General features: G+C 40.5%; 7 protein-coding genes across 7 annotated transcripts; 2 read left to right on the forward strand and 5 right to left on the reverse strand.

The window, feature by feature from the left end:
• Positions 1-9,196: 9,196 nt before the first annotated feature.
• On the reverse strand, positions 9,197-13,551 carry LOC139446711 (uncharacterized). Its single transcript, XM_071228005.1, has 4 exons — positions 13,519-13,551; positions 12,217-12,358; positions 9,776-9,895; positions 9,197-9,305 (listed from the first exon to the last, which is right to left on the reverse strand). The coding sequence occupies exons 2-4, from the start codon at positions 12,338-12,340 to the stop codon at positions 9,244-9,246; spliced, it is 306 nt and encodes a 101-aa protein (XP_071084106.1). The 5' UTR covers positions 12,341-12,358; positions 13,519-13,551; the 3' UTR covers positions 9,197-9,243.
• Positions 13,552-23,874: 10,323 nt separating this feature from the next.
• LOC139445687 (GDP-fucose transporter 1-like) lies at positions 23,875-43,064 on the reverse strand. The gene is made up of 6 exons (XM_071226877.1): positions 42,944-43,064; positions 40,003-40,063; positions 32,187-32,327; positions 29,656-29,772; positions 27,410-27,518; positions 23,875-24,584 (listed from the first exon to the last, which is right to left on the reverse strand). Exons 1-6 carry the CDS (start codon positions 43,039-43,041, stop codon positions 24,043-24,045), a joined length of 1,068 nt encoding a protein of 355 aa, XP_071082978.1. The 5' UTR covers positions 43,042-43,064; the 3' UTR covers positions 23,875-24,042.
• Positions 43,065-44,034: 970 nt separating this feature from the next.
• Positions 44,035-53,089, forward strand: LOC139444970 (dolichol-phosphate mannosyltransferase subunit 3-like). The gene is made up of 5 exons (XM_071226008.1): positions 44,035-44,124; positions 48,218-48,337; positions 49,311-49,340; positions 49,795-49,872; positions 50,620-53,089. Exons 1-5 carry the CDS (start codon positions 44,122-44,124, stop codon positions 50,674-50,676), a joined length of 288 nt encoding a protein of 95 aa, XP_071082109.1. The 5' UTR covers positions 44,035-44,121; the 3' UTR covers positions 50,677-53,089.
• A 10,235-nt stretch (positions 53,090-63,324) lies between these two features.
• LOC139445686 (mitochondrial carnitine/acylcarnitine carrier protein-like) lies at positions 63,325-75,900 on the forward strand. The gene is made up of 8 exons (XM_071226876.1): positions 63,325-63,680; positions 64,555-64,647; positions 66,423-66,550; positions 67,871-67,961; positions 68,378-68,571; positions 71,293-71,402; positions 72,664-72,785; positions 73,239-75,900. Exons 1-8 carry the CDS (start codon positions 63,597-63,599, stop codon positions 73,290-73,292), a joined length of 876 nt encoding a protein of 291 aa, XP_071082977.1. The 5' UTR covers positions 63,325-63,596; the 3' UTR covers positions 73,293-75,900.
• An 8,525-nt stretch (positions 75,901-84,425) lies between these two features.
• On the reverse strand, positions 84,426-94,492 carry LOC139445075 (actin-related protein 2/3 complex subunit 4). Its single transcript, XM_071226157.1, has 6 exons — positions 94,440-94,492; positions 91,960-92,078; positions 91,092-91,203; positions 90,220-90,315; positions 87,965-88,178; positions 84,426-87,157 (listed from the first exon to the last, which is right to left on the reverse strand). Exons 1-5 carry the CDS (start codon positions 94,440-94,442, stop codon positions 88,002-88,004), a joined length of 507 nt encoding a protein of 168 aa, XP_071082258.1. The 5' UTR covers positions 94,443-94,492; the 3' UTR covers positions 84,426-87,157; positions 87,965-88,001.
• A 5,473-nt stretch (positions 94,493-99,965) lies between these two features.
• Positions 99,966-102,299, reverse strand: LOC139446522 (collagen alpha-1(XXVIII) chain-like). Its single transcript, XM_071227825.1, has 2 exons — positions 102,272-102,299; positions 99,966-100,474 (listed from the first exon to the last, which is right to left on the reverse strand). The coding sequence occupies exons 1-2, from the start codon at positions 102,297-102,299 to the stop codon at positions 99,966-99,968; spliced, it is 537 nt and encodes a 178-aa protein (XP_071083926.1).
• Positions 102,300-102,504: 205 nt separating this feature from the next.
• On the reverse strand, positions 102,505-143,856 carry LOC139444881 (serine/threonine-protein kinase Nek4-like). Its single transcript, XM_071225883.1, has 17 exons — positions 143,328-143,856; positions 141,598-141,864; positions 140,763-140,863; positions 139,745-139,841; positions 137,410-137,517; positions 135,612-135,769; positions 133,997-134,358; positions 133,059-133,243; positions 130,516-130,680; positions 122,145-122,312; positions 118,686-118,743; positions 117,776-117,849; positions 117,336-117,469; positions 112,386-112,579; positions 111,856-111,913; positions 111,013-111,094; positions 102,505-109,706 (listed from the first exon to the last, which is right to left on the reverse strand). Exons 1-17 carry the CDS (start codon positions 143,418-143,420, stop codon positions 109,611-109,613), a joined length of 2,400 nt encoding a protein of 799 aa, XP_071081984.1. The 5' UTR covers positions 143,421-143,856; the 3' UTR covers positions 102,505-109,610.
• Positions 143,857-144,179: the final 323 nt, after the last annotated feature.

A 144,179-nucleotide genomic window follows, 5' to 3' on the forward strand; every position in this document is an offset into this window, starting at 1 on the left:
AAGGCTTCCGTGCATATCAAACTCAATCACTCTGAGCAATCGTTATCTCTTGTTTGAATGGTAATAAGAGGCCCAGGTGGTCATCCTTAATGACTTTGAAGATTGCGAGTCACCGTTCACCTTTGGGCGTGATCCTTGCTCTTGATTTAAGTCACTGGCCCAGAATTTGTTTATAGACTGCTGGAATATAGCCGGAGTATTCCTGAGTTAAATAAAATACATAAAATACATTAAATAGCAAACAAAACACCATGTCTTAAATAGTTGTCACAATCAACATATCGTACCGTGATCATCCTCTACATCCAGACCTGGCTCAGACTCAGCAGCAGCCCGCCCCACGTATACAGGGTAGCCTATAAACACATGCAGGGAAATACGGAACTGGGACCACCTGGTATGTTACACGACAAGATAGAAGCATCAGATGAAATGGGGTTTAACGTTGCGTTCAAGATTATTGCACTTATACAGCGACGTATCTCAGACAGAATTGTATTGACTTAGCTGAACTGAATGTATGAATTGTACTGACTCCTAGCCGACCAGTTCTTGTTTTATCCCCTTAATGACGAGCGCCAGACATGGTGACGAAATGCCATATTTTAACGTCCCTTGGACGGGGATAGAACCACCGACCCTCCGCTCTCCGGATGTATGAGAGTACATACAAATAGATGATATATCAGTTCATGTTTTCACATTCTAGTTTACATGTTCTGTCCAACAATAGGTTCAAATATCTAATTTCAAACAAGGTCGACGTTAAACAACAAACAAATAAAGAAATGAGGATTGGGCGGTAGCAGTGTATGACATGAATGACTGTTTGTCATCGAATCCACATTGCTGTTTAGACAAGAGACTTTGTAAGAAGCATGCCTTTCTTCATCCAGTTGTGAATTGTACCCGGTTGAATGAGATGGTAATGTGTCTGCTAAACCTTACAGCCTCATACGGCAGCATGATTTGTATACTTGAAAATCTGAAATTTGAGTGCTCAGTGAACCCATGCCCGGGGTATCCCGTGAAGATCCGGGGTAGAATAGGTCTTCAACAACCCATGCTTGCCGTAAAAGGTGGACCCGTGAAGATCCGGGTTAGAATAGTCTTCAACAACCTATGCTTGCCGTAAAAGGCGACTATGCTTGTCGTAAGAGGCGGCTAGCGGGGTGAACAGGCTCGCTGACTTTGTTGATGCATGTCATCGTATCCCAAATGAATGGATCGATGCTCATGATGTCAATCACTGGATTGTCTGGTCCAGACTCGATTATTTACATATATGGAATATTGCTGAGTGGGGCGTTAAACAACAAACAAACAAAACTGAGATCATAAAACTATACCACCATGAGCATTTACTTCGTGAATGGAATCTGACAAATTATAAATGGACGTATTATTATATGTTACAAACTAGGACCGTCTACTCTGGTCTAGTGGGGCTGTTTGGCGCTCGGCATTAAGGGACTTAAACAAAGACTGATCGGCGCGGAGTATACTGAGTGTGTATATCTGAGTGGGATATCCATGTTAAACTGCAGAAGGGCATTTCCATGTGTTAGCACTTTAAAACCAGCATTAGTCCAGGCAAGTGCAAGAGGCCACGCACACGCACGCAAGGATATGACAGGGCGATAAAACTACTGTTTCATCTCCGTGTATGTTGTACCATGTCGCACAATTCTTCGAATGATGCGTCTGAGACGGCGGCGTCGCCATCCTTCAGCGTCAGGCAGCATGACAAGCGCGAGGAGCAGGAAGACGAGGAGAACACGCATGCTGCAGATGTTGAAGATGCTGCAGATCCTGTCAGAGTCAATGATAACTAGACAAAAATAGAACATATCTTAGGAGGTAAATATATCGGTAGAAGAGAGCAGATCTCAAACAGCGAATGGGTGAGTGAGTGCCCCGCGTGCCAAACTCCTCTTTGATCGTGAGTTCTAATCCCTGATTATGTGTGCCAGCATCAGACCCGTGCTTGTGTGTTTTAAATAGTCCCTATTGACATAAAACTGGCATGCCGCCATATAACTGAAATACGGCGTTCAATGCGGCGTTAAACTCAATCACTCTTTCCCAAAAGTACCTATCTCGAAGGCAGATGTCTAAACTAACAGACACTGTACTTTATCACCACAGTTTATATCTCAAAGGAAAAATCATGTTAAGGAGTGAGTGAGTGTATTCCAGTTATATCACGGCGTGTGAGCTTAATGTTGGAACAAAGCCCCAAGTGATGCAGGTCTCAGACTTTTACCACTTCGGTGAAACCCACGAGCACAGACATGGTGCTGACAAACCTAGAAACATAATCGGGGCGAACCGGGATTCGAACCCACAATCATAGGTTTCTGGCATGCCCAAGGGCCGCAACTCTGCACAGCTACTTCACACAAATATCTAAAAAAAAAAACATACCTCACACAGATATCGGTAGAACCCAACACATCTCACGCAAATATCGATAAAACCCAACATATCTCACACAGATATCGGTAGAACCAAACATATCTCACACAGACATCGGTAAAACCAAACATACCTCACACATATATCGGTAGAACCAAACATATCTCACACAAATATCGGTAAAACCAAACATATCTCACACAGATATCGGTAGTACCAAACATATTTCAACCATTATATTAACCTTAACCAGTACTTCTCATATCTCACACAGGTATCGGTTGAACAGAAAATGTCTGAACCAGACATCCATGCAACCGATCAGAGCTCAACATGACATCAGTAGTCAAGCCAAATACAAATACAAATGACAGAAAAGATTGCAAACCGACAACATGAGAATATCTCAGACATCAGCAATGTTACCGTGCATGTCGACATGTTCAGCCAGGACAGCAACGTAATGAAACAGTAAAGCCTATGTACAGTGTATTTGGCGGAACCTATTGAAAACGTTTATCATACCTCTAAGTCAGAATGATGAGATCTGATGGGTCCAAGTGATACTGATAAAAAACTGGATTTCTGAGGGGGAGAATAAATCCCGTATACACCGTTTCGAAGCAAAAAGCTTTCCGAGTCAAGGACAGTCACGTGACATAGCACAGGTTAGCCTCAGATCAAGACCGTTTTCTATCAATTTTGAATTCGTTATAATTCTTTTACAATGTCTTGTAGTAAAACATGTCGATAAGATAAATTTGTTGCAGCAGGATCACTCGGGGTACATGGGGTTTGACGCGACCCATGTTAGTTTTTATACCACTTTTTACACCTGCTCGTTGTAAAAAAAAACACAACGCGGGTCACATAAAACCCCATGTACCCCGAGTGATTCTGCTACAACTTATAATATTCATCAACGGTAAAGCTCAATTCAGTTTAACAAAAATATTCGATGATGCAAATCGATCGATTCAATCACAATGAAGATGATGACAGTACTATTTACCATCTTAAAACAAACAACACGTGAACATTTCAATCATTTCCAACATACCTGTAGCAGAGTAAATATGCATTATAAAGACGCCGACGATATATATAACACAACATGTCTTACCGTGTGCCGAATCTGTGATGAAGTGCGGCATACGAGATGTGGTGGTCCCATTTATATGCGTCGAATGCTGAAACTGCAGATAGAGATATATGTGTCAAATCACAGGTGTCAAATCATAGTATTACTTTTTCACACTTGTCTTTGAAATATGAGACAGATAATAATTGGACGACATCATTGTGTTGATCGAATACGGTACACACGCCACGCGAAAATTTATTACAAAGGGGGTAGCGGAGGGTGAGTGGGAGGGTGGTTGGGTGGGTGCTGTGTATCAAAAATGCACGTAGTTTTAATTTTAACACCATTCGTCACCACTCGCCCCTTTCCGTAACATGTAACCATATTCGGCTTGTCCCGGAATAACGCGAGTTGGTCACGAATGGTTTCAACAACTGATTTGTAGGGATACCCTGATCCCATTCGTCACCACTCGCCCCTTTCCTTAACCTGCAAGAAGACTCGTCCCCCTATCGATGAATGTTATGTGCGAAAATACGACAAACCAATCAGAATGTGCGTATGATTTCAAGTTCTTTGTCAAAGAATCCCTCAGAAATAATTTCTGTTTTTACATATGTCTTGCATCTAAAAATATACCCAAGACACAGTTAAATTCGTTCAGTCATACTGTATAATTTCGCATGTCCTGATGTGCTTTTAATTGCATCTGAAATATAAATGATATATGGGGAAATATATGTAAACCATTGCGCAACGAGTTGACAATTGTTTTAGGTATGCCCGTTTGCGCTAAGACGGAACCCGGTTGCAAAAATGGCCACGAGAGGGGAACGGGTCGCTATTCGGCTTGTCCCGGAAGAACACGAGTTGGTCACGAATGATTTGGAGGGAGACCCTGATCCCTACAAGTTCTTGTGTCCTAAGAAAGGGATCGGGTGGTTATGATGTGACCAGGCTGATTACCGTCGTCCTACCCCAACGGCGTGGATCGTTGATTGTGAGGTGAGGTGAGATTGAGTTTAACGTCGCGTTATATAGCGAAGTGCATGTACGTGTGTGTGTTTGTGTGGCTGCTTGTATTAGTCCTGACTGATGCCGATTTATAGTACTAGCCCACTGAGATACCATGCCGCAGTTTTGACACGATAACCCCACTCAGACAGTTTACTGACTCCAAGCCGGCCAGTCCTTGTTTTAGCCACTTAATGCCGAGCGCAAGACAAGATAACCAGAAGTACCATCTTTTAACGTCTTTTGGTATGATGCGGCCGATGATCGAATCCCGGACCGCTCTTCGGGCGGACGTTCTACCACTAGACCACGGAGGCGGTCGACAAAGTTGGGAACATAATCAGAGCGAGCCTGAGATTCAAACCCACGATGAAAGGTTTCTGGCAGGTCTAAGGGACACAACTCTACACAGAAAGATGACTGGGTCACCCATGACCCATGACACATATTACATTTCTTTTCACGACCAACGAACAGAGTTACAGAGTGATTGAATATCCCTTAACGACGCATTACTTGTTGTTTGTTTGTTGTTCAACGCCGCACTCAGCAATATTCCAGCTATATGACGGCGGTCTGTAAATAATCGAGTCTGGTCCAGACAATCTAGTGATTGATATCATGAGCATTGATTTACGCAAATGGGATGCGATAATACGCATCAACCAAGTCACCGCCTGACCACCCAACTTCCCGACCTTCCGCCCCCTCTGGAAGACGCAACAAGATTGTTGATAATCCCAAAATGTTAGGACACAAACGAATGGGGATTGTTCATTTGTCTACAGGGGCGGTCGGGTAGCCTAGTGGTTAAAGCGTTCGCTCGTTACGCCCAAGACCCGGGTTCGATTCCCCACATGGGTACAATGTGTGAAGCCCATTTTCCGGTGTCCCCCGCCGTGATATTGCTGGAATATTGCTAAAAGCGGCGTAAAACCATACTCACTCGCTCATTTGTCTACAGGGGACATGAATAACACTGTGATTTGAGCGCCGCAATTTGCGGTGCAGAGTAACGTTCCTCGATCGTTTTTCCTGTATAAAAAATACTCTACGCTTGCATCATCATTTTCGTTAAAAGAATCCGAAGGACAAATGGTTAACTTGTTGCGGCCTAAAGTTCGTGTTGTATAACTGAAATATAACCAAGATGTTGAATTATGCTGTCATATCAGCCCATATATCAGGTAGTTTTTGCCATATGAAGTAGGTGCCATATGTGCGTGCATGGAATAAGGTAATGGACTTCACACTCGAGACGACGGGTCAGCTGTATCAACGCAGCCATGTCCTCGATATGGGCCATCGATATGGTTACATCATTCACTTGGGAATTTATATATTTTCCCCAAAAAATAGTTTACAGATATTCCACACAAAAAAACTTGTGTGGTAGAAATAAATATTAAATAAAAATAAAAATTTAAAACATTTTTCTCTTAAAGTAATCTTTTAATAGTATTGTCCGTTTCAGTAAAATATTTACTTTCTCTTTGAGCTTTTTTTTTGTATTTCTATTTCTTAAGTAAGATAACAGATTCGGACAAAAAATATGCTCTCCCCAATTTATAAATGTAATCCACATTTGTGAAATTTTGGATAGAAAACATTATTCCACATAATTAAACAAACGCTGTGGTGTTAGTCCATTTGTTAGTCGTGGTTTGACCATCTGACTCATTAAGTTTCCGACAGTAAACACTACGATGTCTTCTGGTCTGTCCCTCTTAATCATCTTCCCGAAGCAGGTGAGTTACCTGACTATAAAAGTGGAAACTGGACTTTTAAAGTCAGTTAACTCTCTTGCCTCGGGAAGCTGCTCTAAATTGAAAACACCAAACTTTTAAAGGTGTCCATAATGATGTTTCTGTCTAATGAACAGATTTGTTTGTTTGTTTTGTTTGTTTTTTAACGCCACACTCAGCAATATTACAGCTATATGACGGCGGTCTGTAAGTTATCGAGTCTTAATGCCGAGCGCAAGGCAGCCCCACTAGACCAGAGTAGACGGTCCTAGTTTATAACATATAATAATACGTCCATTTATAATGTGTCAGATTCCATTCACGAAGTGAATGCTCATGGCGGTATATTATTATGATCTCAGTTTTGTTTGTTTGTTGTTTAACGCCCCACTCAGCAAGATTCCAGTTATATGACGGTGTCTGTAAATAATCTAGTCTGGACCAGACAATCCAGTGATTAACAACATGAGCATCGATCCACGCAATTGGGATCGATGACATGCATCAACCAAGTCAGTGAGCCTGGCCACCCGATCCAGTTAGTCGCCTCTTACGACAAACATAGTCGCCTTTTACGGGGAGCATGGCCTGCTGAAGACCTATTCTACCCCGAATGAACAGAAACATGGTTTAGGCAAATTGGACACACCATCAATAGCAATATCACAGCGGGGGGCACCCAGTCTCCGGTGTGACGAGCGTACGTTTAGCAGTCGGGCTACATAACCGCCTCTACAACAAACCTTATCCCTTCTTCATGGTAGCCTTGTGGTTAAAGCGTTCGCTCCTCACGCCGAAGACCCGGGTTCGTTTCCCCACATGGGTACAGTGCTAATGTCCTTCGTCGTGACATTGCTGGAACATTTCTAAAAGCGGCGTAAAACGACACTCAGACACTCTTGGCGAAATCGGTTCTTCTTCAAGTATTTGTGTATTTAACTCAGGAGCGGAGAAAAGGGCCTACTGACCAGTGTCCCTGTTAGAATATGGGCTTTTGGGAGCATCCATTTCATTTCGGAGGGTGGGGAGTGGGGATTCAGAAATATACCCACAATTAATAGTTTGTTCACAGTGCTGAAACTAATGAATAGTTGTTTTGTGGGAAATAATCAAATGTCAACTTTGCTGTTAATAGTGAAAAAGTATAGAGTGTTTGATGGTGCTCAGTAAATACATAGTTTGTTGGGTCCAGCTGAAAAAAATGTTTTCAAAAACCTTCACTATACGAAAGTTGGTACTTAAATGGCAATATTTAACCAAAATTGACTTGACTGACGACTGAACGCTTTGAACCACCTGTCGCTTGAATCTGAATGACAGTAAAACCGCAAATTGATCTCGTATAGCTGTCTCAGTTATTATATGACTGTTTCACTCACTTCGCGTAGATTCACGCGGGCGTATTTCGAGTGATCTCCCTTAGTTCACCGGAGGTTGACATTCGACAAGAGCTTGAAATATTATATTTCATCAACATGTAAATACAAAAATACGCTCCATATTTACAAATGGAATTCAGTTCACAGAGAGAGAGAGAGAGAGAGAGAGAGAGAGAGAGAGAGAGAGAGAGAGAGAGTTATTTGCATCCAGATAAACATTTCATGGCATCCAGCTTACTGCACTGCGGCATCCATTTTACCATGTAAACAGGGCTCGACATCTGGTGTACCAAAAGCAGGTTGACACTTCAACAAAGAGGTTTGGTTTCAGTAATATAATACACATTGATGGTGTTTTTATGAAGGCGTTCAAAGTATTTGGTTAACGGATCTGCCGACAACTAAATCAGGAATGTCTTGTCCAGACTCGATTATTTACAACAAACAATCAGTCATAACGACTACCTGCTACCTACAATAGTTGTCGTTGGTCATGCTGAATGCATGATGGCAAGATACAGCCTTAAGCAAGACATAAACGGGTGACAGTTTGCAAGTTTATTTACCCAGGACATGCTGGGCATAATTTTTAAAATAATACGCAAGGATTACAAAGATAGGTACTACCTCAGCCATTAAACTCACCCGTAAACTAACCCACCCACTACGTTCTTAAATACACATTTACCCACAATAATCCCCGGTCGACTACAAAGTATTTGGTTTACGGAACTGCCGACAACTAAATCAGGAATGTTTAATCCCAGTTTTAACTATATTTTATTACTGCCAAGCCCAAAATCACACTTACGAAAAACATTAAAAACACAATTGTTTCCTGTAGAATTTCATGCTCAGTAATTCTGCTTGATATGGATTTATCTATGACGTCGTGGTATCTAAACACGGAGAGATCGATACATCATCTGTTAGAATTTATCTTCCAGAATCCATGCATGCTTGTCGTAAGAGGCGACTAACGAGATCGGGTGGTCAGGCTTCGTGACTTGGTTGATGCATGTCATCGTATCCCAATCGTGTAGATCGATACTTATGATGTCAATCACTGGATTGTCTGGTCCAGACACGATTATTTACAGACTGCCGTGACATATATAGCTGAAATATTGAATATTGACGGAAACCAACCAAATCTCTTGCACATTCAATGTATAAAATAACATTGAATAAAACACACACATCCCCATTCATATACGTATGATACCTGTGTACAACCGGTGTAGTATAGATCGTAGAAGGCGACTATGCTTGTCGTAAGAGGCGACTAACGGGATTGGGTGGTCAGGCTCGCTGACTTGGTTGATGCATGTCATCGTATCCCAATTGCATCGATCGATGCTCATGATGTCAATCACTGGATTGTCTGGTCCAGACTCGATTATTTACAGACACCGTCATATAGCTGTAATATTGCTGAGTGCGGCGTTAAACAACAAACAATCATTCCTAACGACTACCTGCTACCTACAATAGTTGTCGTGGGTCATGCTGAATGCATGATGGCAAGATACAGCCTGAAGCAAGACATAAACGGGTGACAGTTTGCAAGTTTATTTATCCAGGACATGCTGTCATGACAACGCTACTCGTTGACGTGACTGTCGACATCCTCCTCGTCTATGACCGCTCGTCTCAGATCCGCATCTACAAACAGTAAAGTGTGTGTGTGGGTGAGTGAGTTGGGTTTAACGCGGCTTTGAACAGTATTCCTGTTATATAACGGTGTGCCAGCTTAATGTGTGTGTGTGTGTGGGGGGGGGGGGGGGGGGGGGGGGGGTCAGAAATGATGCAGGTCTCAGACGTTTACCACTTTCCTGAAACCCACGAGCATTATTAGGATGTCACAAACCTAGAAACATTATCGGGACAAACCGGGATTCGAACATAAGATCACAGGTTTCTCGTGTCGGACGTGTCCTACATGAAGTGCCGAAAGTGAATATGGGATTCGAACACCAAATTAATGGTTTCTTACAAGTTTAAGAACGTAATTATCAACAGCGGATGTCTGTACCGTAAATGACTGCATGGCCCGCCCTGGCGCCACACTCATAAATACTGTAACATACAAATAAGCATTTGAAAAAAAACCATACTAAATAAAAAACACTAACCATCATCCGCAAGAGAAAGTACATCCTTCACAGCACGTGCGTCAATAACATTTTCTGCTTCAGTTTGGTCGATTACATCATCGTTATTTGCATCCACATCACGTCCTTGAACTCTCCTTTCTAAAATAGAATGGCCCGACATATATGATGCTGCTATTTCACATAGCAAAGTTAATTTAAACTACAATCAGTTTGAAGAAAACTTGAACCAGCCTCGACACTCCTAAACTACTTTAGCGAGTGAGTGAGTTTGGTTTAACGCCTCTTTTAACAGTATTCCAGTTATATCACGGCGTGTCAGCTTAATGTGGGAGGAAAGCCCGAAGTGATGCAGGTCTCAGACGTTTACCGCTTCGGTGAAACCCACGAGCACGGGTATGGTGCTGACAAACCCAGAAACATAATCGGGGCGAACCGGGATTCGAACCCTAAATCATAGGTTTGTGAAGTGCCCAAGGGACGCAACTCTGCACAGCGAATCGCGGCGCCTTAGACGACTGGGCCACCCGTGGCCCCAGGCACCCCTGCGATTGAAGAACAAGAAAATAATAGTTCCGGCTGATACATATAACTTATCACCAAATGTCTGTCGCTCATGAAGTGAGGTGAGGCGATATGGGGTTTAACGTCGTATACGTGATTACTGCACATATATAGCATCTTCCCGAGGCAAGAGAGTTAACTGACTATAAAAGTCCAGTTTCCACCCTTACCGAACTAGGCTGATATTATGGAGTTACATTTTGGCTGGACTAACGAGTCTATGCATAGTCGAAACAAAATCGCGCACCGAAATCGAAATCCGGTTCGTAAACTGTCATGCAGATTTCGGTCGACTGCGGGATTCACAAAGCATGTGCACCGCTAACTCGTTGTCAACATATATTTTCTAAATCTTTTCATGTTTTTAATCAAGGTGCTCACGTGATTTGATGCACTTCGCGATGTAAGACTCGTTTTATCACAATATAGATTATCGATCAGATCGTTTTGACTGGGCGCCACCGTTTTGTTCGAAGCAAATACAAGTGATATGAGAGGTTGAATCTGATTGGACAATAGGAGAGGCATAGAAAGGACATAACTCGTAATAGCCACTGGTGGCGCTACGATCGAGCCCAGGAATTCCAGCCTAGTTCGGCAAGGGTGGAAACTGGACTTTTATAGTCAGTTAACTCCCTTGCCTCGGGAAGATGATATATTGCGACGCGCATGCATGTGTGTGTGGCTGCGTGTACTAGCCAGACTTCTGCCGGGTTCATAGTGCTTGCCTACTAAGATACCATGCCACATGAATACCCCACTCAGACACAGTATACTGACTCCAAGGCGACCAATCCTTGTTTTATCCCCTTAATGCCCAGCACCGGGCAACCCGTGAAGATTCCGGAGTAGAATAGGTCTTCAGCAACCCATGCTTGCCGTAAAAGGTGACTAACGGGATCGGGTGGTCAGGCTCACTGACTTAGTTGATGCATCTATCCCAATTACGTAGACCGATACTCATGATGTCAATCACTGGGTCGCCTGGTCCAAACCGCCGTCATATAGCTGGAATATTACTAAGTGCGGTGTTAAACAACAAACTAACAAAAAAAAGCACTGCGAGAACAACGTTTTGCCTTGAAGTCCGCTGTTGAGGTCTGGTTTGGGGGCAGTCAGAAAGTTCTATAATAGAAGGATACAACGTCTTAACGGCAAATGGACCATGTGCTTCGAAAAGGAGATTTATCATATAAAAAGATTCCTCAGTTTTGTATGTTTTGCAGAACGCTTTGAATGCACCCCGAAGAAAAAGCACGGGATATAATTAAACATTATGGCTACATGGCTCGTTGCTTATTGTCTATTTTGTGTCCCGAGACATCGAATCTCTAATTTTAGTATGTGTTGATAGCTAGATTAATATTTATATTTTAGAACACTCATGGAACAGGGGTTTTTTTACTTTGGGGGTAAAAATGAGGCATAATTATTTTTAGCAGTATACGCAGTATAAACTCTCATTCGTCACCACTCGCCCCTTTCCTTAACCTGCAAGAAGACTCGTCCCCCTATCGATGAATGTTATGTGCGAAACTACGACAAACCAATCAGAATGTGCGTATGATTTCAAGTTCTTTGTCAAAGAATCCCTCAGAAATAATTTCTGTTTTTACATATGTCTTGCATCTAAAAATATACCCAAGACACAGTTAAATGTGTTCAATCATACTGTATAATTTCGCATGTCCTGATGTGCTTTTAATTGCATCTGAAATATAAATGATATATGGGGAAATATATGTAAACCATTGCGAAACGAGTTGACAATTGTTTTAAGTATGCCCGTTTGCGCTAAGACGGAACCCGGTTGCAAAAATGGCCACGAGAGGGGCACGAGTCGTTATTCGGCTTGTCCCGGAAGAACACGAGTTGGTCACGAATGTATAAACTCTCACCACAGCGCACGAAGGTACACTTGATCCTGTTCCATATCCGATGTCTTCGGTTCGCGCGCAACCATCCCTCTGTTTCGGGTAGCGTGACCAGTGCCAGGAGAAGAAACACTAGAAGCAGGCGCATGATCTCTTCCTGTGGGAGCTACAACAAGAAGAACAAGAGAGTGAGTGAGTTGGGTTTAACGCGCTTTTAACAGTATTCCATTTATATCACGGCGTGGCAACTAATGTGGGAGAAAAGCCCGAAGTGATGCCAGTCTCAGACGTTTACCGCTTCGGTGAAACCCACGAGCATGGGTATGGTGCTGACAAACCTAGAAACATAATTGGGGCGAACCTTTGGTTTCTGGCGTGCCCAGGGGACGCAACTCTGCACAGCGAATCGCGGCGCCTTAGACGAGTGGGCCACCCGTGCCCCCTACAACAGGAGAGAGTGTGCTAGGTATAAACCCCGCTTTGAACAGAAGTTCAGTCATCACTTCAACCCATACTTGCCGTAAAAGGCAACTATGATTGTCGTAAAAGTCGACTAACGAGATCGGGTGGTCAGGCTCGCTGATTTGGTTGATACATGTCATCGATCCCAATCCCATGGATCGATGCTCATGATGTCAATCACTGGATTATCAGCATGATGAGTCCAGCGGCGGGTCGAGGTACGGGGAATCCCCTCGAACCGTGAAAGTAATCATTTAGAACTTGCGAACATAAAGTGCTGGGCAAAATAAAGTGTACGCTTTAAAATCGGATTTGACTAAAAATTGCAAACGTTATGAAATATCGTTACTAGTTGAAGACAGGTGTCACTTTCTATTAGTAAACTGTTACAAAATATGATGTCTTAAGAAATACGTTTCGTTCATAATATTGTTCGTAATATATATATATATATATATATATATATATATATATATATTAGAAATGCATATGTATTTTATTTTAACGCTCTTTACATACGTGGGCCTATAAAAATATATAACAACTTCTGTTTTTTTTGCGTACTTCAGCTTGATAACGGTGTAAAAACCTACAACCTGAAGCTGTTATCCATAAAGTTGTATGTTTTCTTATCTACTCAACAACCTCTAGAATGCCAATCACACAGTTACTATGGTCCCGTGTTCTCACAGTTGTGTACATAAAGACTATCTATCCAGTGATATACAAACTTAAATGCACATGATACTCTCAATTACTTAAATCATTTTACGAATAAACTGGAAATAAATAATAAAAATGTACAATGAAGTTAATGAAAGAATGCTACAGCTGAAAAAAAGCACACTCGGAAAAGCATCTTACCTCTGCGTGATGCAGTGACGGAGTGAGGAAGCTATACAGTGATGCAGCGATGCAGGAAAACGTGGGATGGGCAGTAGAGAAACACCACGCACAAATGGACTTTCACACCATTATATTTAAAATTCTATCTGATATGTGCTCAGCAAAGCGTGAACTAAAAAAATATCGATTAGCATAGAGTACAGAGTAACACGATGGAGTCAATGATAGGGAGCGATCCAATCAGTTTGCAACCTCGACGAATTAGGTGTCACGGAATACATTAATACTACGTCCATTAGCTAAACAGATTGTTGTGTCAAGGACTTTGCAAACGGGTTATTTTACAGTTCAGAGTACTACTACAGTATATACTTCTCAAAAAAGTTAAAGAACACCCAATTCACTCATATTACCAGCTATTTCATATTAACAGTAAGTATGAAACAATTTTTTTGAAAAATACTGTTACAACCAGGTATAGCTGAAGAAAGAACAATTTGACGACATGTGTGTCGCCAGAGAGATTCGAAACCACAAAGTCCACACAGACAGCTACCAAATATAGAAATTCTGTGGCATGAACAGTTAATTAAGACTTATAGTTTATGCGTTTATGCTTGCTGGCTTGTTTGTTGTTGTTTAACACCGCACTCAGCAATATTAATTCCAGCTATGTTATGTGACGGCGGTCTGTACAAAATCGAGTCTGGACCAGACAATCCAGTGATTGACATCATGAACATTGATCCACACAATTGGGATACGATGACATGCATCAACCAAGTCAGCGAGCCTGACCACCCGATCTCGTTAGTCGCCTCTTACGACAAGCATAGTCGCCTTTTTACGGCAAGCATGGGTTGCTGAAGACCTATTCTACCCCGGATCTTCACGGGTTTCATGCGTTTATGAATGGGGATGTGTGTGTGGGTTTTTTTTACCTCAGTGTCATCATTTCTATTTATAGTCCAGATGTCTGCAGATCATTTCACTTGGTTTTATAAGCTTCTCATTTGAGTGGTAAGTGTGACAGCTCAAAGATGCCGAAGAGACGAGGGATGAGGGATGTCGTGGGATGACGATGAAACTATGGCGCTTTTGAATATTTCGCAAGAACTTCATGCGAAAGTTGTCATACCATTCCCTTTCATCATCGGAGGCATTTAACTTGTCCCTCCAAGGTGACTGACGGTCTTTTGTTCAGACCAGTCTAACCGCTCGAAAAACCAATGACGAAAGTCGCACACAATTTGTACGACAGCTCTCTTCTCAAATGCCTTTGATAATAGAGTAACCTTTCCATCTTAAACCTCATGAAATAAGTGATGGATTTCTTAAATTGGCGACCTACACTATTTGCATACACTTTTTACCTTTTTAAAACATTTTTATTCCACAAGTTGCATTTACATTCTCCTAAAAACCAGAGATATTAACTGAAGAGCAAGAGAAAGTACACACCCATGTTTGTTTGATGGTGACCAGAAATAAATCAAACTCGTGTTATCGCTTATTGCTATGTTTCTCGCAACCGTAACTGAAGTCGATAAAGCGATGTCCCTTCTCGGCCACCATACTATAGTGCTATCACACAAGCTGCCCCAAACACACCTGTGAGCTTCACGGCAGTCCTAGTGTGAGAACGCACCTGCAGATCCGCCTACCTGCGAAACAGTTTAGCGTCAGTTTACATCGTTAATACGATCTTGTGAAAATAACGATGGCCACACGTTTCCTGGTTGTTGCCGGACTGTTATCGGAACTTCACGAAAAGGTGATTTATAACTATATTTTTTTTTATTAATATTCATATTGAATAGTGGAATATTCTTCGATTGCAGGTGCATTGGATACATACATAGGCTGCCCCACCGCCACTAAATGAACACATATTCTGCATGGCAAAATAAAAACTTTGAATGACGTGGCCTTACTTAACCCCTCTCCAGGACAATCTTTTTACACTACTTTAACAAATTTTGAGGGTACACCCACTAACAATCTCAGTTATCAAATTTATTCTACCAAGTATAAAAGTGTAATTTATTCTTGACAAAACATATCGACCAAAATTTATAAAACAATTCAATTTCTCTTTAAAAAAAAATAAATAAACGAGAAGAAATATTTTTAAAATGATCCTTTACGGATGAAACTTTGAAATGTGTATCCCTTGTGATGTGAAAATCAGTGGTCAAGCAGGACATGCTTGTCTGTGGTCCTTTCATCACTGGGGGTGGGGGTGGGGGGGGGTGGGGGGTGGTGGGGGCGGTCGGGTAGCCTAGTGGTTAAAGCGTTCGATCGTCAAGCCGAAGACCCGGTTCGATTCCGACATGGGTACAATTTGTGAAGCCCATTTCTGGTATCCCCCGCCTTGATATTGGTGGAATATTGCTAAAAGCGGCGTAAAACCATATTCACTCACTCACTCATCACAAGGGATGCATAATGGATGATCCTCAATTTCCAATAAATATTCATGAGTATATCGTGAATGGCCAATGCAACATCACAAAGTTATATTCTAATGAATCGAAACCTGCATACAACTGTGTCCGGGTGAGGTGACCTAGCCTTGATTGCGAATATAACCAATATTCTACTGATGCACATGTATATGTAGGAGTGAATGAGTGAATAAGTGTGGTTTTAAGCCACTTTTAGCAATATTCCAGTAATATCAGAGTGGGGGACCAGAAATGTGATTCACACAGTGTACCCATGTTGGAATTTGAACCCGGGTCTTCAGCTTGACCAGCGAACGCGTTAACCACTAAGCTACCCGACAGCCCCTGTGTATGTAGGAGGGTAAACAGTATATTGAGAATTGTAAGATTTAACATGTATTCTAAGATCAACACTGCCAGGTAAACTGATTTGTTTGGTGATTTAATCTCACATTCAGCAATATTACAGCTATATGACGGCCTGTAAATAATCATCTCCTGACAAACCAGTGATTGATATTATGAGCAACGATCAACCATGCTTGTTGGAGGCCAATGGCACACAATCAATCCAGTTAGGTCTGCTATCATCTTACAAGTATAGGTTGCAAGGGGACACTCCTAATGTTGAATCTCTGAGGTGAAGCTGCTGGTGGTTGAGGTGAACTACCCTGTGTCCAGTGAAGCCCTTCCCTGTCCATTTCACAAAGCAGATTTATTTCATATAAAAAAGACAAATATCAGAAAGTTCATCTTCCCATTTTATTATTAAGAAAATATGGTGTATCCCTCGTTTGTATAAGTACAAAGATGTGTAACAATAACTCCACATGCGTTACCATGGCTACACAAACATAACCAACTACAGTATAAACAAAACATCAACTACACAAAACACAAAACACAAGTCAGGAAAAAACAACAGTTCACCATTAGAGAAGGGTGGGTGGAAGACTCCAGCATGGATTTCATTTAGATTGTCTCATTGGTAAGTAGAAGTCGCATTCATTGTAATCACGAGACTCTTTTCCTGATATCGTATGTTGTTTAATGCTGCCCTCAACAAAATTCCGCCTACATGATGGCAACGAATAATCAAGTCTGGACCAGACAATCCAGTGATTGATATCATGAGCATCGATCCCCCCAATTGGGATCAATGACATGTATCAACCAAGCCAGTGAGCCTGATCACCTGATCCCGTTGGTCGCCTCTCAGTGAACTACAAGTCGATGGTCTTAATCAGATGTCTTTTCAGAGGACAAACCATCAACCAAATAACCGCTTCTAACCTGATTTTGTAACCTCTTCCAACCAGCATAGTTTCCTGGCAACCTATACTAAATGGGACTCCCCAAGAGTTTACTTTCGCTGAAACTCAAGGATCTATCTACCCCTAAGGTAGCGGATGAGTAGCTTTCTACACTGCCTGGATAACAGCATTTCTGATATGTCATTCAAAACTGACTCCCACTGGAGATAGTACTTGGGTGAGACCAAGCAGTATGTCCTTCGATATGTATGTATCCAATCTTATGTCATATATTGTACTATTTGGCTTTGAGCAATAAAAGAATTTATTACATTTACAATTTTTTTGTATTTTCATTGGTTGAGAAAAGGTCACAAGACCTTCTTAAGCATGGTATTGCCCGGAGACCCAACCCGCCGTGCAGCAATCTAAAGTGATTTTGCCCTGAATGATTTAGTCAATGAACAGAAGAAAAGATCTTTTCAGCCAATCAGATACAGCGTAACGCAAAGAATTTTGTTGTGCATCTTTTGTGACTTTCCGTAACATCGGATTCAATTATTGTTGAATTTGAAATATTCTTGTTCTTTAAATTATGTAATAAAGTTATTATTAATAAATTAATACATATCCTGCCGGGGAGGGAAATACAAAGCAAATACCTTCACATTACGACTCAATGAAGTTCTTTTTAATTTTAATTCTTTTACAAAGTGAGTGAATGAGTCTGGTTTAACGCCGCTTTTAACAGTATTCCAGTCATATCACGGCATGTCAGCTTAATGTGGGAGGAAAGCCCAAAGTGATGCAGGTCTCAGACGTTTACCACTTCGGTGAAACCTACGAGCACGGGTATGGTGCTGACAAACCTAGAAACATAATCGGGGCGAACCGGGATTCGAACCCACAATCATAGGTTTCAGGCGTGCCCAAGGGACGCGACTCTGCACAGCGAATCGCGGCGCCATAGACGACTGGGACACCTGTGCCCCCTCTTTTACAAAGGCAGATTGCAACATGCCGTTAAGATAGAATCGCTATCGTAGTATCACTCGGGGCATATGCGGTTCTATGCATCCCTCGTGTGGTCTTATGCCACTCGCCTCCAGCTCGTGTTATATCACCTGGCGCGGGATGCATAAAAAAACATACACCCCGAGTGAGACCACTACAACTTATTGTATACTCTGCTCTGACGATGGGTAAAATGTCCATAGAGAAGGGCTTTCTGGACTAAAATGGTTTCATTGTACTTCTGTAGCAATTACAAAAAGTTTAAAGAAAAACGGTTTGATCAAGAAAAAACGGTCTGAAAAACAATCATGTCAACATAATAAATATGAATAGACTTCTTAAACATAACAGTGTATCGAGACAGGGATACAAAACAAATACCCAATTATTTTAGGAATAACTGCTGCAGCATTCAAGGCCTCAGTTAAACTTTCTAAACGTGGCAGATACATGAACGACAATTCCAAATTTGACACGTGACCAAAATGACGCCCAATGCAATTCCCTATTTTGTTTTGTACCATATGTTCCCAGAGTCTGAAACCTAGTTCCTTACATGGGACAATCTGATAAAAATCAGATCTTCTACTCTGATACGATACCTCTGATACTAGGGCTGGGATGGTTAACTCGGGTACTCGGGTCGGGTGGGTACTGAGAAGGACCCGGGTACCCACAGGACTACCCGGAACCGTGGTTAGTCATGTGTTATATTGTTTAATGACAAAAATTATCAAAAACTATATGGTCCACTACAAGTCACTAATGTTCACATTTCTTTCTGACTATGCACCCATTCCTTCTGACTTTTAGTCAACTTCAGTGTATGCATGACCAGACCGCTTTTAACAGTATTACAGTTTTGTCGCGGCATGCCAGCTTAATGTGGGAGGAACGACACCATGTTGCCCACTTACTACTTCGGTGAAACCCACAAGCACGGGTATGGTGCTGACAAACCTAGAAACTAATGTGGGCGAACCAGGATTTAAACCCACAATCATAGGTTTCTGGTGTGCCCAAGGGACGCAACTCTGCACAGTGAATCGCAGCACCTTAAACAACTGAAAGATAAGTCACTGTGTAAATTGACTGAAATTTGGGCTTAGGCAATTTACAAAACTCAGTCATTTTGCAATTACTTTCCATTTTTTATATCATGATAACAAATACGAAACACTTTTATGCTCTATTTTAACAAACAGTAACTGAAAATTTAGGATTAAACGAAAAAAAGTCAATGTATATTTTTAAAATTTGGGAGCTTCTAGTCCCAACATTATTTGTGTATTGTGATGTAATATACCCCTTTAAACTTCTTGATAACTTAAAGTCAATCTGTCAGGAAAATAATTGTGAAATGACTCAAATGGGTGCTAATTGGAATTGTTCACTGGCCGATATATCAGCAAATATCGCCATAGGCGCTTATTATGTCGAATACGGTATTTAACTTTTAGAATTTCAATCAAGAGAACATATCAACAATATTCTTACAGTGCGTTGAATCATTTTTTAGATTCAAAAAGAATTCATCATATATATCTGTGAGCCTATTTGTGCTAGATTATTATGTTATACATTAGGGGTGTCACGATACAGGTAAGTCACGATACAATACATATCTCAATTTAGTGGCCAAGATACGATACGCATCTCGAAACAGCAATACCAAGCTCTTATGCGTAAATTTAGGAGCAAACATTTTAATTATATATCACAATCACAATTATGTGCTCTAATCACTATCAGTAGATTATTTTGTAAAACAATAATTCTTAGAAAAGGTTGGTTCTGTTTATTCAAACAAGTGTCAGACACTAACAAGTTTTTGTATGTGTCAAATTCAGAAAAAATTGATGACATTTCAATTCCAAAAAGAAAAATCAATCGATACGCGAACAAATTGATACCGGCTTCAATAAAATTTTGCATAGATATAAATCGGTACAGTCGTTGAATCGTGACATCCCTATTAAACATTTATATCCCGCACCTATCCAGGTACTAGCATCAGCTTAAATGTGGTTCATTTGTTCCCCGATCAGCGGATCCTAATGCATTCCAGTAATCATTTCCATTCCACATCACTCCTGTGAACCAGGATAAACATCAGCAACACAAACTACCCTTCATCCTCACACAACACAGACACCACTGAACATGGTTAAACCTTCACACAGGCTTGTTGAGGCCAGACTTTTTTCATTTTAAGTTTCACAGACTTTATGTTTCAGGTTTTATGTTTCACAGGTTTTATGTTTCACAGGTTTTATGTTTCACAGATTTATTCATAAAGTCATACTGCTGTGTTAAAACTGCAACTGGGTTCTTGAATCAATGATAGTGATATAGACATGGAGTTTATATACATTTTTGGGGTTATAAGAGGGTATTGTATTTCTGGTGGGAGGCATAACAAAAATAAATATTTTATATTTAGTTTATTTTTTGGACCAGATGCTTTTCAGTAGGGGCGGCGGGCCCATGAAACGTAAAATAAAAAATGTGTGGCCCTGAGTACAGGAATTCGTTAGCATGGAAATGGTAAAATCTGACGCTACATGAAGCAAAGTATAGTGTGAAGCAACAGTAAACGTAACAAAACATATTGTATAATCATGAAAATAGGGAATTTGGCATTCAAAAATGATTGTTAGGTCTGCATCAATGTGAATCATGAATTGGCTGCAAAATGAACACGCTGTCATGATCTCCTGATGATGATGCGGATGATGTTGCTAATGATGATGCTGATGATGCTGATGATGTCAGCAACTGCATCATCTGTGAGCTATTACCAGACATCATTATCATATCATCACATACTGTTACTGTCCCTGTACAAATGCTCTGATTGTATACAAATCCATCCTTACAACCACAGGAATATATGGAAACTTATACAAACTGACTATCTACGTGACGGACTGAGGCCTTTCCCACAAAGTACCCTTAGTGCTTCGACTATGTCAGTCAAGGTTGAAGTGTGGGAGTTACAAAAGCACTAAGGTTGTTGTGTAAAAGGCATCAGTACCAAGTTTTTCTTGAGGTTCCCATGGAATTCATCATATCCAGACTTGAAAGTCAAAAACCTGATTGGTAAATATATGATATTTCAGTACGAGACAAGCTAGGTACTGATACTGGTGATGGTTTTATGAATAGGTGATGCCTGCTTTTAATCAGTAAATAAAGGCGTGTATTCAGGTATGCTAACTGAAAAGAATACATTGAGAAATTACGCACAATATTGTTTATATAGTATTGTGATTTGAATTTTAGGTTTTGTTATTATGTTGAATACGCAAGGAAATCTAAATTGTAGGCCGAGAGTGAGTGAGTGAGTTGGGTTTAACGTTGCTTTTAACAGTATTCCAGTTATATCACGGCGTGTCAGCTTAATGTGAGAAGAAAGTCCGGGTATGGTGCTGACAAACCTAGAAACACAATTTGGGCGAACCGGGATTCGAACCCACAATCATAGGTTTGTGGTGTGTCCAAGGGACGCAACTCTGCACAGTGAATCGCGGCGCCTTAGCCAAGAGGTACCAATAAATACTGCAATACTATTGTAAGAGTTCTACCTATTTCCTTGGTAATATAATAAAGTAGACACGGATGGATAACAACTTTGTTATTTTACCGTAATAGCAACATTTTTCTATAGATTCTTTACCGTTGTCAAGCAAGACTGAATAATAAACACGGTTCATCGTGTGTTCTCTGTCTATCATGTTGTTACAATATTATCCTTCACTTGTTATTATTTAACCTCCTCATGTTAATCTCTCTCATGAAGCAATTGTTACTGTCAATCCTCTATCTCCTATACATATTCTGTACCGTGTTCATTATTCAGCCTTGCTTGACAACGGTGTAAAGATCTATACAGAAATGTCGTTATTACTGTCAAACAGAAAAATTGTAATCCATAAATTCCAAACTGTGTCTACTTTGTCATCCATGAACACAAAGAAATGACTATCAAACAATTCAAATACCATAATAGCGTCTTAACTGTCACAATACTATTTCAACAACAAAATCTCAATAGTCCCCCCTATTTTGAATACCATCGGAGTCTTTGGAACCAATTGCATGTGGGATCTCAGAAACATATTGCTTTTTGGCATGTTTTGGTTCATCTTTAGAACCAGCTTATAATTTCATAGATTTTCATTAGACCCTGTTACGGATGCCGTATTCGACGTAATAAGCGCCCAGGGCGCTCTCAAAATTAGAAATAGGGGGCTCTTATTAGAATATTATTTTGGTGAAAAAAAACAGAGCTGAAAGACAAATTTCGTGGTTTATGCTGACAGCCTGAAATGTTTATGTACGACAGATATATTTTTCCAGAATTTAATTGCCCATAATTAAGGGTGCAAATAACACACGAGTGTGTATTATACGCGAATAAATGAGTCTTGTGTACATTGATCAATCCTAAGGGGTACTAATTGGGATTGTTCACAAGCAAATACATTAGCAAATATCGCCGTGGGCGCTCATTAGAGTGGGGCACTTATTACGTCGAATACGGTAATCATTACATCGAGTAACTTGACACCACTCGTAGCAGACTCTACACTCAACAGTCCATTGGTCAGGGATGAGGCTAAAACCATCCTCTAACTTTACCAAATATGTAAACCACACCTGCATCATGTGCATGAAAAATATATTTGATCTTTTTGACAAACATTCAAATTCATTCAATGCCAAATTTTCAAAATGTCAGCATTAACATGATTTCAATTTTTTAAAACTTAAATGTGTATGACCATGATGATGTAAGAAACTGCGGCTGACATAAATATTTAGGTTGGATGAAAATACCAGTTAAACAACAGGCTATGTATCGTCAATACTTCATGGGATTTGTATACTCTATGAACCTCCACTACCTGTGAACACTGGTGTCTAACAGGTGTATTCACAGGTGATGCAGAAACAGAGAGTATAGAAGCCCATGAAGTAGTGATGATGCTTGTAATTACCACTGACTAAATTCCATCCTGACATCACAGTTCAGAGATCAAACAAAGCTGTTCCCATGCTAAATATACACAATGTAACAAGTAGGTAGTCATACCCCAAATATTTGTAAATTCAAATCCAATTTCATTCAAATCAGATATTAGTTCTCACTACTGCTAAACAAAGATCTGAAGACATCCCATTACAGGTCATGCCAGAACGACCTTTCGCGAACTTTGACCAGTCAATGAAATGCCTGACAAGAAGTCGACCTAAGCCAATGAGAAAGCAGCTTTCTAAAGTTAAACAGCACTACATTGTAGTGGCGACCTTGATTCCAGACTATGTTTTGCAAAAAAAGTTTGACAAAGTTCTATATACAAAATTTCAAAACTGAACTAAAGAAAATTCGGGAATGTCTAACAGATGGCAGTATTTTTCATGGGATATGAAAAGTTTCTTCGATTTCAAATGTTTATCCCACTGAGGCGAGAGAGGGACAGAATGACTGAATCAGTCATACAGCCTGTATTTGTCATTTGGAATACCCCTTGTTAAGTTTTTTGAGGATACATGACCAGAAAACATATTTTCACATTCCTTAGCGACACTCTGAATGGACTGACAACGATTCTTCTGACGTGATTCATAATGGAGTGTCCTCAGATCTTTGCTTTGCAGTAGCGAGAACTAAGATCTGATTTTAATGAGATTGTCACAAAACATTCATGGCCCAGCCATTCTGCAGCCTCGGATGATGATGCAAGATGGAAATCATATAAATATACACATCCCATGCATGAAGCAATGCATTATAACAACCCTGTATGAACACCACCACATTATTATGCTTGTAATGGTGCCTTCTCGTCACTGGAAGCTTCTTGTAATTCTTTTAACTTGGCTTCTTCTGCATGCTTTAGTTTCATTTCCTGTCGTTTAACCTCTGTGTAGCCTGTTGAACCGCCGAGGACGACAGCATTGCTCAGCCACCAAAGTGCAGGCTTAATGTCTTGGTAATACACACATGCGATCACAGTCTGAGCACACGCCTTGGCAGTGCCTGAGATGTTGTGGGTCAGCGGTGATGTCAACTGAATCTGCATGCCGGTCACGTAGCCGATGGCGAAGCCGAAAATACCACTGACGATCATCATGTTCCAGAAGTGGAAGTCCCCAATCTTCGGGAAAGACATGACCTCCTTGAATTCCCCTGTCACCAGCATGAGTGGGAGGAACAGCACGCTTGCGTTGATGTTGTTGTAGAGGGTGATGCGCCAGATGTTGTTGTCCACCAGGGGGAGTACTTTCTTCACATAGATGGAGTTGAGAGCTACGCTGGCACTCGCCATAATGCCGAAGAAGATACCCATTAAAGATAGCGACCCTGCAGGATAAAAGGAATGTCTTTATTTAATTGATTCTGATCATCATGTAAACTAAATACTGGCTTATCTGGTTTTGTGGACCATGGCCCTCTTCCACGTAACGATCGTAAAGCTACGAAAAGCCAATGTCAAAGTATGGGAGTTCCGATCATCTTTGAACTATGTCTATCATACAACCTCTGTAAAGTTATGGGAGATCCGATCATCTTAGAGCTCTGTTTATCGTAAGACTGTGGTAAAGTATGGGAGATCCAATCATCTTTGAATTATGTCTATCATACAACCTCTGTAAAGGTATGGGAGATCCGATCATCTTAGAGCTCTGTTTATCGTAAGACTGTGGTAAAGTATGGGAATTCCGATCATCTTTGAACTATGTCTATCACAAAACCTCTGTAAAGGTATGGGAGCTCCAATCATCTTTGAACTATGTCTATCATACAACCTCTGTAAAGGTATGGGAGATCGGAGCATCTTTGAACTATGTCTATCATACAACCTCTGTAAAGGTATGGGAGATCGGAGCATCTTTGAACTATGTCTATCATACAACCTCTGTAAAGGTATGGGAGATCGGAGCATCTTTGAACTATGTCTATCATACAACCTCTGTAAAGGTATGGGAGATCGGAGCATCTTTGAACTATGTCTATCATACAACCTCTGTAAAGGTATGGGAGATCCGATCATCTTTGAACTATGTCTATCATAAAACCTCTGTAAAGGTATGGGAGATCGGAGCATCTTTGAACTATGTCTATCATACAACCTCTGTAAAGGTATGGGAGATCGGAGCATCTTTGAACTATGTCTATCATACAACCTCTGTAAAGGTATGGGAGATCGGAGCATCTTTGAACTATGTCTATCATACAACCTCTGTAAAGGTATGGGAGATCCGATCATCTTTGAACTATGTCTATCATACAACCTCTGTAAAGGTATGGGAGATCGGAGCATCTTTGAACTATGTCTATCATACAACCTCTGTAAAGGTATGGGAGATCGGAGCATCTTTGAACTATGTCTATCATACAACCTCTGTAAAGGTATGGGAGATCGGAGCATCTTTGAACTATGTCTATCATACAACCTCTGTAAAGGTATGGGAGATCGGAGCATCTTTGAACTATGTCTATCATACAACCTCTGTAAAGGTATGGGAGATCGGAGCATCTTTGAACTATGTCTATCATACAACCTCTGTAAAGGTATGGGAGATCCGATCATCTTAGAGCTCTGTTTGTCGTAAGACTGTGGTAAATTATAGGAGATTCGATCATCCTAAACCTATGTAAGAATATAGGAGACACAATTACTGAGGTGGAATGAGGCCTGGTCCTAATGAGCAATATAGAGGTAAAATCTAATAATATCTTAAGTATTGATGACACAAGACCTACATGACAGCAGTTCAACACAAGACCTACATCACAGCAGTATGACACAAGACCTACATGACGGTAGTATGACACAAGACCTACATGACAGCAGTTCAACACAAGACCTACATCACAGCAGTATGACACAAGACCTACATGACGGCAGTACGTGATGACACAAGACCTAAATGACGGCAGCATGACACAAGACCTACATGACAGCAGCATGACACAAGACCTACATGACGGCAGCATGACACAAGACCTATATGACGGCAGCATGACACAAGACCTACATGACGGCAGCATGACACAAGACCTATATGACAGCAGAATGACACAAGACCTACATGACGGCAGCATGACACAAGACCTACATGACGGCAGCATGACACAAGACCTATATGACAGCAGAATGACACAAGACCTATATGACGGCAGCATGACACAAGACCTACATGACGGCAGCATGACACAAGACCTACATGACGGCAGCATGACACAAGACCTACATGACGGCAGCATGACACAAGACCTATATGATGGCAGCATGACACAAGACCTATATGACGGCAATATGACACAAGACCTATATGACGGCAGCATGACACAAGACCTACATGACGGCAGCATGACACAAGACCTACATGACAGCAGAATGACACAAGACCTACATGACGGCAGCATGACACAAGACCTACATGACGGCAGCATGACACAAGACCTACATGACGGCAGCATGACACAAGACCTACATGACGGCAGCATGACACAAGACCTACATGACAGCAGCATGACACAAGACCTACATGACAGCAGTATGACACAAGACCTACATGACGGTAGTATGACACAAGACCTACATGACAGCAGTTCAACACAAGACCTACATGACAGCAGCATGACACAAGACCTATATGACAGCAGAATGACACAAGACCTACATGACAGCAGCATGACACAAGACCTACATGACGGCAGCATGACACAAGACCTACATGACGGCAGCATGACACAAGACCTACATGACAGCAGCATGACACAAGACCTACATGACGGCAGCATGACACAAGACCTATATGACGGCAGCATGACACAAGACCTACATGACGGCAGCATGACACAAGACCTATATGACGGCAGCATGACACAAGACCTGTATGACGGCAGCATGACACAAGACCTATATGACAGCAGTTCAACACAAGACCTACATGACAGCAACATGACACAAGACCTATATGACGGCAGCATGACACAAGACCTACATGACGGCAGCATGACACAAGACCTACATGACGGCAGCATGACACAAGACCTACATGACGGCAGTACGTGATGACACAAGACCTACATGACGGCAGCATGACACAAGACCTATATGACGGCAGCATGACACAAGACCTACATGACGGCAGTACACGTTGTGTGACATGGCTTACCTGAGACCTTCTCCTGATCCACCCCAAGGAAGAAACCGGAAATGATGACCCCACAGCATATCAGCGCCTTCACTGACGTTGTCTGCTTCAGCAGTAAGTAGGAAAATATCTGAAAGGATGAGAATTCGCTGTTAGAAGCTGCAAATATTTTAATTATAATAATAACAACAATAACATATGGTGCTTTTTTCATGAATGTCATGCTCAAGGCGGATTATTATCCCCGGTCAATGGATCAATGTGCAAACAACAATCATTCAGGCCAAGAAGGTCATCAGCCGCATCGCCATCTTATCCTACTGGGTACCCATTCACTGCTAAGGTGAAAAGAGGCACATTTTGAACAAAGTCACTTGCCCAAGGCGACTACAGATGTGCTACATCTGCTTCAGTGTGGGGCAGGACTGAAGCTGTAGAAACTCTCAGGAGCCAAGCTGCGGAACACAGTCGCACATCCATGGACAGTCCATGACCAACCTTGCTTAGATTGACTTAATTTGTGACCTGTGCGCTGTGCACAGGACTATGTGCCACTACGAGATGAGACACAGGGAATGGCTGGCAATATGAAATACTGGGCACCTGAGAATAGTGAGTGAGTGAGTGAGTTGGGTTTTACTCCGCTTTTAACAGTATTCCAGTTATATCGCGACGTGTCAGCTTAATGTGGGAGAAAAGCCCGAAGTGATGCAGGTCTCAGACGTTTACCACTTCGGTGAAACCCATGAGCACGGGTATGGTGCTGACAAACCTAGAAACATAATCGGGGCGAACTGGGATTCGAACCCACAATCATAGGTTTCTGGCGTGCCCAAGGGATGCAACTCTGCACAGCGAATCGCGGCGCCTTAGACGACTGGGCCATCTGTGCCCCCACCTGAGAATAGCTTGCAATACGGAACTAAATAGGGTTGTAATAGCCTACAGTCAATGTGTATGTCCCATGCCCTGATAATGTTTGCTGGCTACCTGACTCCCTGCACACTTCAATACTCCCATCTCTGCACTGTCCACATCCCCATGTGGGTTGTGGGTAGAAATTCTCCCAGCATCCAAAACAATATGGCATGGTCACGATAGTGAGTGAGTATGGTTTTACGCCGCTTTTAGCAATATTCCAGCAATATCACGGCAGGAGACACCAGAAATGGGCTTCACACATTGTACCTATGTCGGGAATCGAACCCAGGTCTTTGGCTTGATGAGCGAACGCTTTAACCACTAGGTTACCCGACCGCCCCGCATGGTCACGATAGGATACATATCACGATACATAGGTAACGATACGATACGTATAGTGATACGCATATTTACAAGAAATGGCACAGAAACCCTTTGAATATAAGTATTTCAGAGCAGGTTCAGGAGGAAAAGTTAGCTGTAGACACATGTTCGTAGCGGTTGTTTTAAGTCGTGATCTTTAAGCACTAATTACAACACATTTCACGATATTCGAATGCTGGCGGGTCATTAAGCAGGTAGTAATTAATTTATTTTACCAAAGTGTATCGTCTTGTATCGATACAGGAAAAACGCATTGTGTATTGTATCATCGCATGAAACCTCATGATGTACCAGGGCCCCAATGTATTGTTTCACCTGTACACAAAAGGCTCAGAGCTCCAGATAAGCTGCGTATGTGCATAAAATACCCATCAGAAATGCAGAAATACGCAGTAAAATAAAATCCAAGCGTATCAAATAAGCAATGAACATTACAGACACGCTACAAAAATATAACTTGTGCGTATCATCAAAATATTGTGAAGTAACCCTGCGTATTCGATAAGCAAATCAGCAACTTATTTTGAAATTATAAACGGGCATTCCGTCAACCTTGCCAAACTCTACGATGACAGTTACATCATGATCATTTCTTGTGAAAGTATCGTGGTATTTTTGAGTCCTATAAAGCTCTCGAACCCACACGACACCAGTTTGCAGGGACGAGGTGAATAGTGTTTTTGAATATTTAACTTAAATACCCACATGTGTAAAAACTAGTGGGTAACAGAAATTTGAATACCCAGATAGAATTACTGATACCCAATGATTTTAAAATGCATGGGTAAAATACCCACAACACCAAAAGCTTATCTGGAGCTCTGCTTGGTTGACTGCAGTTATCGTACCAGGACTGTGTGATCGTTGCTCACAAAGTCACTGGATTGTCTGGTCCAGACTTTTTCACATTATAGCTGCAATACTGCAAACAAACAAAGTGCCCACAAAAAGCCTTTACTGACCACATTAAACACAGTAGTGAGAGAGCGGCCCACGTAGTAGAAGGCCACACCCACAAACTTCAGACAGAGATTGTTGAAGGAGATCATACAGACAAAGATGATCGACAGTGGCAGCGTCTGAAACAGAATGTACATCATGAAGTTCCACAGTCCTTATCAACACCACAATCTAATATAACACCACAATTTATTATCAACACCACAATCTAATATAACACCACAATTTATTATCAACACCACAATCTAATATAACACCACAATTTATTATCAACACCACAATCTAATATAACACCACAATTTATTATCAACACCACAATCCTTATCAACACCCCAATCTTATATCAACACCACAATTTATTATCAACACCACAATCTAATATAACACCACAATTTATTATCAACACCACAATCCTTATCAACACCACAATCTTATATCAACACCACAATCTAATATAACACCACAATTTATTATCAACACCACAATCCTTATCAACATCACAATCTTATATCAACACCACAATTTATTATCAACACCACAATCTAATATAACACCACAATTTATTATCAACACCACAATCCTTATCAACACCCCAATCTTATATCAACACCACAATTTATTATCAACACCACAATCTAATATAACACCACAATTTATTATCAACACCACAATCCTTATCAACACCACAATCTTATATCAACACCACAATTTATTATCAACACCACAATCTAATATAACACCACAATTTATTATCAACACCACAATCCTTATCAACACCACAATCTTATATCAACACCACAATTTATTATCAACACCACAATCTAATATAACACCACAATTTATTATCAACACCACAATCCTTATCAACACCCCAATCTTATATAAACACAATTTATTATCAACACCACAATCTAATATAACACCACAATTTATTATCAACACCACAATCCTTATCAACACCCCAATCTTATATCAACACCACAATTTATTATCAACACCACAATCTAATATAACACCACAATTTATTATCAACAACACAATCCTTATCAACACCCCAATCTTTTATCAACACCACAATTTATTATCAACACCACAATCCTCATCAACACCACAATCTAATATAACATCCCAATCCTTATCAACACCCCAATCTCATATCAACACCACAATTTATTATCAACACCACAATCCTCATCAACACCACAATTTATTATCAACACCACAGTCCTCATCAACACCACAATTTAATACCAATACAATCCTTATCAAGCGTCTAAAATAACTGCCTGCCTGCCTGTCGCTGGTAACTTTTCTGTCAGGCAGCATGAAATTTTCCTCCACCTGCCCGACTGCCTTGCCGATATTATTAAGAATACTTATGTATTCAGTTTTATTATAACTTGTCGTAGATTCTCAAGTTTGCATTATTTCAATTTAATCAAGACATGAGCTTTTGCGGTTTTTCAATATTTATAATACCTGAATGCAGGCAAGTACTTTTGAAGATGGGCAGGCAACACTTATGGGTCACCTGCCCGACTGTCTTGTTGGGTTTTAAGGTTATTTCTAACACTGCCATGATCTAATCAACGCTCCGCTAGAAATACCTTGACCTGTAAATGTGGAAATAACTACAACTGCTGGCTCCCAGCCAAAAATGTGACTGAATATAAATGTGACCCCCCTCACCCCCCCCCCCTCAAACTCACACACACCCCATTCCGCGCCCATCCCCAGTGAAATGATACATTTTCTTACCTTAATCAAATCAAACAGCAAATAGCAAAAAAGCAAGCAGTAATTTGTCAAGCTTTCTTAGGCTTTATATCATCAAACTGTGGGTGCGTTTTACAACAATGAGTCATTAATTTATGTGTCACTAGCAGCAGACTGGCCTATGTTTCAACTTTGAAAAAAATTAGGAAACCAGTTTTCAACCTGTTTTGTTTGGTGGAACTTGGCTTTCATGTCAACATGCTACTGGTGCAAGTTAAATCAAGTTCCTCAAATCGAGTCCTTGATCTACATGATGCACATACCTGACATCATAATACAAGGCTCCTTGTACAGCTTGTACAGACATCTCAGGAAGTCTTACTTTCATATACTGTATTCGACATAATAAGCGCCCCGCTCTAATAAGCGCCCACGGTGACATTTGATGATATATTGGCTGGTGAACAATCCCAATTAGCACCCTTTCCGATTGATCAATGTACACAAGACTAATTTATTCGCGTATACTACGCACTCGTGTGCTATATGCACCCTTAATTATGGGCAATAAAATTCTGGAAAAATATATCTGTCGTACATAAACATTTCAGGCTGTCAGCATAACCATGAAATTTATCTTTCAACTATCTTTTTTTCACCAAAAGAATATTCTACCCAGAGCCCCCTATTTCTAATTTTGAGAGAGCCCTGGGCGCTCATTACGTCGAATACGGTATTATATTTGTGTCAATTGACATTTTTTCTAATCTAATTCCAACGTGATTACATAATGCAAGTAACAAAAGTGTCTACTCACTGCTCTGCATAGTTTTAGGTCGATCACAAAAGGTGGGAAGTTGACTTTTCCTGGAAATATTTGTCCAAAAAGGCTGAGCAGAGCACACAGCAGAACAGTAACGACACACTGGAACCAGGTCACAAACAGGGGAGCATCCAGCTGAAACATCACAACATAGCAATGACATCCTTTGAAACTCATGCTGGTCCACTAGGTCACAAACAGGGGCGCATCCAGCTGAAACATCACAACATAGCAATGACATCCTTTGAAACTCATGCTGGTCCACTAGGTCACAAACAGGGGCGCATCCAGCTGAAACATCACAACATAGCAATGACATCCTTTGAAACTCATGCTGGTCCACTAGCCGCTAAATTGTGCTGAGGACAGTTAGCATCAGATAATAGTCCTCACTGATAGTTGCATTTGAGGGCTATAACTCTGAACCAGTTCTCAATGCTTCAATTTTGTTACGAACTTAAACTGAATCAAACTCTTTAAAATCTAAGTTCTTGCTGCCGTTAAACAAAGATCTGGGGACATCCCATAAGGGGTCACGTCAGACCGACCTTGCGCGGACTTTGACCGACCAATGGAATGACCAATCAGAAGGCAGCTTTCTTATGCTTTACGGCACAAATTTCAAATTGGCAGCAACGCTTCGAAACATATTTTGACAAATTCTCAATTAAAAGTTTGAAATCTGAACAAAAGAACATTCTGGAATCACTAATAGATAGTCTAGATTGTGTGAATTCAGTCGTTAAAACTGTAACTATCGTTCGGAATATCCCGTGTTTTTGGGTTTTCGAGGAAGCATGATTAGAAATCACATTCCGACTGTTACTTTCATGATCTGGTAAGCGACGCTCTGATTGGTCGGATGAAAGGTCGTTCTGACGTGACCCCTACTGGGATGTCCTCAGATCTTTGTTTAGAGATAGCGAGAGCTAAGATTTGATTTTAATGAGATTAAAACTGAATAAGCTGAAGGAAGATGTAAGGACCAACTACAAATTCTAGGGACTCTGAAATTTAGGTTTATGCTTGTTTGCTTATCCTTAGGCTGAATGAGTCCAGTGTGGGTCACATGTCCACATTCTCCAGCCATTAGGGACACGGAATCTCCATCTTGCTCTTCATGGCCAAATTTTTGTTTGTGTGTTTATTGATTAATGCCACACTCAGCAATATTCCAGCTATATGATGGCGGTCTGTAAATAATCCAGTCTGGACCACACAATCCCGTGATTGACATCATGAGCACTGATCTATACAATTTGGATGCGATGACATGCATCAACTAATTCAGTGAGTCTGATCACCAAATCCTGTTAGTGGCCTCTTGCGACAAGCATAGATGCCTTTTACGTTTATTTCTTGTTGTTTAATGCCCAGTCAGCAATATTCCTGCTATATGAAGGCAGTCTGTAAATAATTGAGTCTGGACCAGACAATCCAGTGATTGATATCATGAGCATCAATCCAAGCATTTGGGATCGATGACATGCATCAACCAAGTCAGCGAGTCTGACCACCCGATCCCGTTAGTCGCCTTTTACGACAAGCATAGTCGCCTTTTACGGCAAGCATGGGTTGCTGAAGACCTATTCTATCCCAGATCTTCACGGATCTTCATGACTGACATGACATAGATTCAGTATTGTGATTGTGTTATAGTTCTATAGTCATTGTGACAGTTCTATTGTCATGATTGTGTCATAGATCTATTTCATGATTGTGTCATGGTTCTACTGTCATGATTGTGTTATAGATCTATGTTCTGATTGTGTCATGATTGTGTCATAGATCTATCTCATGACTGTGTCATGGTTCTACTGTCATGATTGTGTCATTAGATCTATTCTATGATTGTGAGAGAATTAGTTGTTTTTTTACGCTGCTTTCAGCAAAATTCATGGAACCAATGTCATGGTTCTATTATCAAGATTGTGTCAGATTCATGTTCTGATTGTGTCATGGTTCTATTGCCATGATTGTGTCATGGATCTATTTTATAAATGTGAGAGAATTAGTTGTTTTTTTACCCTGCTTTCAGCAAAATTCATGGAACCAATGTCATGGAGGGGGCACAAGCAAAGTGCTTCACACACTACACCCAAGTGGGAAGTCAAACCTGGCCTTTGGCAAATGAAGTAAACCCACCTCTCATTTCAAGATAGGGTCACAATACATCTAATGGCATGAATGTGTCATCCATCATTTCATTGTCAATTGCCATATATTTATTGTGATAAGAACTGCATAAAACAAACAACTTTTGACATGAAAAATACCAACTGATTGGGTCTTTTTGTGAAAATATATGTCATATGTATTATTCTCCATTCTTATGAACAGTGGTGAAAATCAATGACATTTGTCAATGATATCTACACTTAATGTGTCATACATCTGTGAGCCAAATCAATGACGTTTCTAATGGGTGTCATATACAATGTACACCTTATGGGTCATACATATGTGTGCTATGTACCTATGTCATGTATCTGCTAACTCTATCTATAAGCCATGAATGTGTGAAGCCCATTACCGGTGTCCCCCGCCGTGATATTGCCGGAATATTGCTAAAAGCGGCGTAAAACCATACTCACTCACCATAAGCCATGGGATTCTGTGTAGGGGACATGTGACACTGCTGGCCTGTCTCATCAAGCCCCCCCCCCCCCCCCCCCCCCGACACACACAGAGTTTGTGTGACCAGCTGAACGCTCCAGTACACCGCAGGTATCAACACTACAGCAACCGTTCAGTCCCCAAACCACCGACATGACAGATGAGGTTCTTTTTATTACAGCAACCTTATAATTTCCCTGGCTAAGTCCAAGTCAGAGCTCCAGATAGGCAATGTATTTGCATAAAATACACACACAAAAATCCCCATAACACAATTAATTTTTAGTTTCTTGTGAGCAAATATGCATGAAAAATTGCAAAAACCCAATAGCATTAAACTCAGTTTAATTACCCTATGTATCCATTTCAAGCAGCGTGTCAGCATTTCCTTAGATCTTTATTTATTAATTGAATGCAGGCATCACCTATCCATGAACTCTACTGCAGTTGATAAAGCATAAAAAGGCTCAACACCTCACTTACTGTCAATTAGACACTTATATATGTATATATCGGTGTTGGGAGAAAATACCACATGTTATAAACTTGGTACAAACTTGGGAAGCACACAAACATATACAAATCAGAAGTAACCCAAAATAGCATTATAAGCAGAATTATCCTTTAACAAATGTCTACCCTTTGGTGTAAAAATACCTATTAGACAGACCAAGGGAGTACCAATATATTGCATACTCCAGAAGTGAGTGAGTGAGTATGGTTATACGCTGCTTTTAGCAATATTCCAGCAATATCATGGGGAACACCAGAAATGTATACTCCAGAAGACTGTCATTATCCATTGTGAATGATAACTTGTGAGAAAAGGTGTCTAGCCGGGAGAGCCACATTTCAGAAATGGCTATTGCCGGTAGAGCCACATTTTCAGCTGAGAGCATTTCACCTATTCTAGCGGGTAATTAATTAATCTGATTACCGATACCTTTAAATGAGTGTCCCACATTTAAATTACATCCTCATCTTCACTACAGACAAGAACATTGAACATTTCCTGGGACAATAGTTAGAGGGTGTTTCTTTCACTTCACCCAATGTATCTGGAGGAGGGTGCAGAAAGCAGGTCTGGTGATGGACTATAAGGAAGATGAGGAGGTTAAGAAGCTGGTGAGAAGAGCTGCTGCCCTCCCTCTAGTACCTCGTGACAAAGTGGATGATGTGTGGCTTGATGCCATTGCTGACTCTCCTGCTTGCCCTAAAGTGACTGCCTTCATGGACTACGTGACAACCAGTTTGGTTCAAGGAAGGGGCCTTCATGCCGTATTTTCTCACAATTAACATTAAATTGACGTTGCACAATGCTGGCCAGCTGGGACTACTTCAAAGGAAATGAATATAATAAAAGATTCTAAGATTCCCTAAATTATGAAGGTCAAGAGCTATATCAAGATCCTTGTCAACACCATAATCAACATGGCCATAAAAATCACAGTGACTATCTGAACTGCCTTTGGCAAAACACAGCTGCCAGTATCAGTTTATCTTTATACTAGACACAGATAGACATTCCTTTCCCCTGGGTATAGCTCATACATGTTTTACGAGCTGACTGCAAAACTCCAGCAGAATAACTTCAGGGCAAATAGGTCCACAAGCAGTCCCTTTATAACAGCATGCCAGGGTGTTAACAAGCTTCGGTTAATGTCTGTGTAATCCATGAATTTAGAAGTCACCAAGCTGTTGCACACCCTGTTTTAATCATATAAGTAACTGTGAACAGATGGTTGTATAAACTAACCACATCAGCATCACACATTGTACCTGTGCTCAAAACAAAACATAGGCCAGGCTGCCATCAGGACCCACAGACTTCAGAGCTGCAGGCCCTGACTAAACTCCTCATTTTAAAAAAAACTGCAGCTTTTTGTGACAGATAAATCAAGACGTAAATTAACTGCAGGTTTTAAGGAGCCATACAAATTTGAATCTTTGGGCCTGATATGAGTGAGTTTGGTTTTACGCCGCTTTTACCGTAATCCAGCAACATCACAGCAGGGGACACCAGAAATGGGCTTCACACATTGTACCCATGTCAGGAATCGAACCTGGGTCTGTGGCGTGACAAGGGAAGGCTTTAACCACTAGGCTACCCAACCACCCCGGACCTATTATGAAATCTACCTGCCTGATCATAAACAAATCATAAACAAAATAAGCAATTATAACATAGAAAGTCTGCCCACTTCATGTTTCAAGTCCTCCGGGATACCAGGTGTATTTTATACTTCATACAGCATGTAATTTACATATCTTTATGTGAATCTTTCATGTTTTTCAACATTACAAAGTACTTTTGTTACATAAGTATGATTTCTAACTGTGCCTTTAAGGCACATGAAACTGAAATTTAACTGCCAGGCAAAAGAATGTTTACACTTGAAAATTAGATATGACCTTAAAAATTACAAATTTATCAAAACATCACAAGGCTGAAAACAGTCCCCGTAAAACTGCAAATTTAAGGTCCGAAACAAAAGTACAATACTCTATCAAATACATCACCATCGATTAACCATTTCTTGTTTGTTTCGTGTTTAACCACCATCAAACATTTGTGTATAATTCGTTTGGCCTGGCTGTTAGTACTAGTAGTCCATGCCATTACATCTTCGACCATGCCATTGGCACTTTAAATAAAACCATGGAAACCTTGCTTTTTACATGCAACAGCTGCAAGATCAATATATGAACAACTGTCATACAAGCAAATATACAGCAAGTTGTCACGATCAATACTGAAACTGTCTACCAGATACATATCACTGGCCGTCAGCATTACTAGTTCCTGATGCCTTTAACAAATACATTCTCTTGTATAATAATCCTGGGTAGGCTCTTAAGCATGTTTAACACTTTAAACAAATACTGTATGACAAGACATTACATCTGTATTTAAAATAGTCCATTTACAGCAGACTTTGCGGAGCTGAATAAATAATTTCATTATAACATGTACATGATTTAAACTGACAACTTTGAAAACGCATTTTCAAATTGTTGTAGTATTTGGCAAAATGGCTCCAAAAAAAAATAAAAAAATGTTGCTCTGTGTATTTAGGCATGCGATAACCAAACACTACAACGTCGTACGTTTTCAAATTTCATTTGATGTGTTTCAAGATGGACGCTTCTTGTCGGTTTCTTGACAACATGAATTTATATGTTTTTTTCATATTGTAGCCTTTGGCAAAATGGACCAGAGATGCTTGATTACATGGACATATACATGTATGTTTCATTGTGAGTCTATATGATGGGGAAAACAAGACTGGGTTTGACAGTGAATTTTATGATGGAAGTCATGGCTAGACTATAATTTCTTAATCACTTTAATTATTCTGTGATTTTTTCCTCTTAAAACATTAGTATTTATATGAGAGTATGCCAAGCCCCAGACAGGATAACAACAATTACCATCTTTTAACGTCTTTTGGTATGACGCGGTCAGAGATCGGACCCTGGACCTTCCGCTCTCCGGGTGGACACTCTACCACTAGACCACGGAGGCGGTCCCCAATGTTGTGAAGTTTTGTAAGAGAAACTGATTCCGAAACTGATTCCGAAACTGATTCAGAAACTGATGCACGTTTAACCCTGTGAGACTGGGTCCTGCTCTTGATCCAGTGTTTGGGTCAAACATGTGGCAGCTTTGATGTGCTTCATTATCCTCAATGTAATCAGTGTACCCGCTGGCTTTTGAAACTGCCAGTCCTTGTGGACTGCCAACTCTAAAAATTACCAGTTAAATCTACGAGGAATACTGTAAATCTTGAAATTACAGCGAGCGTGAATTAAATTGCGAAAAATTGATGTGGTCTTTGCTCGCATTATTAAACATTGCATTTTTATCAACAATAAGACATTTTGGATAGCAAAAATACCAACTTAGACATTTGCTGATGTATTCCACACCACTGTTTATTGAGCAGCACTTGTATATAAAGTATATAAACAATGTCATTCAAACACTAATTACGTCCTGTGAATTGTCACTGCTGGGGTCAAGACAAGAGTTCTACTCACTTATGTCATCACTGATCAAACCTGCAAGTCCAGACAGACGCCACCTTTTGTTCTTAGCGACTGCGTCAAAGGCAGACACGAGCCAGCGTGCATGTATTGTTTTTGTGGAAGTATTTTACTCAGCGCCAATAAGCAGTGCTAATTGGTGTGTGATTTGATTAATGTAAGGTTGGATTAAGGTGAGGATTCTAAACCTGACTGAGGACATCTTTAGATAGAAATCCACTGATGCTTGAGAGGAGAGGGTGTCATATTGAGTCGCATTTTTGGCTAGGGTCCAGTGGTCGCATTCTTTTGGAGACGCATTAATCTCACGATTTTACTTCCTCTCAAAAATAATGTCGTCCAATTTACATCATGCTAGAACAATGTTTTATCGTGAAATAAACAACGGTTCGTTCTTCATTGTTCTTGGGGATGAAACCTGTACATGGTGTACTAAGGATAACAACTTCTTTATTATCCACAAACTACAGGTACGTGCATAAGTAACAAAGAAGTTGTTATCCATAATACGCCTTGTCCTGAAACTGCTGAAGAAATCTGAGTACATTAACTGCAGGGGTAGACGCCATTGGTCAAATACAACTAGTCCGACCTCATTTCAGACCAGTTGTATATCTAAAATAACTAGATTTTGGAAGAAAACAAATAGTCCCTCTAGATTTTCACTAGCCTTGGACTAAGAGGCTAGTAGCCATGTTTATCACTGTAACTGTCAAGATGTGATTCTAGTGCGTTTGAGTGAGTGAGTGAGTTGGGTTTAACGCCACTTTTAACAGTATTCCAGTTATATCGCGGCGTGTCAGCTTAACGTGGGAGGAAAGCCCGAAGTGATGCAGGTCTCAGACGTTTACCACTTCGGTGAAACCCACGAGCATGGGTTTGGTGCTGACAAACCTAGAAACATAATTGGGACGAACCATGATTCATACCCACAATCATTGGTTTCCGGCGTGATGAATCTATTTTTAGCTAACAACCATACTGGATCTTCACTTCCACATTACATTCAGGTAATAATGTCAAATTATGGGATAAGTCTTCATTATTAAATGTTAGAAATGTAAAAACAAATCAAGAAAAACACCATCAAAACATTTGGCTTATAGATTAAACATATGTTAAATTTATTATTTTTCTATTTTCTTACCTTTAGGTCTTTGCTGCTGAGTAAGTATTTATTCACAAATACCATTGATATGGAGATGGACCTGAAACAGTGAACACATTTGTATGTTTAGTACATCTTACAATAGCACACTAAAATAGACAACACAGCATTGTACATTCAGGGATAAGCTGCTTATTTGCGTAAAATACTCCCAAAAAATATTCAAAACCCAATTACCGTATTCAGCGTAATAAGCGCCCAGGGCGCTCTCAAAATTAGAAATAGGGAGTTCTTTTAAGAATAAAATTTTAGTGGAAAGATCGTAAATTTTGTGGTTGATGCTGACAGCCCGAAATGATACAAAAGAAAAGTCTGTGCGTATTATACGTATTATATTTTTCCAGAGTTTAATTGCCCATTATTAAGGGTGCATATCACACACAGATGCGTATTATACACGAATAAATAGGTCTTGTGTACATTGATCAATTGGAAGGGGTGCTATTGGGATTGTTCACTAGCCAATATATTAGCAAATATCGCTGTGGGCGCTTATTACACCGAATACAGTACTTTCAATTGTCTTATGTACATAAACACATGCATAAAATGAAAAACTCAAATGTATAAAAACAGCATGCATAAATATCAAATGAAGCTTTTACAGCATGCGTACAACGGAGCTAATTTCCAAAATACAATTATGAGCTAAATGAAAAAAAACTGTTTTTCTCAATTTAAAAATCAACACAAAGTGTTACGTAGCTGTAAATACGAAATGACAAAACAACTCGAAAAGTACTAGTCTGGATTTGCTAGTTTGATCTCAGTGAACAATACAAAATGTACTTTACAGGAGGTAATTTGTCGGCACTTTCAACATTCAAAAATAAAACTAAGTCCAAATTGACATACCAGAAACAGACTATAGGCATTATGCATCTGTTCTCACCTGTCAAGGTTTCATAGGTCACCTTGATCTACTTACACCTGGTTATGCCCTGTTTCACAATAGTCTGTTTTATTCACATTTTTACACACTTTTACGTGTAAAAAGGCATAAAAACATTTGATACGCTGTATTTGTGCCACGGCCCAATTAGTACTAATTTAGTTGTTTGAATATTTACATATTTTGTATATTAACTGCATTTATTAAAGATCTGAGGTCGAAAAAACAGGTTTTTTTCATTTCCGTGAGTACTTTAGTTAACTTTCTGAGTCAAGCCTATATATTTAGAACCACTATATACATCTAAAACATTATTTCATTTTTTATAATCTTAAAATGTTCATTTATTTTGGGAAAAACCCAATGGAGTGATGAATGGATGAGTGAAAAAATATTGGTTACCCAATGAAAAATGTGATAACCCAATTAAAATAGAAATCCAAATGTAAAAACTCAATTGCTCAAAGTTATCTGGTGCTCTGTACATTGGATATACCACAAACTTCCTGCATGATATTGTATTCTCCATGCACAGATCAGCATAGTATCAGATTCATTACATGTAAACTAATACTGCAGCAAAGTGCACAGAATCGCCACATCCTGTAGCACAGGGTCTGAATTGGAACACTGTACAGTGGTTTTGCAGTGTTTTTCAAAAATACATAACCTGAATGTATCTTGAAAACCATAGTTCATAGTGTTATAACTTACTGATAAGCATGTGTAGATTGAATTTGGGGAATATTGGTTTACGTCTGATCACACACAATAGTCCCAGACAACAAAATGATATAAGCATATCCTGTTCATTTTAATGAACAAATATTTATATGTGATACCAGAGAAAATAAAAATAACTGAAGCGGCGCTCGTGATTCTGTGGAGCATGTTGGTAACTGGTGAAGAGATTTGACGAGGAAGTCCTATCATCGGTTTTCATTCTCTCTTGTCTCGTTATAAAAGGAATCATTTTAAACTCATAAGCGGATTTGTTAATAGTTTCACAAAAATGAAAGATATTGGTACAGTCAACGTTATACACAGAATATTTCAGAAATAACACCGAAAAACTAAGATGTCAATAGATAACAGAATGAAGGGACTGGGCATTTTTTGTGGAGGATCGGGGGACCAGTCCCAAACTCCGTTATTTTTTGCGATGTTTACAGGGAATTTAGTGAGCATGAACAACCATGTTTGTTTTGCTTGGTTGCACTCAGGAATATTATAGCTATATGACTACGGCCTGTATTATAATTGAATCTCGACCAGACAATCCAGAGATTGATATCATGAGCATCGATCCACTCAACTGGGATTTGATGAAATGCATCAACCAAGTCTGCAAACCTGATCACCCAATACCATTAGTCGCCTCTTACGACAAGCATGGGTTGCTCATAACCTACATTTTTCTAACCCAGATCTTCATGGGTATATGGCAACCATAGTAACAAATTTGCACTGATTATGTTTACTAAATAGCAAATTTTGTAAATTACAAATCTTCAAGTCTTGAGGGGGATACATTCACCAGATTGTATTCTATCAACATAACATTGTGTTACAAGCAAGTTTTTATTTATCAACTGATCAAAGTGCGTTCAATAATTTGTGTAGGTTATTCGGCTTCTAAAACACTAACCTATGTCTATCAGGTCTATTCTAACGTTTCGCAAGGCACCTAACATTATTGACAATGTAAGGAAAAGAAGTTATGGATGAACAACTTCTTTATTACAATTTCATCAATAAATTCGTATCCTTACTTTGTACTTCAACTTCTAAATGCCATCACAGAAATTACTGACAATACCAATGAAAGCCGACAACACGTTAACTCCAAGAGATTAGGCCGTGGTTAGGCGGCCCACAAACATCAGCTGAATGCGGACATGCTCTACTAGGTAAACTCGATAAACAAACAGGACTACCGGCTGACCGGTATACTGTCAACGTGGTAGCCTAGTGTCAGCCGAGTTCGCGTTGACTACATTGACAGACAGAATGTTACAACAAACTTACCAGTATGCAGCAACCACAGCTGCAATCTTCAGCGATTTTGAAAAAAACGATTCCATCATAACTTTCCTCCCACTTGGATGATACTGAAAAGAACGCATTGAGCAGTCAACAGTGGTGTATATATCCACGCCTAACAAACCGGTTTTCGGACTACACAGTGTACCACGTCAATTATATCCGGGAAACATAATTTCACAACAATGCTTTTCATAATGGCATTCCGTAGCAATGGTTATTGTCAGGATATTGCACATTATTCAACATTGTATACAGAATAATATGGTTAATAAGGGAACCAAGTATTTTCTTATTTTGAGTTATTGCTCATACTCATGCTAATTTGATGAACCAATATTTAGGGTGAGTTATTTCCTGCAACACCGCTTGTGACGATATATGGTTGACGTAAAAGTATGCAATACCGGAAAATGTAATAATGATAATATGAAAGATTCCCGAGGCTAAAGGACGCTATAGCCGACCCTTTATGGTTGTGAAGTTAACATCCTTCCACTGATAAAGAATATTAGATGTTTAGCCGCATTTAGCGTTATGTTTTATCAAGCTCCTCACAGCGATAGTACGTTCCCGGAGCTCTCTATACTATGTTACCGAGAGTGTAACGAAGGTGTCACGCGCTGGGAAGGAGCTTGATGTTTTATGTTAGGGGACGCTTTATTGTTCCTTCCATTTAAAAGGCAAAATATTGCTAATTATCTCACATCGAAAAAAAACTCTATGTCAGGTAATGTAATAAGAAAATTCTTAATGAATGTATTTTTCTTGTTTAATTTGGTTGTTGTATTATTTGGAAAATAAGGGCACTAAATATAATAAACTTTAGTATCCCTGTTTATCCAAAACAGTGCAAGTAAATGATAATTAAAACGGAAAAACATTTAATATGTAATAACATTATAACATATTAAGATACACTGGTAGTAGATTTAAAAGTAGTTGTTTTAAATGAGCACAAACGTATCTATTTTACTATTTGTTTATTCAAATATAGTTGCATTTGTAGATATTCATGAAGTTAATATTCCAGTCGTAGGTTAACGTTTTGAAAACATCTTTGCCGGTGCGTGTCCACTTTTCGTCTGCTGGCGTGGCCGAGGATCGGAGGCAAACTTTCTTGAAATAGCCGACCGCATGTCCAGTTGTTTTAAGCCAATAACATGGTAATTCGTTCATTGTGTTTACGTACTTAGCACCACCCATATTCATATGGTGTAAGGGACGGTGTACTCACATTATGATAAAACAATAATGATAAGTCAGAAAAATTGCAGAGGCTGAGAACGAGGTATGAAAGTGAATATCTAATAATTAAACCTGTCGGAATAATAAGTAAATTTCTATTTCACATAATTTTAAAAAAAAACACGATCTTGATATTTCGTAGCAGTATGCTGGACCTTTGACCGAGTTGTATCTGATCAGTTTGCTAATTGACATTTGACAAGGCTGATGCAATGCTTGTCATGGCCAGCTGATGTCATTTCTTTACTCAAACCCACATAAATATTACAGGATTGCTGCATTTTTACTATCCGACATCCACTGGTCGCTAATATATAGCAACGATAAACAACTTCAAAACATTAGTCAAAACTCTGATACTGATTCACAAGGTTCAACAGAATGCTGAATACATTATATCATGGACATTTTTATTCCGGCTTTTTCATATCGTTCCCAAATCATTTACCTTTTACAGCTAAACCTTTGGAAATGTATTTTAAAAAGGGTTATGGGTCTAAAAACATGAAAGTTTCACGTTAACTTCATGGCCTCTATTTACAGGTTCTTAAATTTTGATATATTCATTTTTTTAGGCACAAATTAAACTTTCTAAAAACTCGAAAGTGTCACGTTGACGTCATGGTCTCTGTTTACAGGTTCATAAATTTAGATAAAATAATTTTTTTAGGCACAAATTAACCTTTTTTAATCAAAATAATTGCCTTTCAAAGACCTGAAATAAATGCTGTATTAAAAAATAATGGTCTTGGAAGTGGAAACAAGGTTTTATTCCCATGATACTCTGTAATTTGCACTTGTATTAGCAGCCAGTGGATATCAGATAGTAACAGTGGTTGATGTTACAATTTTGCAGCTGGAGATTGATCTCTTCAACTGCGGTGAAAGTGGTAGTGAATATTACTAATTAGGTTCATTTGTGCCTGGAAATACATCCATCCATGTGTTTATATAGGTGTAAGTTGAGCTTTTAGGTCGTTGTCAACATAGGTTTAACTATGTATATGATGTACCAGGCTACACTAATTATTACCCTGGTAATCTAAACTCAAGGCTGATGAGAGCAACCCAACTGAAAACTAATCACATCATCGAGATTACCCTTAGGTGTTAGCCTAAACCCTTTTCTCATTAAACTCAAGGCCCCTTATCTTTTATGTCCCCAGGAATAAGTCCAATCGGTCCAGCAAGCCTTTTTACAACTATCATGTTGCCCACAGTGTTTACGATGGTCCATAGACAACCTGATCAAACAGCCTTTCAAGCTAGTTAATTAGGTTGATTGTTAGGCGAGGAACAAGCATGGACATTTTCCAACAACATTGTTATATGCATGAGAATGAATGAAAAGGACTGGGAAAAAACATCATTGATATGTGCGGGGGATGATGCAACTAGGCTATAGGAGGCCAGACTAGATAGCAGTCCATCACTTTACCTACTAGTCTGACGGCTGGGTTTTCAAAATCTTTATTCAGCACAGTACAGGCCACAGGCCCTTTGTACAAAATGTAGGGCATATTTATGGCAACAGTCACAATGATAAAATATGTGTTCTTTCTTCTTTACTGTGATACAGATATTTAGCGATATCAATAATCAGCTTTGTGTTGGTTGTAGATAAAAGAATGTTAAACTTATGGACATTTGGGTGTAAATAATATTTTGAAGGAATATAGAGATGGTGTAGGTGAGTGTATGCAGGGCACACTAGCAGGAAATGAAACTCGTTTTCTATTAGGCCAAATTGACATAGTTTGCAAAATCTTTTTTCGCGAGGGATATTAAGTTTTCTACCAGTTTCTATTTCCAGCCAGTGTGCGCTGCATCTAAACCTTGACATACATGACCGGAATTTACTCACGGTTATACACAATACAAATATTCTTCACACTTCAACGTTAATTTAAAATGAGAATAGAAGGACATTTTGGAGCTATTACATAAACTTCTATGCCATATTTGTTGAAAATTATCTTTCAAACGTTGAAATAACATCGAAGTAAATACCTGTACGTTACCGGGTGATTGTGATAACCAAACATGACCGAATCCGAGAAAAAATAACGTTGTTCTAATATCAGTAACCCAATTCTTCTTTCCTTTACTATAGTATAGATACATCTTTTCATAGCACTTTTTAGGCTGGGTTTTGTAAAATTCTGTACTGTCTAGTAAACTCTAATAATATTCCATGTGATAACACTAAGCTCTACTGAAAATTATGCTTAGAACCATGTTTGAGTGATTGCAGATTCAAAAAAGTTTGGCATTGACTGACATTGACGCTCATAGTTTACATTTTGGAAAACCCACATGCATTGTAGTATAACCAGTGTCGAATTTGAACCAAAGGTGAGAGCTTCAAGCTGTGCTTGATATGGAAAACACAAATTCCTAAATAGGACCTAAACTGCACAGTGTGAAGATATTGTCAGAGACTAAAAAATGCAACTTGTAATTATCTTGATGCTAATAAGAACATTCCACCCACCCCCCACCCACCCCTCACAAATGGGTATTGAAATATACAATACAGATAAGCAGCATATTTGCGTAAAATACCCCCCAAAAATATTCAAAACCCAATTACTTTCAATTAACTTGCGTAAATGAAAAACTCAAATGTATGAAAACAGCACACGTAAAAACCAAAAGAAGTTTTTTCAGCAAGCATATAAATGAGCTAATATCCGAAACACAACTACGAGCTAAATTACTTTCCGAATCAAGCCTATATTTTTAGAACAGTTATATACCTCCAAAACTTTACTTTATTTTTATACTCTTAAAATGTTCACTAATTTTGGGAAAAACCCAATATATTGATGAATAGATGAGTGATAAAATATTGGTTACCCAATGATAAATGAAATAACCCAATTAAATAGAATCACTAGAGTAAAAATGCAATTGTTCAAAAAGTTATTTGGAGCTCTGACAATAGGCTTATCTTAGGGCAGACACAAATAACAGGTGATTGGGAAGTAACCATGTGTGACCTGGCTGATTTTGTACCATTGTGGTGTAGAGGGTAGAATGTAAGCATGGAGAGCGAAATGTCCTGGGTTCAATTTCAGGCACATCATATTAAAAGACATTAATAGATGGTACTTGTTGTTACCCTGCCTGGCACTTGGCATTATCAGGATCGGGTGGTCAGACTCGCTGACTTGGTTGATGCATGTCAACATATCCCATCATGGCCCAGACTCGACTATTTACTAACTGCTGTCATATAGCTGGAACATTAGGCTCTTATATATTTTTCATTGGCTCATGGATCCGTCAAACAATTTTCATAAAAAAATGGAGAAGAAATAAGTCCATATTTAACATATGCAGTGAATTGCACGTGGTCCTGTGCACAGCACACAGGTCACAAATCATGTGAAATTAAGCAACATTGGTCGTAGAGAGTCCTTGGATGGGTGACCACATTTCGGCAGCTTGGCTCCTGAGAGTTTCTTGGGCTTCGGTCCTGCCTCACACTAAAGCACATGTAACACATGTGGCGTCTCATTGGGCAAGTGACTTTGTTCGAAATGTGCCTCTGTTCACCCAGCAGTGAATGGATACCTGGTTGGATGAGATGGGTTGGGTTGTTGTTGGGTTGGGTTGTGTACTCCCCAGGGAGCTGAGAATGATTGTTGAGTGCACACTGGCCTAGTGACAGGGATAATAATACCGCTTTGATCATACCCCGGAGTGGTATAGAATGGCCTATTATTATTAATATTTATATTTTTTACCAACACATCCCCAAATGAACGGATTTTGTGCATGATAAATTAATATATCTAGATTTTAGATAAAGTTGATATATGTATATCATGTATTTTGATAAATCAAAGGTTGAGGCCGAGGTCAATATTTTCCTTTTTTCCTTTAGCTGACTTTGGCCAAGGATATCTGTGATCCAACACTGAAACAATATGATGTGTTTGGGAGGGAAATGCCACTCTATCTTGATGATCATAATATGTCTATATGTTGTTTCTTGCACCTCAGGTTCCCAAATTGTTCCAGTGGCTCATTGGCGTCAGCCTGTTGATGTCAGTATGGTTCAGCATAGTCTTTGGCTATGTAAAACTTGATATGCCAGGAAACTGCCTTGATGTTGTACAAGTGGTACGTTCAATTCTGTATTTTAGTGCAGACATTTTTCAGAACTTGGTTTACAAATCCATCCATTCCCAGAATTAAAATGTGCAAAAAGACACAATCATTATTTTTCTGCTGACCTGAATCTTTTATGAGTAAAATGATAAAAAACAACCCATTTTCTGAAGCCATTCCTGACTAGAAATATGTTGTTGTTTCTTCTATTGTTCCTCCCAAATTTGTATTTTTGTTACATTAACATTGTTAACACTATGAGGAAATCAAATACAAATATTCGAAACTGGAATTGTTTGGGATTTACCTACCCCCTCCCCCCCCCCCCAAAATGGGGCCTAAAATCTTGTGTTCATGAGTTCAAGTCTCTGATTGGACCTGATTATCATTCTAGGTGTGTCAGCATCATTCACGAAAGTGGTAAAGTTTTTAGACATGGATCACTTCACTTTCTTTCCACACCAATCTGACACGCTGTGATATAACTGAAATACAGTTTGAAGGAGAATTAAACCCAACTCACTCACATAGTGTGCATCATGGTAGTGTCATTTGGAATACACTGAGCAGGGTTGTGTCCCTTTGATGTGCCAAGGGACTTGAACTCATGGTCCTAGTCTCCTCACATAGTGTGCATCATGGTAGTGTCATTTGGAATACACTGTGCAGGGTTGTGTCCCTTTGATGTGCCAGGGGACTTGAACTCATGGTCCTAGTCTCCTCACATAGTGTGCATCATGGTAGTGTCATTTGGAATACACTGAGCAGGGTTGTGTCCCTTTGATGTGCCAGGAGACTAGGACCATGAATTCAAGTCCCTGACGACTTTTCTTGGTTTCTGAGCACCCATGCTTGTGGGTTCTTCACCAAAGCCGTTCACGTCTTAGACCTGAATATTTCAGCTTTCATCCCACATCAAGCAGACATGACATGATATAACTGTTTAAAACAAACTCACTCACTATATATATATATTCTTTTTCAGATGCCCCTATATCTGTTGATGTGTTTTGCTGTGAGTATGCAAATATTTACATCTGATATACAGTAGTTAATATAATGCATTGCTTTGTAAAGATTATGTCGGCAAAACATATGATGCTTCGACTTGAGGTGTGATGAGATGTAGCATTCTTTTTACAGTGTAAAGCTACTTTTATTGAAGAACCTGTTGTGACAAGTGGTACTTGCGCTCAGCATTAAGGGGCTAAAACAAAGTCTGGTCGCCTTGGAGTCAGTATACTGTGTCTGAGTAGGGTATTCATGTTAAACTGTGGCATGGTATCTCAGTGGGCTAGCACTGTAAATCGGCATCAGTCCGGACTAGTACAAGCAGCCACACACACACACACATGTGCATGCACATCACTATATAAGTGCAATAATCTTGGTCGCGACGTTAAACCCCATTTCACCTCATTTTGTCCTGAGTAGATATTTTTGGCAGTAATAATCCTTTGTCATTTCAGTGTTACTCCCTGGCTGTGGTAGGATACAGGGTGGCGACATTTAATGACTGTGTGGATGCATCAGAGGAACTGAAAAGGGTAAAATCAAATATTTTACAATTTATTATTTATGCTCTGACAAACATTCTTCATGAAAGACATGGCAGATTTGGCTCCCCATAGCTCCTGTAATGTTGACTGAAGTGAAGCAGGACAGGCAGTTATCATTACACAGGGTCATGGGAAAAAACCTGCCTGTAGCTGTGGTAGCAACAAGTCCATGTAATCAATACACCGTATTCTACGTGATAAGCACCCACGGCAATATTTGCGAATGTATTGGCTAGGGAACAATCCCAATGAGCATCCCTTCCGATTGATCAATGTTCAAAAGATTTATTTATTCGTGTATAATACGCACTCGTGTGTTATATTTAATTATGGGCAATTAAATTCTGGAAAAATATATCTGTTGTATATAAACATTTCCGGCTGCCAGCATAAACCATGAAATTTATCTTTCAACTCTGTAGTTTTCACCAAAACAATATTCTAATAAGAGCCCTCTATTTCTTATGTTGAGAGCACCTTAGGCACTTATTACGTCGAATACGGTATGTTAACTGGTATATAATTATCTCCCTTTGACCAATGGACGCTGTTGATGATTTTTAACACATTGGTTTCTAGAGCAATTTCCCAGTAAATATTTCTTGTCTTCTCTATTTATTTATTGTATGTTTTCATGACAAGCTGTATTTTAGATTATTGAGGTGTAAACACTGATCATTTCTAATGTCAATTTATCAATTTTAGTAAACATTCTTTCTCGTTTTTATTTTGCAGCAAGTAAAGGAAGCAAGAGCAGATTTGAAGAAAAAAGGATTTAAATATGCCGATTAACAACATTAATTAAAAATTCACAAAAATATTTTTCTATTTTGATGCAATATTTTCCAATGTGAGCCAAGTCCTTGACAATGAAAGTTCATTTTCGTGAAACATTTTGTTTTAGTAGAGCATTGAATGCTACACAGTGGGTTAAAGGTCTGCATATAACCATTAGAAGAAACGGGAACTTCAGTAGACTGTTTTTGCCAAAGTCTGCTGGTTAACTCTTCTCCAGGGCGAGGAGTACATGTGCTGTAGATAATCTTATTGTCATTTTCATTGCCAAATAGTACCATTATCCTGATGGTTGCAAAACACATTACTTGAGACTGTACAGGTACCTTACTATCATAGAGTAGTCTGACCCGTGAAGATTCCGGGGTAGAATGGGTCTTCAGCAACCCATGCTTTCCGTAAAAGGCGACTATGTTTGTCGTAAAAGGCGACTAACGGGATCGGGTGGTCAGGCTCGCTGACTTGGTTGAAACATGTCATCGATCCCAATTGCAAGGATCGATGCACATGATGTCAATCACTGGATTGTCTGGTCCAGACTCGATTATTTACAGACCGCCGTCATATAGCTGGAATATTGCTGAGTGTGGCGTTAAACAACACACCAAACCAACCAACCAACCATAGAGTAGTCTCCAATCTTATCTCCAATCGGAAGTAACAACCATTTAGTTCAAGATATTGTGATTCGAGATACAGATACCAAGGGCGGAGCCAGCATTTTTAAAAGGGAGGGGTCCAAAATATCAAAATCCTCTCTCAGTCAATTTTGGTGCCTACGACATACTACATTTGGTTTTCTTCATCCCCAGGACCCCACTCTTCATCCGCCTATGGATACAAACATTTTACTAATATTATTTTCATTCTTGGCAATAACTGCTTGTGAAACGTCATGATAACATCTCACTAGTCGAGATTATTTTGTGATATGTGAAAACCGGTTATTACTGCTGGACCAGTTTACCAAATCATCCAAAACGAATGTTAGATGTGTAATGTTTAGCAATGGTTGAGTATGAAGTCATTATCGATGTTCTCAGTAACTGTTTGATCTAAGGAATGAGTGTGTATTTGAATCATTTATGTTTCAAATTGATGTTTAATTTAATAATACAAATTATATAGCTTTTTAGTGACCCAGTTCTTGCAATAATATATATTGTGTGGGCATGAGTCTCAAAGTTCATGATATATGTATAAATGTTATGATATGTATGTTGGAAGACTTTTGATACAGATGGTTCAGTTTGAGATAGGTATAACTTTCCAGATTGATGGAGTCTACTATATGTGTGTAATATACACCAGCTAATTACCGTTCAAAGGGGCCTAGTGATCTAAGATGTCACAATGTGGTGTTCAGAGTTGCATCCCGTAGGTGTGCCAGAATCCTTTCATTGGGTTCGAAATCCAGGTTCATCTCGATAACTTCATCATCATCAAAACCATGACTTTTCCCCCTACCGACCACAATTTTGTCAAGAGAACCATTAAATTATTTATAACAGGTTTGGGCAGATTATACAAGTTGTCTTCTTGTATTGTCTTTATAATTGCAAATCCTTCACATCAGGTTGAACATTTTTATGTAGAACTGCGATTTTGTTCATCACCTTAACAGCATGTTAATTTCAAGGGGACCACTATTGTATATGATACACTTGCATGAGAAGCAATGTTTATTTTCATTTGTGTTATCTTTATTTTGTCCATTTAGAGAGACAGTTCTTGTACTTTCTTACTTTGTTACTATTTCAAGAGTGGAAATGTGCCATTTTGTCTTCTAAGCAGATATGTGCGTGTGCATATAGCGTGATACAATTATTGAAAAAATTTAGGTTGTTGGAAGATAAATCATGTTTTATTGCTAAAATATAAAAGCTGTAAAGTGAAATGATTATAACTATATCATACAGAATTATGTGATTGAAGAACCAGGGTCTACCCAATACAAAATATTCAGTCTTATAGACTTAAAAATTAAGAATATCCATTGTCAGTCCCTCTGGATGCAAATGAGTGTGAATATTGAAATGATTGAACCTAGTTAAATTGAAACATGTACTTAACATTTATCTAAAACAAATTGTGCTGATAAGAAATACAATCAATGTTCGTACAGTCCATGCCAGATATTTCAATCAAGTTTTTATTCAAACAAATTCACATTTATGATAAGCCTAAGGTGTGACATGTATTATGTTTGCTGTTGGTACATCCCGAGACAGCGCTAAACTATTATTGAAAGCCAAGACTTCATAAATATGTAAATTAATACTCTCAAATAAATCCCTGGAGTCTGTATCATTTTCACATCCATAACCATCATCACATGGTGCATCCTTTGCTGCATCCTCAAGTCATGTTACGATGTATAATTGTAAATATTGTACCAGAGTAAGTTTTTCTATGCACAGGTGTATATTAAAACTGATATTCGGTATGTTTTGTTTGTTTTGCAGTGTCATGAGGTGAGGTGAAATTGGGTTTAACGTCGCGTCCAAGATTATTGCACTTATACAGCGACGTGCATGCACGTGTGTTATGGCTGCTTGTACTAGTCCGAACTAATGCCGATTTATAGTGCTAGCCTCGACACTCCTAAACTACTTTAGTGAGTTTGGTTTAACGCCGCTTTTAACAGTATTCCAGTTATATCGCGGCGTGTCAGCTTAATGTGGGATGAAAACCCGAAGTGATGCAGGTCTCAGACGTTTACCGCTTCGAAAACATAATCGGGGCGAACCGGGATTCGAACTCTAAATCATAGGTTTGTGTAGTGCCCAAGGGACGCAACTCTGCACAGCGAATCGCGGCGCCTTAGACGACTGGGCCACCTGCGCCCCCAGGCACCCCTGCGATTGAAGAACAAGAACATAATAGTTCCGGCTGATACGTGATTACTGCACACATATAGCGACTTCTGCAACTAAGATACCATGCCGCAGTTTAACATGAATACCCCACTCAGACACATTATACGGACTCCGAGCCGACCAGTCCTTGTTTTAGCCCCTTAATGCCAGGCGCCAGATGGTAACAACAAGTACCATCTTTTAACGTCTTTTGGTATGACGCAGCCGGGGATCGAACCCCGGACCTTCCGCTCTCCGGGCGGACCCTCTACCACTAGACCACGGAGGCGGTCTTGCTGTGTCATGAAGTGTGCATAAAGATGAGACTGAACATAATACTGGACTCTTTCTTAGAAGGGAGTTGTGAAAGTTGAAGCATCTAGGTATCAAGGCGAGGACCTGGATTTGCTTATCCACATGGTTAGGGTGGGTGAAACCTATAGAATAGGTAGAACAGGTCTTCAGCAACCCATGCTTGCCATAAAAGGCGACTATGCTTGTCGTAAGAGGCGGCTAACGGGATCGGGTGGTCAGGCTCGCTGATTTGGTTGATGCATGTCATCGTATCCCAATTGGGTGGATCGATGCCCATGATGTCAATCACTGGATTGTCTGGTTCAGAATCGATTATTTACAGATCGCTGTCATATCGCTGGAATATTGCTGAGTGCAGCGTTAAACTACAAACAAACAATTGATCAAGGTGCTCAAGTGATTTGATGCACTTCAAGAGGTTGGGCACGTTTTATTACTTGATTAAACGATCAGATCGTCTTGACTGGGTGCCACCATTTTGTTTAAAGCATGTGCAAGTGATATGAGAGGTGGATCTGTTTGGTCAATAGGAGGGACATAACTCGTAGTAGCTGCTGGTGGCTCTCAATCACACCTGGAAATTACAGCCTTGTTCGGCAAGGGCAGAAACTGGACTTTTATAGTCAATTAACGCAGAGAGAATACACTCTTTGAAGCATACTTGTGATTGCTTTGCAGATTGTGACCACATAGTGCACTTCTTCATTTGCCCCAAACAGTATTGTTGAAGAATAGTGGGGAGGGGGCGGGGAGCAGTTTTTCATGACCTGACTGCCCTGATGTCCTGGGTCATGCTGTGGCCTGGTCCAGTTCACACTAGTTCCAGGCCACGGTGATACACATGATTGTGTGTGTGTCTGTGGTTCTGTCTGTCTGTCTGCTTGTACTGGTCTGGACTAATGCCAGTTGTATAGTGCTAGCCGACTGAGATACCATGCCGCAGTTTAACATGAATACCCAACTCACACACAGTATACTGACTCTGAGCTGACCAATCCTTGTTTTAGCCCCTCAGTGCCGAGGGCCATCTTTTGACATCTTTGGTAAGACGGGGCCGGGGATCGATTTCCAGATCTTCCGCTCTCCGGGCAGATGTTCAACCACTGCAGGGGCGGTCGGGTAGCCTAGTGGTTAAAGCGTTCGCTCGTCACGCCGAAGACCCGGGTTCGATTCCCGACATGGGTACAATGTGTGAAGCCCATTTCTGGTGTCCCCTGCCGTGATATTGCTGGAATATTGCTAAAAGCGGCGTAAAACCATACTCACTCACTCACTCAACCACTGCAGATGTTCAACCACTGCACCATGGAGGCGGTTTACATGATAATGCAGCTTGAATATTGCTGCCTGTAGCCAAACCAACATTAACCTAATCACACAGAAATTGAGTGAAACCCAGTGACAAGCTGAGCCACAGATTTCAATGTTCACAAAGAAGGCATTGTTTGTGTCGTTCACAAGGGACAACGACATAGATTGGGTGACTTGATTGATTGTGTGTCATTGTCCATATAGGTCATGCTTGTAATATCAGCCACGGTTTTTCTAATTAAGACTGTCTTGATATAGCAGGAATATTGTTTACTACAGCCTCAACAGTTCTCTTCCCCACCCCCTACGGTCATGTGTAGTTGGAATATTGCTGAGTGCGGCGTTAAGCGTGTTAATGGGGAAGTGTACACCCAAAAATCACTTTCTTTCTGTTACTAAACAAAACGCAATTTTAGAATTAGTTAGTATCTGTTTGTGAAAATATACACTCATTCTTTTCACAGTGAAAGTAGGAAGCTGACACTAGTGTGAAAATGATATGCTGTTATGAGGCCTTCGTTTTTCGAGCTAAACAGGCCTGAGTTATCCCCCTTAGATTATGACGTAATTGGTCCCTGTCTATTCTCAACGCAAAAGATATCAAGTACCAGTTTGCGGTAAAACAACATGGCCTACGAAACACTCCGGCGCAGTGTACTGCACTATGCTGGCTGGCATCTGAGACGCTGGATTCACACACCTGTACCTACACCACGTGAAGCGGCTCCAACAAAGCATGATGACGTCATAAAGTTTATCAATTGGCACCATTGACGTCATATTGCAAGGGGCATTAGCCATGGTGTTTTTGTTATGGAAATAGAACACTTGGTAAATGTGAAAAATATATATCGTTTTAAGGCAAAAAATATGTTAATTATTTGTGATATTTTTATATTTGTGTCTATATGACACTTCTAGGTTAACACTTTTAATGTGGAAAAAGTGTAACCGATTTTAGTGTGGAGGCAACATCAAAAGTCCAAGACACTGGTTACGGGGTGAGAACGTTTTATTCCCGGTCAATTAAACACACCCTGAAACAATATATCATTCAATATATATAGCGTCATACAATATACCCGAGGCTTAAAAACAGCCCATTACACAAATTAGGTGAAACAAAAATGACAGATCGTATGACAATACAACAAGGGGAGATAACTCCTTGATTAACTCATATCTTAAAAATAAATATGACACAGACGTCGTAATACTCAGTATCACATAAACATACGAGATGCAAAATAGCATAATTCGTACCCGGTGTATGGCACTAGGGTGCACACGACGTTCACCAAGCTCCGCCAAGCCAGATATACCAAGCATACCTAAAATCCGTGTAAACAATATGCAACATTATTTCTACAGTAACTACAAATCAACATAGCTATTATCATTACCAACACCTGGAACACATCAAAACAACTTAGGCTAAAATCACATTCGTACTTACATTCACATATACACTATTCTTCCTCTCATATATGAAATCAGTCAATCAATCAAACACTCAAACATGCAACAATTCACTCATAGGGAAAATATAATTACCTGAATGAATTATATGAGTTATTTGATAGTTTTTGTATTGATTCTATACTTTGAAATGCACTAGAACCTGACTGAAGTGTTATTTACATTTAGGTTAGATTTACCATTATTAAGGTTGAATTTACTTGTTTTATTTATATCCACACAATACAAATATAACATATAAAGTGTACACACTCATAAACCAATGTAAGAGATTAAACTAACCTGTGAGGTATTTGAATTTGTTTATGACTCCATGGCATAACAATCCTGATGGTGCAAAGAGTGACTGTGAAGTGCAGCTTTGAATTAGGAAAGAGGGCAAGAGTTTGAATGATCCAATCGGTGTTCATGAAATCAGGCCACGTAATAATGTGGTAGCCCTACCTATCTACCCTTAATCATATTAGAATGAAACTAACTATAGAGCTAATAATAGACTCAACCTTCTGTGTCCTTATAATTATAGCCTGTATCAAAAATGACCAAACCTGTTGATAGAAAAAATACATTCATTAGTTAAAATCGGAAATAATACACCTGCAATTCATAATGCAATTGTCATTATACAAATATCAATGCAACACTTAAATGACTTAAAACTAATATTTACATAACTATATATTACAATAATATGTATCTGCCACAAAAGTACAAGAAAAATAGGTTCAGTTCCGTGTGAACTTGCCCTTTAAACAACAGACATACAAAGAAAAAACATGAGAACATTGACTTGTAAGACATCCAACCATGACCGATCTCTGGATGCAACGTAATGATTACCTGTGACGTCATTTCGGCTTATTCATAACAGTATAGGTAATCTCCAGGGCTGTGTGACCTACAGGTCATGAATTACGTACACTCCTGACCTGGGCTGTTACATCGTGTATCGCCAGCTGTCGGTTTTTATACAAATAACAGCTGTTGAAGAATATGTACTGACACGTGTTCTTGATTAAACCAGCAAAATACAATCACATTGTATGTACATCGGAATCTCTGATAAATATCTATGTGTATACCCGTATCTCTCAAACAAACACCCTGTGTTTCCGACATCTCTTCGTTCAGTGCCCTAATTGTTTGTTTGTTGTTTAGCGCCGCATTCTGTACAGAGACGCAGGTATTTTATTAGTTATGGCGTGTACGGTGTCATATTAGGCCCAACTTTTTCCTGCTAACCTAATATGACACCGTGACAACTAAAGACACCATAACGAATTTATTATGCCGAATAGTTTACACAATTTGGTATCTTTGTCGCACATGTCATGTAAAAATGACACTTGCAACCGGTATAGTGAGTGAGTGAGTATGGTTTTACGCCGCTTTTAGAAGTATTCCAGCGATATCACGGCGGATAATGGGCTTCACACATTGTACCCATGTCGGAAATCGAACCCGGGTCTTCGGCGTGACGAGCGAACGCTTAACCCGTAGGCTGCCCGACCGCCCCTACTGCAACCGGTATAAACGACAGGACCACTACATATGTTTCCGATACAACGCTTGTAAACATAAACGTTAACAATGGAATATGAGTGAGTGAGTGAGTATGGTTTAACGCCGCTTTTAGCAATATTCCAGCAATATCACGGCGGGGGACACCACAAATGGTCTTCACACATTGTACCCATGTCGGGAATCGAACCCGGGTCTTCGGCGTGACGAGCGAACGCTTTAACCACTAGGCTACCCGACCGCCCTCAATGGAATATGTAACGCACCAAATGTGAACGTTTAAAGTACTATAGCTAAAATGGATAGAATTAAAATAAAAATGCCCGCATGTTAACAGAAATCAGATAACAGATAACAGTCCGCTTTCCCCTATCTATTCTATTACTATGTGACGTCATTGGTGTCATGTTTCTTGTTTGTGACGTCAACATTTTTCTCGATATTTCTTTTTCATAAATAAAGTCACGAACGTGGTTTCTTTAATAAATAATGTCTTTGCTCATCACAATTAATCATATTAAAACACAAAAGAGTGTCGAATAACGAATTTCTGTACCCGAATTCCCATGTGTTTTGTTTGTTGTTTAACGCCGCACTCAGCAATATTCCAGCTATATGACGGCGGTCTGTAAAAAATCGAGTCTGGACCAGACAATCCAGTGATTGACATCATGAACATCGATCCACGCAATTGGGACGATGACATGCATCAACCAAGTCAGCGAGCCTGACCACCCGATCCCGTTAGTCGCCTTTTACGACAAGCATAGTCGCATTTTACGGCTTTGCTTGAAGAACTATTCTATCCCGCAATCTTCACGGGTCGAATTCCCATGTGAAATATGTGAGGTGGGTGTTGGAAAATCCAAGATGGCTGTTACTGACGGTATACGGTCTCATATTAGCTCAGTAACAACCATCTTGGATTTTTGCTGACGGTATACGGGCTCATCATTCGTGACCAACTCGTGTTATTCCGGTTACGGAAAGGGGCGAGTGGTGACGAATGCGGGCTCATGATTGGCCAATCTCACTTTGAGGCATAATAAATAAATAAATAAATAAATAAATAAATAAAAATTAAAACTGGCTCCCACAGGAGATATCGCTTAGGTGAGATCAAGCGATGTCTACATTGTAGCCGCACTAAAATTGCATCACAATGCTTTGCAGACCATTGTGATGTCATTGTTACCATGACGTCACAATCAAATGACATCACTAATAGCTCTGCTACTGAAACTGTTAGCAGTACTTTTTGACACTGCTTAGTACTGTCTACAAACTGAAAAAGTTGGAAGAATGCTGATAGATGATAAATATAATCTCACCCTCGTGTCTTTTGATATCAAATAAACTGAGGGTCAAAAGACACGTTACCAACATTAACTGATTTGCCACTTTGAAATAAAGATGCAAACCTGTTCAAAAACAGTAACGAACACATATCTCACTAATACAGCCTTCATGTTCTCTGTCGTTCTTGGCACGTGCCTTACGGATTTTGGGAGATATTGGTGTTTTTCAGCAATTTTTTAAAACATTCTTTCCCAAATTATCGTGCAGTTTCCGGGTATAAATTACGCACGGATCTGTTCCCTATCATTTGTTGCGATGATTAACACCAACGAACATGTCAAGACTGACCGCTGTCCAGAGGGAGAGAGCCATAGGTATGCTGCAGATGGGAGCGACACAGAGAGCGGTTGCCATTAACATGAACTGCTCCAAGATGACCATTACCAGACTGGTCGCACGTCTCCGACAGACTGACAGAACCGCAGACAGACCACGGACTGGCAGACCAAAGGTCACGAACCCGCAGGATGACCGCTTTTTACGGGTACTTCATTTGAGGAACAGATTTCTTATTGTGACGTCATCAGCTGCCAACAGCTTAGGACATCCGGTCAGCAGACAAACAGTGACCATACGACTACGACATTTTGGTCTCCGGGCTTTTCGCCCTTTCAAGGGCATGACCATGACCCGTCAACATCGACGTGCCAGATTGACGTGGTGCGATGGCAACAAAGGGAATGGCGGCGAGTGCTGTTTAGTGAGGTTCCAACTCTTCAAACCTGATGGGCGGACGCGGGTTTATCGACGACGTGGTGAACGTACGGCTCCTTAATTGTTGTGTCCAGGAGGTGGAACGTTACGGGGGCGGAAGTGTGATGGTCTGGGGCGGCATTTGCGGGGACGAGAAGACGGAACGTGTCATCATCGAAGGCAATCTGACAGCACAACGCTACATTGACAATATCTTACGGCCAGTGGTTCTTCCTTTCATCCAGCGTCAACAACGGACGGTGTTCCAACACGATGACGCCACACCCCATAAAGCCCGTATTACAACAGACTTCCTCAACGTAAACAACGTGACTGTCCTGCCGTAGCCAGCTCGATCATCAGATCTGTCACCCATAGAACATCTCTGGGACCAGCTGGGGCGTCGTCTTCGGAAACGTCAACATCCTCCCTTCACGAGACACCTGTTGATCGTTGCCCTCCGTGAGGAATGGAATCGGGTACCTTCAGTCGATGTGGGGACGCTTGTCTACTCAGTTCGATGCCGCATTCGAAGATGCATTGCCGCTCATGGAGGTCATATCCCGTATTGAACGGTCTGGGCCGTCGTCACCTTAAAGTTGTAACCAATGTTGTTGATCGAATACTGGACGAAAGACCCCTTGTCAAGAAATGTCCCTGTTGGAGGTCAAGGACTCTGTTGTTGAATTAGTAAATTCGCATTTTACTGTTATGAATGATGAAATTCTACAATACAATTGTTATTACTGCTTCAAATTGTGTTGGTCATATTTTATCCTAGAAATATCGTTGGTAACGTTTATTTTGGCCGTCAGTTTATATCAACACTCGTTGATATATTTGATATCAAAAGACACTCGGGTGAGATTGAACACAGTTTCGATAGGCTAGCGCTTACCACGTACGGGTCTTATCAGGCCATAACTGAATAACGGACATATTTAATATTCCACTTATTTAATTCTCTCTCTCTCTCTCTCTCTCTCTCTCTCTCTCTCTCTCTCTCTCTCTCTCTCTCTCTCTCTCTCTCTCTCTCTCACCTCTCTCTCTCTCTCTCACTCTCTCTCTCTCTCTCTTTCTCTATATATATATATATATATATATATATATATATATATATATATATATATATATATTCTAATGCAGAGCGGTACATGATATGATATGCATGCATTCTCGGTAGAGACAAATTAATATTATGACACCTCGTCCAATTAAACATATATAGTTGTCTATATTCTTAATCAGAGAAGCATAACCATTTTGTCTGAATGGAGTCCCAAATTAATAACTCTTTCCATTAAGCAACTACTGCCAATTATTGTATTTATTGATTGATGCAGCACTGGAAGTGTATTATGCAGCACGGGAAATGTAGGAAATATATATATATATAAAGCACAGTAAAGTTCTAACTCTCAGGCACAATATAGTAATAATCAAATAAGTGGAGTAAGATTGAACACAGTTTTAATTGGCTAGCGCTTTCAACTCGTACCACGTACGGTTCTTATCAGGCCATAACTGAATAACGGACATATTTAATATTCCACTTATTTAATTATTATATTTTCTATGCAGAGCGGTACATGATATGATATGCATGCATTATCGGTAGAGACAAATTAATATTATGACAGCTCGTCCAATTAAACATAAATAGTTGTCTATTCTTAATCAGAGAAGCATAAACATTTTGTCTGAATGGAGACCCAAATCAATAACATTTTCCATTAAGCAACTACTGCCAATTATTGTATTTATTAATTGATGCAGCACGGGAAATGTAGGTTGTTGTGAATGTATTTATGCATTAATGCATTAAGTGTAAAACTGTAAATAGGGCTATCAATGAATAAAAATATACCCAAAATTATTCGTTTGCTAACAGTGGTGAAAAAATGAACGGTTTGACCTAAAATGTGTTAATGGTGAAAATGAATAGACTGTTTGATGGTGCTCACTAAATAAATAGTTTGTTTGATACAGCTGAAGGAAATAGCTTTTTAACCCACAAACGCAAACGAACATTTAATGGATGCTCATTCAATAACTTCACACGTGTTCGTCAATGGATCCGATAAGCGAGTGAGTTAACATTTAACGTCGCATCGGCATAGCGACGGATCCGGTAAGAACAGGTATACACACATTACGTGTTTTTAAACTAAATGTTAAGATAAACCAAACGAAATCCATTATTCTGCTATAAATGCAAGTACAGTAAACCACGGCTATAACGAACACGCTTATAACGAACTGACGGATATAACGAACTCACTTTTTAGTCCCGACTATTTGCTGTAGTTATGCTGTATATATGCTTATAACGAATTACGGTTATAACGAACTAAAATTAGTAGTCCCTTTGAGTTCGTTATAACCGTAGTTTACAGTATATACGTAATATCTTTCTTAAATATGACGTAAATTTGGAATATTACTTTCTCGTTCTGTGTGATAATCATATATCTTTTAGTAAAATAAAGTTGCACGTTGTACTGACCTAAAACACTTTCTTAAAACATTACTGCAGGTGACAAAATTCTACAAGGCGACAACGGTCAATGTCGTGTGAAGTGGGTCACGTGTTACTCGCTGTGAATGGTGAGTACATTGTAAGTATTATCTGGTAATGGAAAGTTACCATTCCTGAAATCGGTAATACAAACGCTAGTTTCCCTAATTACTTCTTGTGCCATGTGCGATTCTATCAAATTCCACGTAAATTATACGCATAATAATTGTCAGTCTGTGAAACTGAATGACTGAATTATAACGATAATTTAAGATATTTTTTGTGCGGGTCATTTTTAACATTTCTATCTATTAGCACGAAATGGCAAAGAACATATAATTCCTTCTAAGGCCCTTTGACAATTATTTATCATCCGAAGTGATACATATAGTTGTGCTGAGTATCGAACCTTTTCACTAGCCAATCAACATTTTACACTCATGTTACAAATTATTGAAGTGATAAGAGCTCATAGATGGAACAGTATTTGACGCCGGTCTATGGATATGTACAGATGCGTTTGCGTATCCGTCTAACAGTACCAGTTAAGAACACCGTGTTTCAAGAACGACAACTCTTGCAGAGGGCAGATAACTGTAAACTGTCTCCCAAACCGGCTTGCATTTCTCTTGAGCAGGCGAGCAGAACTGGTTCTCAGCATCGGTCAAGTCACATGTTCGGACATAACGCATAAACCCCAAACCAGTCGTCCGTGACTTGCATAATCAACGAGAGGCTAAAGTTCACTTGCCTTGCTTCACTACTGCAACGCCAGAAAGATCGGAGAAAGCACAGTTCTGTTGCGGAGTTTACAGTAGTGGTATTTAACATTTCGTGAGTTTGAGGCCAACAGATAGGACAACATGGAAAGCGTAAAGAACTTTGTGGCTGGTGGAGTTGGAGGAGTATGCTGTGTTGCAACTGGCCATCCCCTAGACACCATCAAGGTTTGTATGTGCAAGTGTAACATCCTAATGGATATGTTTGCCCGTTGGACTTTGGACTCTACAGATGTCAGCTGTCTGTTGTACTCGACATTGCCAAAGATATAATTTTGTCTCAAAAAAGTACAGTTAAGATCTCACATTGGTTAAAAAAGAGAGAGCCAAAAGCAACAACAAAAATAATTGAAACATTGTTTCATTTAAACGTGAAATGGAACTTTATTGTTTTTTTAATATAAATATGTTTTATAAATTTCATATCTGTTTTAAGCAAACATACAGCAGTTATTAGGGCTTGGATGGGTACTGAGTAGGACCGGGGTACCCACAGGACTACCAGGACCCGTGGTTAGTCAAGTGATATATTGTTTCATGACAAAAATTCACTGTATAACTACAGGGTTACCTGACAATTTTAAGTCTCTAATGTTCCCATTTCTTCATGACTATGAACACGTTCCTTCTGAATTATATATGTTTGAACAAAGATAAACTTCAGTCAACTTCAGTGTATGCATGACCACATCGTTTTCTACGTGTATCTAAATGCATTCTGCCAGGGATACTGTCAAACGATTGCCAATCGGACATTTTGTACCTATCTCTTGACACCAACAGCGGGTACCCGGGTAGGGTCGAATGATAGGGGTGTGGGTACCCGGGTAATAAATTTGGACACGTCCCAGCCTTTGCAGTGATACTCATGTTTGAGGTTGATGTCACTCCATTGAAAAGTCAAGCAGCACACTTTTAACAGAGTAGCGTTATGCCATTTCAGAAAATGGTACATTTGTTCATGATCAATTTGCACACCTAAACAGACTGAAATCCACAATGACCCTTCAGATTATAATTGATCAATGATTATTTTTTGCAGGTGCGACTTCAGACGATGCCAAAACCTGAACCAGGACAGTCTCCATTATACAAGGGCACATTTGACTGTGCCATGAAGACTATTAGGCAAGAGGTCAGTTTGCGACTTTAGCCCCTTGTGCGTCCAGTGAAATTCTGTTTAGTAAGCTCACGACCAGTCCTTGGAGTACTTAAATATCTATGTATAATCACATTTAAGAACATATTCTGAAAAAGATGCAAACAGCCATGACTGTTTGCTCAGTCGAGGTGTTTGAAGTACCTTAATCACTGTCACACTCATGGACTGGACTTTGGACTCACTGACTATTTTAATGCTGTACAGCAGGGTTCGAAGGTCTGTGGGGTTTGCTGCCATGTTATTTTAATCAAGGGACCCCATGAATTATAAACTTTGACATAAGAAATATGACAAAGACTTCTTCATTTCCATCCTTAATTTTAAAACTGGTACTCATTCATGTTTCAATTCAAACAAGAATTATTTTTCTTTAATAAGAATAAGGCATCACACAACATTTGTAATTTTTTTCCTGTTGATACAGTGGTCACCCAGGAACCCCTATTTTAATGCCTGGGCCCACAAAACTTATTACCGAGAGTCATGTCAACATATTTTCGCTTTGATGGAGGTATAGACGTAAAAACGTATGTGCATACAGTGTAAATCTGCGGTTGATATCAGCAACATTGTTCAGAGCAGTAATGCAACACAAGCCCGGCCCATTCCATTATCAACCAATCAAGAAACAGTAGTCTGATAGTAACCTTCCCGAGACGAGGGTGTTAACTCAGTGATTTTGACACAAAAAGCTGTATACAGGTCAATGACTTGGACCCAAGAAATGTAATAAGTCAGTGGCAAAAGTCAATAAGTCACTTAAACAAAGATGCTGGATGCACTAAAATTTCGAAGTTAAATCAGTACTTTTAAAAAATCGGGCATATCTTCCACACACCCGGCTACCTGCGGGGTCTTGGAGCAATACTGCCATCAACTTCACCCCCCATCCCCCAGACACAAGGACAACTGAGTCTCGATTGGCACTATACTTTATGAGAGCATTAAAATTGATGGCTCCAAATTGATACCCTAAGTGGAATAATCCTTACTATTTACTATTTAATCATGAAATTATGACAGGTGTGATGCCTTGCTTAGCATTTCTATCGGTCAAAAGTCCGACAACTTAAACAAACCATCGGTCAAATAGAAAGTTTATCGGTCTATGACCGGTGACCGAGGGCCATCTGAAACCCTGTAACTGACTTATAAAAGTCCAGTTTCAACCCCTTCCGAACTAGTCTGGATCTTTCAGGCTTGATCCTAGTGCCACCACCACTACATGTTTACGAATTATGTCCCTTCTATATCCCTCCTAGTGTCCAATCAAATGAACCGGATGTCTATTTTGTTACAAGATTTTGATTGGGCTGTGCATAGACTCGTTGCTCCAGACAAAGTTTAACTCGGAAATTCCAGCCTAGTTCGGCATGGGTGGAAAGTGGACTTTTATAGTCAGTTAACTCCCTTGCCTCGGGAAGATTTCTGAGAGTGGGCATGGCCGGTTCCCATTGGGTAACAATGTCTTGCTTGTTTAGCCAGTCAAATGCCAAGGAATTGGTTGCAATTTGTTTATATACATATATATAAATCCCACCTGAACATGTAAGTTGAATGCATGATGTAGCCAACATGGCAAGGTTTATATTTATAGGGGGCCCTAACTTCCACATCAAACCTGAAGGACCCTGACAATTCTAACACTGCAGACACAAACTTTGACTTGTGATTAATATACAGATGCATCCTGTAATATAAATAACAAATAAGCTGTATGTATTTGTACAAGAGTTCAACATTGGCAGGGCGTCCTGGGCCTGTATAAGGGCATGGCAGCTCCCATCACGGGTGTGGCACCGATCTTTGCCATATGCTTCTATGGATATGGCGTGGGGAAGACTTTGCAACAGAAGACTCCAAACCAGGAACTATCGTGAGTTCTTTACATTTGTAATATGAAAATGACCTATAATAATATGCTTTTGATAACTCACCATTTGAATATCTAATGGGGTCGTCACACCATGACGTTCTGGTCAGCGTTCTATGACGTTGGTAGTCGCCCATGGTCGCTGGGATAGCACCAGAAGAGCGTTGTGTGAATGCTAGTGAACGTCGGTGATCGGCGGAGAACGCTGTTCCGGAAAAAAAGTTTTGAACATGCACAAAAGTTCTCACTGAGACCAGCGTTCTTCAATGTTTAATTTTAAAAGCTGAAGAACGTTTAAGAACGTTCGTGGAACGTTTTACTAACATTCGCCGAGCGTTGCACGCGTTCGGCTATCATTAGTCAGTCGTTACTCTAGCGTTACTTGGTTGTTACTAATCGTTTGCTTTGCATTGAACGACTCACTGGCGACCTGTCAACGACCGCTGAACGGTCCCCTAGGGCACCGTAAAAATAACACGCCAGCAAGAGGCTATTCTGTCGTTATTCACACGTTAGTCACACGCTTAACGCGCTCGTCTAACGTTGACAAATCGTTCGTCGTGCGCCAGTGGCACATTAGCACCCGCTAATGGTTTTCAGGGGTATCTTACTTGGTCGCTGTTACACGCTTCTCGTGCGTTAGAAACACGCTAGTCATGCGTTAGGCACACGTTAAACACACGCCAGATGTGTCATCCTCATTCTAGTACGCTAAAAATTTGAACGATTGAAATGTTCAGAGAACGTTGACCAGAACGTCATGGTCCGATTAGAAAGTAACGCTAGCCTGGGGCTAGTACAAATTCTTGTGGGCTGGTACAATTTCCAACTTTCCCCATTGTTTTAACATTACAGGGTTATTTCATCTTTACCTAAGAGAGTAAAGAATTTGAGTTTGGTTCTAACCCTGTTCTCACAAAGTGACAATAAGCAACTCCAGTATGTATAACAAGGGCAATGGTGGCCCAGCCGTCTAAGGCGCAGCGATTCACTGTGAACAGTTGCATCCCTTGGGCACGCCAGAAACATGATTGTGGGTTAGAATCCCGGTTCGCCCCCATTATGTTTCTAGGTTTGTCAGCACCATACCTGTGCTCATGGGTTTCACCAAAGTGGTAAGTGTCTGAGACCTGCATCACTTCAGGCTTTCCTCCCACATGACACGCCGTGATATAACTGGAATACCGGTAATGTTAAAAACGGCGTTAAAACCCACCTCACTCACTCACTCTTTCTTTGGTTTTGTTCATCAGGCGATGTCATTTTTGTATACACGAAATCATGGTGTGAATTATTATGTAGTTGAATATTGTCTCTATACAGGCACATTCAGACATTCAATGCTGGTATGTTGGCTGGCGTGATGACCACTGTCATCATGGCGCCGGGGGAGCGAATCAAGTGTCTGCTGCAGGTATGTCATGTACAACAAATGTTTGAATTCTCTCATTTATAATCCATTTGTTAGTGTGGTGTTACACTTGAGTTGCTATTTAATAAACTCAATGGGGCGGTCGGGTAGCCTAAGACTCGGGTTCGATTCCTGACATGGGTACAATGTGTGAAGCCCATTTCTGGTGTCCCCCGCCTTGATATTGGTGGAATATTGCTAAAAGTGGTGTAAAACCATAATCACTCACTAATATACTCAACAATACTAGAATTCTAGACTTGCACAAAATGGAGAATTTGAGTTTTTTTTAGCGATTTATACATTAAAAGTTTATATGTTTTAAAGAAATCCTATTAGAAAATCCAAAACAAATTACAATTTCTATTCCTGCATTACAATATGGAGACATGACTGCGGTTGTCCCGTGTGTTAAACAGATCCAGCACGCACAAGGCGGCGAGGCCAAGTACAAGGGCCCCATCGACTGTATGAAGCAGATTTACAGGGAGTCTGGGATCAGGGGCGTATACCGCGGCACTTTCGCCACGCTCTGCAGGGACGTGCCCGCTACTGGCATGTACTTCATGAGCTATGAGTGGCTGAAGAGGGTGCTCACGCCAGAGGGAAAGACGTAAGTCTAGACAGGCAGGTTCTTTGTAAACAATAAACAAGTCTTCTCGTCACTAAAACTTGGGGCTGGCTTACACCAGAGAGAAAGACTTAAGTGGGTAAACTTGGGGTCAGGTGTTCTGTAAACAGTAAACAAATCATCTTGTCACTGAAACCTTAAGAGCTGGTTTTCACCTAAGAGAAAGACTGAAGTTAGAGAAAAGTGGAAAAGTGTGTTCAGGGTTAGAAATTGGCACTAGTCCTGTAGTCCTTGCCAAACTGCCCAATAGTTAAGTATTGGAGAAAACACGCTTACGAGGTTTTGGTAGAAAGAGCATGCCCTGGGGGTCGGGAAAAACCACGGGGGCTTAATAGGTTTTACTTTGAAATAGGTTTTAATGCCTATAGAAAGAACTCTCTTACTTAATAGAGATCCCAATGAATAGGTTTATAAGGTATCATAAGAACTATTAGAAATTTGCCATTTTAGGGGGGGTCTTATATATGTTATCATCATAAGGATTAGTTGAAAATAATGTTAGTTTCTACCACTGGTGTTTGGTAAGCAGTAAACGAACTACCTTGTTGTCACCTCTTAAGCATAATGACCTGATTAACACCTGGCTTGTCATAGAAGGATTTAGGCTTTGTAAGAAAAGAATCAATAAGTTCATTACATGAATACAGTGTTGAATGTTGTTCGTTAGATGTAAGAGCCCTGATATCTTTTTCAACATGAATAAAAAGTAAGAGGTGATAAATGGTTCATCTCCATTGGTGGGGAAGAAAAGAGCTGTTCGTATGATAGAACTCTCCATGCTATAAGTAACATGATAAGTTCGGTATTTCTTTCTGGTGGGCCTGTCACAACTGAGTGAGGGAGAAAGCGGGGATGGGGTGTGTGTCACAGGTAGCCCGGTTGTTTAGGGAGCCACAATTTGCGTCCCTTGGGCTCAGCCATCTTCACGAGGCAAGCGTGTCCACTAGCCTATATCAAAGCCTAGTTTCTACCCTTGCCACATGAAGGCCACTTTTCTTCGCTCGACCCTGGCGCCACATCACATAGATCACGAGTTGTGCCTCTTGTAATGAAAACACGATATCCAATCAGATCGCTGTTCTCATCTTGTATACCTTCACAAAGATGGCAACTACCATAGGCGACGACCTAGTGGGTCAGGTAACGAAAACATGCGCGATTTCATCCCTGAATCCACACTTTCAATCATCTGCCAATGACCTGACAAGTCTTTATGAAACTGGGAGTAATGCAATGAATGTCAGTCAGGATGTAATGTTGAGTGAATTGTTTTATTTGGACAGTTGTAGGTTTTACCTTAGATGGTTTGTATATTTTGATATGAAAATGGTTAATTGGATACGAAACAGTTTCTGTAAGACTGCTGACGTAACTGGTTCAAGATTTGTGAAACCTTGATGTCTCTACTTTCTGGATTCCATAACATAACTAGTAAAGTTCAACAGATCACAATCTTTATAACAGTCATCACAGATTCCATATCACCGTATTTGACATGATAAGCGCCCAGGGCGATCTCAAAATTAGAAATAGGCGGCTCTTATTAGAATATTATTTTGGTGAAAAACAACAGAGTTGAAAGATCGTAAATTTTGTGGTTTATGCTGACAGCCTGAAATGTTTATATATGACAGATATATTTTTCCAGAATTTAATTTCCGATGATCACGGATGCAAATGACACATGTATTATACACAAATAAATAAGTCTTGTGTACATTGATCAATCGGAAGGGTTGCTAACTGGGATTGTTCAGTAGCCAATATATTAACAAATATCGCCGTAGCGCTTATTAGAGCGGAGCGCATATTACGTCGCATACGGTATGCAAAGTCTCTGTGGTGTTTTGGGTTAGAATTGGTCCCCAACAATATATACTGGTCGTGAGAGGCTTGGAGATTTGGGTGATTCTGTGTCATCATACCCCCGACGTTGTGGATCATTGCTTACAATACCACTCATCTGGTCCGGATTTGTTTATTTACAGGCCACTGTCATATAGCTGGTATATTGCTGAGTGTGGCGTTAAACAACAAACAAACAATTGTGCAAAGTTTTTCCAGGAAAATTTGCAAAGCAACAAAGTGTTTTCCTAGTTTTGGGGGTGTAATAATGATCTGAAGCAGTGCAGATGGATGGAGTAACTATGGTAACGTTCCTTTAAAACATCCGAAGCTTGTCATCACTGTTATCAGTACATCGTGCATGTTCTCAGTGTTCCTGTTTACCGGTAATTACCAGTTTTTTACCGGCAAAATTAGGCTTGGACCGGTAATTCATGTGACTGCCAGTCCCTGTGGACTGGCAAATAAGGTAACATCGGTGATATTCATATAAGTACATTTTTCAAACAAAAGGGTTTCCTTTTGTCTATTTTTAGGTTAGATATCCGTTTGTAGCGACTTCATCTCGAAATATTAAAAAACAAAGAGCAAATTGTGACTGAAGTTTGTGTGAATGATGTAAAGATCTAACTAAGTTACTTCAGAGATGACATCTTTGCACTGAACATGAAGTCGAAAGAATTAAAACCAAATAATTTTCATAGTTTATTTTTATTTGTTGAAAGTTGGGACTGGCAAAAATTAGGGGTGGACTGGTAATTTTTAGAGTTGCCAGTCTACAAGGACTGGCAGTTTCAAAAGCCAGCGGGAACTCTGGTTGTGAGTATTGTGACTGATGTGTGGTGCTTGTGTCTTCAGTACAAGTGACCTGGGTGCAGCTAGACTGCTGTTTGCCGGTGGAATGGCGGGGATTGCAAACTGGATGGTGGCCATGCCGCAAGATGTGCTCAAGTCCAGGTTCCAGACAGGTATAGTGTTCTGTCTTCCCCACTCTTGGACTGAGTAGAACCTGGGAGGAGGTGGAGTCTGGTAGTGACAGTGGTGTTCAAGGGTTCAGTGGTTTGAATATGTGAAAACATTGTTAATGTCGCCGTCATGATGTTGCTGGAGTATTACTAACATCAACATCAAACCATACAATGATACATACCTAATTAAAGGAATGTCCTTCTACATATGTATCATGATGACAATTATAGGAATGTCCTGCTACAATATGTGCGGGGGGCACAGGTGGCCCAGTCGTCTAAGGCGCCGCGATTCGCTGTGCAGAGTTGCGTCCCTTGGGCATGCCAGAAACCTATGATTGTGGGTTTGAATCCCGGTTCGCCCTGATTATGTTTCTAGGTTTGTCAGCACCATGCCTGTGGTTTCAGGGAAGTGTTAATCGTCTGAGACCTGCATCACTTCGGGCTTTCCTCCCACATTAAGCTGACACGCCATGATATAACTGGAATAGTGTTAAAAGCGACGTTAAACCCAACTCATTCACTCACTCATTCACTGCTACAGTATGTATCACGATCAAAATTTAAGGAATGTCACGTTACAATATGTATCACGTTTACATTTATAGGAATGTCCCGCTACAATATGTATCACGATCACAATTATAGGAATGTCATAATACAATATGTATCACGATCACAATTATAGGAATGTCATAATACAATATGTATCACGATCACAATTATAGGAATGTCACAATACAATATGTATCAAGATAACATCTATAGGAATGTCAATACAATATGTATCAGGATCACAATTATAGGAATGTCACAATACAATATGTATCAGGATCACAATTATAGGAATGTGCCGCTACAATATGTATCAGGATCACATTTATAGGAATGTCACAATACAGTATGTATCATGATCACAATTATAGGAATGTCTCGCTACAATATCTATCACGATCACAATTATAGGAATGTCCCGCTACAATATGTATCACGATCACAATTATAGGAATGTCTCGCTACAATATGTATCACGATCACAATTATAGGAATGTCCCGCTACAATATGTATCAGGATCACAGTTATAGGAATGTCACAATACAATATGTCTGGTGATATATCTTGAGTTATTTAAAAAATATGCAGCTTATCTGGAGCTCTGTATAAGTGGATCTTTCCACTGACTTGACTATTGGTCTCCATATAAATATCTGTGAATTTGTGTTGATTGACTTGAGTTTCACTGGCCTGCCTGTCTCGCAGCTCCCCACGGTATGTACAACGGGATCCGGGATGTGTTCCGACACATGGTCAAGGAGGAAGGCGTCCTGGCTCTCTACAAGGGCTTCACCCCCGTCTTGATCAGGGCATTCCCAGCTAATGCTGTAAGTTAGACATTATTGACTATTGTTGAGAGTTTCACCCCGGTTAGAATTGGTAGCCAGTAGCTATGCTTGTTCGAGGTAACTAAATGGACAAGATGATCAAGCTCAGTTGATTGTGTGTCATTGTTCCCTGAATGTTGCTCTTCAGATCAATCACTAGTTTGCCTGGTCCAGTCATGATTATTTGCTGTCATATAGCTGGAATATTGCTGAGTCTGCTTAAACAACGACAGAATTTTGCTAATTTCATCAACTAACAAAAAATTATGATCAAATAAAAAAAATGATAACATTCTTGGCAATCTACTGGGAATGGCTTGACTATTGCTATATCACTGACGAACCATATTAATTCACTCACTCTTCAGAATTCTCATTGTGGATATTCTACAGTCATTATTCTCTATGGAAAGGGAAATGAATCGTTCTGACACAAAAACTCTTCTATTTCAGATGTGTTTCTTTGGTTTTGAGAAGGCGATGCAGTTCCTGAACTACATGTTTTGATGCTGCGGAGAGCTAGAGATGTGTGATGTCCCGTATGCCAGTTCCTCCTCCTCACATCTCAGGGCCCTCATTCTTTGATGTCATGCTCAGAACCTTGTCGCCATGTGTCTGTCACAGACTTCACTGTGCCCTAGTCTTCCTGAGGCAAGCGTGTCCACTAGCCTATATGATGGCCTAGTTTCTACCCTTGCCACATCAAGGCCACTTTTTTTGGCTCGATCCTGGCGCCACGTCGCGTAGATCACAAGTTGTGCCCCTTGTAAGGAAAACACAATCAGATCGCTGTTCTTATCTCGTATAGCTTCACAAAGATGGCGACTACCATCGGCGACGACCTAGTCGATCAGATAACGAAAACATTTGTGGTTTCATCCCTGACACAAACACATAGGCAATCGTTAGTCATTTGGGGGGAACATATTTGTTTCATCAAAGACAGGCAGCGGTAAATCACTTTCATACGAAGGTGTACCAGTCGTGGATGTTGACTTTGTGAAACATTCTCTGATTGGACTATCGATATGTGAGATAGTCCAATCATATTTAGCACAGGAAAGTGGGCTTGATGTGGCAGGGTTTGAAACAAGACTTTCATAAAAAGCCAGTGGATGCTCTTGTCTCGGGAAGATGTTCAACTTGATTTCCTTTCACAAACGCCCATACTACACATCTTCAAGTTTACAGGCAATTGTAAATGGACATTTCTGTTGTGTTATGAATATTCAGTTTTTGAACATTTCTTCTCCAGGCAAGTCTTGCCTCACTGTGATATGGTTAGTGTTTAGCATATGGTTATGTTATAGCCTGTCTTGGGGCGGTAGAGTAGCCTAGTGGTTGAAGCGTTTGCTTGCACTCAGAAGATCCAAGTTCAATTCCCCACATGGTTAAAATTGCTGGAATATTACTTAGTGGCATAAAATCATACTCACTCACTAGCATGTCTAAAGGGAGGTAAATAATGATTACCGGTACTATGTCTTAATGGAATGTGGCAGAAGATTTGAATTTTTTTTCTATTTATAATCTGAAAACACCTAAAATTCATTTCTTCGTTGATAACTGAAGCTGTTTGATCAGCAGAATAGTGAAAAGAAACTCTCTCATATTGTTCAATTAAATATTGATCAACTTAATATTTAAATAACTTCTTTGATAGGCATTTAGAGGTTGGAGTACTAAAAAAGGATAGGATTTATGGAAGAACAACTTCTTTATTACAATTAAGAGCGATATAGGTCATCACTTGCGTGATAATGGTGTAAGAACCTACACTGAAATGTCTCTTAATTGTAATAAACATGTTGTTCATCCATGAATTCTATCCTTACTTTATATCTAAATGTGGTACCCATTTTGCGAAGTCAAATAGCAAATAGTGTGGGATGGAGACAAACAGATACCTGTCTACATATTCATATGCAGTGACAAGTCCAGAAGATTACGGGATCCAGTCCCTCTCTGGAAGATTTGTCTACAAACAGATTGCAGCACCCACTCCCATTCATCTAACAGTTCGGGGCGGTCGGGTAGCCTAGTGGTTAAAGCGTTCGCTCGTCACGCCGAAGACCCGGGTTCGATTCCGGACATGGGTACAATGTGTGAAGCCCATTTGTGGTGTCCCCCGCCGTGATATTGCTGGAATATTGCTAAAAGCGGCGTAAAACCTCACTCACTCACTCACTCATCTAACAGTTCATTTGTGTTTGGTATGGCTAACAATGTCGTGTGAGTGAGAGCTGATTATCTTTCAAGTGAAAAGAATGGTTCAGTGGTGTATTGCAAGTTGTTTCTGATCTCTTTCAACCTTTTTATTTTGATCAGATTTCGACCTGAAATTCAATGGATGGTCGAAAAAATATTTTCAACTTCAAGATTGGCACTGCTTCTAATGAACGAAAAACAGAAGAGTTTTAACATGTCAAGAAACTGAAAGATAATTGATTGGGTTTTTTTAGAATAAAGATTTTGTACATGATATTTAAAATGTTAACTAACAGCAGTGATTTTCCCATTTCACGTAATTGTTAAACAGGGTCGGCCGAAATGAATTTCTCAAAAATCATCTTAATATGTTTACAATTTCAGATTCTTTTTGGTCAGTGGGTCTACTAAATATAGTTATAAGGCCCCATGTTGCATATTATTCACAAATATTCAGCACCTATATTTTACACAGTATTATCTGTGTGTCGTTTGTATGTTGTATAGTAGGACTGCGCTGTAGTATCTGATTTTTGTGTATGGTGGAGAAGTGGACGTGTGAAAGGAATTATTACATTGTATCTGTTCAAGCAGCGTTTGACTGTGGAGAGAATTCTTATTGATATATTGTCAAGTCCATCCAATAATCCACAGAATAAAAAATATGTGTACATTTTATTAAACATGAACTTCAGTCAAGCATGCAGAAGTTTGATGAAAATAAAGATTTTCACATAACTGATGTGTATTGACCTGTTGTGTTAAAAACTGATTAGAGAATGTGTTAGTATTAAAGGGTCTGATTCCTTAGTTGAAAAATCTGGCAAGATTCTGAGAAATTGTGTCAGATAAAGTTGTTTTTATATTGTTAAGGCCAAAAAAGCCAAAGTTTTGTTTCAGGTAACAAAACCCCTAAACCACCCCCCCCATCCCCAGAACCATTGTTTCATTTGCTGCCCAAATGTGTGACCACAGCTGCAGACAGCTGTCAAAAAACCACTTTTCAGCGTTAGGAAAAAAATCAGATGTTTCTGCAGTTTATCGTTGCTGTAGCGATTTTGACTTACAAACATTGCAACGACCATCAGTCCTAAATGAGCCATCTGTGTTAAACATCATTATAAAAATATTAAATACAAAAATTAAAAAAAAATACCAACACAGATCAGTTACCTGAAACAAGTATCAATTTTTTTGTCCTTAAGAAATCAAATGGCTGCTCTGTACTCCATGTGTATCTGGCAGAGACTGTGATACAGATGCAAGACATCTTGTGAAGGTGCTGATTCTTGTCATGCAGCTTGTTCAGCAGATTCATTCCTGTAATAACTTCCCTTATAGGGAGCCATTCCCACCTAGCATTGGTCCAAAGTAACCTATGCTTGTTGTAAGAAGAGTAGAGGGCACGGGTGGCCCAGTCGTCTAAGGCGCCGCAATTTGCTGTGCAGAGTTGTGTCCCTTGGGCACGCCAGAAACCTATGATTGTGGGTTTGAATCCCGGTTAGCCCCGATTATGTTTCTAGGTTTGTCAGCACCATACCCGTGCTCGTGGGTTTCACCAAAGTGGTAAACGTCTGAGACCTGCATCACTTTGGGCTTTCCTCCCACATTAATCTGACATGCCGTGATATAACTGGAATTATGTTAAAAGCGGCGTTAAACCCAACTCACTCACTCACAGTAAGAAGAGTCTGTACAAATGTGACAGGTTGGGATGTCGTGGCAACCACTGATGTTGAGTGCAGACGTGTTGCTCATGCTTTCAATCACTGGTTTACGTGGTCCAGTCTTGATTATTTAAAGGCTGCTGTGATATAGCTGGAATACTGCTGACTTCTTACTAACCTACACCTACTGTGCTGATTCTGTTCATGTTTTCAGTATAGCCGCATGCTTGTGGACATGTAGTCAAATCTGAAGACTCGGGTGCTAGTTCGTAGCCATCTTTCCGAGGCAAAGGCATTGACCGACTGTAAAAGTCCAGTTTTCACCCTTGCCGAACTAGGCTGGAATTTCCAGGCTTGATTGTAGTGCCGCCAGTGGCTATGACGAGTTCAAATACTACTATGTTCCTTCTATGTTCCTTCTATGTTCCTCCTATTGATCAATCAGATTCCTTCTCTCATATCACTTGCATTTGCTTCAAACAAAATGGGGGCACCAAGTCAAGACAATCTGATCTATAATCAAGATGTTAATTGTAATAAAAAATGGTTCTTACCCCGCGAAGTGCATCAAATCACTTGAGCACCTTGATTAAAAACATGAAAAGATTTGCAAACTATCTGTTGACGCCATGCTCTGCAAATCCTGCAGGTGACTGAAATCTACACGTTGAAATCCATGTTAACAAACCAGAGTCCTGGTTCATAACGCGATTTTGATTGGACTATGCATGGAGTCATAAGTCCAGCCAAACTGTAAATCTGGAATTCCAGCCTAGTTCGGCAAGGGTGGAAACTGGACATTTATTGTCAGTTATTGCCCTTGCTTCGGGGTGATGGTTCTTGACATGTTGCCTGTCATCCATTGTCATAAACAGTGTATATTCTTAACTTCTTCCAAACTACGCTGAAATTTTGTTCAAATAGTCCTGTGTTTATCAACATATTTGAAAAGATTTGTAATCCTATAAATAGTTCGCAGTTTGACTTGATCCTGATAAATTAAGCTCAACACCAGAATAGATATGTTTCTGAAAATGTGTTACAATATCTATGCAGAAATGGAGTGTGTTTCTTTAATAATTAAAATTAAATATTTTCTTGAGAAATGGATTGTATCGGTATCAACTCTACTGGTATATTTGCTAATGAAATCAGGTGAGCTAACATCGAACAGGGTGAGTTCCATCGCCCTGTGCAATCAACTGAGCCTTGTTCCAGAAAGGGATCTTAGCGCTATGGTCATTGTAAGTCTATGTTTAAAGGATGAGAATTACAATCACCTTAGCGCTAAGATCGCTTTGTGTTTCAATACCTTTCTTATATATTTACCAGTGCCTTTAAATTGTTACTTTTCATGAAACATTGATTTCAGCGAAATTATAATTCATAGCAAAAGTCCTCCTCAGTTATAAGTATATTGTGTCTCTATTCTATCGTCATTAAAACCTTGGACCCACTTATTATCAAAGCATTGTTTTGAGTCTGAATGACATGTTGCTAAATATAGCCATCCAATTAAATTACACCCATGTATGCAAAATTGATTTGGAAACTTACTGATTCAAAGAGCTTCTTTGAGAGGCATTTAGAAGTTGGAGTACTAAGTAAGGATAACATAGCATCACTTGCTTTATAACAGTGTTAGAATCTACACCGAAACGTCGCTCCTTATTGTAATGACGAGGTTGTTAATCCATATATCTTATCCTTACTTAGATAACGAAGAGGTTGAGATAGTGACGACACCTCGCAAATGAAGCTATGGTAACGAAGGGGTCCAGGGTCTTAATGGGAGACACAAGGCTAGTAAAACCTTTCTTAAATGTATGGGTGGAGAGAGAGTACATGTATTTTGTCTTTTTAGTTTATCATATTATTAGTAGGTTGTAAATCTATAAGGGGCACGGGTGGCCCAGTCGTCTAAGGTGCCGCGATTCGCTGTGCAGAGTTGCGTCCCTCGGGCACGCCAGAAACCTATCATTGTGGGTTCGAATTCCGGTTCTCCCGATTATGTTTCTAGGTTTGTCAGCACCATACCCGTGCTCGTGGGTTTCACCAAAGTGGTAAACGTCAGAGACCTGCATCACTTCGGGCTTCCCTCCCACATTAATCTGACATGCCGTGATATAACTGGAATAGTGTTAAAAGCGGCGTTAAACCCAACTCACTCACTCACTGTAAATCTATAAAAATAAAGTTAATTGTACCACATGACCTTTCGCCAATGCCATGCTGAACACTGCTTGGTTTCGTCGCAAATCTGACAAACTTTGAATGGCATGGTGTACGTAAAAAGTGGGATTGTATTGACGGAAATTTTATGGACAGCCTAATAACTAGATAATCAAGGATGAAAAAGTACTTATATTTTTTTAGCTGAAGTATTTTGTGTATGATCAGATTGGATCTACCTCGACGGCAGTGTACGGTATACTATTCATTTCATATTTTAGGATTGAACACATTAAGTGTCATGTTTTGCTATTCAACAATCTTCATTTTGTTCTGTTAGCAAATCGCTGTGCAGAGTTGCGTCCCTTGGACACGCCAGAAACCTATGATTGTGGGTTCGTTTCCCGGTTCGCCCCGATTATGTTTCTAGGTTTGTCAGCACCATACCCGTGCTCGTGGGTTTCACCGAAGTGGTAAACGTCAGAGACCTGCATCACTTCAGGCTTTCCTCCCACATTAAGCTGACACGCCGCGACATAACTGGAATACTGTTAAAAGCGGCTTTAAACCCAACTCACTCACTCACTCACTCACTGTTAGCAAATGATTTGGTTGGTGATAATAACGTTCAGTTTCGATCTTGCCACATGAAGAGATCCAGAGTTGTGTATTTGTGTCTATAGCTTGTTCCACTGTTTGTATTTTTGCATATTTTTTAAGGATTCCTTGAAAAAAGGCAACATATATATATATTGAAATAAAATAATTTTTACTTGCAAAATATCTCGGTTGCTTTCATGTGAACAGGAACAGGATTGTCAATTGTAATATTTTCAGAAAATTGGATTGATTGTTAACATAATAAGGCTTAGTTGAGAATAACCTAGGACCTTTGAGTTGAGAGGATGTTATTTTATGTATATATTTAGTTCCTCGATTGCAAATTGTCGCTGCCCAGCTAACCTGAGTCAGTTTGTCTTAATGTCAATGATAATAATATGGTGGGTCGGGAGAGGCAAGAGGCAAAATACTTTGAGTAGTTTTGAGTTTAAAAGTCCATTCTGGTTCAATTCTTCTGGTTTGGGTATATTCTTGGCCAGAGGATAATCAATAAATTGGGATAGAACTCTGAAGGAAATGTTTCCGCCCTTCTTGTTTTCCAATGACAAAGACTGCCTCTGTGGGCTAATGGATAGAGCATCTGTCCAAAGGGCAGGGCGGGGTGGTTGGATCTCCTGGTTGGAGTATACTGTGTCAGCCGACTAATCCAGACTGCCTCTGTGGGCTAATGGATAGAACGTCTGCCCTGAGAGCAGGGTGGGGTGGTTGGATCTGGTTGGAGTATACCGTGTCAGCCGACCAATCCAGACTGCCTCTGTGGGCTAATGGATAGCGCGTCTGCCCTGAGAGCAGGGCTGGGTGGTTGGAGCACCCGGCTTGGAGTATACCGTGTTAGCCAACCAATACAGACTGCCTCTGTGGGCTAATGGATAGCGCGTCTGCCCTGAGAGCAGGGCGGGGTGGTTGGATCTCCTGGTTGGAGTATACCGTGTTAGCCGACCAATCCAGACTGCCTCTGTGGGCTAATGGATAGCGCGTCTGCCCTGAGAGCAGGGCAGGGGGGTTGGAGCACCCGGCTTGGAGTATACCGTGTCAACCGACCAATCCAGACTGCCTCTGTGGGCTAATGGATAGCGCGTCTGCCCTGAGAGCAGGGCGGGGTGGTTGGATCACTCAGCTTGGAGTATACCGTGTTAGCCGACCAATCCAGACTGCCTCTGTGGGCTAATGGATAGCGCGTCTGCCCTGAGAGCAGGGCGGGGTGGTTGGATCACTCAGCTTGGAGTATACTGTGTCTGAGTGAATTATCCATGTTAAACTGAGGTATCCTGAGGTGAGATGAGATGGTGTTTAATGTGGCGTTCAAGTTAATTACACTTATATTGTGACGTGCATGCACATATGTGTGTGGCTGCTTGTACGAGTTCAGACGAATGGCATTTTATATTGCTAGCCCACTGAGATATACCATTCTGCAGTTTAACCTGAATACCCCACACAGACACAGCATACCGACTCCAAGTCGACCAGTCCTTGTTAGCCCCTTAATGCTGAGTGCAAGGCAGGGTAACAATAAGTATCATATTTTAACATCTTTTGGTATGATGCAGCCAGGGATCGAACCCTGATCTGCTCTCTGGGCAGATGCTCTATCCACTAGACCACGGAGGTCACTGGTCACTGAGGCATGGTATCTCAGAGGGTTTGTACGACAATGCCAGCATTAGTCTGGACAAGTATAAACACTCACACTAAACCCTATTGACCTCACTTCTAAAGACAAAGGGGGGCACAGGTAGCCCGGTCGTCTAAGGCGACGCGATTCGCTGTGCAGAGTTGTGTCCCTTGGTCGCGACAGAAACCTATGATTGTGGGTTCGATGTAACTGAAATATTGTTAAAAGCGGCGTTAAACCCAACTTACTCACTCACTCTAATGACAAAGGTATCCTGTCCAAGGGCTAGTAGCATATATGCGATCACTATTTGTGGTATTAAATGTGTCAGGTTAAGTAGCATCTGTGTACTCATGTAAGAGGGTATGTAAGTCCCACACCATTCGTAGTATTTTTCTGCATACCAGACTTTTAAATCGTAGTATCTTTGTTAGTTTTATTCCATGGCTAAACTTGCATATAATCGCCAGCGACTGAAGGGGTGGTGTAAATCCTGCCGGGGTCCATGCAGGAAGCAAAGGTACTGTAAGTCCCCATGGTCCCTGGTGTGGTGATCTCCCTTTAGTTACTGACGATCTCTAGCCCATTTTTATATTGTGTTGTTCCTTAATACTTAATGCTTTTAAATGTTCCGCAACTAGTTTTAAATCTTTTCTGTGATATTCTAGTTCTCATACTGTCCTTCGATGACAGATTTTTATAAAGTTTAAATATATGTATATTTCATGTCTAATTTCTCGTCACGATATGGCTGAAATATTGCCGATGTGACGTAAAGCATTACCTCACTCACTCACTCACTGTGTACTCATGGTCTTTATTTCAGAGAATATGTGGAAAATTGAGTGGGGATTCCAGCTCAAACTATTGTTCGAAGGATGTTGCATTTCAAATGTGAAATCATGATACCCGTGAAGATCCGGTCTTCAGCAACCCATGCTTGCTGTAAAAGGCGACTATGCTTGTCGGAAAAGGCAACTTACGGGATGGGGTGGTCAGGCTCGCTGACTTGGTTGATGCCAATTGTGTAGATTGATGCTCATGATGTCAATCACTGGATTGTCTGGTTCAGACTCGATTATTTACAGACCTCGGTCACATAGCTGATATATTGCTGAGTGAGGTTTTAAACAACAACAACAACAACAACAAAAAATGACATGTACAAGGGATGAGGTAATCACTATTTCTTTTTGATATGATACCAGAAAATCGGTTTTGAAGCAAAATTGATAATGCTTGGTGAAAGTTGCAGGAAATAATTTCACAGACATCCATGCCACAATGGTTAATATGTGGGTAAGGGGGCGGAGTGGGCAAGCCATCAAGATGCCAGGCTAGGAAGCATGAGGTGCGGAGATCGTATCCGGCTATTTATCGGACCCGTAAAGATACGGGGTAGAATAGGTCTTCCGCAACCCATTCTTGCCAGAACAGGCGACTATGCTTGTCCTAAGACGCGACTAAAGGGATCGGGTGGTCAGGCTAGCTGACTTGGTTGATGCATGTCATGCTTTCCCAACTGCGAGGATCGATGCTCATGATGTCAATCACTGGATTGTCTGGTCCAGACTGAATTATTTACAGACCACTGTCATATAGCTGGAATATTGCCGAGTGCAGCGTTAAACAACCAACCAACCAACCATGCTATTGACCAGATTGATAGTCAGCCTTGAGACAAACAATGTTGACAGGTCCTAAGTGTTGTCACTTCCCCTAGCGTACAGTACATACACCCTGTGCATTCAAAAGAACCCACTCATCCGATGGTTGGTTACCAGGGCCCACTTGCACAAAGCGATCGTAGCGCTACAACTATTGTAAGCCTATGTTAAAGTATGGGAGTTACGATCATCTTGGCGTTAAGATCGCTTTGAGCAAGTGGGTCCAGATGGTGGAAACACGAATATGTTCAAACACCTGAAACAAGTGTGAAAAAGTATGTCACTCCTGGGCAAGTGACTTAGATCAAGTGTGCCTCTGTTCACCCAACAGGTAATGGATACTTGATATGTGAGGTGGTAAACCTGCTAGCGCCCGTAGGCAGCTTGGGTTGTACACTCCCCAGGGAGTTGAGAATGATAACTGGAATGGAAACGGATCCACTGGTCGGGGAACAAATAAACCATATTTTAGCTGATACTAGTACCTGGATATGTGTGGTATTTAAATTCATAATAACAATAATACTACGACTAATAATAGTCACTTCACCTTATGGTATTCCTAAGCATGCTAAGGCTGAACAGGTGGAAGCAACCCTGTGATGATTCTGGCACTGATCAAGTTTTGTAAGACGTGGGTGGATTCCGGCTTAGAAAGGTCCCCAGCAATCTGTCATACATTTTCCCCAGGCAAGAGAGTTAACTGACTTTAAAAGTCCAGTTTCCACCCTTGCCGAACTAAGCTGGAATTCCTGGGCTCGATAGTAGCGCCAGAAGTGGCTATAACAAGTCATATCCCTTCAAAGCCTCTCCCATGGACCAATCAGATTCCAACTCTGAATCGCTTGAACTTGCTTCAAACAAAATGGCGGCGCCCAGTCAGGCGATCTGATCGATTACCAAGATCTATATTGTGATAGAATGAGTCTTACATCACGAAGTCCGTCAAATCACGTGAGCACCTTGATTAAAAACATGAAAAGATATAAAATATCTGTTGACAACGAGTTGGCGGTGCAATGTTGTGCAAATCCTTCAATCGACCGAAATCTGCACAACAGTTTACGAACCGGATTTCGATTTCGTTGTGCCATTTTGATTGGACTATGCATAGACTCGTTAGTCAAGCCAAAATGTAGCTTCATAATACCAGCCTAGTTCGGCAAGGGTGGAAACTGGACTTTTATAGTCAGTTAACTCACTTGCGTTGGGAAGATGTCTGTCATACAACATGTACAAGGCGACTACATGGTCCGACTCGGTACTTTGGTGAATTACGTGTCATTATACCCTGACCGCATGGGAACTTTGCTCATTATATCAATCACTGGTTTTGTCTAACCCTAACACAGCTTTCTTCTCATCCTATCAACCACTAGTATGCCAGGCAGACCTTAATTCCAGTGAGTGAGTGAATATGGTTTAACGCTGCTTTTAGCAATAGTCCAGCAATATCACGGCGGGGGACACCAGAAATGGGCTTCACACATTGTACCCATGTCAGGAATCGAACCCGGATCTTCAGAAAACATCTCTCAGATGTGATGTGGCCGAGAATGAACACCATCAACATCTACTTCATCTCATTCAAAATATTTTTTCTTGGCAAGATGCTTTCACATCTAATACAAGCATAAAAAGGCACTCACTCACACACTGGTCCCAACAGTAAAAGGATAACAAACATCAGTTGTAAATAATAAGGATTCATTTATTTAAGTGACAGCTTTTGTACACGTTTTATATTCAAATCAATTTTACAAATCATACACTGTATTTAAGATACCACCTTAGATCACTGGCAACTCAAAGTCCAAGTCGTGGCATTACCAGTAAATGCAAGATATATTTGTTTAGCATGGAGATATATATCATTAATGTGTTGGAAAAGCCAAGAGACTTGCTGTGTCTACAAAATAAGCAAAAACTACTTTTTGTGTCCAATGTGATTACAAAAGATTAATAAAGAATTATGTGAAAACAATTTTAATAGTAATAATAATAATAATAATTAAAGAAGAACTACAGAGACAAAATTAAATTTCCACCATGTCACTAGGCATTGTCAGGTCTGGTTAGACAAAGTCTAATTATGTCTATGTAATTTACGAACAAAACAACTAATTCCAATTTCTGATTGTATCCCTACCACCGTTAACATCCCACTGATAACCCATCCCCGGGTTTAACCAAATGCACCATCTATCAAACTGACGGAAGTACTCAACATGCTCAAACATTCGAAGGAAAATCACGTATATTTTTTCTGAAGAAGACGTTTTCGTTTCATAATGCAAATTTAATTAGCGCTAAAATTAATCTCCTCATGACAAACAAGGTCACAAACAGCTGTAGACCACAGGTTACCCGTTCAATCTATTCAAGGCCACAAAAGAGTGATTACACAATATGAAAGAATCTGAAAAATCATCCTAAACTACAAATCAAGCACTTTCAAATCTATGTGTGGAATAAATATATGAATATTAGTAATAATTTGAAAATCAAGATTCTTTTGGTATAGTAGAAAAATAAATCTGAACAAAAAATAAGGAAAGAGTGCATTTGGTACCGCGATCCATCACTTCAAAGTTGAAACAATTTACTATCACCATGTTGACTACATCTTTGACTTTCCAGTGTATTATATCTCCATTCTATACCACTCAAAAAAGTTAAGGACCACCCGATTAACAACAGTACTTTGAAAGAGTCTGGTGATCCTTAACTGTTATAGTAGTATATTATGATACAGATCCTGGACCTATTCCTTGTCAATGTTTCGTTTCGTCTCCATCTCTCTTTTCATTGAACACAGAGTTTGAAATCTACACTCCGTCTACACGAGTCCTCCGACCAAGAGCTTGACATATATCTACATTTAAATTACAGGCCTCATAGGGGCATGCTCATAATATCGTTACTCAAATCAGAAGGTTTCGTGTATGTACTTTTAACAAGACAAAAAATCTTTTTGAAATAAGATGAGGGTAGAGGTCCTTGTGCTACAAGTTCCAAGTTGTATTTGAGACTTAGCTATCGAGTCGAGTACTGTGGTATTGCCACTTATCTCTAAGGAAAAGTCTGCATAATTTGATTGGCCAGCTATTTTTAGCATCATGTCATTCAATATGGACTCCAAACAAAGCTATGGTGGCGAATAAATCCTGCATACTTATCGGAGTGGAATGGAGATAAATTACCCTGTATTATCGAGGATGGTACTGGGCTCAACACAGAACCTTGTTTATCTATGATGACTTAGCACAAGGTAAAATTACTATGTGGACATCGACAATTCGGAACAGAAATATAAGAAAACCATGATATGACAAAATAGTGTAAATACAGAGCTTGAATCTTTTTGCAAACGAAAATACTTGAACTGGCCTGTTTTTAAAGAAAAATGAAACTAAAGTCATAAGCAATCACAATGAATGTTCATCCACAATTTCTATAGCGTCCATCATAATATTGGGTTGATGTTGTACCGTATTTGATGCATTAAAGTGCCAGGACGTCGACCGTTCTGAAGCATTGTTTGCAAACAATACCGATAACTGCCAAGCTTACGCTGTGAGAGAAGTTTCTGCTCCAGTGACCACACTGTGGATGTAGGCTCATTATCAGGTCAGGAAGCGCTTCTTTCCAGGGAATACCCCATGCTTTCTTAACAACAGGATTTAACATTGTAATCTACTGTTTGAATTTCACACGGAAATTTCCTGCATGATTAAAAAACACCCAGAACCGTCGATGTTGTGGCCTTTAAGCACCATGATTGAATGAGTACTTTCAACAAGTTTTGAAAACAAAATTCCAAGCCTCCAATTAACATAACACCTAGATATGTTCTTTTATATTAGACGAATAATAATTTATTCAGAAGATTAATCTAGTGAAAACAAAATGGAATGGGTAGTCCTTGATAAGCAATCACACTTGGGAATTTCTTACAGGCCCGGCGCTCTTAATACGTCGAAAACTGTAGCCACACATGTGGAGCACAACAAACTCAACGCTTCGACTTCCATCACGTAACTTTTCACCAATCAGGAACAACCTCATCAAATAAATCAAGGTTTGTAATAATACATTCCTCCTATAACTGTCAATATTGAACTCTAACATGTACTTCAATTTATATTTACGCATATTACGTTCTAGGCCATACTCCCTTCCGTACTCTCAGTGTATGATTAAGCGGGTTTATAGCATTCCCCAGGCACGTTGTTCAGAATACGTCTCTGTCCCACCGATTCTCTGTATTCAAACATAGCCGTTACAATGCATACATATTTACAACACTTGTGACCGTCCATGAAGACATGTCACAAAGACTGCGCTGGCCAAAGGCTAGTTGCATGTTCCTCCATTTCAAAGTAGGACCAGAAGTCCCGTCATCCATTGCATGTTCTGAATCTGAAAACAGAAGTGGGTGAGTTTTAATGCTGCTTTAAACAGAACATCAGTCATATCCCAGCCTGTTTGCTTTATGTTGGAGAAAGATTTTTTCGTTGTTTGACGCTACACTCGGCAATATTCCAGCCATATGAGTTTTGTTAATAATCGAGTCTGGACCAGACAATCCAGTGATTGATATTGTGAACAGTGATCCACATCATTGGTGTACGATGACATGCAATCAAATATGACACCGAGTCATAATCCACTTAATCTCCTTTTTGTTTGTTGCCTCACTCAGCAGTATTCCAGCTATATGACGGTCTGTAAATAATCGAGTCTTGACCAGACAATCCAATGACTGACATCATGAGCATCGATATGATGACGAGCATTTAACCAAGTCAGTGTTGTTTAACGCCACACTCAGCAGTATTCCAGCTATATGACAGTGGTCTGTAAATAATTCAGTCTGGACCAGACAATCCAGTGATTGACATCATGAGCATCGATATGATGACGAGCATTTAACCAAGTCAGTGTTGTTGAACGCCACACTCAGCAGTATTCCAGCTATATGACAGTCTGTAAATAATCAAGTCTTGACCAGACAATCCAATGACTGACATCATGAGCATCGATATGATGACGAGCATTTAACCAAGTCAGTGAGCATGACCACCCTATCCTATTAGTCAGCTCTTACGATAAGAATAGTCGCCTCCTACTGTAAGCATGGGTTGCTGAAGACCCATTCTACCCCTGATCGTCACAGGTCGATCACACTATCAGTACTACATAGACTAAATACAGTGCAGGGCTTACATGGACATTTTACCAGCACTCTGTGGAGATGTGATGCCTAAAACCTTTTCAAGAATTCTTCTGCACTTAGTCGTGCCCTTGAGTTGACCGCTAGTTTCATTTCATTAATTTCCTTGTCTATTTCCTCCATGAAGTGGATGATGAAGTCCACCAACTTGTGTTTGTACATCTGCTCTGCGTGGAAGTTGGTGATGAGGAAACTGATGTCATAGCCCTGCAACAACACAATATTGTGAAGGAGTATTTCAGAAAACGACCCTTGAACATGTTAACATGACAGGAAATCCCAACCTGACACCGATCGTAGGCGTTCACCACTTTGGTGAAACCCATGAGCAGACAGGGTCATGTCATGGGGTTCTGACAAAAGGATGGTAATTCCTGGCACAGCTAAGGGACACAACTCTGCACTGCACTGGGTACACAATTCCACTGGGCCATGAGTTTTGGTCTCTCCTGGGCTCTGAGTCATGCATATTTGTTCTCCAATGTGATTAAACTAAGATCTTAGTTCTTGCCACAGCTAAACAAAGATCCGTGGACATCCGATTACGGTTCACGTCAGAACGGCCTTTCATCTGACCAATCAGAGCGATGCTTACCAGATCATAAAAGAGGCAGTCGGAATGTCTTTTCAAATCACGCAACCTCGAAAAGTTGCGTTGAGCGGTTTATGACAGAATCCATACAATCTATTAGCCATTCCAGAATGTTCTTTTGTGCAGTTTTCAAATGTTTAATCGAGAATTTGTAAAAATAAGCTTCAAAGCACAGTCGCCAGTTTGAAGCTAGGCTAATGTCAACTTTTTGTCAGTCATTCTATTGATCAGACAAACTTCATAAAACCATAACAGGATGTCCTCAGATCTTTGTTTGGCAGGAGCGAGAACTAAAAATCTGACTTTAATGAGATTGATTTGTTCTCAGAAGTCCCTGTGTCGATTTCTCTGTTTCTGATGCAGGCATTTTGTGTGTGTGAAGTAAGTTTGTTGTGAACTGCATTACTGTATTTCAGATAGCATGACATAGACCCCACGATGTGGGAGGGTGCATGTCGTGGGAGGATGCATGTCGTGTGGTGGGAGGATGCATGTCGTGTGGTGGGAGGATGCATGTCGTGTGGTGGGAGGATGCATGTTGTGTGGTGGGAGGATGCATGTCGTGTGGTGGGAGGATGCATGTTGTGTGGTGGGAGGATGCATGTTGTGTAGTGGGAGGATGCATGTCGTGTGGTGGGAGGATGCATGTTGTGTGGTGGGAGGATGCATGTTGTGTGGTGGGAGGATGCATGTCGTGTGGTGGTAGGATGCATGTCGTGTGGTGGGAGGATGCATGTCGTGACATGGGAGGATGCATGTCATGGGAGGATGCATGTCGTGTCGTGGGAGGATGCATGTCGTGTTGTGGGAGGATGCATGTCGTGTCGTGGGAGGATGCATGTCGTGTCGTGGGAGGATGCATGTCGTGGTTTATGCCACCTGGAGGAGAGAGTTTGGTTTTATACCACTTTGTTATTTTATACCACAGTAGCTCGGTCATATCAATGTGTCACCGATTGGGGAAAGCCAAGTATGCATCTTGCCACTTTGGTGATCACGGATCAAACGTAATAAGGTGAAAATGGGATTCAAACACATGACCAATGAATCCTTGAATGGCAAAGGGAAATAACTCTGCAGAGCAAAGTGCACCTTAGTCATAAAATGTGTTTGAGCGGTTTGGGTTTTAGGCTGCTTTCAGCATGTTAAGCAATATTAGTGCAATATCCTGGCTTTAGGGACTTCAGAAATGGGCTCACACCTTGTAACCATTTCCAAAATCCAACCTGGGTCTATGCATGACAAATGAATGCCTGAACTATTACCTGATAGGCTATGACGTTAGCATCATCTCAAATACATCACTGCAATGTCACAAGTACATGACATACACAGATACACACACAAGACAAAGGAACACACACACAGGTACACACACAAGACACAGACACACACTGCCCCAAGTACCACACACACACACACACACACACACACACACACTACCACAAGTACAACACACACACACAAGGCACAGACACAGACACTCACTCAGACACACACACACACACACACACACACACACACACACAAGTACAACACACACACACAGAAACACACAAGACACAGACACACACTCAGACACAGACACTCACTCAGACACACACACACTGCCCCAAGTACAACACACACATCCCTTGTTGGTCAGTCTTCACTTACTTCTACTGGTTTTCTCCTGAGGATAATAAAGTTTTCTGCTCTCATCATCATAAACCTCATGAACTTGTGACACAAGATTTTCTCAATTTCATCAGCCTGCAATACAAAAGCAGCATATGTAGACAAACCAATACCAGCAGGGATAACAATTCATGCACAGATAAACAGAAAAAACCATACCTACAACATACACATCACAATAACAAGGGTTCCGACAGATGGGTGACCACAATGCTTCAAGATGTGACTTCAGTGAGTAGACAGTGCTGCAAGATGCATCAACAATCTTGCAGCGAGTGGCCAGTGAAAATGGCGAGGAAACACTTGATCAATACACTGCTGAACAATCTCATGAAAATAAGATTGCAGAGATTGCTACCGTTAACCTGGGTAGCTCAAGCAAGCACTAAGATGTGATGTTTTCTGTTGCAAATCCTGCAATCGACCGAAATCTGCACGACAGTTTACGAACCGGATTTCGGTGTGTGATTTTGATTGGACATAGACTCGTTAGTCCAGCCAAAATGTAACTCCATAATACCAGCCTAGTTTGTCAAGGGTGGAAACTGGACTTTTATAGTCAGTTAACTCTCTTGCCTCGGGAAGTACCATGTATACTGGACGTTAGAAGCAACCAAATGGATTGGTGGTCAGGCTCTGTCACTTGGCATGTCATTGTTTCCCGACAACATGGATCTTTGTTCACAACATCAATCACTGCAATGTCTGGTCAATCCTTGATTGTTTACAAGCTGCCATCATATATCTTGAATATTGCTGAGTGTGGCACTAAACAACAAACACATGACATGCCAGATAATTGCCATGATTGCAGTCAGTACAACTCAATCATTCAGTCAAATTGTCCTCACCTGTTTCACCGCTATACTAACTCGTAGTGAGTTAATGGACCCCTCTATTAAAACTCGTTCCCTTTCATTCCTGCTAATAACTACAGGTACTAAGAGCAACTCTTTACTGCTTCTGGAAAAGAAAATCAAGATTTGGTTTAGATTAATAAATCACATCCACAGTGCTGTGAATAAATGTAACAGCTGAAAACACAAGGATGTCTATTATCGTGTCTATAAACATATTGGTTCTTATAGTCCATGTCTCAACATGCTCACAGCTTCTAATAATATCATCAATGATTCAGTTTCTTTACCTTTCATGAAGAATTAGATTTTAAGTACTCTGATGACACTGATCAGATACTAAATAAATAAAATCACAATAAAACCTGACAAATATACAATCTGTGAAAAAATTAACATGTTTAAGAGTTAAACTTTAACCAGTTAATAACCACTTCATTCACTTTTTCGATCTGCCTCCAAGGGGATTCTGGGGTAGACTATGTCCCAAGCAAATCATGGTGGCAGCAAAAGGTGCCTGAATGAATATGCTGGTCCGACTTGGTTACTTGGTTGAGTGTTTGTCATCCCACCCCCTCAAATCAGTAATCCACAAATTTGTCTTATCCAGATTTAATTATCAGAGGCTTCTGACATACAGTTGTACTCTTGCTGAATGCAGTATTAAACATTAAACACTCCCATCTTGACCTGTTCCACAAAGTGATGTTAGCACTACAGATGTCCTACATGTACCATGTGTACTAAGGCTATGTTAAAGTATGAGAGTTACGATCATCTTAGTGCTAAGATCACTTTGTGGAACAGGGTCCTGAAACAAAAGTAAGCATCAGGTTTATATGTATTTTTTGTTCATACTTACTTTACTTCAACTTCAGGTTTATTATGTCGTTCCACTATTTGTGAATCAAAGTTCTGCAGGCACATTGCAGCGGTAAGCGTATGCTTAACCGCTGTAAGATATGGCTTCAATGTCGCTGCCTGGAAAGAATATCATACAGATGTCAATACAATAACTTAAGTCAACAACTTGCCATTGAAATGCAACATTCATATTTCCTCAGGGTTTACCTGATACAAACTATTGCATCTAACATGTCTAATACACATACATTACAAATAATGGACACAAATATTTTACACTGAGGGTCCTGTGGGACGCTCAACAGTTGGGCTGTTTAAAACATTAAATGTAACAAAATTGTAGATTGTTCTTACGTGTTGTATACATGATATAACCCACATTTCTATTCTGATAAGAAAAACAATCAACGTTGAGGGTATCAATGGCTGTTTTCCTTAATCTAAAATAGAAATCCTCATCTCTTTTAGGCTTCTAAAATTCTTGGAAATGAAATGAAGCATGGCACATGTCACCTACCAGGGTCCCCCATATTCAATAATTTGGACCCACCAAATTTATTACTTGGAGTTCCCAGGGCTCGAAAATAAACAGACCCAGTTAAATCCCTATTTGCTGTGTGCACAAATAATAAGCATGATAAGGGAAAGTATTTTTTCACATGTATAAGCCACTTTCGAACAATGTTTAAGCTGTCGTGAGTGAACTCACCACTAGATTACCATGGTGACCCCAACCACAATCAGGTAATAAACAATAACTTTCCTTATTTACCATGTGTTTACCATGTTTACCTTTATAAACTACAATTGCTAAATACGTTTGTCATATGAAGTCATTTTAAACAGTTGCAATGTTAAACATGTACAACAGGTTAAGTCATTTTCAAATCAGTTTCAAATTATCAAGGATTAAACAATTTCATATTGTCCTCCAAAACACTACAACATGGCTTCATAATATTAAAAATAGCAGTTATCACATTTATCATCTGAATGACCCTACTTTTCTTTTGAAAACAACAAGTTTAGTGATAGAACAACAAAGTTGTAAACATGTAAAGTTAAAGGGACTTTAATCATGTTAATACAAAAATATGCAGACTTATAAATAAATGACTGCTGTATACATGACCTAGATGGATATATAAATAATTCAGGTCCCAAATGTCTTATTTTAAACTATGTCTAAAAAATCTGATAAAATTAGCTCCCTAAATTGGCCTTTAAAGTACCTATAGATTTATAAATGTTATGTTCTCATTCTTGAGGCTGGTTTTGTCTTCAGCGTTGGACCCTCCATGATTCATGGCTACAAGTTTTCCAGTATAAATACCATTGTCATTAATACAATCTCAAAATTGTTACTCAAATATAAATAAGGCCCTGAATAAGCAGAAAAGCTTATCAAAAGTTCTTTGAAATGTTCCTACTTTTACAAATGTTAATGCACATTCAGCATGTTTCAATCCATGGTTTGAACAGCATTTCTAACCTAAACATGTGAGTGAGTTGGGTTTAACACCACTTTTAACAGTATTCCAGTTATATCACGGTGTGTCAGCTTAATCATGTTAATGTGGGAGGAAAGTAATGCAGGTCTCGACGTTTACCACTTCGGTGAAACCCACGAGCACGGTGCTGACAAAACTAGAAACATAATCGGGGCTAACCGGGATTCGAACCACAATCATAGGTTTCTAGCGTGCCCAAGGGACGCAACTCTGCACAGCGAATCGCGGCACCTAAGACAACTGGGCCACCCATGCCCCCCCCCCCCCCCCTCCCCTTAATCATGTGAAAGCTACATACAATAATTGATTCATATATCATCTGTTATCTAAGGTCAGGTTTTAATAAATTTTCAAATTTCTTCCTGAACAAATTTTCCACGTTTATGGCATGTTGTTAATGTAACAAAATGAATATTGACAATACTTTAAAGCCTAATAGTAAATTACTAATAGTAATTCAAACCATGAGCTGAAGGGGCACAGACACAAAATCTGTCACTAATGACAGCACCAGCCTCGGGCTGCGCCTTGCATTGAATACATACAACGAGGAAGGAAGTAAAATTGCTCATTTCGCCACCAGTGAATGGACGTTCATTGCCGGCCTACGAAACTACGGTGGGCCTAACATACAGAGATGAGAAGCAAAGTACCAATTATGTTAAAGTGGCTGAAATTAATACTTTACTAGAGTTAGTGCACAAAACAACAGCAGGATAAGCTGTTAATTCTCTACAGGTGCAGAGTTTATGAGTCAGAGTTACTCAAGTTCGCTCCTTTCTAGTTGCACTTCCGGATTTCGGACGATCTTTACTTCTATCGAAAAGGCAAAAAAGTAATAATTGACAATATTTCCTAAAAACTGACGATTCCATGAATACACTGTGGTGTCAAAATGAGTTACCAAACACAATTGTCGAGCCTGAATGTCAAATAAGATTAAAGAAAATTAGACGAATACACCCACCATAGTCCACTGAACAAACCGGAAGTGTGTGACCTACCGGTGACGGAGCGCCCTCTGTTGAATAGAGTTATCGCCCCAAAGTCACTTTCGATGGAGGGTTCTTTCCCATCACATGGAGGATGTCCCGGAACCTCTCGATATTACTCTTTTATGACATAGATATTGAACATACCGTTGATATAGAGTACACACGCTAGCTGATCATCAATACTCAATCAAGTAACATAAGTTTATACGTTTTAAAAACAGAGAAAAACAATATTATGTACAAATCTTAAGTTTCAAATGAGTAAACCTCAATATTGATTTGTTGCTTGTAAGTCTATCAACGCTGGGTATAGATCTATATTAAAAAGGATATATAATTTCGACTGACACATAACTGACAAATTTAGCAAATTATACTCTGAACCAGAAAGTTGTTCAAGGCATGGGGAATGTAAATTTGCACCAGCATATTAACTGCTGAGATATGTAAAATGTACATTCTGACACTGAAAGGTCACTTAGGGGTCACCCACTCAATATCCATTCCATATTCTTTGATCTCAGACAAACAGCAATACAAAGTACATCTAAAAGACAAAAGAGGTCTCTGAAATATTAATACTGCCACTCTCTCGGACCGCCCCTGTCAAAGAGCGGATAGAGAGTCTGTCAGAAGAACGGAAGGTCTGTAGTTCGATCCCCGGCCGCGTCATACCAAAAGACGCTATAAAAAAAGTTAATAAATGTTGCTCTGTGTGGGATAAAACAAGGACTGCAGGAATGATCGGCTCAGAGTCAGCATATTGTGTCTGAGTTGGGCATACATGTTAAGCTGCGTCATGGTATAGTCTGACCAAAATTATTGAATTTTTCAAATCAGTTCGAACATCAATATTTACCATATGAAAGGTGTGTGTATAGAACCAATGCTTTCATTGATTCAAGGGAGACAAATTCGCGTATCATATTTGTAAAGTGTGACCAGAGTTGTCTCCCCTGGTAAACAAGCTAGCAAGCTCGATCTTCCCAGCTTCATGTCCGCTAGCTTTAAGAGTGTAACGAAGGTGTCACAACGTCAAAAGGAACACGTACACATCCTCCAGGTGAGCTAATATGGTTTTACGGCGCGTTTAGCAATGTTTCAACAATATTAATAGGGACACCATAAATGAGCTTCACACATTGTACCCATGTAGGGAATCAAACCTTGGCCTTCTAGCGAATGCTTTAACCACTAGGCTACCCTAATGCCGCCACACATCCCCCAGAGGCGACTAGGTAAAGCAAGCTTTGATCTCAGGTTTGTCAATATGTACCTCCAATAAGTGCATGCAGTATATTAGACCACATATTATTTTATGGTTTTCATTTTTTTTCTCACCACCTGGCGTTACTCGAAAAAAATAATAATTAGGAATTGACTTTTATGGGGAAATAAACTTAGAAATAGGTGTACACACTTTAAATTGTAAATGATACCATGACATTAAATTCGGTAACCAAGCAACATTTTTGCGTTCATGTTATCAATAAACCGAAAAGGGGCAACGCCCACGAGTGGACCATGGTGTTTCCTGTTGGCCGGGCTTGTGCTTCCATTTTGCCTTGAATATTCTCATTGATTTTGTATTGTTGTCGTGGGATTGAATACCGGTTCGCCCCGATTATTCTTTTTAGGTTTTTGTCATCACCATACCCATGCTCATGGGTTTCACCAAAGTGGGGTAAGTGTGTGAACCCTGCATCACTTGGATTTCCTAACCACATTAAGCCGACACACACCGTAATATAACAGTTACTGGAATAGTACTCACAACCTCGTCGTCGCCCCTCACTAACTCACTCTTCTCCCACTCACTCACTCACTCACCCCCTCCTCTCTCACTCACCCCCTCGATCCTCTCCCGTTCATTCACTCACCCCCTCCTCTCCCACTCAGTCACCCCCTCCTCTCCCACCCCCTCCTCTCCCACTCACTCACCCCCTCCTCTCCCACCCCCTCCTCTCCCACCCCCTCCTCTCCCACTCACTCACTCGCCCCCCTCCTCTCCCACTCACTCACTCGCTCGCCCCCCTCCTCTCCCACTCACTCACTCGCTCGCCCCCCTCCTCTCCCACTCACTCACTCACCCCTCCTCTCCCACTCACTCACTCGCTCGCCCCCCTCCTCTCCCACTCACTCACTCGCTCGCCCCCCTCCTCTCCCACTCACTCACTCACCCCTCCTCTCCCACTCACTCGCCCCCCTCCTCTCCCACTCACTCACTCGCTCGCCCCCCTCCTCTCCCACTCACTCACTCGCCCCCCTCCTCTCCCACTCACTCACTCGCTCGCCCCCCTCCTCTCCCACTCACTCACTCGCTCGCCCCCCTCCTCTCCCACTCACTCACTCACCCCTCCTCTCCCACTCACTCGCCCCCCTCCTCTCCCACTCACTCACTCACTCGCCCCCCTCCTCTCCCACTCACTCACTCGCCCCCCTCCTCTCCCACTCACTCACTCGCTCGCCCCCCTCCTCTCCCACTCACTCACTCGCTCGCCCCCCTCCTCTCCCACTCACTCACTCACCCCTCCTCTCCCACTCACTCGCCCCCCTCCTCTCCCACTCACTCACTCGCTCGCCCCCCTCCTCTCCCACTCACTCACTCGCCCCCCTCCTCTCCCACTCACTCACTCGCTCGCCCCCCTCCTCTCCCACTCACTCACTCGCTCGCCCCCCTCCTCTCCCACTCACTCACTCACCCCTCCTCTCCCACTCACTCGCCCCCCTCCTCTCCCACTCACTCACTCGCTCGCCCCCCTCCTCTCCCACTCACTCACTCGCTCGCCCCCCTCCTCTCCCACTCACTCACTCACCCCTCCTCTCCCACTCGCTCGCCCCCCTCCTCTCCCACTCACTCACTCACCCCTCCTCTCCCACTCACTCGCCCCCCTCCTCTCCCACTCACTCACTCACTCCCCTCCTCTCCCACTCTCCTCGTAGCCCCTCAATAACTCACCTCCTCCTCTACTACTCACTCACTCTTCCCGTCCACTAATTTACGACCCTCGACGATGATAGACCCGGATGTTTTAATGGGTGTGGTCAGCGGACGAATTTGTATTTTGTCCATGTACGACCCATGGTCGCAAATCTATGAACTGGTTGAACATATACTCCCCTTTATTTCATTATGTAAACACGGCAGATCAGCCAACAATACAGTCGACTACCCCTTTTCCACGCTATAACGAAGTGATAACACGCTTCTATACAGTCGATCATTATCAGCTGTTGCGATGAATATAGACACATGAAGTTTACGTGATAAATCACTTCCCACAGCTGTCACGTGATGTAAACACATTCAATACTATTGATTACATCCAGCATAACAGCTACAGAACGCCCTTGGCCCACAGCCTTGATAAAGGGGCGCTTTCCTCTTTCGTTATACGCTGTTATCACGTGATCTGACCTCGAGGAGGAACATAATTATACAGAAATGTGTGTTTGGGTTCTAGTTAAATATTGATTGACATTTTTCACGTGCACTATATATGACACCTGTGTATTCACTAGCGAATAGTATTCAGTGTTTCGTATATGAATTCATTCATATGCAAATTCATTTTAGCGCGGTAACATCTACAGGTAACCCAGCCAGCTCAACACTGAAAACAGTATTTTTATCTCCTAATTCGGTGCCGGGAAATTCCGTGTTTCAAATGTTAGAGTTAAATATGCTGCCGTAAAGAGCTTTTCATGTTCGTTAAATCTGAGGATCACCTTAAGCTGTACCGATAAATATAAGTGAATTTTGCAAAGAACCGCTGTAATCTCGTAGTGCTACACATAGTGTTTCAATGACTATGTCTAGGCTGCACGTGTTCAGTTTAAAACAAAGGTACAATATGTTTTGATTGTTTGTTTGTTGTTTAACTCAGCAATATTCCTTGTATATATAACGGCGGTCTGTAAATAATCGAGTATGGACCAGACAATCCAGTGACTGACACCATGAACATCTATCCACGCAATTGGGATCGATGACATGCATCAACCAAGTCATCGAGCCTGACCACCCGCTCTAGTTAGTCACCTCTTACGGCAAGCATTGTCGCTGTTTACGGCAAGAATGAGTTGCTGAAGACCTATTCTCACCTGGATCTTCACTGGTCAGGTACAAAATGTACTGCCGTATCCTGATAATATGCTATAACCATTAACCAACCGCGGATTATGTGACATCGTAAACACGACCACCTGTCTGGCTGTTTGATGCGATGTACCCATTAACACCGTGTCACCACTAAAATTTAAACGATTAAGTTGCTCGTCACGCAGGAATCCTGTAACAGGTCATGTTGTCTACACTAATTCAAAGTCCATTTAAAGCGGCGTAAAACCTTATTCATTTAAGCTGGTTTCACAGAACCTAAATCTGTTTTAAACAATGCGTGCCACAGAACAGGGGTAAATGCAAATGTTCTGGGGTTAACGCCGTTTTCGAGGGTACACCTGCCGAAATTGTACCCGCAGGAGTTCCGTCGAAGTGTATATTGTTTTCAGTGAGTGAGTATTGTTTTACGCCGCATTAGCAATATTCCAGCAATATCACGGCGGGGGGACACCAGAAATGGGTTTGACATTAACATTAAAGCCTTGGTACAAAGAATGTTATTCGCACAGTTTCTCCAGTGTTAATTCCCTGATCTTCCCTAATCCAACGGAAATGCTGTTGTTGTCCCTCAACTTGAGATCGCTTGAAAGGTTTCAGTTTCAGAAACCATATTACAAAAGCTATACATTAGGGGAGGTGAGGTGAACTGATATCACGCGACAGTTTAACATGAATATTCCACTCAGACACAGTATACTGACTCCAAGTGGACCAGAGCCCCTTGAAGCGGAGCGCCAGACAGGGTAACAAAAAATACCATCTTTTAACGTCTTTTGGTATCATTACACATTTAAACGTTCATTGATTGAACAAGGCCTAATATTGTGAAGAGACACGGAAAGAGTGAGTATGGTTTTACGCCGCTTTAAGCAATATTCTGCGACATACCTGTGTGCAATCCAACGTAGTCGGCGTTATATCAACCACTGGTTGGAGATGAACACTGGCTTCTTGGGGCCTATTTTACCTGAGATCCCCAGGTAGGAGATGAACACTGGCTTCTTGGGGCCTATTTTACCTGAGACCCCTAGGTAGGAGATGAACACTGACTCCTTGGGGCCTATTTTACCTGAGACCCCTAGGTAGGAGATGAACGCTGGCTCCTGGAGGCCTATTTTACCTGAGACCCCTAGGTAGGAGATTAATGCTGGCTCCTTGGGGCCTATTTTACCTGAGACCCCTAGGTAGGAGATTAATGCTGGCTCCTTGAGGCCTATTTTACCTGAGACCCCTAGGTAGGAGATTAATGCTGGCTCCTTGGGGCCCATTTTACCTGAGACCCCCAGGTAGGAGATGAACACTGACTCCTTGGGGCCTATTTTACCTGGGACCCCCAGGTAGGAGATGAACACTGACTCCTTGGGCCTATTTTACCTTAGAGCCCCAGGTAGGAGATGAACACTGGCTCCTTGGGGCCTATTTTACCTGAGATCCCCAGGTAGGAGATGAATGCTGGCTCCTTGGGGCCTGTTTTACCTGAGACCCCCAGGTAGGAGATGAACACTGGCTCCTTGGGGCGTATTTTACCTGAGACCCCCAGGTAGGAGATGAACGCTGGCTGCTTGGGGCCTATTTTACCTAAGAGCCCCAGGTAGGAGATGAACACTGGCTCCTTGGGGCCTATTTTACCTGAGACCCCCAGGTAGCAGATGAACACTGGCTCCTTGGGGCCTATTTTACCTGAGACCCCCCGGTAGGAGATGAACGCTGGCTGCTTGGGGCCTATTTTACCTGAGACCCCCAGGTAGGAGATGAACACTGGCTCCTTGGGTCCTATTTTACCTGAGATCCCCAGGTAGGAGATGAACACTGGCTCCTTGGGGCCTATTTTACCTGGAACCCCCAGGTAGGAGATGAACACTGACTCCTTGGGGCCTATTTTACCTGAGACCCCAGGTAGGAGATGAACACTGGCTCCTTGGGGCCTATTTTAGCTGAGACCCCCAGGTAGGAGATGAATGCTGGCTCCTTGAGGACTATTTTACCCGAGACCCCCAGGTAGGAGTTTAATGCTGGCTCCTTGGGGTCACAGGTCGTTGCGAGACAAACAGAGAGTCTTGGGGGACCTATTCTACCCTACAATCCCATTTTTGTAAAGATACTAATGAAAAACAACAAATCCAGCTGAGTTTATTCCATATTTTAATACTTTGTGAGACAGTAGACATGAGCTGGACTTCTAGCAGTGAGCACTGACCGTGTTGAACCTACATACAGACTTCGGTCACACACTGACCACTCAAGCAAAGTGTATACTAAAATATCTAGTCCATATTGCTTCATGTATTCAAAATACTTGCAGGAAATAGTGGCAAAACATTCCAATATGGTTTCACAAACTTAACATGCATCATATCAGGACAGCTCCATCTTCCCGAAGCAAGTGAGTTAACTTACTATAAAAGTCCAGTTTCCACCTTTAAAGTCTCTTGCCTCGGGAAGATGGGACACCTCAAGATAGTGCATAAATTGAATTGAAACACAGCTTTTCCCTGTTCTTGCAGTTATGCCTTATTCAAATCATTTTCCATATCAGTCCCTCCCACCCTGATATACTACTCAACATTTGCTAAGGTGAGCGAGTGATTATGGTTTTTTACACCCTTTTAGCAACATTCCAGCAATATCATGGCAGGGGACACCAGAAATGGGCCTCACACATTGTACCCATGTGGGGAATTGAACCCTTGTTTTTTAGCATGACGAGCGAACGCTATAACCACTAGGCTACCCCAAACCCCCATTTGCTTAGGACCAAAATAGTCATCTTTAGACAAAGGAGTGATCATAACAAAATGTTGAGTAGTATTTTTAATCCTGCCATGCGACTTGTTTCAGGCAAAACAGGACACTTTCAACATTCCCCCAAGTCTTGCAAGTTATCTCTATTGTATAAATAATAAGATACAAAAAACATGCACACAGTAAGTGTAAGTTCGCAATAGTGTTCCCCTTAAAGCAAGCATTATTGTTTTGTGAACACAGCTTCCTGTTATGTTGGTTTGTAATATCAGATATATGATGCGTCAACGTCCACCACAGTCAGTCATATCAAAATGTGTCCAACATTGCATTCGTCAGTCTAGTGGACAAGGCCCCTGCATTTGATATTGATGTACATGTGAACAGAAATATGTTTATACAAATGGTGTATGTTGATAATATGATATATTTACAATGATGGCCTTATTCAGAAGTACACAATCTAGAATAATATACAATCTTAACTCTCTTCATCCAGAGATGCTCATACCAAATTCAGGCAAATTAAAAACATCTGAGATAATATGGGTCTAAAAAAAATTACAATAATATTGCAGTAACTGTCAGCATAATTTACTATATGATTTTCATAAAAATAAATCATTTTGCATTGAATTTCTGCAAACCTGCCCATCCCAAGCGATTATTATTAATTGGTTGCAGATGTGACAATACCTGTATCAAAATCAATAACTAAATTGAATGGCGATGTCATATTTAAAAATGTTGTCAAAATATGATACAAAATAGGATTCCACCACGAGTCGGCTTCACCCTGTTTTCAGCAGTATTCTTGCCCAAACAACGGACAACACAAAACAAGCACTGTGCTTCTCATACCACCGGATCCAGATCACGCCAAATGGGTGACCAACAATCAATTCAGGCTTCATCATCACAAAAGTTACTAACAACTACCAACAATGCCATACATGACTTCCAACATTTCGGGACTTACTCTCATTTAAGCTAGACCCTGGGCCTTGTTTAGACTCACAGACTACCCGGACCTGTGGTTAGTCACATGATATATTGTATAATGACAAAAACTCTATGGCTGAGTGGTTACACTACAAGTCGCGAATGTTCGCATTTCTTTCTGACTATGCCCCCATTACTTTTGTAAGCATGATCAGATCATTCGATACATAGGTTTTGCCTGAGCTGCTGGAAAAATCAATTCCCCAACAGACATTTTGTTCCCAACTCTAGAGACCTACAGTGGGTACCTGGGTAGGGTTGGTTAATAGGTGGTCGGGTACCCGGGTAGTTAATTTGGATTCGTCCCAGCCCTAGCCTTGTTCCATGTAGGGATATGACTACAGGAGTTTAATGTTAAATGATGGAGCGTTATGACCACTGTGGTCAAAATTTCCTGTCCCAGGAAGAGATCATTGTGGCATTGTTCCCTGTGAAGGTGACGTCTGATTGGGCAAACAGAGTGATGGTGCTTCACGTCTGTTTTAGACTGATCAGTAGCGACTTCAGCACAGCTGACACCATGCCATTGGACCTGTTTGTACAGTGGGCGAAGGGAGATAGCACATCTGGTCAAACAAGACTACCTGACCTAGCCTGCATTTGGTGATTAACACATAAGAGTAAATGCATGTCATGGCTATGCAGAATACCCTAACCTAACTGGAGGTGGGGGGTAGAGGTTGTGGTGGGGTGACGGTGATGAGGTGGAGAGGTGGTGATGGGGTGGGATGGAGGCGGTTGTGGTGATATTAAAACCAGTGATCATTTAAAGTACCTGTTCACCTAAAAGTGAAGTAAATGTTTCTTCATGCAAATGTAAATATAACTTCATATGGGAAATGGGTATGTAGAGATAGTTGCTTTTCACACTGATCATGATTTACCAAATGCTTCATTAATATATCTCTACTTGAGTGAGTTGGTTTTAATGCCGCTCTGAACAGTATTCCAGTTACAATATGGCAGGTCAGCTAATGTGGGAGGAAAGAACGAAGTGATGCAGGGCTCAGACGTTTGATTTACCACAGGTATGGTACTGACAAACCAAGAAACATAATCAGGGCGAAGCAGGATTCAAACCCATGATCCAAGTTTAAGGCGTGTACAAGTGCAAAGTGAATTGCAGCACCTGAGATGTCAGCCACACATGCACCTACTGCAATATCATGAGATGATGAGATGGAATGGATGACCCAAGTTGATGAAGAGAGTGGATGAAGATCAAGCACGGCGACATTTCCTCGGAGGTCTTCCAGATGTACACACTGTGTCCTTCTCAACACAATCATCTAACACGAGACATGGAACAATAACATATCAAGTGTTCCTAAATTATTTGTAAATGACCATGATGACATATTTGATACAAATATTATTGAGGTCGCCCATGGGAAATGTTGCTTAAAACATGTTCTGAACACTCAACAACACAGGACAGACATTGGACAATATGTCCTCATAAATCTAACCCACATATTTCATACAATTTCTCAAACACAAACAGTGATATTGAAGAAGACGAACGGCCAAAGGACATTTTTATGATTTTATCAACTATTGACAGGACATTCTTCAATATCACTACCACGTTTAGAACAATATTCAGGATATTTTAACGAACAATGAGTCAATGTCCGAGAAAGAGAACCAGTCTGAACTAGGATATGATCCCAGGAAAATATTGCTTAAAATATCTTCCCAAACCTTAGCCTGTGATATATAACGTAAAGCTACTAAACTTGTGTTCTCTTGACTGGCATTGTCATGACACATATAGATACAATTCTCGGTATATATATATATATTACTATACTATTTCTACTTAAAATTGTACAAAACCCATCAGAACTAGAAACAAGACTAAACAAAACAAAACAAGAGAACAAAACCTGACCTGATTCTGTCATCATATAAAATTCTTAAACTTCATCAGAAAAAGTTTTGTGGCAATAGTTTCACATGAAACTTCATATTACAATCATTCACAACACTAATAAATACATAATGCTGGTGTATTATATAAGTCCTGGGTAAGGGCTTCACAGGTTACACACAGGCCCTTACTGTGAATAAGTCACACATTTTGTCACTGTCCTTATCATAAGACTTACTGATGCAACGTGAACGTATGGTACAACAGAGTGATATGCATCGGGATGAACCTGCCAAGGTATATTGTTGGAAATAAATAAGGAACAAACAAAATGGAAATTTATCAATCTTACTAAGACCAGATCATTACTCCAAAACTATACCTCACGACCTGAAGACATGACGACCTGAAGACCTGACTAACCCGCCATAGAAGTTAGACCTGAGTGAACTTTGATTGCCTAATCTATATGAGGCCATACATTTTGTATTTTTCGTTTCACAGGACCGCCGCCCCTACTGAAAGCAGCCGATCCAAGAAATTTATTAAATATAACATTAATTTTATTTTTATTATGTCTTCCGCAAGTAATATAGACACAATAAATCTGATACAATAAAAAGATTATACATCAATTCCATGTCTATATTACTATCAGTGATTCAAGAAGCCAGCTGCAGTTTTGACTCCATGGCAGAATGACTTCCACGAAAATGAATAAATATATGATTGACATAGCCATATATTTTATTCATACAAAACTTGCATATGCTTCTCTCTTTATAATGTTCATAAGGCCACACTTTTTGTTTTGGAGGTTTACAGAATTTTAAAGTTCAGGTCGGTAGGTCAATAATAAAAAATCAACTTTCAAATATATTTTTAAAATTTTAAGCGGGTAGGAAAAAAGGTGGAGGTGTGAGGAATAGGGATTCGCCCAAATTCAAAATTTAAATAATTTATTTATATAGACGATGACAGGAAATTTTTTTTTTTAAAACATTTTACATTTTTTAGTTTGGCGAGGGGAGTCTAATGTAAACAGTTCGCAGAAACAACCCCACAATATGACATCTGTGGACGATTCAAGTCCATATGAGCATGTGAAGTATGAATTCACATTTGTGTTTTTCAAAGTCCGATTTGATATAAACTTTGTCACATTTGTAATTATCACAGATTAATCATCATCATTGTAAACATTAGATCATGATTCACTAACGCATGTCAGGTCAAAAACAGTCATGGACAGACAAAACAACATAAAACCATCGATTTGCACAAGCAGACTGAGATATATCCTCAACATTAATATTGAAGAAATACACGATCAGTTCATCCACCTGAGAGGTACTTCCATGTTTGTATATCATGTATATGGCATTACTGGCACTCAAACGTGTGATGTATTCCACTTGGGACAGAAAACATAGACATTGTGAAAATTAACAGTCTGTACATTGATACATACGAGAAACAGTCCAGGTTATGATGTACTAGACGGACCCATGGCACTTTACAGTAAAACCAGGTTGTGTTCAAATGATTCAGTGCTGGAATGTGACAATATGGCCATCGGGGCAGCCATATTGAAAAAGCTATTTATGGCCATTACTAAGTCATTTTTGTTAACAATGTATCGATAGTGAAATATGGCATTTGTGTAGTTAGTAGTTACGGTCATATATAATTGCAATACTGTAAATCATGAAATTAATACGCCACCAAATTAATACAAGTGCCGACCCCTATCCAATAATAAATCATTAAATTAATGCAAGTAACCCTTACTTTGAAATTAATGACAACAACATTACTGCAGATTAAGAAAAATATTATGATTTACCTTACTAGAAGAAAGAAACTGACTTGACATGTGATCAGACTTCCATGGATGAAGCAGCAGGGATGCTAAATGTGGCATATTTAACTGAGACAGGTAAGAATAACTGGAAAACTTGTAATGGTTTCAGGAATTGTTACCAGAGTGAGAGATAACCTCATTTATACAGATCTTAGCTGTTACTATCGCCAAACAAAGATCTGAGGACATCCCATTACAGGTCATGTCAGAACGACCTTTCATCCGACCAATCAAAGCGTCGCTTACCAGATCATGAAAGTGATAGTTGGAATTGTTTTCTAATCATGCAATAAAGAAAACGTTAAAACAGAGTATTCTGAACGACAGTTACGGCACGTACGACTGATTCTGTCAAAATAATCGTCTATCTCTCGCTTCCGTGTGACAAACATTTGCACGGTTTGAAGCACATACCATACAATCTCAACCATATATCAGACATTCCGGAATGTTCGTTTGTTCAGTTTTCAAAATTTTAATGAAGAACTGTGTTAACATATTTTTCAAGCACAGTCTGAAATGGAAGTCGCCAGGTTGAAACGAGTGCCGTTATGTTCGGGAAAAGCTGTTTTCTAATTGGCTGATGTCGGCTTCTTGTAAGTCGTTTCAGTGGTTGGTCTAAGTTCGCGAAAGGTCGTTCAGATCTTTGTTTTGCGGCAGCGAGAACTTCAATCTGATTTTAAGGAGATTGGTGAGAACCAGGTTTTGAACTTAAATAAGCAATCTTTTCTAATAAATCAGTACCACCTCCTCTGCTGTTTCTGTACTGGACATTTTCAGTGAGGATGGTATGACTTCCCCTTGCTGTTCACACAGGGAGCTACTGCATAGATTGTCAGGACAGTTGTCAATGCGCAACTTGGAATTTAACATTTACAGGTAATACTGTAAACAGCTTCATTTCTGCGCCGTTAAAATATTGCGAATACCACACCAAAGACAATACTGCAACGAGATATTTTTGCGAGTTGCCGTGTTGAGATGACCTCTCGATTACCAAACAATAGACAGCTTCTCTCTGAAGCTAGTTAATCTGAGTTGGCCGGAAAGTTGACCGGAAGGGATTGCGACCAATTATCAAATACGATAATTGACTCGACTCATGTCATGACTGTGAGTTTGAATGCAAACAAAATTGTGGGCAAAATTGCAAAGGACACTGACGCAATCAAGCGAGGTTGGAATGAGGCAGGATTACTGTGAGGTAACAGTGACACTAATTGGTCTGTTTACACTGTCATTTGTGATGTATTGTGTGACCATTCTGCATTGATTTGTGTTTTTAACTTATTGAGTTACTTGTGGTTCTGGTTGATAATTTCAACATTTGATGACGTGTTGCAATGAATAAAGTATGTATGTATTATTTATACTTATTTTTGCGTTTTTAATTTTTGCGATTGAGTCTCGTTTGCAAAACTCGCAATACTAAAACGGTCGCAAAAAATTCCCTGTTTACAGTATCTACTTTTGTAAGCAGACGTACCAGTCACAAACAATCAGACCGACATGAAAAAGGGCGGTATAAGAAGTGTGTACAAAATATTTCTTTTATGAAATATAGACATGTGGGAATACAGGCACACACCCCAGAGAGACCACTATCACATTATACTGATGATCTACTTACTATGAGCGCTGTTGTAACCATGGGAAAGTGAATCCAAGACACAGTATACAGACAGCCAAATGTTTGCACCTACTGGACGGAGAGATGTGTAAACATATCCATGATCTATAAAATGATGCAAATACGTTTGTGTCACTTTAGTGTACGATCTGATGGTGAATGCGAAACATACACTTGCAGTGGTAGAAATCAACTCACGAGGCACTAGTTCCAATAATGATATGTAGGAAAGCTATCACACATGTAACAAGGTCTGTTAAAATTTTGATCAATATTGATCATCCTCGATTATCCAGGGTGTTTTATCTCCATTCTATAAGGATAAAAACCCTGGACCATTTCAAATCATAGCTTCAGTTTGAGTCTGGTTCAAAGGACAAGACACAACACTAAAAGTGAGGGTGCGCCTAGGTATCGGGAATATGACTTCATTTTTCTTGGCATCCAACTAAAGAACTTTTGTGTCATATCAGTGTACACTGGCATTTTTACAAACAATGCATGACAATGCATACTCTTAGAACTACCGTAAATATTTCTTGACTCTTTCGAAAATTAAAAAAATAAATAAAGGGTACTACACTGAGGCATCCAGAACACCACTTAACAGGGCTGGGAATCAGGTGTACCAAAGTGTGGTTGGCTCCTCAGAATGAACACTGTAATCCATGATAGAAACAAGAGATGTTATTCTCACTACCGTCTCACATAGATGGGGATGCCTGATGGCAGTCTGACTACCCTCCCCCTATGTTGATATTCAAGAAAACATCTTTTCCAGCAAAAAGTTCATTTCCAAATCTTTTGATTCGACTAAATATATTGAGAACTCGTAACAGTATGAGACTGCAATTTGATTAATATTAATGCAGATTCATACAGAACTCTCATTTAGAGTGTCATTTTGATTGGTTGTGGGAAATGTTGTGCCTAGGTAGTAATACATGCTATTGAGATGGTGATGTTACTTCGAATATGAAGCTTCGGTGATGAATGGGTCTCTTGAATATCTCTTGAGGCCTACAGCGGGTACCCGGATGGGGTTGGGTCATAAGGGGTGGGTACCCGGGTAATAAATTTGGACTCATCCCAGCCCGAATCCCTTGATTCAAATACCAAAGGAGCCAAAAATCAAGGACCCCTCTTAATTTGAAACACTGCCCATATCAACATGTTTGACAGATAGAAACAAGAAGTCCATTGAAAGTATCACATGTGACTTGCATACTTCATGAATGCAGAATTCTTGGGTATACTGGTGAATGCATCTATACTACAGAATATCACAACCTGGTTCATATACAGATGTATTTGATGTCCTCATGTCTGAACATGTGGATATGTCTAGCATTGCCCTCATCTGTGAAATAATAAGTCCCAGCTGCAGATACACTGTTCCTGTAGATGGTGAACAGAATAAAATTGTCAAAACACAGGTGCATATCCTCATCACCCCAACTGGTGACCTGATGACCTTGATTTTTGCTGAAGGTGACCTCCTGTGTCAACGTAGATGGAGACTGGATGCTGCATGTCCAACCTCCAAGGGTTTGCTTGATGGCAGGTTGGTTGTGCTATGGAAAATATCTCCGCTGTTGGTTCTATGTAGGACATCTCCACAGGTTGGTTCTATGTAGAACATCTCCACTGGTTGGTTCTACGTAGGACATCTCCGCTGGTTGGTTCTACGTAGGACATCTCCACTGGTTGGTTCTACGTAGGACATCTCCGCTGGTTGGTTCTATGTAGAACATCTCCACTGGTTGGTTCTACGTAGGACATCTCCGCTGGTTGGTTCTACGTAGGACATCTCCACTGGTTGGTTCTACGTAGGACATCTCCGCTGGATGGTTCTACGTAGGACATCTCCACTGGTTGGTTCCAAGTAGACCACCTCTGCCAGTTGGTGCTATGAGAAGAGGGACTCTTCACAGAACTTGAGCTGCCAGATTTTGCCAGCAAACAGGTCAAACTTCTCCTTCCCAAGCAACTCTACCAGGCGGGGCTGAAACAAAGGCAGGTAACTCATGTTGTACACATTTGTTATTATGGAGCTATCAATTTTTACCTTCCACCTTTTTACTTGCACCCTGAAAAAGTCCATCATATGAATCAGGCATCTATCTGGACTTTTGATGCGACAAACATGCAAACATGTGCACCATGTCATTAGACTTTATTTTGTTTGTTTGTTTGTTTGTTTGCTGTTTAATGTTCACTCAGCAATATTCCAGCTATATGATGGCAGTCTGTAAATAATCAAGTCTGTATCAGACAATCCAGTGATTGATGTCATGAGCATTGATCTACGTAATTGGGATACGAAGACATGCATCAAGCATGGTCACCTTTTACGGTTAGCATGGGTTGCTGAAGACCTATTCTAACCCGGATCTTCAGACCGTACATTGTCCTCTCTTTAGATTGAAAAAATAATCACTACAGACAGATACCATTCCATGGCTACCAAGCTCCAGATAATTCTTGAAGTCCTTGAGTCACCTAGATTTTTCTTTGGCATTCTATGTTTTCTATTCCTTGGGTCTAATCTATTGGTTATTCTTAAACAGATGATTTGGACGTTTCGAAAGAAGCCAATCTAAATTGATGTTTCAGGTGAAAGGCCTCACTTGGTTTTGCTATCTCTATATACCGGTACACAAACTAAGAAGATAAATGTTTAATGCTTAGATTCCTTAACAAGCGAGTCAGGCAGCACACACTTCATCATCACAACAGTCATACATGTCCAAGTAAAGTTGGTTGGTTGTTTGTTGTTAAACCACACTCAGCAATATTCCAGCTATCATGGCTATATGACGGTGGTCTGTAAATAATCGAGTATGGACCAGACAGTACAGTGATTGACATCATGAACATCGATCCACGCAATTGGGACCGATGACATGCATCAATGAAGTCAGCGCGCCTGACCACCCGATCCCGTTAGTCGCCTTTTACGACAAGCATAGTCGCCTTTTACGGCAAGCATGGGTTGCTGAAGACCTTTTCTACCCCGGATCTTCCAAGTAATGACAAGAGAGGTAGTGGTTTTATGCATTATTCACTGGAGCAGAGTTCATGTACGTTCATACAGTCAGTTACAAAAGATCAGTAAAGAAATACAGGTGCACAAGCTGTAAAGGCTGCATAGGCTAATTATGCAATGTTATATTAGTAGTGTTTTTTATAATTTTTCAGATGTATTTGTACACAAAAGAATTAAAATAGATTGGGTAATGGTGATCGTTTTGTTATGAGGACACACAGTCAATCTGGAGCACCGAGTCATAAATCAAAATGACACTTACCTCGACTTCATCGTCTTCAATACGTTCCAGTATTTTGTAGGCTTTCTTCAGCATGTCATAGCCAACACCGGTCACACAATCCCTGGAACAGATACATGAATACTCGGAATATATACACATATTACATCACTGTCTATGTATTAGGGCTGGGACGATACACTAACTGTGTAATCTGATACATATCACTATACCTTGCTCACGATCCCATACATATCACAATACAGTGATCCCGCGCTACAACGCTACCTTTTGGGTCCAAATAATTCATGAGCGTATAGATGATCAGCGGTATAACGAAGGTCGAGTCGTAGGTGGTAGAGTACCAACAAAATAGTATACATGCTTTGCTTACCTAACACGATCTGAGTTGCATGTTTCAGAGTTAAAAGATTAGAATAAAAGTTGTTTATGATTCGTAGTGTAAATTTTTTTTATTGAATATTAATATGTGCTTTCAAAAAACGACATCATATCCCTTCAACGAATTCAGGAATATCAGAAATTTGACATAAAACATCACTAGACTTGATGATTTACCATTTAAAATGTATTTCCTGCTATCCACGGCATTGTTTTATATGCAGAGATTAAGATTACCGTGCATATGCCACCATTTTCAAAGACAGGATTGCCAAATACCTGGCAGTGTCAAATATGGAGAGGATGACTATGAATAGCATCTTTTAACTTCTTTGGAATTACGTGCCAGGGATAGAACAGCCAACCTTCCGCTCTCCGGGCAGAGCCCCTATCTGATAGACCACGGAGGTGGTACCCATGTTATTGGAATATGATATTGATATGATACGAAAATCCAAGCAAACTATTTTCCTCAGAACTTACTTTTGTAAAAGACGTATTCTTTCCATCAATCTGTTTGTACTTGTGAGCGTTTCAACACCTGGAAATTAAACAGAACAAGGTGATCAAATCCAAAACAATTAGGGTTAAGTGGAGAGAAGAACAGAAATACTTGGGATTTCATGGTAAAAATTTAAACCTTGTAATTCCTGGAAATAAAGCGAAAAAAATGAGTTTCCCTTGCTCGCATTAATAAAGGGACCCTTAATAAAGGGATCTGGACATATTGGAGTTTATTGTCATGTCAGAACAAAGCTTGCAGTAAACAATGTGAGTGAGTGAGTAAGGTTTTACGCCGCTTTTAGCAATACTCCAGCAATATCACGTGGAGGACACCGGAAATGGGCTTCACATATTGTACCCATGTCGGGAATGGAACCAGGGTCTTCGGCCTGACGAGCCAAAGCTTTAACTACTAGGCTACCCCACTGCCCCCAATAAACAATGTAGTTGCTTTGGTTGCTGACTATCAAGACTGTCATACCATGTGGACTGTAACCATGACAACTCACTTGGCATAGACGATGCCCTGTGTATAGGCTCCTCCGGTTCCGGCTCTACAGGTTCAGGTGGGGGGTGGTTGCTGCCGTTCACTTTGCTGGGGGAGATGATGTCGTTGCTGTCATCATCCGACTTGTCCTCCTGCTTGTTCATCTTCAGAGTGGTGTTGAGGAGGGAGATGAAGTTGGACATCTCCTTGTTCTCCCTGCAGCATCAACATGATCAAGAGGATAGTTCAGTGACTGAGTATGGTTTTACACCGCTTGTAGCAATATTCCAGCAACATCACAGCAAGGGACACCAGAAATGGGCTTCACACATTGTACCTATGTCGGGAATCGAAAAAAATACCGAACTGAATTGCTTTTTTGCCCCCACCTTAAAGAAAATGTGTGGCTTTATGGACGACAAATTCAGTTTAATTACTCTGGCAATGGCTCAATGTAGACTCTTACACCATTCTTAAGCTGAAATGAATTTCATCCTTGATTGGTAGGTTTCCTTTTCCAACCAAGGCCTTGATAATGAAATTTATGATCAATGAAATATAATTTATACATAATATCCATAATGGACTGTAATTCAGCAATATTGGTCATTGTTGTCAGGAAAACTGAGGTCAACATTCTAATCCTAATTTTCCTTTTCATTCAGTATCTGACTGACATATAAGTAATAACTGCATCAACAACTTAGTCAATATGACAACAAAACCTAGACTTGCTCAGAGGTCAACATTCAGCACCAAGACCGTAATTGTCAGTAAAGATTCCCAAATGTGAATTAAAGGTTCCTGTTTCATGTAAATGTAGTTATAACAATGTGATTGTTAGGTCAAAGTGACTTACACCTGTAACTGGATCAAAAAAGAAGAAGGGGCTCAATTTTACATCATTGCATTAAATGCAATGTTAATGAAATGTTAAAATACTTCCTGATTCGCCTGCACCAAGTGCACCAAGAATCCTGTGATAAACCCCAGAATTGCATCAACGACTTTCCTAATAATTCCAACTTCTACCATGAACTTGGAGCACTGGTGTGTCAGAAGGTACCAAAATACATGCATCTGAATCTATGAATGCCCATCACACAATAATATCTCCACTACTAGTGCCACTCTGATGGAGTTACCAGCCGATCTCCCACCAACACACAGATGGATCCTGACATGCACTTCTCACTCACTTAGGAGATAAACATGTGTTTTCAGATTTGCTGGCGTTACTGAGTATTTGATTATGTCAAATTTCATTTGGAATGGATGCCTTTTGCAGCAGGTTTCACATGTTAAGTTTCTGGCCATCCAATACTCAATAACACCTGCAAATCTGAAACAAAAAAGCATGAAAGTCAGGGCTCCTTGTCAAAGCATCCACGTGGTAATGTTACAAGCACCTGCGAACATCACATACAGCATACACGACTGTGCATGCTTTCCTCTTTAGAATAAGGTTAAAAAAGGCATCCCCCACCATAGGCAGTCAACTTTCACTCAGGCCTTTTTTAAAATTTGTTTACGAATTTGCAGACTCCCTAAAATTAAAATGTGAAAAAATAAAATAAAAGTGTTTTTGATTCTGCTGACCAGAAAGTAAAATGTCTAAAAAACAAAATAAAATACTTTCACTGATCTGGCCTTGATGTTTGCTGTTTCCTTCCCTATTATGGGAGGTAACTGATCCATTTATAGAGTATCCCAATCTCAAAAACTGACGATTCAAGTATCGTGTGTACCTAAATATTGATGATATTGTAGGTGTCGGTGAATTGTTACAGCCCTATCTACCATCATTGGATTTTACTGTCCTCAACACAACAAAGTACCAGTAGTGAATTTCAAAGGCTGGTCAAGTATGGTCAGAGATTCTGGCCACTTGTTCCTCATTATAGTCTGTCTGTCTGTTTATTGTTTAATGCAGCACTCAGCAATATTACAGCTATATGACGTCTGTCTGAAAATAATCGAGTCTGGACCAGACAATCCAGTGACTGACATCATGAACATCAATCCATGCAATTGGGATACGATGACATGCATCAACCAAGTCAGCGAGCCTGACCACCTGATCCCCTTAGATGCCTCTTACGACAAGCATGGGTTGCTAAAGACCAAATCTAACCCGGATCTTCACGGGTCTCATTATAATCAACTCTCTGGACAAGAATGTTGGTATCAGTTTAAATATCCTCCATGATTTCATCTCATTACTTCTTTTAGTCAAAAAATGAAATTTCAGAGATCCTGCAAGCACTCCTTGTCACACTGACATCCAAAACATCTCAACTACTTGTATGCAATTCTTGCCCAAGAACCAGCTAGTTTTATGTCATCTTCCCGACTCAAAACATCCAGTATCCACTCTTGCTGAACTAGGCTGGAATTCCTGGGCTCAATCGTGGCGCCACCAGTGGCTATTAAGAGTTATGTCCCTTCAAAGCCTCTCCTGTGGACCAATCAGATTCAACCTCTCATATCACTTGCATTTGTTTCAAATAAAAGAGTGGCGCCCTGTCAAGAGGGATCTGATCGATTTTGATCGGACTATGCATAGACTCATTAGTCCAGCCATAATATCAGCCTAGTTCGGCAAGGGTGGAAACTGGACTTTTATAGTCAGTTAACTGTCTTGCCTCGGGAAGATGGTTTTATGTATCAGCATGATCCTCCTTCCCTTCCCCAAATACAATGGCTATATATCTGCAGAATCCGCAAAGCCATGTTATTCAAAAGCGCATTTTGTCCTACAGGTTAACATGCTACAGCTTGTATACACATGCATGTGCAGCCTTCTCCCGTGTGATGTGTGTGTGGGAATGTACCTATGGTTGACGACGTCAGTATCACAAGGCACGCCCGTGTCAGTGAGCAATATGTCAACATACCACCTGCTGTCAACAAAATAACAGAAGAAATACAGAAAAACATCAAGAAATAACAAAAAATTCAGTCAAAAACAGATATAAAAACAAATTAATAGGTGATTAATGCAAGCAGATAAAACAGAAGAGGAGCAAGATATTATAAAGATAAGTTACAAAACAGCCAAACTTCAATTGACAAAAGATACACATATATATGACTCAAAAGAAGTTAAGGACCAGATGATACTTTCATATTACTGCAGTCAATCCGTCATGGGTGGCCCTTAACTTCTTTTGGGTGACACATATGGTTTTACGCCGCTTATGCAATATTCCAGCCATTCTACCACAGGAGACACCAGAAATGGGCTTCACACATTGTACTTATGCGGGGAATTGAACACAGGTCTTTAGCATGGCAAGCGACGCTTTAACTACTAGGCTACCCCCCGCCCCTTAACTTCTTTTGAGTAGTATATGTCATGACCAGTGTTCACTGCTGGCCAACTGACCTGCCGACAGCTGAAATATCAGTGTGTCTTTATAACATGCTATTATTCAAAGACATTGGGATACAGTGTATACCAACACATACCATATTCAGTATCTGTAAAATGGGGTCAAAAGTCGTGTTCAAGATAACTGCACTTATCATGCAAGTGTAGGTGTGTGGCTGCTTGTACTAGTTCGATACCATGTTGAAGCTCAACATGAATACCCGAATCAGACACAGTATAATCCGAGCCTACCAGTCCTTGTTTTATCTTCTTAATGCCAAGAGCCAGCCAGGGTAACAATAAGTACCATCTTTTAACATCTTTTGAGTATGAGTGAGTGAGTGAGTGAGTGAGTTGGGTTTCACGCCACAGTATTCAAGTTATATCGCGGCGTGTCAGCTTAATGTGGGAGGAAAGCCCGAAGTGATGCAGGTCTTGGAGGTTTACCACTTCGGTGAAACCCACGAACACGGGTATGGTGCTGACAAACCTAGAAACATAATCGGGGCGAACCGGGATTTGAACCCACAATCATAGGTTTCTGGCGTTCCCAAGGGACGCAACTCTGCACAGCGGATCGCGGCGCCTTACACAACTGGGACACCCATACCCACCATATGATGTGGATGGGGCTTGTACAATCATAGGTTTCTGGCGTTCCCAAGGGACGCAACTCTGCACAGCGACTCGCGGCACCTTAGACAACTGGGAAACCCATGCCCACCATATGATGTGGATGGGGCTTGTACCACTGATTTTCTGTTCTCTAGGCAGATGCTCCATCACCTAGTCCACAGAGGCAGTCTACTGTATTAAGGAGTTGCTAGCAAGGGTTAGTTCTGTCAGCCTGAGACAGTGCTTTACGGGCAGGTTTTACATATGGCTCAGTAATTGGGAAGGAAATTTTCTTCATGGACCTTTGGCAATATGTTTACAAAATCTATGGGCCATTGATAAGTTCAATGGGCCACAAATTCAACATAACGTCACCAGAATCACTGTAAATAGCCCTGAGCAAATCCATGGCGTTACCCATTCAAATCATATGTAATCGGAACATTTTGAGAGGAAAAAAACCTGAATGATTTTGTGTGAATGAGTACAGTTGTGTAAACAAAGATGGCGGCAAAAAAATTAAACTGTGAATTGTCAGTCAATATATATGTGGTGGTGCAGGTAAGAAAATAAACGTGCATGCAGGCCCTTGTGTGTATTTTCATGTGCCATTTTTAAACATCATGCATGAATCACTGAAACCATGGCAAAAAGAAAGTCTCCTGTCATTGTTTGAAAGATGTGACTGAAACAACAGTGTAACAATTACACAAAATAGTGGAGTACTCTTTTATGGTCTTTCTGAGAAGCAGACATCAGGTACGTTGCTCGAAATGCTTTGTTAAACCGAGAATTTAGAAACTTCCATACCCATAGGCTGATAACAAAGTTGGGCAAACTTTACATTTTGATGAGACTTTCAAAGTTTCCTCGAGGTTTAATTTGCTTGACATCAACTGAGAGCCTTATGGAAGGTCTGACAGATATGAAAGGGTGAAACCTTGAATGTGTACAGAATCCTGCTAGACACGGTGCTAAGCATACCTGCGCTTCTGCTTCTCCTTGTTGTCACTGTCCGTGGACCGAGGCACCTCCTCCGAGGAGCTGCTGGACTCAGCATCGATAGATGGCTGCCGGGTCGGCTTCTTTGGGAGGGGCTTCGACCTCACTGGACCTTCCTACACACAACATATTTTACATAGTGAGGCATCTGGAACATGTAAAACAGTTTTAGACCACTAGTCCTTATAATTACAACACATAGCAAAACATTCCAAAAGGGCAACTTTCTACTAGTCCTTAGGATACCTTAACTATTGGCAGTTTGGCAAGGTCTATAGGACTCCGTCAGAGTTCGCAAAAGGTCGGTCTGACGTGACCCGTAATGGGATGTCCTCAGATCTTTGTTTAGCGGCAGCAAGAAATAAGATCTGATTTTAATGAGATTGTGGGACACATGATATAACCACAGTCATCAGCCATACCTTGCTCCTCTCAGCCTTGTCAGATGACCTCCTCTCAACCAATCGGATCCTTGCTGACTTTGGTTGCTCTAGAGCTGGAAGACAACAACACAAGGTTATAACAATTATAATCAAATTATCAGATACTGTCAGATACTGTGAGCATGTTCAATAGGAATCCCATGATAAATGGTTAAGCTGTGGAAACATAATAATTTGTTTGTTCGTTGTTTAACGCCACACTCGGCAATATTCCAGCAATATGATGGTAGCCTGTAAATAATCGAGCCCGGACCAGACAATCCAATGATCGATATCGTGAGCAACGATCCACGCCATCGTTTGACAAGGAAATGAGCTTGACCACACTTATTATTTGGTCGCCTCCTACGTCCAGCACTGGATGCTGGGGACTAATACCAAAACAGATCTGAAAGGGGGTAAAACATAATAAGGTGCGACAGAACCTAATACATTTATTCATGCTTGAGGTGAGTGAGTGAGTATTGTTTTATGACGCTTTTAGCAGTTTTCAAGCACGATCATGCTGGGGGACACCAGAAATGGGCTTCACACATTGTACCCAAGTGGGGATTCGAACCCGGGGATTCGAACCCAGGCCTTCAGTGTGACGAGTAAACGCTTTAACCTCAAGGCTATCCCACCGCCCTCATTCATGCTTGAAAATGAGTGAGCGTTAAACGCTAAAATATTCCAGCTGTATTCCATGACCTGTAAAAAAATCTGGACCAGGAAAACCGGTGATTATAAGGATGAGAAATGATCCCCTTCAGATCAATGACAACCAAAATCAGAGAAGCACCAATTTTATCTCAAATCCCTACACCCATTCTAAACTAGTATCTATTCAGACAGTTGCAATCTATGCAAGCTGATCAACATACAGAGTGAAGTAGAAGGGATGACTTACAAACGGCAGCTGGGTTCTTTTGTCTGCGTCTCTCACGGGCTGACAAGTTGGGTAAACTCTGAAACAATCAACCTTACATTAACAGCATCTGTCAACTACGTCGGACATTAACAGAATCTGTGAACTACATCCGACGTTAACAGCATCTGACAACTACATCTGACATTAACAGCATCTGTCAACTACATCTGACATTAACAGCACCTGTCAACTACATCTGACATTAACAGCACCTGTTAACTACATCTGACATTAACAGCACCTGTTAACTACATCTGACATTAACAGCATCTGTCAACTACATCTGACATTAAAAGCATCTGTCAACTACATCTGACATTAAAAGCATCTGTCAACTACATCCGACATTAACAGCATCTGCCAACTACATCTAACATTAACAGCATCTGTCAACAATATCTTACATTAACAGCATCTGTCAACTACGAGGCGTATTCATTAAAGATTTCCCCTAAACCACTTAGGGTTATCATATTTGGTTGAAATTTCACATGTGGTATGATACATGTATCTATGGGTTATGTCTGAATTTGCAGCACCAAACTATTAATCTTTTCACTTTTACAGGTGTTATGATCGAGAAGGGTGTGACAATGGAGCCAGTAGAATACTGAGCAGTGATTAGGTTTTTATATTTGAAAGGTCGCACACCAAAAGAAACTTTCGATGAAATGAAAGTAACTTATGGGGAAGATGCCCCATCATATGACGTTGTTAAACACTGGCATTGCCAGTTCAAGTGTGGTCGGACATCTGTGGAAACAGCTGCCATTCCTGGTCGCCCCCATTCAGCCATTGATGAGGACACTATCCATCAAGTGGAGACCGCCATTTTGGCAGACCAACGTATAACTATTCGCCAGTTAGCACAAGATGTCAAGATCAATGTAGGGTCTGTGGAAAAAATCATCCATGACAATTTGAACATGCACGATGGACTCCCAGGTTGCTCACACCTTTCCAAAAGCAGGAACGAGTCAATTGCTCAAAGGATCTTTTGGACATGTGCCAAAAATACCAGGCAAACTTTTTTGACAGACTTATCACACAGGATGAAACATGGGTCCATCACTATGATCCTGAGACTAAAGTTCAATCGATGCAATGGAAGCATGTGGAGTCACCACCCCCAAAGAAGGCACGTGTCCAACCCTCTGCAGGCAAGGTCATGCTCACAGTGTTTTGGGACCAGCACGGAGTAGGGATGATGGATTTCTTGGCAAAGGGTACCACAATTACAGGAGCTTATTATGCTTCACTGCTGCAGAAATTGCGGGACGATATCAAGCTTAAGAGGGGTGGCATGCTGACCAAGGGTGTCTGTCTCCTGTAAGACAGTGCTCCAGTACACAACTCTCATGTTGGCCAGACAGAAGTGGGTCCTGTGGCTATGAAATCCTTTCACATCCTCCTTACTCTCCTGACCTTGCACCATCTGACTTCCACCTCTTTCCAACCATGAGGTCATTTTTGAAGGGAAAACGTTTCACAGATGATGAAACACTGATTTCTGAAGTCAAGTCCTGGTTTGAGACGCAAAATGAGGGCTTTTACAAGCGAGGTCTCCATAGTTGCATAAAACGATGGGAGAAGTGTGTAACTCTTGGTGGTTCCTATGTGGAGAAAGACTAATACCTATGCCAAGTTTCATTCCACTAGGTCCATCGGAAGTGGGTCAGGGGAAATATTTAATGAACACCCGTCGTACATACGACATTAACAGCATCAGTCAACTACATCTAACATTAACAGCATCTGTCAACTACATCTAACATTAACAGTATCTGTCAACTACATCTAACATTACTGGGAAATGTGACGATGTTCGTAGAACCCTGTATAATGTTATTTGTTTGTTGTTTAATGCTGCGCCAGGCAATATTCCAGCTATATTGTCTTGTCTTGTCTTGTCCTGTGAATAATCAAGTTTGGGTCAGGAAAAGCATCCCAAGCCATCAGGGTACTATGACCTACAATCAACAACTTAGCCTGACCACCAGATCCCCATTTTAGTCTTGGTGGTTCCTATGAGGAGAAAGTCTAATGCCCATGCCAAGTTTCATTCCACTAGGTCCAACGGAAGTGGATCAGGGGAAATCTTTAATGAACACCCCTCGTATATACACAAAATATTAATCAAAATTTATGGAACAATTCATTTTCTTTTAAATAACCAATGACTAAATGAGAACTGATATTAAAAAGATCCTGGAGGGGTTTATCTAAACTTCATGAACTGATGGGTTTGTAATCATGTTAATGGTTGCTTAGTTAATGCTGGCATTAAACTGGGCTGTACGAAGATGTAATTAAACTGTCTACCTGAAGTGTAAAATTTCAAATAATGTGTCATTAAATTAGGGTATTGTCCTATTATTTTCCCAGAATTCTGTTTGAACGTAAACACTCTTTCTCCTTCCTGTCATCATCTTCCAAAGGAAAGCGTGTCCACTAGCCTATATCAAAGCCTAGATACTACCCTTGTTGTGGATGTTGATTTTGTGAAACATCCTTTGATTGGACTATGGATATGTGTGATAGTCCAATCATATTTAACACGAGAAAGTGGGCTTCATGTGGCAAGGGTGGAAACGACACTTTGATAAAAAGGCTAGTGATAAAAAAACTTGCCTAGAGAAGATGTCTTTTCATCTGTCATTCAGTAGTTTTCTTGACTTGAAACTTTGGTCAGTCTTAATTGCCAAATGCATCACTTACGATGTTCATGTACTTTACATCTTTTGGAGTTCTTAATGCAAAACACAAAGATTTATTCGTTCAGATCCCTGCATTTTATTGATGTGCTTGCACGTAAAGTTTAGCATGATTGGTCAATCGGGAGGTTAATGGTACCTCTGTTCTGTCATTGACCAGTTCATGTATGTATGGCGTCACTAAAGGTTTGACACAACCAAATTAAGGCACATTAATTAACAGAGGTTTTATGACAAGTCAATGTACTTGGGATGGGACGGGTAACTCGGGTACCCGGGTCGGTTGGCATCGAGAAGACCCGGGTACCCACAGGACTACCCGGACCTGTGGTTAGTCACGTAATATATTGTTTATTGATAAAAATGATCTGGATGGTAACACTACAAGTAAAAAATGTTTGCATTTCTTTCTGACTATGCACCCACTCCTGACTTTTTATATGGCTGAATAAAGATATCGCTTCAGTGTATGCAAGACCAGATTGTTTGAGACATGTATCTAAATACGTATTGCCAGGGCTATGGTAAAACAATACCCAATCGGACATTTTATATCTATCTCTTTAGATGTACCCTGGTAGGGTCATGTAATAGGGGGACGGGTACCCTGGTTGTAAATTTGGACTCGTCCCAGCCCTACCATGCACCATTAAGTCCTGGAGATCCCCATACAGTTATTTTACCAATCCTCGTTTCTAACACAAGACAACACTTAGCCACTAACCCTGGGAGTCTCCAGGTCTCCTATGTTGGCGTTGTCCTCCTTGGAGCTGGAAACACTGGAGGACTTGGAGGACGAGCTAGAGGACTCCTTCAGCCTCAAGTCCTCCCTCTTCTGGGGAAGTCCTGAGCTCTCCTCCACCTTCGGCACTGGCAGCGGTCGCGGCGTCATCTGCAGCAACAACATCATCATGTGTTTGATATTGGGAAACTTCAACGGCTAATGTATTATCAATCATTACATACCTTTCAGCCTTCAAAATTCTCGCTAGTCCGCTTGCCCAATCTACTAATATGTGTTGAGGACAAGTAACAATCCAATGATGGTAGTTCTCATCGACTCTTTCCTCTCAACAGATACCTCAGATAATACTTAATTCATAACATATGAAATAAACAGTTCATTTAATTCTAAAACATGATGAGAAGCATAAACAATGAATACTATTGACTAAATTACTTGTGCCCAGATAAGAGTACAAGAATCATTATTCTGGTCAAACATAGGATTCAAGCTGACAAACAGCAGATCCTGGCATCAAAGGGAGACAACTCCTCAAGTTACAAGCTACAGACACTGGCAGATGCATGCCTCATCGTGGCCATGTATTATGAATGTGAGAGCTTAACTGCACTGAGCATGTTTAGCAATAGTCCAGCAAAAGAAGGCCACAAAAAAGGATTAAAAGAGTTTCATCCAATTTATTAACAAATGTGCTACAGGCATCTTCCCGAGGCAAGAGAGTTCACTGACTATAAAGTCCAGTTTCCACCCTTACCGAACTAGGCTGGTATTATGGAGTTATATTTTGGCTGGACTAACGAGTACAGAAATAGAAATTTGGTTTCTTAACTGTCGTGCAGATTTCGGTCGATTGCAGGATTTGCAAAGCATGTGCACCGCCAACTCGTTGTCAGCAGAAATTTTCCAAATCTTTTCATGATTTTAATCAAGGTGCTCACGTGATTTATTGCATTTCGCGATGTAAGACACATTTTATCACAATATATATCTTGCTTATCGATCAGATCGTCCTGACCGGGCGCCACCATTTTGTGTGAAGCAAACGCAAGTGATACGAGAGGTTGAATCTGATTGGTCCATAGGCAAGGCTTAGACGGGGCGTAACTGGTAATAGCTACTGGTGGCGCTACGATCGAACCCTTTCTTTCAGAAATGTAAGATACAGAAGATGCAAAAACAAGAACAGAAAGACTTAAAAAAAGCAGTTACATGTTGAATTGATGTTTCTCAAGTTTTATGAAAGATACCTCAGAAGTTTCCATAACCATCACCAACATCTCCGGATGTTGGTCAAACTTTAGTTTTTCTGTCTGAGCTTAACTAATGCAGAAACTTTACAAACCATGTTGTTTTTAACCAAAAGATAAATATTTACAACACTCACTGTCACATATTTCAAACTGAAAGTTACCAAAATGTGCAAAGGGGTTGAAATATCAACATTTTTTTAGGTAAGTGTTTTTCTTCAGATGCACAAACTGTTTTTATCTGAAATCTCGATGATCGCTTTGTCAAGAGTACAGCTCCTACAAACTACTTGAGAAGGTTGAAGGACCTTTCTCAATTGTTACACTACAGTAACCTGATATAATGCAAGAAAAGAACAAAAACTAAAAAAAACTTTGAAAACAATCTGATTTTCGTTCTTTTAGTCAGTCAATGTCCTAGTACTAGAAACAATCCGTAACCCTGGACTATGTACATTGTGTACTTCATCAATTTCAGTGAGTGTGAGTGAGTATGGTTTTACGCCGCTTTTAGCAATATTCCAGCAATATCACGGCGGGGGACACCAGAAATGGGCTTCACACATTGTACCCATGTCAGGATTCGAACCCGGATCTTCGGCGTGACGAGCGAACGCTTTAACCGCTAGGCTACCCGACCGCCCCTCATCAAGTTCAGAAAGAACTCCAAATATGGCAATTGTCTTGAAAGCAGGGGTCCCCTTCACAAATGTGGGGAACAGAACCTGGGTCGTCAGCGTAAAGAGCGAACACTGTAACTACTAGGCTACTCCACTATCTTTGGTATTATAACTATTTAGCAGAGTTTGACAATAAGGTGGTCCTGCGGCCCTTGAGTGAGTGAGTGAGTGAGTTTGGTTTAATGCCGCTTTTAGCAATATTCCAGCAATATCATGGCGGGGGACACCAGAAATGGGCTTCACACAATGTACCCATGTCGGGATTCGAACCCGGGTCTTCTGCGTGACGAGCGAACGCTTTAACCACTAGGCTACCCGACCGCCTGGGACCCTTAAACTTTGTTCCTTCAGTATTTGATTCTTCACCCCTGATTATTTATCTTTTAATATTAAGGTCATGACAAAGATCTCCTGACTCGTGCTCAATGTTGAACACGGCTTAGTCTACTGAAGTCTGTAGGTGCCCCCTGTCTTATGTGTAAAGTAGCTATCAGACACGCACTTTTGCTTACATTATCTTCGGCAGTTTCCGACTGTGCTCGGAAATGTTTGTAAACATTCCTGATTAAGAAGTTATTTTATATGTCACATTAATGTAACCATATCCGTTAAAGATTTGTTTATTTCCTACAAGTTCAAAAATACGTATCTGGCCTTAGTTAATTACTGTGGGATATCCCAAAATGCTTTGCTTATCACTCCATCTCGCGCTCAGGCCAATTCCATTGTTTTAGCCAGCCAGCCGAGCACGTTGTTTCAACACAGAGCACATTGTTTTGGACCAGCACTAATTAGCTATTTTATCAATGAGTAAGTACACCCCTTTAGCTGATATATTGTTGTTTTATGCTATAGAAGTACATTTGTCTGTGATGGTTTTAGTGGCAAAGTTTAATTTTGTAGAAACTGTGTTAAGTATCGAATTACCATCTTGTAGCAGCCACTGTACTATAGTCAGTATAGGAACGCCGTGGAGAGGCTGTTTCATTGCTTACACATATTTTCATCAGCATAGTAGTAGTAGAATTGTAACCTAGTCAACATTTCTTTTCTCAATGGTTGTGTGAGCACAAAGAAGTGCATACTATTTAAATTGTGTTATGAGATTAACAAATAAACTACGGGTTTTAGTTGTAGTGACTACTGTTATAGCTATCTATCCCATAAGCAGTTATCTCCCGTTGGTCATGCTGTACAGCATGAGACGCGAATTTCCCTTGTACTGTAATTATGCACTTCTACTCCATTGTTTTTCCTTTGTTCCGTTTTGTTTACGTTTCAATGCCACGTGCAAGCGAGGGACTTAAATAAGGCTCGAATCTCAGAGTGGTTTATAGAAGTAGGCATTGATAAGTTGTTAATTACTAAGACTGTAATTGAATGGAATTGTCAGTTTTGCATATTGTATTGTAGTTACGTCCTACTAGGCCTGGAAGCCCATTCCAGTCGTTTACAGATGTAACAGAGGTAGTTGGGGGTAAGTCTATAAACCTCAACGGGTACATTGTCATTTGTTTGTCGATACTTTCTTTATGTTAGTTACTTTGTAATTAGTTAGATTATTTAGTATATAAATTGTTATAAAGGTGTTCAGACCCACTGGATCTGTTATTTTACTGGAAGTTACTGTGAGTGCTATTGGTACATTTGACATTGTATGTAAAAGATACTTTCTACCATGCAGATGTTTATATTGTACTTTTATGCATTGTGTTCATTGAAAAGAACTACACTGTGTGTATTACGATGATGAAATATGAATGTATGATAACTGATACTTTCAGCCATATATGATTATTATATACATGTGTAATATGCAGATACGATACAGCATTATCATCTATGAAAGGCCATACATGATGTTACCAAGTATATTAAAAGTTTGTATATTTTTGTTTAGGTCTACCATCTTCAGTATTAATAAAATACATGGACCCAGAGAACGACTTTGTCCAGCTTTTACATGGTGTCAGAAGTGGGATGAAGACTCAAGGTGGACCCCCAGCTGCCGGATCGGTTTGAAGCACAGTCTGTGAAGGCATCCCAGAAGAGCTGTTCAAGTCCAGGAACAGCGTTTCAAGTATCTGATGTTCAGTGACTGTAACTGTGATATTTCCCACTGGTGTTGATGGTGAACTTTACTTGAACAGTAATCTCATGTTACGTTAGGTTGCCCCTTAACATGTTGTAATGAGATAACTTACATTACCTTGTTTACCTTAGCATTTTCGAAGGATTTCAGCATGCCAGGAGACACTGAAAATCCCAAGAGTCCCGAGGAGAAAGTGACTGAATTGGCTAACGAGCTGGAGCAGCTTCGAGCAAGGTTAAAGGACCAAGATGCCTGGATTCAGAATTAGGAAAAGGAAGCTCCAAAACCTGTCATGATGGTTTCAGGCAGACGTCTGGACAGATTCAGGGGACGGCCAGAGAAATCAGGCGATCCGTCTGTCTCAGACTGGATTGCAGATGTCAGAAGCCATGCTGACGCCAGGAAAATGACCAAGCAAGAGCTTGGAGCACATATTGTGGATAACTTGGCAGGAAAGGCCAGACAGGAGATTCTTGGTCGGGGAGATGACCTGAAGGACAACCCTGAGGAAATCCTGAAAATTCTGCTCAGGGTATTTGGAGATGGTGACCAACTTCCCATCCTCCAACAGAAGTTTTATTCCCTGCATCAAGGGGATGATGACATTGTCACCTGTTCCCTAAATATGGTTGAACTGTTCGACCGCATGGTTGAGTTGGACCCAACACTCAAAGTAAGAAGAACAGACACACTAAAGGGGCGCTTTGCAGAGACTGTTAACGAAGAAGGACTAAAGAGGGAACTAAGACGATTAAACATGGAGATCCCAAGTTTGTCCTTCTTCGACTTTAGGGACAGGGCTGTCAGTTGGCTGGGACAACCAAAGAAGCCAAAGTCTGTCCACTCCCAAGAAGCTGCTGCCACGAGAATAGAGGAGACCACGATCCAGAAACAGCAAGCCATGATTGACCAGCAGCAAAAGCAAATTGACAGTCTACTTAAAGCTCTTGACGTAAACCAGTCAATAAGGCCGATGAAAGGGTACCAGCCAAAGCAACAAGTACAAGCACAAAATGATCGATGTTGTTGGATCTGCAGATCTCCGGATCACTTCAAGAGGGAATGCCCACGCTGGTGGTACAACAACAAGGAGCACAAACCACAGGGAAATGCCTAGAGTCTGCAGTGGAGAGTCTCACAGCAGGCGAGGACGACAAAGGCTCATTCTTATTTAGAGCGGTGGGGAAATGTCCAGAAGTCATTGTAACACTGAATAACATTGAAACAAAATGCTTGGTTGATACTGGAGCACAAGTGTCAACAATCACGGAATCCTTTTTTCAGAAACACTTTCTGCTAGAGGATTTGAGGGATGTTTCAAGCTACATTCATGTGAAGGCAGCTAATGGACTGGATATCCCCATCCTGGGCTATGTGGAGTTCTCTTTACAAGTTTTTGGCCTTGAATTCACAAACTTAGGATTTTTGGTAGTAAGGGACCCAAAGGATGAAAGTACAAGATTACGAAAGCAAGAAGTTCCAGGAGTTTTGGGTTCCAATGTCTTCAGGGATATGAAATTAAGCACTCCTACAGAAAACTTCCCTAAAGACTGGCAGACCATTTTGGCCCTCTACGAAGAAGTCTGTGCAGAGAGAAAGAAAAATGATGTAGGTAGAGTCAGGGTAGCGGGCAGAGCACCTGTACTAATTCCAGCACAATCCATCCACATCATTGAGGGGAGCTGTCGGCAGATTAAAGAATCTTATACAGCTATTGTGGAGGAACTTGATGCGGACTCATTTCCACTGCAGAAAGGTTTAGCAATCGGCCCATCATTTGTTAAAGTATCAAGCTCAGGTTGCATCCCAGTACAAGTCGCAAACTTCAGCAACAGTGACTTGTACCTCAAGCCAAGAACCCCAATTGCCACACTGAAGCATGCTTCTTTGGAGCCACAGTTCGAAATTGTCAACGTCAGCAACAATGAAATTCAAGTCAGGAATGTCAAGGGGGACCTGGTCGCAAAGGAAATATCCAGAAATCTCATTGAAAAGATGGATCTTGGAAAGAACATCAGTGGCCAGTGTCAAGAAAAGTTGGCTGAAGTTATTTTCCAACACCACAAAACTTTTAGCTCATGTGATGAAGACATCGGATTTTGTAATGCAGTTCAGCACAAGATCATAACCCTGGATGAAGTCCCAGTCAAGGCCCCTCATAGACGGATCCCACCCCAGCAATGGGAAGAAGTCCGGGAATATATCGCAAAAGCACTAGATACTGGCATCATAAGGGAATCTTCAAGTCCGTATGCATCACCAGTGGTCCTGGTCCGCAAGAGTAATGGAAAGCTGAGGATTTGCTGTGACTACAGAGCTTTAAATGCAAAAAAACCCCTTAATTTCCCGAGATCAGTTCTCCAACAAGAAGCGACGAATAACACGACGATGCAGTTGGATCCATCTGTGATCGCCGACATCACAAGGACTCAGTTACTTCTGGTTCAACTGCTGTCAAACTCCGTCCAGAAGTGACAAAGGACATCTGAGATTAAATTTCAGTTGACAAACAGTATTTACCAAAACAGTATTTCAATTGTGGTGCACATTATTACTGTTATATCCAAATATATTTTTCTATGTATATTTTTAAAGGAACATTATTTTGTATGTTAGTTTGAGATTCACAATGTCCTAGCAGTGTATCATGTTGTCGTAAGGTATCTGGTCTTGATACTGATAGATGAGTACCACAATGTCTTTGACGAAATACCTTTTCTCGGGACCATCTTGTGTATATCATGGTAGAAAAGTAGTTAGTTTTGTTAAGCGTCTAGTTGCCAGGAGTCAACTAGGAAGCAGGGGAGTGTAAAGTAGCTATCAGACACGCACTTTTGCTTACATTATCTTCGGCAGTTTCCGACTGTGCTCGGAAATGTTTGTAAACATTCCTGATTAAGAAGTTATTTTATATGTCACATTAATGTAACCATATCCGTTAAAGATTTGTTTATTTCCTACAAGTTCAAAAATACGTATCTGGCCTTAGTTAATTACTGTGGGATATCCCAAAATGCTTTGCTTATCACTCCATCTCGCGCTCAGGCCAATTCCATTGTTTTAGCCAGCCAGCCGAGCACGTTGTTTCAACACAGAGCACATTGTTTTGGACCAGCACTAATTAGCTATTTTATCAATGAGTAAGTACACCCCTTTAGCTGATATATTGTTGTTTTATGCTATAGAAGTACATTTGTCTGTGATGGTTTTAGTGGCAAAGTTTAATTTTGTAGAAACTGTGTTAAGTATCGAATTACCATCTTGTAGCAGCCACTGTACTATAGTCAGTATAGGAACGCCGTGGAGAGGCTGTTTCATTGCTTACACATATTTTCATCAGCATAGTAGTAGTAGAATTGTAACCTAGTCAACATTTCTTTTCTCAATGGTTGTGTGAGCACAAAGAAGTGCATACTATTTAAATTGTGTTATGAGATTAACAAATAAACTACGGGTTTTAGTTGTAGTGACTACTGTTATAGCTATCTATCCCATAAGCAGTTATCTCCCGTTGGTCATGCTGTACTGCATGAGACGCGAATTTCCCTTGTACTGTAATTATGCACTTCTACTCCATTGTTTTTCCTTTGTTCCGTTTTGTTTACGTTTCAATGCCACGTGCAAGCGAGGGACTTAAATAAGGCTCGAATCTCAGAGTGGTTTATAGAAGTAGGCATTGATAAGTTGTTAATTACTAAGACTGTAATTGAATGGAATTGTCAGTTTTGCATATTGTATTGTAGTTACGTCCTACTAGGCCTGGAAGCCCATTCCAGTCGTTTACAGATGTAACAGAGGTAGTTGGGGGTAAGTCTATAAACCTCAACGGGTACATTGTCATTTGTTTGTCGATACTTTCTTTATGTTAGTTACTTTGTAATTAGTTAGATTATTTAGTATATAAATTGTTATAAAGGTGTTCAGACCCACTGGATCTGTTATTTTACTGGAAGTTACTGTGAGTGCTATTGGTACATTTGACATTGTATGTAAAAGATACTTTCTACCATGCAGATGTTTATATTGTACTTTTATGCATTGTGTTCATTGAAAAGAACTACACTGTGTGTATTACGATGATGAAATATGAATGTATGATAACTGATACTTTCAGCCATATATGATTATTATATACATGTGTAATATGCAGATACGATACAGCATTATCATCTATGAAAGGCCATACATGATGTTACCAAGTATATTAAAAGTTTGTATATTTTTGTTTAGGTCTACCATCTTCAGTATTAATAAAATACATGGACCCAGAGAACGACTTTGTCCAGCTTTTACATATGTATCAGGAGAAGGTTTATCCAAGCATCACTCACACTGCTCCGGCTGCTGTTGCTATGGTTACTGGCTGCTGATCTGACACTGGCTGTGGAGTCGGATCTCTCTGGCTTGGACTCTGCTGATGACTTGTTAGTACTGTCCACTTTCCTTCGCAAGTAGCTTTCCTTCTTGGCCTTTTCTTTCTTTGGAGATTTCTTTGGCTGAAAATGGATGTACAATCACCTTTACAATTCCATCAGTCAAAGCGGTGACTCCAATATTCAGAGGACATCTACAGTATATCAGAGTGAGTGAATATTGCTTAACGCCGCATCAGCAATTTTGCAGCTATTCGCGGCGACACAGTATATCAGAGCTATCATCTTCATCTTTGAAGTTTTTGAAAGGCATTTAGATTGGTTGGTTGGTTGGTTGTTTAACGCCGCACTCAGCGATATTCCAGCTATATGACGGCGATCTGAAAATAATCGAGTCTGGACCAGACAATCCAGTGATTAATATCATGAGCATCGATCCACGCAATTGGGATCGATGACATGCATCAACAAAGTCAGCGAGCCTGACCACCCGATCCCGTTAGTCGCTTTTTACGACAAGCATAGTCGCCTTTTCTGCAAGCATGTGTTGCTGAAGACCTTTTCTACCCCGGATCTTCACGGGTATAAAGGCATTTAGAAGTGATGCACACAAGGAAGAGAATTTATGGATGTCAACTTCTTTATTATGAGTAACGCAATGTTTTGGAGTATATACTTACTCCTTCGTCCTGTGACTGAATGCTAGGATGCAGACAGCATATATAATCCAGTTTACCAGTGCAGGGTTCACTATTTGGGCTTCTGACATGGGCCCTTCATGTGAAAATTTTAAATATTCCAGAGGTACGCCCATACCGCACAATGTTAAAATGCCCCATTGTATTTGAAGATTTGGGCCTTTTTTAAATTTAGGGGCTAAGAGCACAAGGCCCCACAGTAGAATTATCCCTGTTTGTACAACACTGATAGTTATTGTTGTACTTGTTGATGGATGTTACTACATCATCTCCATGTTGATGTCGTATCGATTCTTTAAAAGGCATTTAGTGAGTGTGTGTGAGTATGGTTTTACGCCGCTTTTAGCAATATTCCAGCAATATCACGGCGGGGGACACCAGAAATGGGCTTCACACATTGTACCCATGTCGGGAATCGAACCTGGGTCTTCGGCGTGACGAGCGAACGCTTTAACCACTAGGCTACCCAACTGCAAAAGGCATTTAGAGGTGATACATATAAGGAAGAGAATTTATGGATGTCAACTTCTTTATTGTATGGGGCGGAAAATACATATTTGTTGTTCTTGCAGGTACATTTATATATGTTCTCTGCCCCATATCATTCATTCACCTGATGAAGGAGTAAGTACATACTCCGAAATGTTGTGTTCCTTACAATAAAGAAGTTGACATCCCTAAATTCTCTTCCTCCATCTTTGAATGTCTAAGGGACGATGGTGTCATGTGATTCAGATAACTGTGGTTGGTTGGTTTACGCCGCACTCAGTAATATTCCAGCTATATGACGGCAGTCTGTAAATAATCGAGTCTGGACCAGACAATCCAGTGATTGATATCATGAGCATCAATCCATGCAATTGGGATCAATGACATGCATCAACCAAGTCAGCGAGCCTGACCACCCGATCCCGTTAGTCGCTTTTTACGACAAGCATAGTCGCCTTTTACGGCAAGCATGTGTTGCTGAAGACCTATTCTACCCCGGATCTTCACGGGTCTCAGACAACTGTGAGATGACTACATCATATATATCCGTGTTATCGCCTACCTCTCTAACTGTCTGAAGGACAACAGTGCCATGTGACGGAGATATTCAGGGGATGTTAATCATCTTAATTGTATATCCGTGTTTTCACCTACCTGTTTGATCGAGGTATGATGGTGTCATCTGACTGAGCTAATAAGTGTTGTCACCTACCTCTTTGACTGTCTGGGGCGGTCGGATAGCCTAGTGGTTAAAGCGTTCGCTCGTCAAGCCGAAGACCCGGGTTCCATTCCCGACATGGGTACAATGTGTGAAGCCCATTTCTGGTATCCCCCGCCGTGATATTGCTGGAATATTGCTAAAAGCGGCGTAAAACCATACTCACTCACTCACTTTGACTGTCTGAGGTATGACAGAGTTTTGTGACTCAGATATCAAAGGATGTCTACAGTATATCAGTGTTATCACTACCTAGTAAGTACAAAGAAGATGTGTATGCCATATTATGACTTGTATTTGAAAAGAATATAAGACGAAGCATAGTATCTGATATTACAGTATTCATATGCCAGACATGTGCAATGGAATACAGACAGTTTCTTCAAATATTCTTGTGAATAACTTCCAGCTATGCATCAGTTAATTCACTGTAAAGATGACAGTTATCAAAGAGCCAAATTTGCGGCCGAAATTAAATAAATGCGCCAATGTCAAAATTCCGTCGCTAATAAGAGGGCTGCGACTGGCTGAGGTATGACAGTGTTTCGTGGCTCGGATAATCAGAGGATGTCTGCGATATCAGTTTTATCACCTACCTCTTTGACTGTCTTAGGTATGATGGTGTCATGTGACTCTGATGACCCTGATGATGAATGCATGCTGCGTTCCTCATGTTTCTCTCGGATGGGCTCGAGGTCAGGGCGACCTGCGTCAGAGGGTTTCCGACTGTGACTTGATTTCCTCTCAGCCACAACTGGAGCATCACCAGCGCCTCTGTCGTCTGAAGAGGCAGCAGAAAAAATAAATGTTTCATTTGTTTCAGCGGCACAGATAAGACAACAATCACTGAACAAAAGATGAAACTATTCTGTGATTTTGATAAGCACCATACGTCTTTAGTATCCCTCCTTGATATGAGAAACAAATGATCATAATGTGTCACCATGGTGCTCAGTTTTGCTCATGCTGACAATCATTGGTTTTCCTCACACGGACACAATTGCAGAACCTTGGAATGTGACATTTCTCCCATGTGAGTGAGTGAATATTGTCTTTCACCTCTCAGCACGATTACATCAATTTGTTTATTATTTATGATCAGGTGTGCCTTATTCAGTATCTCTACAAAATGAAATATATTAAACATTCAAGCATGAAATACTCATATCCCGCACTAATATGACATGTCCGATTGTGTGCATGGCAAGAAATATTGTACGTTTTTCAAGATCTGCTCGGGAAAAAGCACTCCCGCCATTTTCAGTCTAAATCTAAATTGTTGCAATTGAAACTTGAAGAATATATTTTTAAAATATCCCAAACTATCCAAAGCCAGCAGGTCACCACTAGACCTATTTATGTGCCAAGTTGGTTAAGATCAATGAGATAGCTCTCATGATTTTTTAGTTCTGCTCTGAAAATGAAACATGACAGACAGCACCCATTCCCATATCCCCATTCCACTTTGTGGAGGGGGTATAAGCATATCTTGCAAACATGACAAAGAATTATTCGAACGTCCATGATTACTAACATCCTGGTTCAGCTTCCACTGGTATGTTGACAGGTGGTCTACTGTCGATGTCCCTGGCTGCAGGAGGAACTCTACTGTCGACATTGTCCCTCTCTGCAGGTGGAGGTGCTCTACTGTAGACGTATTCCCTCGCAGCTGGGGCTGGCCTGCTGTCTGTGTTGTCCCTGACTGCAGGGGGCGGCCTGCTGTTGACATCCCGCGACACAAGGGAGGGAAGGTTGTTGTTGGAAGATGGCAGTGAGCGGCGAGACTCTGCAGATGCTGGCCGGCTGGAGGAGGCGGAGCTAGGCCTTGTACCGGAGGCAGAGCTAGGCCTTGTACCGGAGGCGGACGGAGGTCTCGAATTGGACGGGCGTCGACTACTGCAGATGGAATTATCAGTCCGAATTACCTGTTTAAGCACCTTTCCAAATGTTAATTCTGTTCAGTTTTGGAATTCAATTGCCTCATTTCAGATCTTTCATGTCTTCTAACAATCTCAACCCTTTTCGGCTTCAGTGAAGTGTAAAATATAAATAAAGGACATAGACAGCACTATAGATTCCTATCATTGTTTTGTATCATTGCAAAATGAAAAATATCAACTTTTATTGATGAAATGAAAAATGAGTAAAATTCACCCAAGAAGTCAGGTCATATCATCTACAAAATGCAATCTCTTGTGTGGAATCTTGTTTCAAAAATTACATCCTCCGAATCGTCAATGTCTAAGGATAGCAATGGTGGTAGTAAAACGTACTAAAGACTAATTGTGGGTCATGGTCGGTATAAATGGTTGAAAACCAGAGAGACTAAGGATATTGGAGAATAGCCTGATTGAATATTAATGATAAATTTGAAGTTGAAATGGAGAAATCACTCCAATCTGTTGATTCTAGAAGTGGAGCGAGTTGAGTTTAACGCCGCTTTTAACAGTATTCCAGTTATATCGCGGTGTGTCAGCTTAATGTGGGAGGAAAGCCTGAAGTGATGCAGGTGTCGGATGTTTACCACTTCGGTGAAACCCACGAGCACGGGTATGGTGCTGACAAACCTAGAAACATAATCGGGGCGAACCGGGATCCGAACCCACAATCAGAGGTTTCAGGCGTGCCCAAGGGGCGCAACTCTGCACAGTGACTGGGCCACCCGTAACCCCTCTAGAAGTGGAACACGCCTTTGGGGCTTGTTGATTGAGCTTCTGGAAACAACAGATTGGAGTGAATTCTGTAATGGAAAAAATACTCGAATCTGTTGGTTCTGGAAGTAGAGTAAACGGGCCCCGAGAGAAGTCACTCGAATCTCTTGATTCTACTCTGACCATGTTATGTTTTGTTTTGTCTCTATAAGTATAGAACAAGGACTAATAGTTGTGTTAGTTTTACATGCATAAAACGCACGTTCAGAATGGCCATTGAATTCCAGACTCAGAATCAACTCCAACAACAAAAGCATGCTGTCATCCTAATGGTTTACGCCTTGAAAATTCACTTCAAATCTACCATAAGATGCTGAGATTCATCCTGAACATCATTGAGGGTCACATCTTGTAATCAGTTAATAACTGCTTCAAGCAAACAAAGGAAAGCACAATTATTTCTGTTCAGGAAACTCCGCAAAGCAGCACTGTGTCTACCTTTTCTTTGTGTCTTCTAAAAATATTGCAATATTCTTCTTAATGTAGGGATCCCTGAGTATCCTGTTAACACTGGGCCTCTTGTCCGGATCCTGGTGCAGCATCAGTTTAATCAGTGAGGTCAGCTCGGTGCAGTACTGTTTTGGCATGGCTGGCATCTATAAAAACAGGATACGCGTCAAGCGAGGAATGAATTGCAAGTGGCCTTGTCAACAATATTTTGTCTGTTATTTGTTGGTGTCCTCGTTAGATAAAATACTCCTCCTCTGCTATGTTTGGGATTATAAACCTTCTAGAATAAGTGTGGTAAGATACACAGTCGTCACAGCTGTATAACTTACTCCATAATCCTCACAGCTGTATGACATACTCCATAATCCCCACAGCTGTATAACTTACTCCATAATCCCCACAGCTGTATGACATACTCCATAATCCTCACAGCTGTATAACTTACTCCATAATCCTCACAGCTGTATGACATACTCCATAATCCCCACAGCTGTATAACTTACTCCATAATCCCCACAGCTGTATGACATACTCCATAATCCTCACAGCTGTATAACTTACTCCATAACCTCACAGCTGTATGACATACTCCATAATCCTCACAGCTGTATAACTTACTCCATAATCCCCACAGCTGTATGACATACTCCATAATCCCCACAGCTGTATAACTTACTCCATAATCCCCACAGCTGTATAACTTACTCCATAATCCTCTCAGCTGTATGACATACTCCATAATCCTCACAGCTGTATAACATACTCCATAATCCCCAAAGCTGTATGACATACTCCATAATCCCCAAAGCTGTATGACATACTCCATAATCCCTACAGCAGTAGGACATACTCCACAATACTCACAGCAGTGGGACATACTCCCTAATCCCCAAAGCTGTATGGCATACTCCATAATCCCCAAAGCTGTAGGACATACTCCATAATCCTCACAGCAGTAGGACATACTCCATAAACCCCAAAGCTGTATGACAAACTCCATAATCCCCAAAGCTGTATGACATACTCCATAATCCCTACAGTAGTAGGACATCCTCCACAATACTCACAGCAGTAGGACATACTCCATAATCCCCAAAGCTGTATGACATACTCCATAATCCCCAAAGCTGTATGGCATACTCCATAATCCCCACAGCAGTAGGACATACTCCATAATCCCCAAAGCTGTATGACATACTCCATAATCCCTACAGCAGTAGGACATACTCCACAATACTCACAGCAGTAGGACATACTCCATATTCTTAAAAGCTGTATTACTTACTCCATAATCCCCACAGCTGTATAACATACCCTATAATCCCCACAGCTGTATAACATACCCTATAATCCCCACAGCTGTATAACATACCCTATAATCCTCACATCTGTATAACATTATCTATAATGCCCACAGCTGTACAACAAACTCCATAAATTTCTACAGAAGAACTTTCTACATAATCCCCACTGGAGAAACTTACGACATAATCCCCACAGGAGGATAACTTAGTCCAGAACACAATAATCCCCACAGGACTTTAACCTGAATATTTCCTCAAAGTTCTCAGGAGTATAACATATCTCTGCCCTTCCCTTAGACCTACTCCCCAAAATTGTATTTCAGCATAATGTTTGGCGGAACTATGACCAGCTTTTCTTACTAGACAGGAAAAAATACTACTCGGGCTTCGCACCAGTGGCTCAAGTCACAGATTGGGATAACATATCTATCGCTATGTTCACCGGTATAACATTCCCATCTGGATGTGCCAGCCCTACTAACCTTGCCTCGCAGTATCTTGTATACCAGGGAGTTCATGTCCTTGGCATTGAAGGCGTGTTTCAGAGTGGCCATCTCGTACACACAGCAGCCTAGGGCCCACACATCAGACTGAAGCCACAAAACAACATTCGGTTACCGATGAGGCAAGATGAAATGGGGGTTAACGTGGGGGTTAAGATTACTGCAGTGTATAGCAACTTAGTGCACGTTTGCATGTACTTGTCTGGACATACCGTATTTGACGTAATAAGCACCCCACTCTAATAAGCATCCACGGCAACATTTGCTAATATATTGGCTGGTGAACAATCCCAATTAGCACCCCTTCCACCCCTTCCAATTGATCAATATATCTGTCGTACATAAACATTTCAGATTGTCAGCATAAACCACGAAATTTATCGTTCAACTCTGTTTTTTCCCCCCAAACAATATTCCAATAAGAGCCCCCTATTCCTAATCTTGAGAGCACCCTGGGCGCTTATAACGTTGAATACGGTACTCTGGTTTTTGAGTGCTTGATGACTGAGATACCGTGCCGCAGTTTAATATGTATACACAGCTCAGACACAGAATGCCGACTCCGAGCAGACCACTCCTTGTTTTATTCCCTAATGCCGAGCGCCAGGCAGGGTAACAACAAGTACCATCTTCTAACCTCTTTTGGTATGACGCGGCAAGGGATAGAACCACTGACCTTCCACTTTCAGATCAGACACTCTATACTTTAGAAAATGGATGCGGCCATGCTACATGGAAGAAATGGATTGAAAATGGAAAAGTACTTCTTTACATGCCTTAGCAATTCTCATTTTTCCACTTAGAAACTTGGAGGTGATGCGCTATTCAAAGAATTTGTTAATAAGTTTCGTAGAATTTATCTCATATGCTGATAACTCTGGGGAAAACAGGTTACTGAAATGTCAACAAAAATATGGGATAAAGATTGAGTTAGTGAATATTGTTTTACACTTCAGTCAGCAATGTCTATCACAGTGGGCTGTACAGCTTCGTGTCTGGACCAGACAAACCAGGGGTTGCTAGTCTCAAGATTATCAGGGTATGGCGTCACTCAAACAGTCTGATCATATACATACATGTTGTGACCCCATTTCAGTTTTCTCAGCTTCACATTTATTATCCTATCTCCCAACCCTGTAAGTCCAGAGAATTACAGTGTTAGAAATTGGCACTAGTCCTGTAGCCCTTGACAAACTGCCCAATAATTAAGGTACTATGAAGACTAGTAGAAATTTGCCCTTTTTAGGCATGTTAAGGGTTTTGCTATATGTTATCATTATAAGGTGAGTGAGTGAGTTGGGTTTAACGCCGCTTTTAACAGTATTCCAGTTATATCGCGGCGTGTCAGCTTAATGTGGGAGGAAAGCCCAAAGTGATGCAGGTCTCAGACATTTACCACTTCGGTGAAACCCACGAGCACGGGTATGGTGCTGACAAACCTAGAAACATAATCGGGGTGAACTGGGATTCGAACCCACAATCACATAGGTTTCTGGCGTGCCCAAGGGATGCAACTCTGCACAGTGAATGGCAGCGCCTTAGACGACTGGGCCACCCGTGCCCCCTATCATTATAAGGACTAGTGGACGAAAACTGTTAGTTTCTACCACTGAATTACCTAGGCCTGCTAGACCAATATTCAAAACAAATGTCAGTAAATATTGGAATTATCAATTTCCCGACTGTTATATACAGAAGAACACAGATTCGAACATGGATAGACTCAACAAACAGATACAACACACTGTTACAAATTCCCAATTTATGTAAATTATCATGAAATGTACATAACCTACTCTCTACAGCAAACAGCGAACTGATATTTGTTCCCCGAAAAGCCCAAATACCAAATCACACACAGTGTCAATAAGTGTCACTGACAATTTACTAAACTCGATCAGTGGTGTATCAACAAAATCGGTTGTGATGAATAAACTTGCTTCATGTTAATCTTTATCCGTAATCGGACTAATCTTGTCTGTAAAATACACATTCAACTAGTAAATATTGCAATGGCGGATCTTTTCGAGAAAAAAGGATATAACGAACGTTTATAACGGAATAATTTCTCATTTCCTTTGTAAATAATGTGGTTTGTTATATCCATGTTCTACTGTAGTGATAATTAATGTTATGTTGTACTGCTCACATGTATTTCAATTTGCACAAACTAATTATTTCCCCAAAATGCTTGGCAAGGGCACTTCATTGCAATTCTGGATAAATCCCGAAGTCTGTGTTAAAGTATGGGAGATACGATCGTCTTAGCACTAAGATCACTTGGTGGAAGGTGGCCGTGCTGTGCTGGAATTACCTTGTGGTTATAGGGTTTATTGGAAAACAGCTCAGGACTCATATAGTAGGGCGTTCCTATCAGCGTTGTCGCCATATCATTTGAACTATCTAGCACTCTGAAAAACAAGCAAAACAATATTAACAAACCAAAAAATACTGAATTAGATATCTGTTTGCCTGTTGTTAAACGATGCTAACAGCAATATTCAAGCTATATCATGTATATGACAGCAACTGTAAAATGTTCATGTAATCAAGTATTGACCACAAACAATGAAGGACTTTTGGAGTTCTTTTGTAATGTAACATGTATAAATTCGGTGGCAGCAGTGGTGGGTGGTGTTGGTTGAAACATACACTGAATAAGCATGACGGGAAAGGTTTGTTTGTTTGTTGTTTAATGCATCACTCAGTAATATTCCAGCTATATGACGGTGCACTGTATATAATTGAGTCTGGACCAGACAATCCAGTGATTGACATTATGATCATCGATACAGGTAATTGGGATACGATGACATGCATCAACCATGTCGTCAAGTCTGACCACCTGATCCCGTGAGTCGCCTCTTACGAAATGCATGGGTTGGTGAAGACCTTAATCTCTACCCGGATCTTCACGAGTTGGCAAGGAAGGTAACATTTTGGGCTAATGTCATTTGGGTCCAAAAGTACCTGATTTTCAATGGGGTGGGGAAGGCTTGAAAGGATCAGCAACATTCCATCTAAATGTAAATCATCAAGTCTGGATCAGACAATCCAGTGATTGACATCATGAGCAACGATCCACAGCATTTGGAAACAATGAAATGCAATCAACCAAGTTGGAGCCTGGCTGAGCAATCCATGTCGCCTTGAAGGACAAGCATAGGTTGCTGGGGACCTATATTCTTACACGGAATCCCTAGGGGGAGACCCGCGTAGGTTGAACCCCTTAAAACCATCCCTGGACGTAATGTGCTCAAGACATTGAGCCCTCGGCCTGTTGAATATCTTTAAGGCTGGTATCTCAATCACTCAACCATATCAATACTAACCTTGCTATACCAAGATCTCCTACTTTGATTATTTTACTCTTGGTTAAGAATATATTCTGTGTCTTCAGATCTCTGTGGAGTATATTCCTTTCATGCATATACTGAAAACATAAACACACAGTTTGTAGTTGGTATGGTGAGGGATATATCATGATAATAGAGAGGTGTAATGATACGGTGGGGTCGTGATATATGTATCCCGATACTATGGGTGCAGTATGATTTGTATCCTGATACAGTATTTTTATTTCATAAGTTAATATTCTTTGTTTCTGCAGGTACCAATGAAAACCCTGAATCATTTATTTTAAATTTCAGAGATTGGAAAAGCAATGTTGTGGGGCAGAACCATATAGGCTAGTGGGCTCTGTGAATAGGAGTGAAATGATACATCGATGCACCGGTGCATCGTCGGTTGTCATGAGACGATGCTATGCATATGTTTCTTCTGTAATGATACAAGACGATACACTTTGCTAAAATAAACTACTTATTACTCGCTTAATCATGTTAATGGCACCCAACATTTTCGTCAGTCAAATATCCCGAAATGTATTCTTATTAGGGTCTCAAGTTCACAACTAAAAATAGCTGGTCCGAACATGTGTCTACAGATAGCATTACCTTTTGAACCTGCTCTGAACAGCTGAACAGTGCTGAATTATTAATAGCCAAGAAGCCTGACCACCTGATCCATTTTGTTGCCTCTTACAACCACCTGGGGACCTATTCTACATAATTCTAACCAGGAATCCCCATGGGTCGGATGTCAACTTGAAAGAAAGTTCTCTGACAATAGAACTTCCGTGTTGCAGTAAAAGAAAAGAAACCTTACCTGCATCGCCATAGCTATCTGTACAAACCACTCCACCACTTGTCTTTCATCAAGAAGCACACATTTCTGTTCTTTAAGTTTTGTGTAGAGGTCACCTCCTTCACAATATTGCATAGCAATGTACAAATATCCTTCTCGTGTTTCAAACGAATCTTTGTATGACACGATGTTTGGATGTTTCAGTTTGGAGAGAAGCTTTGCTTCTTGTTCGGCAGACGTCCTCTCTCTTTTGGACGCCCGTGACAAGTTCATTTTCTTCAACACATACTGAAAGAAGATAATAAGCTATGTACTTCTGATCATTATGAACAGCGGTAGAAATTGGCACTAGTCCTATAGTGCTTGCCAAATTGCCTAATAGTTAAGGTATCACAATGACAAGTAGAAATTTGCCATTTTTAAGGGTTTTGCTATATGTTATCATTAGGACTAGTAGACAAAAAATGTTAGTTTCTATCGCTGATGAATGAGACAAAAACATAGGTGCATGAATTATGCTGACATAATTTAAAACAATCCTTAGATTTTAGATCAAAAGGCGTTGGAGACATGTACTTTGCTGGTCACTCGCTAAGATAACTACCCACAGCATCCATTGTTACATTGAATAGGGGCAAGACCCTCTTCGTGTTTGGCCCCCTTCGTGTTTGACCCCCTACTTAACTCTTTCATGCTTAAAGTATACTTCCATACATATGACAAACAACAGATGTAATTCCATGCCATCTTTTATCATGTGTTTAATTTATGTGTTCAGTGGCTTTGAGCACCTATTGATGCAGGATTAGAAATTGGCACTTGTCCTGTAGTCCTTGCCAAACTTCCCAATAGTTAAGGTATCATAAGGACTAGTAGAAAATTGCCATTTTTAAGGGTTTTGCTGTATATTATCATTATAAGGACTAGTGGACCAAAAATGTTAGTTTCTACCGCTGTTGGTGGATATTAGGCGCCATATAAATTCATTCTCATGATTATTATTATCATTATTATTAATAATAATAAATATACATGATATTGGGACCGGCAAAAGGCAAACTGTATCTACTTGTACATATATTTTACAGTGATTACATAGTCGTATTAATTTGAAAAAAGGGGTTGAAATGGCTATCAAGCAAATATTCTTTAAGAAGAATCTTTGTATAATTATGATTTACTGATAAAGAACTACACGCTTGTAAAACATAACATTGTTAATCATATCACACTGTATATTTCAAATAACAAAATGTAACCATGCACATAAAATAAAAGATGATTTACTGTGTACAATAATCTGTACAAGTAGGCCCTACCTCCTGGGAAATAAAACATTGTGAAAATAAACAAAAGTTCAAACTTCCAAAACAAGGATACATTTACACATAAACATGATAAACTGGGCATTAACCTTTCAAACACAATGATTGTTTGTTTTAACACCGCACTGAGCATAATTCCAGCTATATGACGGCAGTCTGTAATAATTGAGTCTGGACCAGATAATCCAGTGACTGACATCATGAGCATCAATCCACACAACTGGGATACGATGACATGCATCAACCATCAACCAAGTCAGCAAGCCTGACCACCCGATCCTGTTAGTCGCCTCTTATGACAAGCATAGTCGTCTCTTACGGGAAGCATTGGTAGCTGAGGACCTATCCTAACCCAGATCTTCACAGATAAAGCATAATGACTGAGACAAAAGGAAAACATGGAAAAGAAAAGTCAATAATCCGTACCTGTTTTCGGTCTTTCCTGTGACGAACCAGCCACACCTCTCCATAACTTCCTTTACCAACAACCTTCATCTTATCAAACTCATCAAGTGACATTTTGGCCTCTTAGTTGTTTTTCTAGTTATCAAATGCTTCTTATAAACACCACAATATAAACATTACTTAAGAATTTACTAATGTCTTTCCATTTTATGTTTTGAGTATATGGTGTTCATGACAGCTGTATACAACCTAAGACAAATATCAGTCATACGATATTCAGAGGATTTCTCAATCCATAAGACTCCAGGCAACACATGACAACTTACGACCATTGTATAAATATTTGGCAAGTAGACAAGATACTAAAATTTAGTTTACGAGATCTTAACATGATGATGTCATCGGTTTCTGGTAAAATCCTCCCGTTCCGTTGAATTATTTCCCGATTACATGCAAACTAGATAAAAATGAGACTGCGAACACTGGCATTTTCTTCAAACTGACACTTGTCTACGAACATATCGCTTGTTGCCAGTGATGCTTTTCTGAAATATGGACACTCGCTGTGCATGTTGGGATATGTTGTAATACAAACGAGACTTTATTCACGAAGGAGTGCTCAAAGGGAGTTAACTCTTCTCAACAGGTACTCGTCACACCTGGGCGAATAGCGGGTCACTGGGCATCTGAATAGCCAACAGTAATTAGCATGCATTCACAATGAACCTAATTAACTAGATTGAACAGCTTTACGTAACCAGTAATGAAATACGGTTCATAAGATGGCGGTTAATTACGTCAGGGAATATAAAGAAGGCAATATCACCTGTCCCAGATGTAACAGCCAGTACTTCAATACTTAATGAATATTGG

Source organism: Haliotis cracherodii, unplaced genomic scaffold, assembly GCF_022045235.1.
Source record: "Haliotis cracherodii isolate W230 unplaced genomic scaffold, xgHalCrac1.p SCAF_6, whole genome shotgun sequence".
Lineage (NCBI taxonomy): Eukaryota > Metazoa > Mollusca > Gastropoda > Lepetellida > Haliotidae > Haliotis > Haliotis cracherodii.

Excerpts from the sequence above, each read along its gene's own strand:
- LOC139446711 (XM_071228005.1), bottom strand. The coding sequence starts at position 12,340 with ATGCGCCTGCTTCTAGTGTTTCTTCTCCTGGCACTGGTCACGCTACCC. Across the intron at positions 9,896-12,216 it reads GTGTACCTTCGTGCGCTGTG|AAAGGAGAGTTCAAGGACGT; the intron begins GTGAGAGTTTAT and ends ATTCTATTTTAG. Across the intron at positions 9,306-9,775 it reads ACTTTCTCTTGCGGATGATG|ATGCGGATCTGAGACGAGCG; the intron begins GTTAGTGTTTTT and ends TACTGTTTGTAG.
- LOC139445687 (XM_071226877.1), bottom strand. The coding sequence starts at position 43,041 with ATGCGTTCTTTTCAGTATCATCCAAGTGGGAGGAAAGTTATGATGGAA. Across the intron at positions 32,328-40,002 it reads TCAGCAGCAAAGACCTAAAG|CTGGATGCTCCCCTGTTTGT; the intron begins GTAAGAAAATAG and ends GTGATGTTTCAG. Across the intron at positions 29,773-32,186 it reads ACCTAAAACTATGCAGAGCA|ACGCTGCCACTGTCGATCAT; the intron begins GTGAGTAGACAC and ends ATTCTGTTTCAG.
- LOC139444970 (XM_071226008.1), top strand. Across the intron at positions 48,338-49,310 it reads GCCTTGATGTTGTACAAGTG|ATGCCCCTATATCTGTTGAT; the intron begins GTACGTTCAATT and ends ATTCTTTTTCAG. Across the intron at positions 49,873-50,619 it reads CATCAGAGGAACTGAAAAGG|CAAGTAAAGGAAGCAAGAGC; the intron begins GTAAAATCAAAT and ends TTTATTTTGCAG.
- LOC139445686 (XM_071226876.1), top strand. The coding sequence starts at position 63,597 with ATGGAAAGCGTAAAGAACTTTGTGGCTGGTGGAGTTGGAGGAGTATGC. Across the intron at positions 67,962-68,377 it reads GAATCAAGTGTCTGCTGCAG|ATCCAGCACGCACAAGGCGG; the intron begins GTATGTCATGTA and ends TGTGTTAAACAG. Across the intron at positions 72,786-73,238 it reads GGGCATTCCCAGCTAATGCT|ATGTGTTTCTTTGGTTTTGA; the intron begins GTAAGTTAGACA and ends CTTCTATTTCAG.
- LOC139445075 (XM_071226157.1), bottom strand. Across the intron at positions 91,204-91,959 it reads AAACCTGAAGTTGAAGTAAA|AAGCAGTAAAGAGTTGCTCT; the intron begins GTAAGTATGAAC and ends TTTCTTTTCCAG. Across the intron at positions 88,179-90,219 it reads TCAGGAGAAAACCAGTAGAA|GGCTATGACATCAGTTTCCT; the intron begins GTAAGTGAAGAC and ends GTGTTGTTGCAG.
- LOC139446522 (XM_071227825.1), bottom strand. The coding sequence starts at position 102,299 with ATGTTGGAAGTCATGTATGGCATTGTTG. Across the intron at positions 100,475-102,271 it reads AGTCATGTATGGCATTGTTG|GTAAAATAGGCCCCAAGGAG; the intron begins GTAGTTGTTAGT and ends CTGGGGTCTCAG.
- LOC139444881 (XM_071225883.1), bottom strand. The coding sequence starts at position 143,420 with ATGTCACTTGATGAGTTTGATAAGATGAAGGTTGTTGGTAAAGGAAGT. Across the intron at positions 134,359-135,611 it reads TTAGAAGACACAAAGAAAAG|TAGTCGACGCCCGTCCAATT; the intron begins GTAGACACAGTG and ends TTCCATCTGCAG. Across the intron at positions 130,681-133,058 it reads TACCTAAGACAGTCAAAGAG|CCAAAGAAATCTCCAAAGAA; the intron begins GTAGGTGATAAA and ends ATCCATTTTCAG.